The sequence below is a fragment of the Pongo abelii genome, chromosome 23 (assembly GCF_028885655.2).
Source record: "Pongo abelii isolate AG06213 chromosome 23, NHGRI_mPonAbe1-v2.0_pri, whole genome shotgun sequence".
Taxonomy (NCBI): Eukaryota; Metazoa; Chordata; class Mammalia; order Primates; family Hominidae; genus Pongo; species Pongo abelii.
The window spans coordinates 25,552,725-25,696,903 of NC_085929.1; the positions used below are offsets into that span (position 1 = coordinate 25,552,725).

Below are 144,179 nucleotides of genomic sequence, written 5' to 3' on the forward strand. Positions count from 1 at the left end.
TGCTGCCTTGAACACCTGCAGGACCTGGGCAGGCTCAGCCTCCTCTGCACACCTTGGGGAAGGGGCTGGCTCTGGGTTGACCTTGGATCAGAGTCCCAGTGCCCACCATCTGTGCAGCCCCAGGCAGCTGTGGGACTCGGGCAGGCTGCTGGTCTCCGAACCTCCGTCTCCTCATCTGTAAGGTGTGTGGGGCATGGACACTTGCCTCCTGGGGTGGCTTGGGATCCCACGACATAGAGAGGACAGACACCAGTGCAGGGTTTCCCTGGAAGTGGCCCTGGGCCAGGTGGCAGGTGAGGTAGCATCTTCAGCAGAGCCGGGAGCAGTTCCACTGTCAAGCAGTGGCCATCGAGGGGCTCAGTGATACCCAGCCCAGCACCTGGCTGAACATTGAAGGACGTGAGGGGTGCAGCCTCTGCTTTCGGGCTCCCATGGTGCCCCAGATTGGTGCTGGGCAGGGCGGCACCAGGAGAGTGTGGTCAGCAGCCCTAGGTGGCCATCAAGCCTGAGACATCACCAGGCTGAGGGCCAGGGCTGGGGAAGGAGCAAGGAACCCTTTTCCATCCCGGTAGTCATGAGTCACACAGTGAAAGAAAGAGTCACCAAGGGTGCCAGCTCCTGGTGGCCCTGATGGGGCAGCAGCAGAACAAAGCGGGAGAGGACCATCGAGGAGAGGACCTATGGAGGTGGGTGGGTGAGGGGCTTCAAGATGACAAGAATGACGTGAGTTGCCAAGCCCATCCTGAGGTCAACAGAAGGAGGACAGTGAGGGGACCCTTGGATTGAGCCACTTGCAGGCCACTGGGGCCGTGATGGGGTGGCAGTGAGACTGCTGGGCTTGAGGCAGGAAGGGAGGGGACCATAGAGGCCAGGAGCCCTTGATTACCACTTGTAAAAGGCAGGAGAGAGGGAGGTGGCAGCCAGAGGAAGGCAGCATCCACATGTTATTACTTCTTCCAGGAAGGATCACATCTGTGCTCCTAAGGTGACCATCAGGAGGGTCCCTGGCCCTTCATACTGAGATGTTGAGGCAGAGAGACTGTGGTCCAGGTTCTCTCCAGGAAGAGACCACCATTACTGCTGCAGTGGGCCAGGCAGGACTAGGCCTGGGTCCCAAGCCCAGGCTGGGCACATATGGGTGCTTGGGAAACCATAGTTGATTGGTGGCCAGTGGCCTGGTACCTGGATGGGACCAGGGTCACCATGGGCTGGTCACTGCTCCAGCCCCAGCATCAACCCCAGCTCCCAGAGTCAGTGGGGAAGGAGACTGGAGTGGGGTCCGATTACAGTGACCACAGGGAGATGGGGGCAACAGGAAAATGGGTGCAGGGAGCAGGGGAAGTTTGGGAGGTGGGTGGAAGAGGACCACGTGCTCCCATCCTTACAGCCCAGAGCCTGCCTGTGCCTGGGGCAGCTGCTCCCTCAAAGGGCATGCGTCTGTCTTGGGGACTGAGGGTCTCTGAAGTCAGGTCGCCTCTTGCTCGAAAGCCCCCTGCCACCTTGCTCTTGACTTTAGCAGCTTCTCACAGGGCAGCACGTGCTATCCTGGAGGAAATGGAAACCCTGGGAGGTTCTCAGGTGGGGGAAGGGAGGAGCGGAGGTAGACTAAGAGGGGGTCAGTAGGGGGAGAAGGGGGAACCAGCCTGGAGTTCTCCAGGGATGGGTGTGTGTTGTCCTAGCCTGTGCCCTGGGAGTGACACCAGGTGCGTTGAGATTTCAGTACCCAGCATTTTTGTGACTGAAGTAAAGAAAATTCTGATTTGGCCCTTGCCTGCTTGTGCAAGTTAACTGCTTGCTTTTTGCCCAGCATCCCTTGTTCACACAATATGATCATAAGCTGTGGATATCCTGTTTCTTTGTCAAGAAGGATGAGGAGATAACTTCAGAGTCACAAAAGTATTTTGCAGGAGTGAATACCTTTAGGGACGTAGAGACCAGCTGCTGTCGCCCACAAGTCTAGTTGCTTAAGGTGTTACCTGAGACTGAAGAAACACAGACTTTTCCCCTGAAATGCCACCTCCCTCACTCCTTAGCCACATAAAAACTCCCTGCTTCATCCTTTTGTTAACATGGAGTTGAGGAATTTGCTCTCTTCTTACTTTGGCCAAATGAAATAAATCTTTGTCTATCTCCAAGCACTTGCGTCTCGGTTTTTGACCTCCACTGCATATCAGGTACACCAACCTGAATCTGGGGTTCTACAAAGAGTCTCACATGCCACCACTCAACAGCCCCCCTCGAACACCTAATGTGCTTGGTGCTGGGCCCTGAGAGGACTGGGCTCCTCTTTCCCACAGCCCCAGACCCAGAGCCCCATGTGCTCTTCCCTTGGGAGAGCAGGCCCTGACTGAAGATGTCAGGAATTTTTGGATGTTGAGGGAGCAACTGGGACCAGGAATCGAGGGGCTTGGGCTTGGGGAGCCACCTGCCAGGGACCGACTCTCCTGGAGGTGGGGTACACCGTAAGCCCTGGATGCAGAACCAGGACTGGGAGGGGTCTCTAGGAAAAGGGGACTCTCTCATGGTCCCTCCCCCGAGTGCCCTGACCCTAATATTTGACCCGGAGGAAGGAGAAGGGGTATGAGGAATCTGGCTCCTCTGACCTGAGGCCACTGTCCCCCTCTATCCCTTGTTGGCCCAATAACTCTGTCACTTGAATCCCGGGTGCCGGGATGGGGGCCTGGGTCCAGTGGGCTCTGAGCTCTCCAGGGAGGAAGCTGGATGAAGTGGGTGGGCGTGGCCAGGTGGGCTGAGGGCAGCCAGGCACCTGGGGTCCAGAGCTGAGATCTGCAGTTGGGTGGACCAGGTTTGAGTCCCTGCTGTGGCCTGTGGCAGGTCACTCAGGCTCTCTGGGCTGTGATGTCACCATCCTAGGGTGAGGATCACAATAGGATCTTCCTCCAAGGGTGATTTGGCCTGGAGGGCATTTAGCCTCAGGGGGCCTGCCAGAAGACAGTGCCCTAGAGCTGTGGCTAAACTCCCAGTGCCTTCCTGGAACCCCAGGAGGAGAAGGGGCCACGAGAGACCAGGGATAGGGAGGGCTGGGGCTGGGCTGGGACAGCCCCCAGGAGTGGCTCAGCCTGGACTGGGCAGGGCATGGAGAAAGGGAGAGGAACTCGGGAAAGGGGCTGTGGTCGGCTAAATTAGGCCCCCCGGGGACAGTCATGTCCCAATCCTGGACCTGTCTATGTGTCATGTTGTGTGGCCACAGGGACTTTGCAGATGTCATGTCGTTAAGGAGCCTGAGGTGGGAAATGATCCTGGGTTATCCAGGTGGGTCCAAGCTGGGGTCTTTATAAAAGCAAGAGGGAGGCAGGAAGGTCAGAGTGAGAGGACGAGATGTGGGGATGGAGGGAGACGGAGAGAGAGAGGAAGGTAGGGAGGGAGAGAAGAGCAAGAGAGAGATTTGAAGATGCTGAGCTCAGGCTCTGAAGTTGGAGGAAGGGGCCAGGAGCTGAGGTTGTCCTCTAGAAGCTGGAAGAGTCCTGGAAACAAATTCTCCCCAGAGTCCCCAGAAGGAGCCGGCCCTGCTGGGACCTTGATTTTAGCCCCCAAGGACTCCTTTTGGACTTCTGACCTCCAGACCTGAGAGAGAATCAATGTGTGATGTTTTAAGGCACTAAATTAGGGGTCATTTGTGATAGCAGCCAGCAGCCACAGGAGAGACTCCCCAGGATGCCACGAGGGCCCCTCCCAGGCCCCACCCACAGTGACCCAGGCCTGACCCCTGCAGGTGCCCCCACTCTACAGAGGAGGGACCATGCAGGAGGGGCTGAGTGGGGCTGGGTCATGTTCTCCCCACTCCAACACCTTCCTCTCAGAGAGCAGCTGGAGCCCCAGACTCAGGGAACCTCACAGAGAAAGTCCTGATGAGGGACCTGGTTTTCCAGTGAAGGCCCGGGATCCAATGGAGAAGTGTTCCCAAAAATGATGTTCCCAAAGATGGCCAGTGACTTTCTGTTCACACACTTGAGAGAATCACCATGTCAAAGGGCTGCCAGATAGTTACCTGTGCATGTGTCAAGGTTCAAGTCCCATTACTACTGAGGCCTTGGATAGAACATGTTCCCACTTTTAGTTGTGACAAGATGCCTGGCCTCAGCATTGAGAACACCACCTTCCCTTCAGCAAAGGGTTTGTTTAAATTTACAGAAATGATGAAGTGCCTATTACCCTCCTTGCACTGGTTCCTAGGGAGTTCACAGCCTATGTTTTGCAAGTGTCCCAAGCCTCCTGTAGGCCTTTTGTGTGAGTTTCCTTCCTGGCTTCCTCCCATTCCTCTTAAATGTCAACCTGCTGTCAGGTGAGGAATCGAGGCGGGTCCCTCATTTAAGAGATTGAGAAGTCAGTGGTGCTGGAGTGTCCTGGACAGTCTGGCTCTCAGGGATGACAGGGAGGGGGTGAGGGTGGGAGGGAGCTGAGCTGGGCACAGAGGGAGGAGGGCATTCCAGGGGCGAAGGCCAGGGGCAAAGAGGCTCCAGGCTTGGAGCAGGGGTTTCAGGCTGGGAAAAGAGATGGTGGGTGAAGGGTCTCTGTTAGGGCAGAGATAGAGGGTATAACTGGAGGTCTAGCCAGAGACAACTCCATCCAGGAAGGAGGCAGGGAGTGGGGGGCTATGCCCTGAGGTGAAGGGGGAGGAATGAAAGGGCAGAGGGACTGGTGTTTAGTGATCAGGCTTCGCCTATCCTGGCCTATTTCACCAGGAGACACCCTGGGAGGCTATGAGCCTCTCCCTCAGGTCTACTTTTTCACTGGGTGCTAGGATTCCCCCAACCCAACACTGAGAACCCAGGGGAGGCCTCAAATTATATGTGAGATAAGAAAAGAAGAGAGGGAGCAGGATTTCTCATTGACAATGAGGATATTTATTGAGAAGAGCTGGATGACTTGGGATGGGGAGAGAGACCCCTCCCCTGGGAACCTGCAGCTCCAGGCCCCTGTGGGTGGGGTGATGGTCAAGGGCCTAAGAGCATTCTGTAGGGGCCACTGTCTTCTCCACGCTCCCTTCGTGCATGACCTGGCAGCTGTAGCTTCTGTGGGACTTCCACTGCTCGGGCGTCAGGCTCAGGTAGCTGTTGGCTGCGTACTTGTTGTTGCTCTGTTTGGAGGGTTTGGTGGTCTCCACTCCCGCCTTGACGGGGCTGCCATCTGCCTTCCAGGCCACTGTCACGGCTCCCGAGTAGAAGTCACTTACGAGACACACCAGTGTGGCCTTGTTGGCTTGAAGCTCCTCAGAGGAGGGCGGGAACAGAGTGACGAAGGGGGCAGCCTTGGGCTGACCTGCGGGATGGACGAGGGGCAGGGGTCAGAGTCCTGGTGTCCACCTGGGGAGCCCCTGACCTCAGTCTTGAGGTGGGTATGGGACTAAGGCCCAGGGCAGGGACCTCAGGCTGGACCCTTGCTGGACTAAGGTCAGGTCAACGGTGAGTGGAGACACTCACTGTCAGATGGGAGTTCCCCCCACTCTTGGGGAGTCACAGACCCCCTCTTGGATCCGTCTCTTTTTCATATGTTCCATCACCTATAGACCCCCACCTGTGCTGGCTCCACACTGGATGGGATGGAGTGCAGGACCACATCTCACCCTGGGTATTTGTCTGTCTTGGGAATGTCTGTCTGAACATCTCCTACCAGTTCCCCTTGTTCTCATCTCTTCATGCAGGGCAGCTGTTGGTCCTGGGTTCAGGCTCTTCTCTCTCACAGGGAGTGGGTTTCTTACCCACACATCTCCCTGGCACCATCATTGCAGCCCCCACCCCACCTCCCTGCAGAGACCCCTCTGGGCTGCCTGGTGAGACAGGGTGTCAGTCCCGGGGTCTGGATTCCAGTAGATCAAAGGCCTCCATTTGAGGCATTTTTTTTTTGACTCCCTGAGCTGAACGTGGAGCTGTGTCTGTTCGAAAGAGTCTCCATGTCGTGAGAAGTTATATGGGGGATCTGACTCTCCAGTGGGTTTTCCCTGACAAGCAGGTACCCGTCCCAGTCACCATCCCTACCAGGAGTCCTTGTCCTGGGCATCTGCTCTGGGGTCTTCCTCCAGTGGAGGAATTGGTAAGCGTCCACGTTTAGGGCCTGAGTTTTCTGAGACCCACCACCCTGTCTGTGGTGTCCTGCCTGTCTTGGGGGATGGCATGCGACCCAGTGCTGTGGGGCCACCTTCTCACGGGGTATTCTTCCACTATCTTTGTCCTCCTCCCTTTTCCTCCCCCATCTCTCCAAGTCCTCAGTCAAAGGCCTCCTGTCACTGTGTTTAACACAGCCGCATAACTGGGATGCATGGAGGACAGAACCACAGAAGAGGACAGGACCCCAGGAGAGGATGGGTTACAACACTGACCCAGGAGCCCAGGCGAGGAGGGGCAAAGATTCCAGACATCCAGACAGGCTTAGACCTTAGCCTTCAACAGACAGGAAAGGGAAAAACTTCCCATATTTCACTTGGGATCTCAAAGAGGAGAGAAGTGGGGAAACTTACCGAGGACGGTCAGGTGGGTGCCTCCTCCGAACACAGCACACAGTGACACAGCCCCACACACAAACCCCTCCTGACACACCCGACCCATTCCCCACTGCAGCTGCTCGGGCGCCCAGGTCCAGCAGCCCTGTCATGAAGCAGGTCTGGCCGATAGGAGGGTGAGGGGGATGGCCCCTCCTTGCATGGATGCACACTTTACTGGAAGTTAGGGATCCCTCCACCCCAGAGGGAGAGGGGAGAAGGAGGAGGTATGTCTGCACATCACATCTGGGTCCCCTGCTACTCTCTGTCCTGGAGGAAGCCATGTGTCCCGGCTCAGCTCCTTTGGAGACTGTCACCATGGAAGAAGTGAGAAGCCTGTTTATGCCACAGGGAAGGTGGAGCTGGTCCCCTATGGAGAACCGAGTCCTCTGGGAGGGTCCTGGATGCCCAGCACAGCCCCTAGTGGGATGCCCATGTGGTAATGATTCTAAACAGCACAGGAGAGTGTGTGTGTATGTATTTGCTTGCAGGCATGTTTGTTTGTGAATACCTGTGTGCCTACGAGGTGTTCATGTGTGTTTATGTTTGCGAACATGTGTGTATGTGTGTTTGTCTCATAGCCCAGGTCCCCCATCCTGTGCTACCTCCTGGGACAATCATCAGGCCGGTTCTTAGATTACACATACAGCTCTTAAAAAGACTAATTGGTTTACAGGCACATCTATGGCACCACTCTGGAATCTCATGATTGACTTTGACCTCCCCAGCTCCACTGACCATCCGTGGATAATTGGAATTAGGTACTTGAGGTGTGGTCAGTTTTGGGTTGGTTACTTAGGGGTGAGAGAGAGTAGAGTTGACCCTTATCCCCCAGGGGACTTGAGTATAACTGGGACACTGGTGACACATGTGGGACCAGGGGTACCCAGCTGGCCTGTGGAGTGAGTGACCTGGGTCCAGAGGGTCAGGGTCCAGTCTGTGCTTGCTTCAGAGATAATGTGGGGGTAGAGAGCAGGGTCCTGGGAGTCAGGAACAGGGTGGGCCCCTAAGGAGTAGGGGAGACAAAGGTCCCATGGACTGAAGAAGGAAGGACTCCTTGAGAGAGGGAGGCTGTCCAGGGGATGAGGAACTCATTCTTCTGGAGGCCATGGGGAACCAAGGAGTGGTCCCCCCAGGCCACTGGAGGTGGACATGTCCACACAAACACAGCATGTATGGGAAAGGGGCATTCCTGGGGCCTGCTGCCCAAGGCTCTGTTCTGGAATATTCTCTGGGCCTTTCTAGGTGATGGTGGAACTACCCCTCAAAAACAATCCAGACTCCATTCCCACAAGGCTAAAATAATTTTGTTCATCTTGCAGGTTGGACCAATTTATGGTAGAAAATGTATAAACAGAAAGAAAACACAAAACCCAGGGTTTTTTTGTTGACTGAGGATATTTATTGAGGGTTTATTGAGTGTAGGGAGAAAGGCTGGATGACTTGGGATGGGGAGAGAGACCCCTCCCCTGGGATCCTGCAGCTCCAGGCCCCTGTGGGTGGGGTGAGGGTCGGGGGCCTAAGAGCATTCTGCAGGGGCCACTGTCTTCTCCACGGTGCTCCCTTCATGCGTGACCTGGCAGCTGTAGCTTCTGTGGGACTTCCACTGCTCAGATGTCAAGCTCAGGTAGCTGCTGGCTGCGTACTTGTTGTTGCTCTGTTTGGAGGGTTTGGTGGTCTCCACTCCTGTCTTGACAGGGCTGCCATCTGCCTTCCAGGCCACTGTCACGGCTCCCGGGTAGAAGTCACTTATGAGACACACCAGTGTGGCCTTGTTGGCTTGAAGCTCCTCAGAGGAGGGTGGGAACAGAGTGACCGAGGGGGTAGCCTTGGGCTGACCTGTGGGGTGGATGAGGGGAAGGGGGTCAGAGTCCTGGTGTCCACCTGGGGAGCCCCTGGCCTCAGTTTTCAGGTGGATGAAGGACTAAGGCCCAGGATAGGGACCTCAGGCCAGGCCCTTGCTGTACTGAGGTCAACTTGGCGGTGGTGGGGACCCTTACCTCCTGATGGGAAACTCCTCAGCGTCTGAGGACTGAGGAGAATCAGGCCTCTTCTGCTCCAGCCTCCTCTCCAGATTCTCCCCTCCTTATCACTCAGCTCTCACCTCACCTATGCTCCCCGACGCTGGCTGGGTTCAGCCCTGGGCCCTCGTCTTTCCTTGGGGGACGTATCTGTGTGAACATCCCCTGCCAGGTCTCTCCTCTGGGTCTGTTCACGAGGGTGTCTGTGTCCTGTTTGTAGGTTCTCATCCCTTTTGATGAGTGAGTTTCTTCCCCACATGTCCCCTGGCACCATCATTGAAGTCTCTGCCCCACTTTCCCACAGAGGCCCCTTGGTGGGGAGGGGGTGTCTGTCCTGGGAGCCGGATCCCTGGGAGTCCAGGAGATGGAGGGCTTGCATGTGAGGTATATTTTCTGTTCTGAGCCTGGTGCTGTGTCTGCTCAATGGGGTCTCCCTGTCATCAGGAGATCTGGCTGTCCTAGGACAAATGTCTGTCCTGACAGGTCCCTGTCACCTGTGCCCACCAGGAGTGCCTCCTTCAGCATCTGCTTTGGGGTCTCTCTTTTTTGTTGGGAAGGGGAGGCTCTAACCTTGGACTGAGTGTCCTGAGAACCACCCTGTCCATGGCAGCCTGCCTGTCCTGGGGGAGGAGGAGGGACCCAGCACCCTCGGGCCACCTCACAGGACATTCTTCCTCCATCCTTGTCCCCCTTCGTTTCCCCAAGTCCCCAGTCAAAGGCCTCCCTTCTTAGTGTTTAAAGCAGCCCCATAGTTGGGACCTAGAACCCTAGGAAGCTGAACTGTTTCCAGCATTCTTCGCCTATCTCACGGCCCTGGTGCCCCAGCCTGAGCCCCTGCTCTGCTGGTCTTTGTGGACTGGAGACTGTGCAAGGGAGCAGAACATCCCAGAGCCAAGGGGAGAATGCCCCCTGAGTGACAGCGGCAGGTTCAGGCCTGAGCAGGGAGCAAGAAGAGGTCACTGGGATCTTCCTATCTTGCCCCACCAGGTGCCTAAGAAGAGACAGGCTGGAGGAATTTGGGGCCAGGAAAAAAGGCAATGGTGGCAGACCCCAGAGAGATTGAGACCTCTGCCCTAGAGAGAACAGAAAGGACAGAAAAGTCTCCCCAGATCTCACCCTAGACCCAAAGGAATAGAAAAGGGGACTCACCGAGGACGGTCACCTTGGTGCCACTGCCGAACACATTACACTGTGATATAGCCCTCCACACAAACCCTCCTGATTCACCCGACCCAGGCCCCCCCCCACCCCCTGCAGCTGCTCACAAGGCCCAGGTTCCAGCCCCCTTTTCTCATGGGTGGGTGAGCCATGGGTGGGGTGAAGGGGGTCACCTTCTAATGACCTGAATATCACTTCCTTGGGGGCTTAGGAGTTCATCCACCCCAGTCATGGGAAGGGTTGACAGGTCTGTGTGTGGAATTGTCTCCCAGGTAATTGCATTTCTGAGGGGGAGTTGGGTGGCCTGGATCAGCTGGTGTCAGGAATGCCAGGGAGGAGGACGAGGTGAGCGGCTGGGTGACTCCACTGATATGGTGCAGCTGGGACCCCTTTGAGAAGTTGGGAATGGTGGGGAGGTTCCTTGATGCCCCCCACATCCTCAGCACTGAAGGTCATGGTGGGATGGACTTGGAATGAGAATTGGGGGTTGTGGGAAGAATGACGGTGACCACAGGGACACAGACCCCACTGCAAGGCCTGAGCTCCAGCATCCTTGGCCCAGCAGTCCTGAAGGAGCAGCTCACAGGTCACTGCCCAAGTCCCCTTCCTGATCCCATGGGGACAGCTTCCTACCTATAGGCCGTGTGTGCTGGATTAGAGCTGCAATGGCCCAGAGGAGAGCTTCTCAAGGGAGGTCATAGGCCTCACTGGCAGTGTGGTTTCCTCCAGGAGCTCTATGTGTGGGGGATCTCTGCTGTCCCCTTCAGCTCCCCTGGCTTACACACGCACTCACATGTGTGTGCTCTGCAGTCCCCTACATGCACGGGTGACACACACAGCCTGTGCTCCAGAGTGTCACCAGCACGGGGGGCACCCACAGTGGATGGGCACGTGCAGTGTGGGGCCTGGACACACACAGCCTGGGCCTGCATCCTGGTCTGGGCCCATCACCTGAAGAGCTCACACCTGGGACACACACCTGGCACCATGCAGTCCCCAACAGTATTCCCCACAGCAAGCGCCTCCCCTGACCGCTGAGATGTGGCCTGCTGCTCCCTGATCAGAATCTGGTCAACAACATCTCCTGTCTCACTCTTGGTCTGGACAGAAAACCCTGCCCCACCTTCCCATATCCAGGGGCGACCCCCTAGTCCCAAAGCCTGGAGACAGCAGGTCTCAGCTTTTCTTTGCTCATGTCCTGACCTGGGCCTGACTGCAGCCCCTTCTACCTTCCTGATCCTCCCAGAAGGATGCCCAACATGGACATGTATGTTTGTGTGCATTGTGTGTGTGTGCGTGTGTGTGTGTATTATAGCTCAGATCCCATGCTGAGTTCTTCAGAAGATGAATCAGCTTCACCCAAGCACCTGGCATAACCCCAGAATCTGACTCTTGACTTTGAACTCACCAGTTAATTGACAACTTGTGCACAGCAGGACATTAGTCATTGGTAGTGGCGTCAGTGAGGAGCAGAGCCGACTCTTGTCCCCTAGAAATGTTGAATACAGCTGGGGTATCCAGTGACACATGTAGGATGAGAGGCACCCAGAGGGGGATGTGGGTGAGTGACTAGGGTCCAGGGGGTAAGCATCTCATCAGTGATTGTTACAAGGAGGGCCTGTGGGGGCAGAGGGCAGGGTCCCTGGGATGACGGGAACAGAGTGTGCCCATGGAGAAGGGGAGATGTTCTAGGCTTTGATGAGAGGAAATATAGGTGGGGTGACCGCATGGCCTTGGAGGGGGATGGACAAACACCTTGAGAGAAAGATGGCATGTGGACAGTGAGGGCCAAGGGCAACAAGGAAGGGAGCTGAGATGTTCTCCTGGGGCCGTAGGGATGTAAGGAGGGTGTGTCTCCGGGCAGCCAGAGGTGGATGTGCTTACAGGGCAGCAGGAAGCACAACAGAGATGTGGGTAAGAATAAAGATGCCTGTGTCCTTCTGAAGACTATTTCCTTGTTCTGGAACATTCTATGTGGATAGGGTGATGGAAAAAGTATGCCTCAGAGAAACATGAGGATGCTCCCAGGCTGCATTGTCACAAGTCCAAAGGATTCTGTTCATCTTTGGAGATAAAAAAATTTTGGATGGAAAGTGGATAAACAAAAATGAGGAGACAGCATGTTTTCTGATTGACAAGGAGGACATTTATTGAGGGTTTATTGGGTGTTGGCAGAAGGACTGGATGACTTAGGGTGGGAGGGAACACCTCTGCTCTGGGATCCTGCAGCTCCAGGCCCCTGTGGGTGGGGTGAGGGTTTGGGGCCTAAGAACATTCTGCATGGGCCATTGTCTTCTCCATGGTACTTTCTTCGTGTGTGACCTGGCAGCTGTAGCTTCTGTGGGACTTCCACTACTCAGGCATCAGGCTCAGGTAGCTGCTGGCCACATAGTTGTTGTTGCTCTGTGTGGAGGGTGTGGTTGTCTCTATGCCCTTGGTGACTGAGGGGCCATTTTCCTTCTATGGCTCCCGGGTAGAAGTCATTTATGAGACACGCCAGTGTGGCCTTGTTGGCTTGAAGCTCCTCAGAGGATGGCAGGAACAGAGTGACCGAGGGGGTGGCCTTGAGTGGACCTGCAGAATGGACGAGGGGCAGGAGGTCAGAGTCCTGGTGTCCACCTGTGGAGCCCCTGACCTCAGTGTGTGAGGAGTGTGCAGGCCCCCCAGTACCAGTGCAGGACGTCTCAGATGTGGTCCACACTGTCTCAGAAGGGTGTGACATCATGTTCCTAAAAGAACTCTGTCAGAAAACCTCTGAGCTTGGCCCCTGCCCATCGCCTGTTTGGAAATCTTCCAAGGACTTGGGCTTTTGTACAGACAGTGAAACTTCAATTGCCTGGCCCTGCCTCACCCTGTCATCCTGACGTGGTCTGGCTCTGGCTGTGTTCTCTGAGCTCTGTGAGCCTCATGTCAGATTCACTCTGGAAACTTTTCTCACCTGACACAGCTGCTCTGGGTTGGGGGAGAGTGGGTCTCTCACCTAAGGGCTCTGTTTGTACCCACATCCGTCTCTCCTGGATCCTCTGCAGTGGAGTCAGGGCCTTTGCTCACCCAAGTCCCACTGTCTGTCTGTCCTGGGTTTTTTGTCTGTGGAGTCTGTGTTAGAGTGTCTCTGTGTTTAGGGCCAATCTACAGTTTTCCTGCCTTGGGATATGCGTGTCAGTGAACTCAGGGGTTCCTGCTTCTAGGGGTGCCTCCCACAGAGACCCATCAGCCACCTCCCCGAACGCCATGGCCTTTCGTGACCCTTCACCTGGCTCCTTCATGTCCAGAGGCTTCCCCTCCCTCCTGACACGGCTTCATGGGTCCCAGACCAGCTCAGGGCTCTCTCCTTGGGAGCCCACAGAAACCTGGAGAGGCCCCTGCACCTCCTACCTTGTTCCCAGCCTGGATCCAGAGTCCCACAGTCTGGGGGACTGGGCCCTGAGACTTTGAGTTTTCATTCCCCAATCTTGGCTTTGAGGGTTTCAGTTCCTTCTAAAGTCTACCAGGTGGTCACTCCTTCGAGCCCCTTGTTCCCTCTCCCTCATGAGATGGGGCCTCAGTTTCCCTTGCACAAACTTTGTTAGGCAGACAGAAGCCCAGGTCGGGGAGGCCAGAACTGAGCAAGTTTTAGGGAAGCAGCCTGGCCCTGGCAGACAGACAGACATTTGAGTCTCAGTAGGTCATCCAGTCTAGTGCCCTACCTCTGTTGGTGACCCACGGAGGTAGGGTCTAAACACGGAGGGGAGAGGTCCTTGACCAGGGCCTAGGCTCCAGAGAGAAAGCGTCACCACAGGTCAACACAAGATACAGAAAAGAACAAAAGCAGCAGAAAATTTCTCAGTACCTTGGGGAGACCAGGGAAGGAGGGGGAAGAGACTCACCTAGGACAGCCAGCTCGGTCCCCTCACCAAACACCCAATGCTGTGACACAGGCTCATACAAAAACCCTCCCTGGATGCCTCTACCCCCAACCCCCGCTGCAGCTGTGATGGAGGAAGCTGAGGCCACAGCCCCCGGTGGCATCTGCTCATGAGACAGTTCACATGGCTGCCACACTCACCCCCACAGAGAGAAGGGGACAGGTGACATCCTGTGACCAGCAGGATCCCTAGAAATCCTGATTCCTGGAGGACAATGGATTTGGTTTTCCCACCAACTATCATGCAGCCATGGTGATGAGTTTATTGGAGGGCATTGTGTCACTAGGAGTGAACTTCCATGGTCAGGGATAAATGGTCTCCCTGGTGGAGCTGACTCAACACTGACTGCTTGGTGACACCCTGGGGTAATGCAGAGAGTGCCCTCTCCCTCCAGGAAGAAGCTGGTTACCCTAGAGTGCAGTGTCCTGGGAAGCTTCCCATGAACCTAGCTGTGACTCCAGGAGCCTCAGCCCAGCCTTTCCTAGGCTTTTCCTAGTTGGGATGGGCCTGGCCAGTGAGGCCTGGCTGGTCCCCACTGGAAATGCCAGCCCCATTCTCCAGGGTAAAATGGAAGGATCTCCTGCACCCCTCAACCTGGTCTCGTTTTGGTGGGTGAGGTGGGGTAGTGGCTGCCATTGTCTTATTCAAATGTGGGGGACATAAAGGAGCTCCCGAGTGTGGTCTCCAAATATCACCTTCTGCTAAGGGAAGTGAGGTCAGTGCGGGATCCCAGGCCTGGGGCAGGAAAGGGACATGATGAGACAGAACCTCTCATCCTCCGAGAAATCAGGAGCCACGGAAGCTCCTGGGGCAATGGGAGAAAATCAGATGCCACCTGAGGAGGCGCCCAGTGGGTAAGTGTTTATGTTTTGTAGCCGCATTGTCATTGCAATTCAATATAACCGCAGCAGAGCCCACATGTCAGATGTCCTCAGATGCTATAGCTCACTCCGGTACTACATTGTGCTGTGTGCCCTGGAGGATGGCCAGGCACCAGATCATCAGTTATCAAAGTGGTGAACAAAAGGGAAGAATGTACATTTTTTCTTTTTCCCAAAGCATGAAGCACACTCCTGAGCGCACAGTGCAGCTGCTGTGCCCTCCTTTCTGGAAGCCCTCATGAGAAGGAGGTGAACCGAAGTCTCGACTCTCTGCCTTCCTTCTCATCTGAGGCACGAAGTTATTGATCATCAAATGCAGCTAATGTCACTAAAAGAATGACAACACAACATGGTTGGCTTTGCTGGAAGTAGCCACATGTCCTGGGAAGCGATTATGCCAATGTCCAGCCTGAACCCCCTTGAGCCTCTTGATGCTAGAACCATTTTTCAGGAAAAGAGAGGTTGAGGGAAGCACTGGGTTCCTGCTCAGGGAGGTGGCGGCTGCATCCCGACTGTGGGAGGTCCCGGGACCAGCTCTCTGCTCCTGCAGCTCCTGCCTTGCCAGGGAAAGCCAGAGCCATTTGAGAGACACCTGCAGATGGAATGGGTCTAAAAACACATTCACCAATAATAATATCAAGTATTGAATCCACATAGAAATGAAATTAAACCACGAATATGCAACAGCACCACAAAGTCAACTAAAAATAGACACAATGATATTCACAAGACATTTGATAAGACCCTCATTAACTATTTTTGATGTCAAGAAATCCTTGATATTCTCTCCAGTTAAGTGTGTGATGACTAGCATTTGCTTCACACCCTTGCCTGAAGGAGTAGTTTAGTTATTCTGCTGTGGGTGGGTCCGCATTATCTGAAAATGGATGATGCTGCGGACTGGCTGATGGGAACCTTGGAGTCATTACTATTCTTCTGTCTCCCTATTTTTGTGTTCAGAGATCATCATAAAAATGTACAACTTATAGAGAGGGTGAAGCTTGGGACAGTGTCTCCCATGGGCTTGAATTTTCATAGCTGTGAAATGGGTCAAACAGAGGCTGAGGGACTCTGGGTGCCTGAAATTCAATTTAGCTCATGGCTGTGATTTGGGGCAGGGGTGGCTGGGACTGAGCTCCAAAGGGGCCCCTCTCTTTCTGCATCATTGTGGAAAAAGTCCCCAGGCCTTGCAGCTCTGTCCCTGCCCTGGCTGGCCACCCAGCAGCTGCTGCCATGTCCCTGATTAACCAGAAACAGTGGGGGTCCCAGCCCAGGCACTATGGATTAACTGAGGCTGTCAAGGCCTTCAAGGACCAAATTGCCCACTGTCAGGGACCCTGGGATGAGGGTGTCTCTGAGTGAGGCTGCAGGTGCACCATGGTGCAGGGGGTGAGGGGACGGAACAACGTGAGTGATGGAGGGAGTGGGGCCTGGTGGGATGGGGGTGTTTGGGGCAGTTGAGATCCCGTGAAAGCCTGACTTTGCCTATAGATAGCCCCAAGGTCATGTTCACCCTGTGCTGACCTTGTGTGACCCAGCCTTGACTCTAGTCCAGAATGAGACTCTGACACAGACTGTCCCTGACAACCATGGGATGCCCGTTCTGTGCCTGGGACAGTGTCTTTGCTCATTTATCTCAGTCCACAGGAGTCCTCCCCTCACATAAGCTGACCATCACAGGCTCAGCCACACACCAAGCACACACTTACTCCACCCCAGAGCCTGACTTTAGAATTGGGAACTTCATGGTTGAGATCTCAGCCATGTGCTGGTTAACTTTGAACCTCACCCTAAGCCCTCTGATCACAACTGATCACCTGTGTGCCCCAGCCTCACCCCAGGTTCCAGAGGTAGTGACGTGAACACCAGTATCTTGCAGAGCATCCTAGGGCTCACTAAGTTGGCTGGGACATTGAGCAGGTTTCTGGACTTCCTGTTTCCCTATTGCAGGACTTGTAAGTGTCTTTACTTAGCCAACCTGTATTGTGAAAATCTGTGAAATTCACCTGTGAGTTTCCATTCCCAGACCTTTCCACAAGTTCCTGGTGATGGCACCACCATGGACTTCTCACCCAATAAACTGGGCACCTGGATTTTCCTCTTCCCCACTTAGAATTCAAGGAGTTTGCATATTAAATATGAGGTAAGAAATGAAGACAGGCAGCAGGATTTCTGGTTGACAATGAGGATATTTATTAAGGGTTTACTGGGTGCAGGGAGAAGGGCTGGATGACTTGGAGTGGGAGGGGAGACACATGCCCTGATCCTGCAGCTCTAGGCCCCCGTGGGTAGGTGAGGGTTGGGGACCTAAGAACATTCTGCAGGGGCCACTGTCTTCTCCACAGTGTTCCTTTCGTGCGTGATCTGGCAGCTGTAGAGGTTGTGGGACTTCCACTGTCGGGTGCCAGTCTTAGGTAGCTGCTGGCCGCATACTTGTTGCTCTGTTTGGAGGGCGTGGTGGTCTCCACACCCTGGGTGATGGTGAGTCCATCTACCTTCCAGGCCTCTGTCATGGCTCTCGGGTAGAAGTCACTCATGAGACACACCAGTGTGGCCTTGTCTTGGAGCTCCCTGCCTCTGGGGTCAGAGGAGATGAAGGTGTCTCAGTGACCAGCTGAGGCATACAGGGGTCTGAATAGGGAGGGGAGAGATCAGCCTCCCAGGACCGAGGTCCCACAGGAAACCCTGACCACAGGCTGTGGCAAGTCACAGAGAAAGATCGAAATCAGAATAAAATTGTCACCAACTTGGCGAGAACAGGGAAGGAAAGGGAAGAAGAGACTCATCTAAAATGGTCAGCTGGGTCCCTCCACCGAATACCAAATGCTGTGACACAGGTTCATACAAAGACTCTTCCCTGGGGCCCCTAACTCCCCCTCCCCATCCCCCACCTGAAGCTATGGTGCAGGAAGCCAGACCACTGCCCCTGGAAGGCATTTGCTCAGCAGAGTCCACACGCCTGCCTGCCCTTCTCAAGCTGAGATGGGACAGTTGACCCCATGTATGCAGTAATGGGACGTCTGGAAATGGAGAGGCCTGAGGAAGTTGGTGTCTGAATCAGGTTTTCCATGTGACCGTGACCCAGGAATGGGAATGAGCTCCTTGGAGGGCATTTGCTTCACGAACAAGTGAGGTGACATGGAAGGGGACAGGGATTCTCTATAGGGTTGTTGTAACCCTGATCTCTTGGTGTGACTGCAGGGTAAGAGCAGGAGGCATCCTCAGGTGTCCCCAGTGAGTACCTTAGAGGAGGGGCAGCTTGCCCCAGAGTCAGCAGTCATGGGAAGCTCCAGTGTGACTACAACCACAACTCCAGGGGGTCTCACTTCCATCCTCCTTGTGTTGTCTTAGTTTGGGATGGGTCTCACTAGGTTCTAGTGTGAAATGCCAGTCTCAACCTCCAGGGAGAAGTTGGAAGCAAGCCCCTGTTACCCTTTCAGGGTCTTGTCTCATTTTTGGGTATGTCTGGAGTGTCTGACTCAAAAGGGCTGTGTGAGAAGCACCCCAAGTGTGGTCACTAAATCCTGTCTCCCACTTATGGGGACTAGTCCACTTGGGGTTAATGGGCAATTCCAGGCACAAGGCAGGAGAAAGATGTGCCCAGGACAGATTGTGAACAGAGAGCAGAAAGCCATCGAGGTCTCCTGGGTTCCTTCAGGAGGATCCTGGGGCCACCAGAAGAGGCACCCAGTGGGCCATGGTGGGTCATTGTCATCATCAATAAAACAGAACCGTGGTGGGCTCAAGTGAGTCACATACTGTAACATAACTTTGAGCTCACCATGAAATAATTGTTCATCTTCACAAGATGGCAGGCAACACGGTCATCATTATTAAGATGCTAAATGAAAGGAAGGACTCAACTTGTCTATGTTATTTCTTACTGAAATAAGAATCACACTACCAGAGGAGCACAGAACATATGAGGGCACACCCTTTACAGACACTCAGTAGAAGGAAAAGGTGGTCAAACTGAAGTGCAGTCACCTTGCATCTATATAGCATCTAATGGCACTGGATACAAAGTGTGAAGCCCAGCTAACGTCACAAATAGATGACCCCACATGGGAACCCAGTAGCCAAGCGGTCTTGCTGAAAAGTCACACTGAGCCTTGTTAAACCTTTCTGGCCAAGAACCCATTTTCAGGAAATGCAGAAGCAGAGAGGAGTGCTTGTTTCCAGCTTGGAGAGGCCATAGGCTGCATCCTGACGATGGGAAGGTCCTGGGACCAACCCCCAGCTCCTGTAGCTCCTGCCTTGCAAGGAAATTAAAAATCAATTAGCAAGATACTTGCAGACAGAACAGGTCTAAAAACAGTCACCAGTCACAATTTCAAACCATAGTGAATCCTCATAGAAATGAAATGGAAAACCACAGAATAACAACACAAACACAGGTCTAGTGAAAGAAGCATAGGACATTTGTGAAGTATTTGATGGGAAACATTCTTTTTTTGATATGAAAGAATTAGATATTTATATTTAGGTTTGTAAGAATGTAGTTTTTTTGGGGGTCCATATTTTTAGAGACACAAATAGAATATTTAGACTAATGGACATGATGTCTACAATTTGCTTTAAACAACTGTGTAAAAGAGGTTACTTGATTGTGGGTGGGTCAACATGAGCTGTATTATCCTCCTGTTTTTTTATTTTCTTGCTGTCTGTTTCCTGTAATATCTTACAAGGCAGTAATGAGAGAGATTAGTCTTGGGACAGCACCAGGGGGACATCCAGAGGGGAGTCTGGCATCCTACCCAGCAGGGCCATTGAGAAGGTGGAGATCAATGTGGTCCTCTTTGCTGTAGGGGTCTCAGCATTCACATCTATGAAATGGGGCCAGACAGGGTGGTGGGAATCAGGACCCTTAAGTTTCCTTCTAACTTGTAGGTTGTGACTTGGGGCAAGGGTTCTATGATTAGGCTCCAAGAGGACCCCCTTCTCTGCCCCACTATGGCCCTAGAGTTCCCTGCCCTTGCAGGCTCTGTCTCAGGCCTGGCCTGGCCACCCAGCAGCTCTGGTGAAGGCACCCGCCACATCGCTGATGTGCTGGAGGCACCAAGAAGGGGCTTGACAGTGCCCAAGACTGATGAGGGGGGCTGGGAAGTGCATCTCACAAGGCCACCTCACTGGCTGTCAGGGACCCTGGGATGATTGGGTCTCTGACATCAGGGTGTAGGTGCACATGGAGGGGCTGAACCACATGACTGAGGGAGGGAGTAGGACCTGGTGGGGTGCGGTCTAGGGTAGCTGAGTCCCATGAAAGCCTGACTTGCCTGTAGCCCTTAAGTCACACTTACCCTGCCCTGACCTAGTGTGACCTGGCCCTGATTCTTGGGTGAGTATGATTTTGACACAGCCTCCATCAGACAACCAATGGATGCTGATTCTATGCTTGGGATGGTGCCTTTCTCATTTGACCCAGTCCACCTGAGTCCTACCCTCACACAGGGTGGCCATCATGGCTCCAGCCATAACCATAATCTAACTCTACTGCGTCCCCTGAGTTTAGAATTCGAGACTCTTCATGGTTGAGATCTCAGCCCTATGCTCTCTTTCTGACCTGGCCAGTGTTAACCCTGAGCCTGACCCATTTGATCACAATGAATCATCTGTGTGCCTCAGCCTCAGCCCATGTCCCAGCACTAGTGACATGAACACCAGTGTCTTGAAGAGCACTCTAGGGCTAAGTGGGTTAGGACACTGAATAGAATTCTTGACTTGTAAGGTTATATAACATGAACTGTTTTCCAGCTGCAGGGCTTGTCAGCATCTTTCATAGCTAATGTGCATTGTGAAAGTGTAAACTACACTGAAGGGTTCCATTTTCCAGCCTTTTCACGTCTCCCTGGTGATGGCACAACCACGTAATGTTGTAATGTAATGTAAGGTGATGGCACCTAGTAAATGGTCTCCTAACTGGGTATCATGGATGGGACAGGGAAGTTGAACCCTGTTCCTATTCTGATCTTGGCCTGCGCTCAAGGGTTTTCTGTCTCTAGCCCAAAGCAGGGGGTCCTGGAACACTCCTCATTTCTCCCTGATGCCCTGCTCAGGGCCACCACTCTGTCCTCACTAGGCTCCACATCCTTCCCAGGTGGGCAAGAACTGCATTTCAGGGACCACTCTGCAGGGACAACTTTCTGCACTGGAACATGGTTCCCACTGGCACAGGGAGCTTACCCGGTTCCCTGGCAGGTTGGGTGGGGTGTGGGATGACGGGGACAAGGGATCTCACCTGAAACTGTCCCTTGTCCCAGAGCAGTGACCCTTCAGCACAGGCACATGACCAGACACAGACGGCACATTGGAAACTGGGTTTTACATGATCAGGTCTTTATTGAGAAGTAAAATTGAGGAGGGTGTGGGACTGGTCTGAGCTGATGCCAGGCTGGAGGCTCAGGGGTATGGCGGAGAGTTGGGGAAGGGGTGGACTGGAAGAGGAAGGACCTTCCAGAGAGATGACTCAGGGAGGCTGTAAGCCTCCTCCCTTGGGTGACTTTCCCACTGGGTGCAGAATTCCCTCCACTCTAAATTGAGAACCCAGGGAAGGCTAGGAATTATATGTGAGAAAAGAAAAAATGAGATAAAACAAGATTTCTGATTGACAATGAGAATATTTATTAAGGGTTTATTGAGTGCAGGGAGAAGGGCTTGATGCCTTGGGGTGGGAGGAGAGACCCCTCCCCTGGGATCCTGCAGCTCTAGGCTCCCATGGGTGGGGTGAGGGTTGGGAACCTATGAACATTCTGTAGGGGCCACTGTCTTCTCCACCGTACTCCCTTCATGCGTGACCTGGCAGCTGTAGCTTCTGTGGGACTTCCACTGCTCGGGTGTCAGGCTCAGGTAGCTGCTGGCCGCGTACTTCTTGTTGCTCTGTTTGGAGGGTGTGGTGGTCTCCACTCCCGCATTGATGAGGCTGCCATCTGCCTTCCAGGCCACTGTCACAGCTCCCGGGTAGAAGTCACTTATGAGACACACCAGTGTGGCCTTGTTGGCTTGAAGCTCCTCAGAGGAGGGTGGGAACAGAGTGACCGAGGGGGCAGCCTTGGGCTGACCTGCGGGGTGGATGAGGGGTAGGGGGTCAGAGTCCTGGTGTCCACCTGGGGAGCCCCTGACCTCAGTATATGATGAGGTGTTGGGGTGCCCTTGTTCAGGGACTCTGCGTCCGAGGGTCTATGCCATGCAGAGGGGTCAGGGTGTTTTCCACCATGTCCTGATCTGCACCGGGAGCTGTTTCACTTTAGACACCTGATCACCTGTCCTGAGATCTCTCGGGGCCTTGGCCCCCCACACCGACATCTGACCCTCAGCGCCCTGACCCTGTCCCCTCCTGCCATCCTGACAGATAAAGAGGCTCTGTGTCTCTCCTGCACAGCGAACTCTGGGGTTACTTTTCTGGCCTGGCTCCTCAGCTCTGTGGGATGCTGGGGCCTTTTGGTCCCTCAGGCTATTCCAGACAAATGTGTGTTCTGGAGCCTGTGTATGGGGCAAGGGCCTGGGGGAGATCAGAGAGCCTGTCTGCTGTCATGGGCTTTCTCTTATTCCATGGAGTCTTTCCTGGCATCCACCCCATGTCTCAGCTATCTTGGTCATAGCAGTGGGGCTTTCCCGCTGTGGACTCTGCCCCTCTGATCCCCCTGGGCACAGGGGATATGTTCTGAAGAGACCCAGGAGCCCGTCCTTCCATCACATCTACTCCTTTGGTGACCCTTTCCCTGGCTTTCTGGTGTCCAGAGTCTGCTTCTCCCTTCTCCCTCCTGATGGGGTTTCCTGAGTCTCAGGCTGGCTCAGGGCTCAGTCCCTGGCAGCCCCCAGACACCCAGGGCAGCCCCTCCACCTCCTACCACATTCTGGGTCTGGATTCTGGTTCTGGGTCCCAGCTCTGTGATTCCTGAGCATCAGCCCCAAGGGCACTGGTCCTTCTAAAGTCTCCCAGGAGGTCCCTCCCTCAGACCCCTTGTTCCCAATTCCCCAGCAGATGGAACCCAAGTAATCCAAGGGCAAAGCTGTTCTGACAAGAACCCAGACTGAGGAGGCCAGAACAGAACAAGGCTTAGAGACTCAGCCTGCGCCTGTCAGAGAGACAAACAGACAGACAGAAAGACAGAGAGAAAGAGAGACAGATGAGGCTCAATAGGTCATTCTATCCAGTCCCCTGCCCCTGCGGTCAGAGGTGAAGTGGTTGTAGTGACTGCTGAGGCAGGCAAGGGTCTGAACAGGGAGGGTAGAGGTCCTTGCTCAGGCCTGGGATCCAGGGAGAAAGCCTGACCACAAGTTGAGACAAGATACAGAAACAAACAAAAACAGCAGAAATTGTCCCAAGAGCGGGGAAGGAGAGGGGAGAAGAGACTCACCTAGGACGGTCAGCTTGGTCCCTCCGCCGAACACCCAACAGTGTGACACAGGCTCATACAGAAACCCTCCCTGGGACGCCCCTATCCCCAGCCCCCACTGCAGCTGTGAAGGAGGAAGCTGGGGCCAGTGGCCCTGGTGGCATCTGCTCATGAGGGAGTCCACATGGCCCCCACACTCAACCCACAGAGAGAAGGGGACCAGTGACATCCTGTGACCCACAGCAGGATCCCTGAAAATCCAGGCTTCTGGAGGACATTAGGATCTTGGATTTGTTTTTTGCACCAACCATCACTCAGGCCCAGGATTGAATTTATTGGAGGGCATTAGTGTCGCTAAGGAGTGAATTTCCACAGATGAGATAGGTGGTCTCTTCTCTGCAAAGTTGAACCAACCCATGGTTCAACTTTTGGTGACACCATGGGGTGGTGCAGAGGGTGCCCCTCTCCTCCTATGGAGAGGCTGATTGCCCTAGAGTGTAGTATTCTGGGAACCTTCGTGGGTTTCAGCCCCACCTTCTGGAGTAGTTCTAGTTGGATAGGCCTGGTCAGGGAGGCCTGGCTTGTCCCAATATGAAATGCCAGTCACATCTGTTAGGTACCTTGGGAGCATCCCTGCACCCCTGAATCTGGCCTCATGTTGGGTGGGACAGCTGGGCTGGCGGCTGCTGTTGTCTTTTTCAAATGGGGTACATGAGGGAGCCTCCAGAATGTGGTCTCCAAATACCACCTCTCACTAAGGGAAGGGAGATCAGTGGGGGATCCCAGGCCTGGGGCAGGAAAGACACATAAGACAAATAAGAAAGGAACATGATAAGACATTTAATCCCCTGGGGCCATGTGAGGAAGTCTGATGCCACTTGGGGAGACTCCCCCTGGGAAAATATTCATCATTGGTGGCCACCTGTCATCATCAATTAAATATAATAATAGTGGCCTCAAAAACATTAGATGGCTTGAATCCCAGAGTTCACCATGAGAGAAGACATGAATTATTCACCCTGGAAGGATGGCTGGGCCCTGGATCTTCTGTGTGCAAAGTGGCTACTTCCTAGAGCATGAAGCACACTCCTGGGTGAACAGAGCCCAGCTGCAGACCCCTGACGTCACAGACACTCCGCAGTGCTCATGAGAAGGAGGTGAACTGAAGCCTCAACCCTCTGCCTTCCTTCCCTTCTGAGGGATGTAGCTATTCACCATCCTATGCAGCTAATATTACTACAAGAGTGGCAATCTGACATGGGTGACTCTGCTGGTAGTAGCCCTGTGTCCTTGGAAGCTATTTAGCAATGTCCAATCTGAATCAAGTTAATCCCCTTCATGCTAGAATCATTTTCCAGGAAAATGAAAGCTGAGGGAAGCCCTAGGTTCCTGCTCCAGGAGGCGTGGCTGTATTGCAGCCAGGGGAAGGTCTCCAGACAGCTCTCAGCTCCTGCAGCTCCTGTCTTGCTGGGAGGCTCTAGAGAAATTGAAGAGATATTCACCGGTGACAACCGGCCTGATGGCACATGCACCCATCACCATTTGATGCCATATTGCTCCTCATATAAACTTAAACCCCCAAATACCAACAGCACCAATGTGTAACTAAGTCAATGCACTTCTGGTGTTTGTGATGCATTTGAGGAGACCGTGCTTATTTCTCGATATTAGGGAATTAGCGATAATTTCTATTTAGGTTTGGAAATGATATTATAGTTATTTTAAGGTCCATGTCATTCCAGGACAGTAATGGAGTACTTACAGGTGAACAGATCTGATGTCTGATATTTCTTTCTAAATATTGTGTAAGGGAGAATTTATTTTCCTGTGGGTGGGTCGGCATCATCTGTGAATTGCTTATTTTGACTGCTGGGTGATGAGAACATGGGACATTATTATTTTTCTGTCTCCTTATTTATATATTCAAAGTTTTTCATAATATAAACTGATAACACAGGTCAGTCTTTGGACAGCTGCTGGGTGTGAAGTAGACCTTGGCCTTGTACCCAGCAGGGCTATGGAACTGGCCCTCCTTGGGTGGTCTTAGTTTTCTCATTTGTGAAATGGGTTTAGACATGGTTTGTGGCCACTAGAACCCTTCAGCCTTCTTCTAATTCAGAGGCTGGGATTTGGATCAGGCGTGGCTGTGATCAAGCACCAAGGGGCCCTTTCTCTGCCTCATTGTGACTGCAGAGCTTCCTGTCTTTGTGGGCTCTGTCCCTGGCATGTCGGGACCACCCAGCAGCTCTGGTGAAGGCAGCTGCCACATCCCTGATGTGCTGGAGGCAGAGACAGGGAGTCTAAGTTTGCGTGGGCACTAAGAACGCAGTCATCCAGGGCCTCCATAGAGGTTTGGGTAGGAAGGCTCCACCACTGTGAACAAGGGAGGGAGAAGGTCCCAGTGAGCAGGAGGGTCTGGGGGAGCTGAGTGTTCATGGATGCCTGACCCTGCCTGTAGCCCTCTGTCCACATTCACACAGCCCTGAACCAGCCTGGCCCAGCTCCAACTCTCGTCATGAATTTGACATGGCCTCCTTCACTCCTTGAGCCTGACCCTGAGCCTACAGCCATCTGATCATACACCCGTAACACCTTTGTTCTTTAATCTCACTTTATGTTCCATAAACTAGTTCCATGACATACTAGTATCTTGCAGAATATTATGGGGCTTTTAGAGGTGCCAGATGAATAAATGTGACTTTACATAAGCTAAGCTTTACCATAGGAAATTATTTCCCTGGTAGAGAACTTTTCATTGCTTTTACTTGGCTAACGTGCATTGTCAAGTTAGCCAGACCTGTATGTTTCATTCTCCAAGCCTTCTCAGGACATCCCGGTGGCAGCACAAGTATGGACTCCTTTCCTGCTAAACAGTCTTGTGTGGAATGGGGATTTTCAACTGTGTTCCTGCTGAGACCATGACATTGACTCATAGGTGCTCTTTACCCTTACTTCTGCCTCTAGCCCACATCTGGGCTCCCCAGAGACCCCTTCACTTCTCCTTATTTCCCTCTCAGGACTGTCCTGCATCCTGGTGCTGGGCCGTGGTATTTCCCAGTTTGGCAAGAGCTACATCCCACCAGATGCTTGCAGGGCAATGTGAAGCTCTGGATCATGGATTCCCCTGACACAGAGAGCTCACCGGAGTCACTGGCTTGTTGCACAGGGTCAGGGATGCCATGGCAGGGACCTGGCATCTGACCAAGAGCGGACCTATCCCCTGTCTCAGACCAGCAACTCTTCAGCCCAGAGACCGGAGCAGACACAGAAGGCATGCGAGCAGTGCTGTGTGATGCGTGGTTAGGTCTCTATTGAAAGGCGGAATCTAGGAGAGTGTGACACCCCCCTGGTCCCAGCCAGGCCAGGCTGGTGGCTCAGGGGTACAGTGGAGAGCCGAGAAAGGGGTGTCTGGGTGAGGAAGGCCCCACCTGCAGAGATGCCCAGGCAACTGAGAACCCCTTCAACCATTGGCAACTTTCCCACTGGGTTCAGGATTCTTTCCACCCCAAATTGAGAATCCAGGGAAGGCTAGGAATTATATGTGAGAAAAGAAAAAATGAGATAAAACAAGATTTCTGATTGACAATGAGAATATTTATTGAGGGTTTATTGAGTGCAGGGAGAAGGGCTTGATGCCTTGGGGTGGGAGGAGAGACCCCTCCCCTGGGATCCTGCAACTCTAGGCTCCCATGGGTGGGGTGAGGGTTGGGAACCTATGAACATTCTGTAGGGGCCACTGTCTTCTCCACGGTGCTCCCTTCATGTGTGACCTGGCAACTGTAGCTTCTGTGGGACTTCCACTGCTCAGATGTCAGGCTCAGGTAGCTGCTGGCCGCGTACTTGTTGTTGCTCTGTTTGGAGGGTGTGGTGGTCTCCACTCCTGTCTTGACAGGGCTGCCATCTGCCTTCCAGGCCACTGTCACAGCTCCCGGGTAGAAGTCACTTATGAGACACACTAGTGTGGCCTTGTTGGCTTGAAGCTCCTCAGAGGAGGGCGGGAACAGAGTGACCGAGGGGGCAGCCTTGGGCTGACCTGCGGGGTGGATGAGGGGTAGGGGGTCAGAGTCCTGGTCTCCACCTGGGGAGCCCCTGACCTCAGTATATGATGAGGTGTTGGGGTGCCCTTGTTCAGGGACTCTGCGTCCGAGGGTCTATGCCATGCAGAGGGGTCAGGGTGTTTTCCACCATGTCCTGATCTGCACCGGGAGCTGTTTCACTTTAGACACCTGCTTACCTGTCCTGAGATCTCTCGGGGCCTTGGCCCCCCACACCGACATCTGACCCTCAGCGCCCTGACCCTGTCCCCTCCTGCCATCCTGACAGATAAAGAGGCTCTGTGTCTCTCCTGCACAGCCAACTCTGGGGTTACTTTTCTGGCCTGGCTCCTCAGCTCTGTGGGATGCTGGGGCCTTTTGGTCCCTCAGGCTATTCCAGACAAATGTGTGTTCTGGAGCCTGTGTATGGGGCAAGGGCCTGGGGGGACCAGAGAGCCTGTCTGCTGTCATGGGCTCTCTCTTATTCCATGGAGTCTTTTCTGGCATCCACCCCACGTCCTGGCTATCTTGGTCATAGCAGTGGGGCTTTCCCGCTGTGGACTCTGCCCCTCTGATCCCCCTGGGCACAGGGGATATGTTCTGAAGAGACCCAGGAGCCCGCCCTTCCATCACATCCACTCCTTTGGTGATCCTTTCCCTGGCTTTCTGGTGTCCAGAGTCTGCTTCTCCCTTCTCCCTCCTGATGGGGTTTCCTGAGTCTCAGGCTGGCTCAGGGCTCAGTCCCTGGCAGCCCCCAGACATCCAGGGCAGCCCCTCTACCTCCTACCTCATTCTGGGTCTGGATTCTGGTTCTGGGTCCCAGCTCTGTGATTCCTGAGCATCAGCCCCGAGGGCACTGGGTCATTCTAAAGTCTCCCAGGAGGTGCCTCCCTCAGACCCCTTGTTCCCGATTCCCCAGCAGATGGAACCCAAGTAACCCAAGGGCAAAGCTGTTCTGACAAGAACCCAGACTGAGGAGGCCAGAACAGAACAAGGCTTAGAGACCCAGCCTGCGCCTGTCAGACAGAGAGACAGACAGACAGACAGAAAGACAGACAGACAGACAGATGAGGCTCAGTAGGTCATTCTATCCAGTCCCCTGCCCCTGTGGTCAGAGGTGAAGTAGTTGTAGTGACCTGCTGAGGCAGGCAAGGGTCTGAACAGGGAGGGTAGAGGTCCTTGCTCAGGCCTGGGATCCAGGGAGAAAGCCTGACCACAAGTTGAGACAAGATACAGAAACAAACAAAAACAGCAGAAATTGTCCCAAGAGCGGGGAAGGAGAGGGGAGAAGAGACTCACCTAGGACGGTCAGCTTGGTCCCTCCGCCGAATGTTAGACACTGTGGCACAGGCTCATACAAAAACCCTCCCTAGGAAGCCCCTAACCCAGCCCCCACTGCAGCTGTGAAGGAGGAAGCTGGGGCCAGTGGCCCTGGTGGCATCTGCTCATGAGGGAGTCCACATGGCCCCCACACTCAACCCACAGAGAGAAGGGGACCGGTGACATCCTGTGACCCACAGCAGGATCCCTGAAAATCCAGGCTTCTGGAGGACACTGGGATCTTGAATTTGTTTTTTGCACCAACCATCACTCAGGCCCAGGATTGAATTTATTGGGGAGCATTAGTATCACTAAGGAGTGAATTTCCACAGATGGGATAGGTGGTCTCTTCTCTGCAAAGTTGAACCAACCCATGGTTCAACTTTTGGTAACACCATGGGGTGGTGCAGAGGGTGCCCCTCTCCTCCTATGGAGAGGCTGATTGCCCTAGAGTGTAGTATTCTGGGAACCTTCGTGGGTTTCAGCCCCACCTTCTGGAGTAGTTCTAGTTGGATAGGCCTGGTCAGTGAGGCCTGGCTTGTCCCAATATGAAATGCCAGTCACATCTGTTAGGGTAACCTTGGAAGCATCCCTGCACCCCTGAATCTGGCCTCATGTTGGGTGGGACAGCTGGGCTGGCGGCTGCTGTCTTTTTCAAATGGGGTACATGAGGGAGCCTCCAGAATGTGGTCTCCAAATACCACCTCTCACTAAGGGAAGGGAGATCAGTGGGGGATCCCAGGCCTGGGGCAGGAAAGACACATAAGACAAATAAGAAAGGAACATGATAAGACAGAACCTCTTATCCTCTGAGTAATCAGGAGCCATTTAATCCCCTGGGGCCATGTGAGGAAGTCTGAAGCCACTTGGGGAGACTCCCCCTGGGAAAATATTCATCATTGGTGGCCACCTGTCATCATCAATTAAATATAATGATAGTGGCTTCAAAAACATTAGATGGCTTGAATCCTAGAGTTCACCATGAGAGAAGACGTGAATTATTCACCCTGGAAGGATGGCTGGGCCCTGGATCATCTGTGTGCAAAGTGGCTCCTTCCTAGAGCATGAAGCACACTCCTGGGTGAACAGAGCCCAGCTGCAGACCTCTGACATCACAGACACTCTGCAGCACTCATGAGAAGGAGGTGAACTGAAGCCTCAACCCTCTGCCTTCCTTCCCTTCTGAGGGATGTAGCTATTGACCATCCTATGCAGCTAACATTACTACAAGAGTGGCAATCTGATATGGGTGACTTGGCTGGTAGCAGCTCCCTGTCCTTGGAAGCTATTTTGCAATGTCTAATCTGAATCCAGTTAAGTCCCTCCATGCTAGAACCATTTTGCAGGGGAAAAAAAAAAAAAAAAAAAGGAAGTAGATGATAGCCCTGGGTTCTTGTTTTGGGAGGCGTGGCTGTATTCCAACCGTGGGAAGGTCCCCAGACAGCTCTCAACTCCTGCAGCTCCTGCCTTGCCAGGAAGCACTAGAGCAATTTCAGAGATATTTACCAGTGACAACCAGCCTGACAGCATATGCGCCCATCACCATTTGATGCCATATTGAATTCTGAAATAAACAACCAAAAACCCCAAAATAACAACAGCACCAACAGTTAACTAAGTCAATACGCTTCTGGCATTTGTGAGGGATTTGAGGAGCCCGTGATTATTTCTTGATATTAGGGAATTAGTGATAATTTCTATTTAGGTTTGGTAATAATATTTCAGTTATTTTTAAGCCCATATCTTTCCAGCATAGAAATGGGAAATTTACAGCTGAAAAGATGTGATGTCTGGTATTGTATAATGGAGGGGTTATTCTGCTGTGGGTGGGTCAGTAATGTCTGTGAATTGCTCATTTGGGGGGCTGGGTGATGGGAACTTGGGGGCATTATTATTTCTCTGTCTCCTTATGTATGTGTTCAAAGTTTTCCATAACGGAAACTTATAACACAGTGAAAGGAGGTTAGGCAGCTGCTGGGGATGGCCTTGTACCCAGCAGGACTATGGATCTGGCCCTTGGTCATCTCAGTTTTCCCCTCCATGAAATGGGCTCAGACAGGTGCTGTGGCAACTAGAACCCTCAAGCCTCCTTCTAATGAGAGGCTGGGATTTGGATCATGTGTGGCTGTGATCAAGCTCTAAGGGGCTCTTTCTTTGCCTCATTGTGACTGCAGAGCTTCCTGTCTTTGCAGGCTCTGTCCCTGGCCTGTCGGGATCACCCAGCAGCTCTGGTGAAGGCAGCTGCCACGTCCCTGATGTGCTGGAGGCAGAGACGGGGGTCTGAGAGTACCCAGGCACTGAGGACTCGCCAAGACAGCTGGGGTCTCTTCAACCAGGAGGCTGACATCATCTGCTGTCAGAGACACTGGGATGAGTGTCTCTGAGATGAGGCAGCAGGTGTCCATGGGATGGGGTGGGGAGGCTGCGCCACCATGAGCTACGGAGGGAGAGGGTGCTCTGCGGGCAGGAGGGTTTGTGGGATCTGACTCCCAGTGGAGGCCAGGCCTTGCCTGGAGCCATCAGCCCACATTCACTCAACTTATCCAGTCTGACCCAGCCCTGAAGCTCATCCTGAATTCAACTCTGATTAGCCTCCCCCAGGCAATCAATAGATGCAGAGTTTCAGCTTGAATTGGTGGCTTTTCTCATTTTCTCAATTTCCCCACATCCTCCTGCTCCTGCAGGCTGACCATCATCAAGCTCCATCCACAAACCAATCAGAAGCTAACTCTACCTGGGCCTGACTTAGTGGTCCACACCCTTCATGATTGACATCCAGCCCCACACTAGTGTTAACCTTGAGCCTGATCCCCAACCCACAGCCATGTGATCATATACCCATAACATCTTGTGCATCAACCTCACCCCATATTCCCCAAACTAGTTCCAGGAAACGCTGGTATCTTTCAGAGTGTTTTGGGTCTTCTAAAGGTGGAGAAGGAGATAAACATGCTTTTGGATATGCTGTGGCTCATAAACTGGTTCCATAGTGCAGGACTTGTCAGTATGTTTACTTAGCCAATGTGCATTGTGTAAGTCTTAGAAAGACACTTGCGTGTTTCCTTTCCCAATGTTTTTACGAGTTCCCAATGGCAGCACAGTTATTTATCCCTCACCCAGTAAACACTCTCCTGACTGGTTCCTCATATGCAATGGAGAATTTCATCTTCTGTTCCTGCTGAGACTGTGGCCTTGAGTCAAGGGTGTCCTTTTTCCATTATTGCTGCCTCTAGCCCACATCTGGTCTCTGGGGACCCCCTTCATTTCTCCTGAATCTCCCCACAGAGCCCCAGCAAACCTCTCACTGGGCCCCTTTCCCTTCCCAGGTGGGAAAGGACTGCAGGACAATTTTCTGCTCTGGATTGAGGTTCCCACTGGCACAGGGAGCTCACCTGGTTCCCTGGCAGGTTGGGTGGGGTATGGGATGACGGGAACATGGGATCTCACCTGGAACTGCCCCCTGTCCCTGAGCAGTGACACTTCAGCTCAGACATATGACCAGACACAGATGGCACATTAGAAACGCTGGGTTTTACATGATCAGGTATTTATTGAGAAGTAAAATTGAGGAGGGTGTGGGACTGGTCTGAACTGATGCCAGACTGGTGGCTCAGGGGTACAGTGGAGAGTTGGGGAAGGGGTGACTGGGCAAGGAAGGACCCTCTGTGGAGATGACTCAGGGAGACTGTGAGCCTTCTCCCTTGGGTGATTTTCACACTGGGTGCAGAATTCCCTGTACCCCACACTGAGAACCCCGGGGAAGCTAGGAATTTATGTGAGAAGAGAAAAAATGAGATGAAACAATTTTTCTGGTTGTCAATGAGGATATTTATTGGGGTTTCATGAGTGCAGGGAGAAGGGCTGGATGACTTGGGATGGGGAGAGAGACCCCTCCCCTGGGATCCTGCAGCTCCAGGCTCCCGTGGGTGGAGTGAGGGTTGGGAACCTATGAGCATTCTGCAGGGGCCACTGTCTTCTCCACGGTGCTCCCTTCGTGCGTGACCTGGCAGCTGTAGCTTCTGTGGGACTTCCACTGCTCAGGAGTCAGGCTCAGGTAGCTGCTGGCCACGTACTTGTTGTTGCTCTGTTTGGAGGGTTTGGTGGTCTCCACTCCCGCCTTGACGGGGTTGCCATCTGCCTTCCAGGCCACTGTCACGGCTTCCAGGTAGAAGTCACTGATCAGACACACTAGTGTGGCCTTGTTGGCTTGGAGCTCCTCAGAGGAGGGTGGGAACAGAGTGACTGTGGCGTTGGCCTTGGGCTGACCTGTGTGAACAGGGAAGGGGGTGAGAGAGGGCAGACAGAACACCGGGGTGTTGTGGAGCCCCTCTCTCTGTCTAAAGTCTCTGGGAGGGTTCACAGTGTGGCCTTCCGGTCCACCTGGGGTTCTCTCCTCTCCTTTCCCCATCCTTTCCACTCATGCCCTGTGGAGAGCAGACAGCTCTGTGCCTTCCTAGGAGCCCTCCCAAGTCACCTTTCCCAGGTGTCCTGGCCCAGCCCCTCTCCTCTACAGCCTCAATTTCCCCATATACCCAGGGCAGGCTGTGTTCCTTCTCTGATCTCTGGAGTCTGAGTTTAGAATCTGGCCTTGACCCCTGGATCCCTCATTTCCATCCCTAGACACCCCCTCCACTGCCCACTTTATTCTTCCAGGACCTAGAACCTCCTCCGTGAACTGTGGGTCCCCTGCTTAGCCCGTAGGACTGTCTTAGCAGGCAGTGTGTGGGGAGGCCCAAGCCTGCTTTGAACTGGAGCTTCCTATCCCTCACAGGCACCGGGCTCTGCCCCAGCGCAGCCCACTCGGCTCTCCTGGCAAGGAGTGGGCTCCACCTAGACAAGCCTCAGGGCTCCTCTGAGGCTCTGAGATGTCTCCTCTCTCCACAAGCCCGACCACAGAACCCTTCACCTCAGCTGTTCCTGGGGCTGCTCCCATAGACTATGAGACTCAGCAGCCCCCAGGCCCACCCCAGCAGCCTCTGATGACCCCAAACTTCACTTGGTAGCCATGGAATTCCCTGCACCCCTCCTTTGCTCCCCTGTGGCCATCTCCTGAGTCTAACATGCCCTTTGAGGAAGGCAGGAGGCCGATCTGTGAACAGAGAGACACCGGGCCCCAGAGGTGATGGGGCTCCAGGGACAGACACATCTCTGCCCTAAGAGACTGTCTCCTTTCTGGTGACTGTCCTGGGAGGGTTGGATTCTGGCACCTCACCCAGTCTCACCCGTCCCTCTGTGTCCCCATGTCCTCATGACCCAGCACAGGCCACAGCTGCAGCCTAGACCCAGAGCCCTCTCTGTGCCCTCCATTGGTCTCCCCTTGGGGTGACCTCTGTGTCACCAGGCCCCTGTGTGGCCCTCCCAGGCTGGATTGGCATCCAGTTCTCAGCCTAGACCCTCAGCTGTTCTTGGGGCTGCTCCCCTAGACTATGAGACTCAGCAGCCCCCAGGCCCACCCCAGCAGCCTCTGGCCTTGACCCCAGGGGTCACTGGGCAATGTCCCTAAGGTCACTGCAGGGCCCCCCATCAGAACCAGCCTCTGTCCCTCACTCAGACATCCGCCCTGGGAGAGAGGAGGAGCCCTGACCCTGCTCAATCCCAGCTCAGGCCCTGGGACCAGGCCACATCCAGCTGTTGGAACCTGAAGGTGGCTGCTCCCACTGTGGGGGCCCTTCCTGCCGGTTACCCCGAGACTAATGCACCTCCTCCAGGCCCCATGGAGAAAGGTAAGGGTCAGTGCTTAAGGCGGGAGGACAGAGGGGAGGAAGCCCCAGAGAGAGAAAACAGATTTTCCAGGGACAGCAGAGGGTGAGACAGGCTGGGAAAGGTTGAGAACCACTTACCTAGGACGGTGACCTTGGTCCCAGTTCCGAAGACGTAACACAGTGACTCAGGCTCAGACCAAAACCCCCCGGGCCAGCACCTGGGGTCTGCTCCCTCGGGGCTGCGCTAGAACAGGAGCCTGCTGGGCATGATGGGCACAGGGTTGCAGTAGGTGGGGCTGGGACCTAGGCATGAGGCAGGGGGGTGGCCAGTCCCCCAGAGGTGTCCCCGTGCCTGTCTCCTGTCCAAGGCAAGTGCCACACACAGCCTTGGAGTCACCCCAGTGTGTGTCTTTCCTCTCTGAGGCTGTCTGTGCTGATAACAACGCTGGGACCAATAGGTCCCAGCAACTCCCTGAGTGACACATCCCCTCCTGTGCAGTGTGGCAGAGGAGTGCTGAGTTGGCTTGGACCTGTCCAACCTCGTCTGTCCTCATTTAAAGGGCCTCTGAGTCCCCCACACAAGTGTCTCCAGTCAAGCCAGGCTGGCTTTCTCCCTGGATTGAGAGCACTGGGTCATTCCTGACTCAAGTGGAGATTGCTCTGCTTTCTACCCATGGAGATGCAGTTCAGTCCCACTTTCTGCACGAAGCTTTTTCTGATCTCTCAGATCATTCTTTCTGTCTACCCGTTTATCCAGCTGTTCATCTGTTCATCTGTTTGTCCATCAATCTATCATCCATCTATCCATCCGTCCATCCATGCATCTGTCCACTCATTCATCCGACAACAGCTCCCAAGCACCCATCTGTGTCAGGTACTGTTTTTATGCTGGGACATGGCAGGATCCCCTGGCTGTCAGCCTCATCTCTCCCTCAAATCTCTCTGGTTAAGGCCAACAGTGCTTTGTCCCAGTTCAGTCTGCAGTTCTTCCCTGTCCCCTTATGTCTCTGCAAGAAGCTTTTCTTTCTAGTCACTCTCCCCTACTTGGTGTCTGAGACTGCCCCCCTCCTCCTCAGCTTTCCTTTCTACCAGGCCCATGCCCAACTGCTGACTCCCAGATCCCCACCCTGAGTTCTGCTCTCTGTATTCTCCTAATTTTCTCTGCATCTGACCCTCATTGTGCACACTCACAGCTGTCCAGGGGTCTTAGATCCCTATTTCCAGCCCTTACCTCTCTTCTTGGCTCCAGATTCACATATATTCTGCCTCCTCAATCTATGTCTGCTTGGATGCCCTGTAGACACCTCCAACTCAACAGATCACAACTAAACTTATTTCTGTATAACTTGCTTCTCCACAGAGTCCTCACTTCAGCAAGTTACTCTTCAAGCCAGAGGCCTGGGGACATCACAGCATGCCTTCCCCTCATTGTATTGCCCTCTGTCCTAGACATCCTAGCATGACACAAGATACTATTAACATCCTACAGAGAAAAAGAAAAACACCCAGGTCACACTCTAAGAGTTTATGATGGCAACAATCCTCAGGTTTTCCCAAATCTGATTTTATTCCCCAAGGCAATTTATTTACATTGGAAGATACCCATTGTGATGGGGTCAGCAACTTTCATCTTAGCAGCAGGTTGTATTTAATACATTTGTATTTAAGACATGTGCAGATTTTTGAAACAGAATTTAATATAATAATATAAATTCAACACTTGTTTCTCATATAAAGAAAGCAAACAGTTAGCCTTTTATTAAGTTACTAAAGAAAATTTTCTTAACTCAGTGAAGAATATCTCCCCAAATTTACAGCAACCTTCATATTTAAAGGCAAAACATTTAAAGAGTCAGAAACAAGGCAAGGTTGTCTAGTCTCACTTTTATTATTCAGCATATTGTATAGATTCCAGCCAATGAAATGACATAAAAGGGGGAGAGAAGGAGGTATAAATATTACAGAAAAAGAGAGAAAATTGTTCTTGGCAAACGGTGTGATAGTTGACTAAACACATAAACACACACACACACACGGAGGATCAGCTGAAGAACTGCTGGAATTAATACAAGAGTTAAAGTGTCTGGATACAAGAGCAACATACAAAAGTTAATAGGGTTTCTTGCTATAGAAACAGTAATCATTTATGATATGAAATTGTGACAAAATTTATAACTTCAATAAAATTATATTTACAAAGCCTTTATGAATAAAAAACATAAAGTGTGCAAGATTTGCATGAATAAAATATTAAACCACTTCTCTGAGTGAATGGAGAGTACATCACATCTCTGGACAAAAACACTGAGCATTATAAAAATAGCAGTTCTCAAATTAATCCTATATTCTGTGATATTACAAACATAACACCAGAAGAATGATTTTTGAAAATTAGGGAACCGATTCTGCAGTCCAACTCTAAGAATGACGGATAATAGACATGACTATTTTGAGAAAAAGCAACAATGACGGGTTCTTTCCCTACCAGATACCGAACATACTATAAAGCTAAAATAATCAAAACAGGGTGGGCACAGGAATAGCTCAATAAACCAAGAGAACCACAGAAAGAATGTAATAAATCAGTAATGTAGTAGTTGAGAAAAGTTGCATTTATATTCAACAAATGTGTGATGATTGGCTTTCCTATTTGGAAAATAAGGTCTTATTCCTACATCCACAAAAATAAACTCCAGGGGAAGTAAAGAAAAAAAAAAACAATAAAACACCAATACACTGACAGTACCAGAATAAAACAGAAAAATGACTTTATAATATTGAAATAAAGACAACTTCCTACACATGGCTGAGGTCACAGAAACCATAAAGAAAAGGTTAAACCAGTTCGACACAGAAAAATTTACCACAGTTTTATGGTGGGAGACCCCATAAACAAAAGACCCGTAAAACAGACCAGGGAAAAATATTTACAATACATATACTAAATGAGTGGTTAAAATCCCAAATGTATCCCAATATGCTATTGATATATAAAAAGATGAAAGCAACTGAATTGAAAAGCTGGCAACATGATGACCAGTTAATTCACAGATGAAATAAAACCAATAAATAAAAATATAAAAAATAATTTCACCAGTAATAAAATACACAATAAAACAATAAACATTCAATTTTTTGCTCATCAGATGGGCAGAATATAAAAAGATCAACAATTTTGCATTATTGGCAAGAATGTAGGAGCGAAGGCACTACCATTCACTGGAGTGAGTGGACACAGACTTTTGGAAACACTACCTATAACATTTCAAAAGTACATTCTCTCTGATCCAGCAATTCCACTTTTAGGCATCTATCCTGGGGAGATATATAAGTGTACTTTGTACACACACACACACGAATTTCCACTGCAGCATCATTTGTCATTTAGATTTTTTAGTGGAAATAAATTCTGGCTCATCTAAACTATATGGACTGATAGAGAAAGTGTCAATAATAGATTATTTTAAAAGTTGGTAATATGCAGAATATGGCTCTATTTTTGCAAAATAAAATCCCAACACCAACTGTGTGTGTGTGTGTGTGTGTGTGTGTGTGTTTTCAGGGACACACACACATACACAGGAAAAGTTCTAGAAGTATATTGACCAACCTGACAGTGGCTATCTCTGGGAAGAGGTGGGAGATGGTAAGAAGAAGCACTTGCTTTTACTTTATATACTTCTCTGCTTAATCTTTTTTTTTTTTTGCAAGAAAAAAGAGTAATGTACAAAGGTCATTACATTTTGCAAGGTACTCATTACAAAAAGAGTAATGTACATGAGTACATTACTCTTGTATTAAAAATTATATTAGAAGAAATGTCTCTTTTTGTGAACAACTTCACAAAACCAGAAAATTATAAAGCCATAATTAAAATTAGGTGAAATCCCACCAGCCAGCCAGACACACCATTGACATTTTTCTATATTTTGCATATATACTTAAAAAACATACATACATATATACTTATGTACTTGAAAATGCATATATACTTTAAAAACACAGTTGGGTCAGGTGCAGTGGCTGACGCCTGTAATTCCAGCACATGGGAAACTGAGGCAGAAGGATTGCTTGAGCTTAGGAATTTGAGACAGGCCTGAGAAATATAGTGAGGCTCTGTCTCTAAAATAATAATAATCCTAATCAAAATGAGCCAGGCGCAGTGGCCTGCAACTGTAGTCCTAGCTACTCAGGAGGCTGAGGCTGGAGGATCTTTTGAGCCCTGGAGGTTGAGGCTGCAGTGAGCTGTGGCCACGCCACTGTACTCCAGCCTGAGCAACAGAGCAAGACTGTTTCAAAACAACAACAACAACAACCCCCCAAATACAATTGTGTTTTTTCACACCCTTTCTGGTAGATATTTGGATTATTTCCAGTTTTCTCCCATTATTAATAATGCTGAGCTAACCACCCTTGTTATAAAGATTTGGTTACAGCTTTTGATTATTCCCCCCACCCACTCTTAGGATAAATTCCTAGAAGTGGAATTGCCCAATTTAGATAAACACACTTTGTTTTTTGACTCGCCGCCTATTGCTAAAATGGTTATACATTTTCAATGCCCATAGACAGTCCCCGAGTGTGTCTGCTCCCCTCTGCTCAGCCCTCACTTCAACTTCATGCTCCCATTTCATAGGAAACTGGGCCCCTGGGTGCTCTGAATCTGAGCGTCCTCCCCATCCCCAGGGCATGGCTTCCTCCAGGATCCCCACCTACCCTGGACCTGGCCGTCACCCCCTCTCCTCCCTCCTCTAATCGGGCATCACATCAGCCTCCAATCTGGTGCTGATTTTTCCAAAAACACAAATCTGACTCTGATAATCAATCTACCTAAATCCATCCAAGGACTCGTCCTGGAACTGGGGATGGGGCACGGACCCTATGGTCTTCCTGCCTCCCCTTCCCAATCACCCAGGAGCTCCCAGCCTCATCCTGTGCTCTCCTCTCCTCTGACGCTGCTCTGTCTTTTGGGGGCACGCATCACCAGCCAGTGCCCCTCGATCTGTGAGACCAGCCTGGGCATCATCCCACAGAGGGAGACCCCCTCTCCCTTTATGGCTCCAAACATGGGCTGTGGGCCTGTTCCAATGACTGGATAGCTCCCCTTGGTTCAGCCCACCCTCCCTGTGTCCCTGAGCCTGGCCCCAGTAAGCATTTATGTGCAAGATGGTGCACAGACGGCCTTGGGGGAGACCAAGCCAAGCCCTTGCTGCCTTCTCCAGGGAGTGGCCCCTGCCCTCACTGGGCAGGAGGCACATGGGCGGAGAGGAGGAGGGGGAGGAACAGGCCTGGGCACCCTGTGGGGACAGTGGCCACCACCCCCTGTGGATGTCCTGTCCCTGCCTCTGTTCCTGCCCTACCCAGAGAACTAGGACTAGGTGATTGAGGCACTAATCCTGGTGCAAAATTTAAGTGGGGCCACAAAACCCGGAAATCAAGAAAAATAATATCTTAATATGCTATTAAAAACAATAATTAATTCAAACAAATCTGTGATGGACCAAATATCAACCCATTAGTTAAAGCCAGTGTCAGCTCAGGCCCCTCTTAGGGGTTAACCTTCCTCCTCACTCCTCTGGCTTGTCTCCCCTTGGTCACCCTTTCCCAGCTCTGCCACAGGACCCTCACATCCCCTGGAATCTCTTGCCCCTTACCTGCCCCACAGGCTCCGCAGGCTGGATCGGCTGCTTCCAACTGAGGTTCCAGGGTCTGGGTCCCTGCTCTGCGGTGCAGCCATTGGGCACAGCAGGCCATGGGCAACCATGGCCAGACCCAGCAGCAGCAGGGGCCAGCGCTGCCTGGGACCAGGGCCCAGCTCCTCAGGGGTCTCACAACCCACTTGGCCTGTCTTGGGTCTCATTGGCCCTCAGGGTCAGCGGCACCTCTGGCCCGACTTGCAGCGTGGGCTCCTTGGAGGACGGTGCCCTGGTCCCTCTCACCAGCAGGGCTGTTACAGTGCACCCCAGTCCACTGGCTCTGTCCTCTCCCTGGACTGGCTCTGGTCCCTGTCCCTAGCCCAGGCCCTTCCAGGGTCCATGGCTGTCACCCCTGGGGATCTCTCCCAGAGGGGCATCTACCAACTGCCCTGATGCAGCCACAATCCAAGGCTCAACTGCCTTCCACCACAGCTGCCTGCCCGGCCCCACCCCTGGGGCCCTGGGTGGTGCACACCTGACCCACTTCCCTTCCCCATTTCCCAAAGGGCAGCCTGGGTCTGTGGAGCATCTCCCTATGGCCTAGAGAGCTGCCTAGCAGGAGTTCCCAAGGGCTTGAGCTCAGGGGGCTGGGACTGGGGCTGGAGCTGTGGCTTCTTTTCTGATCAGTCCTCCAGGTTGGGTGCCTGTACACTGCACTCCAGCCAGTTGGGACCAGCTCTTTCTTGGCTGGGTTGGTTAAGCCTCGCCAGCTACCCTGTGGCCCTTTCCTGAGTCAGGCAAGAGCCCTGCAGGGAGTGATTCTGTATCCTTCAGGCAAGGAAGAGTGGTGAAGTCATAAATGTGGAGTGTATCCAGACCTAGGTTACCTCTGGGCCTCAGTTTCCTTATCTGTAAAATGGGGAGAGAGTTCCTCTGCAGCATGAAGGTTATGAGGGTTAAAGAAACCATGTGTTTGCCAAGCACTCAGTGGGTATTGAATAAACTCTGGTTCTCTTTTTGTTCTTCTCTTACTTCGGGATTCAGAACAACTTGTGGGGTGTCCTTGAGGCAATTGTCCCTGTTTTACAGGTGAGAAAATTACCATCCAGAGAAGATGAATGCAGGGCCCAATGTCATTCCTTAAGTAGGGAGCAAGCTGTGCTAGGATCTAGGAAGGGGCTCGTCCCCTGTATTTCTATTCATCTGTCCACCTGCAATACTCATGCCTTGCTCCATTTGGCAGTGGTGGGGGAGGAGAGGGCTGGCAGGTGCTTTGAGTTGGGGTCCTTTTTGACTATGATATGGGAATATGATACATAATACAATAATAATAGCAATGCTCTTTAGCCCTGGTGCTTTATAAGCACTAATCCTGGGAGCTAAGATTATCTACTGTCCTCCACATTTGAAGATGACGAAATGCTGCTCAGGCCGATTCCCTACTTTTTTAATGTCACAGGGCCAAGAGGCAGTAGGACTGGAGTAGGAATCTGAGGCCTGGTCCTTGCATGACACTAGGGCGTGCTTTGCTGATGACGACATGGCTCTCTGGGTCTAGGTGCTAACACACTACTTGGTGCATGGGAAAACCCAGAGCTCAGCACAAAGGAGTGGCTCAATTAAACATGGACTAAATCTGGTTGAGTAAACTTCTTTTGCTTCATGTGGCCCCTTGTGTCATTTGCACTCCTTTACCCCCCATTCACCGCTCCCATCTTTTCTGCTGCCCCGAGAGCCTAGTATAAAAATGTTTGAGGAGATCTTCAGGACCCCATACTCTGGTGAGAAAGGCCCCTGCTCTGCCAGCTTACAGAACTGCAATGAGGGTCTACCCTTTTGCTTTCCAGTTACTTTTTCTGCCACAAAATCTTTAAAAATATCTGCTCAAGTTCAGATCTGCAGCCCTCTAGGACTCTCAATGTTTTGTTTTAGCAACTCTCAGAGGAGCCTCCTAGGACTTCCTAAAGTGAATTTCCTGGGAGGCCCCGTTGAGAATTGCTTGGTTCACATTTTGAGTCAGATACTCCTTAACTTCCCTGATACATTTGGTGACAATGAAGCCAGACATTTTTGTGGGCTATGGTAACAGACAAATAGCCTGAGACTTCATTTCATTGATAAAGTTGATGGTTGTTGGGAGACAGTGGTATACCATGGATCTCTGCGTTTCTGCATGTCTCTCGGGCAAAGGCACTGATTGCCTTTGTTGTGGATTATCTTTTCAAGGATGTTTGTAGAGTGAACAACCTCGGAAGGTACAGAGAAAGCCTCTCTTTGGAGCAAAAGACAGATATATGCTTACTGTCAAGTATAAAATATTTGGGATCCCTGAGCTCTGGCATGCAGATGTCACCTGGCCCTCTTTGCATCACCTTGTGGAACTGGTGCAAGACAATGCTGATACCTTGGCAACTGCTATTGCTGTGAAAGACACACTATTCGTTGTCTCTGACCCAGGAGTCTTGTATCTTCTGCCAGCATCCATGACACTGTGGCAGGCTTTTTAGTCTGCAAATAGGATGAAGTCTCAGACCCTTAACAGTTCTTGAAGGTGATGATAATGAGGAGGAGGAGGAAAAAAGAGATGAAGTTGAGGATGGTGATCATGACTTAATGGTTCAACTCATTGAATCAGTTTTCAAAGATCTCCAGGCTGGATCTTTATACACATTGCTTGGGCAACTTTTGAGGGCCAGGTGCTGGGGGCTGGATTATACAAATAATCACCACACATCCCTGTCCTTGGAAATACGCAAGGCACTGAGCAGTAACGGGGTGTAGGTGCCCTAACAGACATCATTCAGGACACAAGGGAGGGCACTGGGAAACCCCTGGTCCAGCACAGCTTCTCCTGCACTGGCGAGCTTGGCCTATTCCTGCCTCTGATCTTGGGCTCCTTGGATGTTGGGGGCTGGGGCAGGGTCTGCCCTGGGAGTCTAGGCTGAAGCTGCTCCCTCCCAGCCCCTCTGTGGGTATGACACTCACCCACTGCTCAGGACCCGGAAGCCGTGGTTCCTTTCAGGGACAGTCCCAGGTCTTGGGGATAAAAAGGGGCTGTCCCTAAATGTAGCATCCCCAGCTGCTGCCCCTACCCTCACCCTTGCACCTGCTGTGGCCTCTGGGTAGACATCGCCACCGCAGTAGACATCACCACCGCAGACCACATCCTCCCATGGTGGCTGCAGTCGGAAATCCGAGTCTGGCTGGGGACCCTGGAGGACTGGACTAGGCCTCCCCAGCAGGTGCAGCTGCAGCTCTGGCCACCCAGGCCTACCCCCTGCCCTCCTGGCCTGAGATGTGCAAGGGCTGGATCCAGGCCTGGGCAGAAGAGGCCAAGTCCAGCTGTCCTGCTTGGTGGACCCCCTGCTCAGGGTCTGTGGTGCCTCTGCAGAGCCCTCTGGGTCCCGCCCTGGCCCTTCTCTCCCAAAGCAAAAGGGGGTACCCCATCCAGTTGCTTCTGCCCTGCTCCATGTCTGAGGGGATCCCCCACCTTGCCCTCCTGCTGGTCAGTCCCCTGCCCAATCTCCATCCCCCAGGTCCCAGAAACTCCACCTGCAGGCACTGCAGACTCCTCTCTCCCAGGTCCAGGGGTCCCCAGCTCCCCACTCCCCACCATCCCTAAATTCAAGCTGGCTGGTCTTTCTTGTCTCATCTTGAGCTTCTCACTGTTGGGATCTGGGGGAGTCTGAGGCACAGGATGACAAAGTATTGGCTGGGGATGTGACAAAGGTTCTGGATCTCTGAGTCCCCAGAGGTAGAAGCTGGCTCTGCAGCTCCTGATCCCCCTCTGAGGAGTCCTCAGGAACCCCAAAGACCCCAGCTCCTCTGGTGAGCCTGGGTTGCAGCCTCCACCCCAGCTCTCCTCCAGGAAATGGGAGAGATCCCTGCTCCCTTTGTAGATGTCACAGACTGGACTTGCCAACCTGGCAGGGAGGTCTTCTAGCTCCTTTTACCAATGTGGAAACACAGTCTCAGAGAGGGAGAGTTTCTTGCCCGAGGCACACAGCGACTTGGTGTAAAGACTGTGTCTTGGGACTTACTAACAGCAGTCAAAGACCTGGAGGACCAGCCTTTTTGGACATGAGGTGGAGCCAGCCTGGAACTGGAGGGTGGAGTTTTGGGAGGTTTCTATTCTTTAACCTCTACCAGCTGCCTGGAGTGCAGCTATAAGGGGAGAGTCCAGTAGGGGGCAGAAAAGACCAGCAGTAGAGGAAGCCTGAGCAGGAACTGCTGGAGCTCTTCAGAAGAGGAAGGCCAAGACCCAGGGGAGGGCTCTGGTGGCCGGGCAGAAGGGGGTGCAGGGGCCTGACTCTGGTTTTGCATCCCCGTGGGCACTCACTCATCTGTGGGACTGTGGGTAGGACCAAGAGGGAAACCATTGAGGTGAGTGAGTCAGATCCTGAAATTTTGTTCATTGTGGGTTTGTTGGGCATTAATTTCAATTTTTGAAAGTATTGCATTAAGTATTATTTATCTGGGTCACTAGGTTTTCGGATGCTCCTTTAACTTTTGCATTCAAGGTGAGCGATTGCTGTCACTTGGAACTCCAGGAAACCAGTCTCTGGAGACATGCACATAGAGGCTATATATCTGACATACAATCGTAGAGCCCTGAGTCTCGGCTTGAGAATATCATACCTCTAGCAGTGAAAGGGCCAACTGTCACACTTAACACTGTGTCCCCAGTCACCTGGCTTGGCACCTGGCACGTAGTGGGTCCTCCATGAATATTTCTTGACCAAATGAATAAATGGACCAGGATTCAACACCAGGCCTATTTGACCAGAACCTCTTCCCTCTACACCCAGGGACCTCCAGCTTGGGAAGACCCTCAGGGTTGGACTGACTCACACCTCAGAGGACCACCAGCTCTTCCCTCTGCCACCTCCTAGGGAAGGGGCTGCAGAGCATCAACTCACTGTGACATCACCTACCCCTGATACAGGCCCCGAGGCCCGAAATCTAGGTGACACTTAGAACTTCCTCTGTCTAGGACTGTCTCCCCTGTCTGGTACAAGGAGTACTCCAGGCACATCAACCACTGGTGTCCGGAAAGGCGAATCTCTGTTTTTGTTGTCCCTGAAGTCATTTTTCACAACTGGAAACATCTTCTGTCTGGACCGAGCAATAAGACCCCTGAAGCCACTCTGACCCCCACTTAAGGGGTACCTAGGAGCCTTGAAGACCCCAGCTCTTCTGATGATCCTGGGTTGCAGCCTCCACCCCAGCTCTCCTCCAGGTAATAGGAGAGGTTCCTGCTCCCTCTGTAGATGTCATGGAATGGCCCACCTGGCAGGGGGTCTTTCCACTACTGATGAGGAAACAGAGGCTCAGAGAGTGAGTGAGTGAGTTCCAGGGCCCTTACCACAGCCCTGGAAAATGCCTGTCACTGCTTCCGGTGGGCAGACTAGGAAGATGAGGCCCAGGGAGTTTAGAAGCAAACCTAGTGGGAGTGAATGGGTCAGGGGAACTAGGATTCCAGACTCCCAGCCTGGATGTTGGAGTTGGCCAGGGAGGTGCAGCCAAGTGGGCTTGAAGGCCATATGCCCAACAGCCTAGGTCACTGTGGGCTGGTTTCCCACCTGTCATCTCTGAGGGTGATTGGGATCTCTACAAATATGAGACACAGGGACTGGCCTGTTTCTGTAGGGAAGGTTCTGCAGCTGGTGGGATGGAAGCTTCTGCCCAAGTCTCTGGGCCCGGGCTGCTCTGCAGAGGCTGGGCATGGAGCAGGGGGAGGAGCCAGGGTGAGCACAGGGAGGGCCTTGGGGCAGGGAGGAGACAGATGAGGAAGCAATGACGGTGCTGGGGAGTGGAGGGGAAGCCCCAGCAGAGGGAGGATGACCCTGGAGATGCTGCTGGGAAGCACTGGACCAGACTTCCATTCCTCTAACCTTTGCCCAGCCCAAGCAGCAGGGAGCCCTGGGAGGCCAGTTCCCTCCATCTGGACTGCCCCCCAACACCGCTTGGGGGACCCTCATGTGGTCATTTCCATCACAAGAGGAATGACCCCGTGGGACTGGGCCAGCTGAGCCCACATCTCTCATCTCTGCTCATGGATTTGTTTGTGTCTAGGGATTTAATAAACTCCTTTCTCTTCCATTATCACTTTTCAGCCTGCAATGAATGAATGTGCTGAGCACTGAGACCAATTGTGTCAATGTTAACTGCTGGTTCCAGATTATTCTTTCCCAGGTGGATGAGGGTGATAACAACAAAGAATGTCACTCATTGCTTCAGGCAATTCCTGAAAACCAGTTATCCATGTAAGTGGTCTGCTCAAGAGAGCACACAGTTCTCACCTATGTAAATTGCTCACTTATCCAATAAATATTTACTGATCGAGACTTGATTTAAGACCTTCCCTTCTCTGTGTCCACCAGGCTGTGCTATGATGTCACAGATGGGCCCCAATTCTAGTAGGTTCCTTCCTTGTAAGATCTACCCTTAACTGCTCACGTCCATATCCTGAAACCTTATAAACACTTTCCATTGCCCCGTGCCTTCTGAGACACTAAAATGATTCCACCCTAGGGCTCGTCTCCCTTGATACTAATAGACTTGGTGCTACTTTGATATCAGGGTTTCTGGGGTCTTTTGGGAGCTGGCATTTGACCATCAAAATGATCAGCTCAGTTTATTCTGGGATAAGCTGAGCCTAGAGGTGGGCAGTAACTTGATCCCATCTCTCAGGAACATAAGAGCAGGGATAGGACCAGAAACTTCCATTCCACATGGAAGGCTCCCTCCTGCTCAGTGTGACAGGGCAGGAGAGAGGGAAGGGTCTTGTGAGCCAGGCCGAGGGGGCAGGCTTCTGTCTCACTTCCGCATCTGCCTGTGTCACTGTGTGCAGTGCTGCTGTCACATGCCTGACAGTAATAGTCAGCCTCATCCACAGCCTGGGTCCTGCTGATAGTCAGAGTGGCTGTGTTCCCAGAGTTGGAGCCAGAGAATCGCTCAGGGATCCCTGAGGGCCTCTTGCTATCTTGATAGATGACCAGCACAGGGGACTGGCCTGGCTTCTGCTGATACCAGCAAGCATATTTATCCCCCAATTTGTCTCCAGAGCAGGTGATGCTGGCTGTCTGTCCTGGGGACACTGACACTGAGGGTGGCTGAGTCAGCTGATAAGAAGCCATGGAACCTACAGGAGAGAAAAGGGAAGACAAAAGGCTTGAAACTGAGATGCCGAACTCCAAGTAAATCTTCCCACGTGCCTGGCCTGGACACAGATCCAGGGATGAAAGAGCCCTTAGGGCAGTGTGAGCACAGGAGCACAGTGTGAGGGGATTTCAGCCCCGCAGCCCATCCACCTGCAGCAGGGTCGTGAGCATCCTGCCCACGACAGGCAGGGCCCTGCTGAGCTCAGAGTCAGGGCCAGGCTGGACCCAGAGCCCTGGGATTGGACCAGTGGCTGGGACCCTAGGGGCAGCACCTGTGCAGTGAGCAAGGAGGCCAAGGAAGAGAGGGGTCCAGGCCATGGCTGAGACACCTCTGATGCTGCTTCCTGAGGCCCAGGCTGGGCAGGTTCTTCCAGGCCTCTCTTATCCCCTTGCTGGAGACAGCGGCCTGTGATGCAAATCAGCAGTCAGGGGCTGCTGCACGAGGAGCTGTGTGGTTTCCAGAGAAGGGCTCAGCCCCAAGGGACAGAAAGAGAGGAGGGAGGCCCCTGAAGACCCACCCTCAGCACACAGAATTCTCATTCTCCTTCTGGTCTCATCGTCTGGGTTGACATCGTCACTGTAGGTTATGTTCTGGCCTCACTCCTGAGCTGATCTGGCCATGCAGAACTCTTGAGAGGAATTCTATGTGTGTTTTCCAAGCAGTATGATGTCCTGCCCATGTGGCCATTCCTTGTCCTGTGTGGAGATGGCCAGGGACTTACTTACAATGGCACTGAGGGATTATTCTGAGACCTGAAGTCCTTCCCCTGTTGGATACTGGCTCGGAGTAACTTGGGTAATTTAGGACTCCAGGGGTGTCCTGTCCTTAAATATTTTGTGGCAAAGTCCAGATGTTAGGTGTACTTCTAGCTCCCCCTCTGGAGGGCACTTTTCAACGCAATGCAATGACCCTCGTGACCCCACTCTACAGGTGACACCGTAAGGCTGGCACATGTGCAGGGACCTGCCATTGCTTCTGAGTGGTGCTTCCCACAATCAAACTTCACCCTTGTCATGTGCACATGGAGTGTTGAAAGACCCAGGAGATGCTGCAAGTTCCTGGCCTTGGCTGTGAGCTCCTAGGGTAGGGCACAGGTGCTGTGCCTATGTACCCCCAGTATGGGGTCAGGGTCAGGTATAGCTTATATGCTGAAAGAAATCTTTGCTGTGTAGCAGAATGAGCGGGCTCTCAGAGGAAACAGGAGGGAGATGAAACACATGTGCCCACAGGGGAGGATGGCATTTGTGGCAATGACTGCGTTTTAGCACAGAAGAGTGGGCCAGTGTGTAGGGGGAAGCAAAGTGTCTGCACCTGTGTCAAATATGCAACATTGGCCAGAGACAAAGCTGAGAAACATAAAGCCTGGAGAATTTATACTCGATGTTAAGGATGATGCTGTAGAAAATGACACCTTTCTTTCTAGATCTCAGGTTGTGGTCACTGACCCTCCCTGCATGTCAGCATCTCCTTGTCACCCAGGTCTACCCTATCTCCAGGTGACTTTGCCAGGTGACTCTATTCTGTCCCCTGGTGGCTGTTCCATACTGGCTGCTGGAGGCTCAGGGGCCTCCTGGGTCCGGGTGTATAATTAAAATCTTCTGTTCAGGTCCCTGATTCCCTGGTCTGCGGACTGCTGGTGCCAACAGAGGTAGTTTCTCTCTTCTCTTTGTGACTCATGCCTGCCTCAATAGCAGGTGCGAGGGGTGCAGTTTACTCATGACAATATGAACATGAATATTTGGAAGAGGAGGAGGAAGGTCCAAGGCTGCCTGCACATGTGTCTGGGTGGTGGGTGGCCATGGGGGTACTACCAGGGCTTGGCATGCAGGGCAGGGATCACATGACTCAGGGACTGGCTCTTACTGGTCCCCGCTGTGGATGCAGGGCCAGGGTACAGTGGTGACTCCTGCACCAAAGTCAGAGACAGAAGAACATCCACCCAACAAATGTTAATCCAGACCCACTGTGGTCTGGGACACGTTCCATGCGGGGAATTCGGCAGGAACAAGACACAGCCTTCTTGAAGCGAGTTGTTCATCGTGCTGGTTTGGCTGTGCAGGAAAACTGGGTTTGCAGACCCAGCAGACAGTCCCTGTCACCTTCCACCTGAGCATTGTCTTCTATATTCACTGAAAAGACTGGTGCCTGTGATTCCCACGTCCTGCTCAGCTGGGATTGACCATGTGGCTCAGGCCTGATCAGTGGGATGTGAGATCAGCGGGTGAAATTCTTCTTAGGAAAGCTTTGCTTTTGTGAAAGAGCACTGGATTCATGAGGCCCTTTTCTCCTTGCATATGGGAGTGATAGCTGGAGCCGCAGCAGCCACCCTGAGGTCACACATCAGCAGGGATGAAAACAAAGCCAACATCATAGGGATGGTGGAACAAAAAGTGAGAAAGACCGTGGTGTCTTCGTGAAAGTGGTGGGTATTATTGCAGGGAGAAATATGCCCTTAGCTGTTTATGTCTGTTTTTTTAATGTGTGATTCCGTGGTAAAAAAGCATCCATGACCAATTAAGTGAAGACCTAACACAAATCAATCAATTAATAAAATTAATAATAGGCAAAGATTCCTACAGTTGTAAATGCTATGGGGATAATTAAAAAGATTTAGGCAGAAAATAACAGGCAGGTTGTATTATAATAAGAGCCTGGGGACATCTTAATGGGGAAGTGTCTCTGGAACTGCTGTCAGGACGGATAGAGAAAAACAAATTCCGGGATCTGTGTTGGAAACAGCAGAGTCAGGCCCCTGTGGAAAGAGTCTGGCATGTGTGAGGACCTGAGAGGACAGTGGCAAACCTGAAAGGGGTCCCGGATTCAGGCCATTTAGGCTTATTGTGCCATTTTAATAAATTAGTAATTTGGGAGCAGGAGTCATGTGTGGTCTGGTATGGTGAAGGGAAATTTCCAGGTAATTAATCAGGTTCTTTGGCAGTTGCTTAGCACATATAGGGGCCTCCAGGATGATGCTGCTGGGGCAGTGACGGGAGGCCCTGGTGGGTTGAGCCCAGCCTACTGACCCCTCCCTAGTTCACCTGGGGCTGAAGACACTCAGGGGAGTGGTTCCTGGTTTCTTATCTCCACCCGGTGCCCACCATGCAGCTCTGTGGGGACCCCCACTGATGCCTGTGCCTCTGGTCCTGGGCTCACTGTCTTGAATTCCATGTGGGTGACCAGCACTGTTTTCCCTGAAATTCTACAGATCTAGGACCTGGGAGCACAGAATCTGCAAAGTGCATTTAACACAGAAGGGAAGGGGCTGAGATGGGGAGGAACAATTCCAAGGTCACTTGGGAAGGAGAGAGAAAAGGAAGACAAGAAAGGCCCTGGACCTGTAACAGTAAGTCGTCTTAGTGTCCTGGGACCAGCCTGCCAGGGAGGGCGTGGGAAAATCCTCAGCCCAAATTCTCAGAGTCCCTATGGAGACGGCATCTCCCTTTCAGCTCTTTTAGCTGCCTGTAGAGGGCGCGCCAGCCACACTCTGGGTTGAAAGGGAGGGGAAAGACAGTTGGTTCCCAGTGCAGGAACCAAGCTGTCTAGAGACATTTTCCATGCCCTGAACCTGTGCACTGGTCTCTGCAGAGGCTTGGATTTCAAGTGGCAAGATATTTGGACTTCAAATGAATTATTTGTGAAAACCACGATACAAATGAAAATCTGACACGATTCTCCTGTGGCTTGGGCTGCAAGAGACACAGCAGGAGTCCGTTGAAATGAAGGTCACGGTCACTGCATAGAGGGCAGCCTGAGAGTGATAGCCAGGCTGGGGCAAAGGTTTCTGTCCCGTGTCTCCATCTGTGTCACTGTGAGTCACTGCCAGCTGCTCCAACTGCCATGGGCTATGGCACAGTAATACCCTCCTCCCCAGCCTGGGCCCAGCTGATGGTCAGGGTGGCCGTGTTCCCTGAGTTGGAGCCAGAGAATCACTCAGGGATCCCTGAGGGCCATTTGCTATCCCAACAGATGACCAGCAAGGAGGTCTGGCCTGGCTTCTGCTAGTACCGGGAAGCATATTTATCCCCCAATTTATCTCCAGAGCAGGCAATTCTGGCTGTCTGTCCCAGGGACACTGACGCTGATGGTGGCTGAGTCAGCTCAGGAGGTCACGAAGCCTGCAAGGAGAGTAAAAGGAAGGTGGGCTTGAGGGTGAAAAACTGAGTTCCAGAAGATACCCTTATCTTTTGTGTCTATAGTCAGCTTCAGAGACTCCATGGGCCCTCAGTTTATCCCTTGCCATCAATCTCAGCCCCAGTGGTCCATGAGCTTGGCAGGAGGATGGAGACTTCAAACAAATTTAAAAAAAAAAACCTTTCTCCTGGCAAATGCAATCTGTCAGACTTACACAAGATAGTGAGCAGAGCACAGTGTGGGGGATTTCAGCCCCTCCAGCCCCTCACATGCAGCAGGGTCATAAGCATCCTGCCCACCACAGGCAGGGCCCTGCTGAGCTCAGAGTTAAGGCCAGTGTGGACTCAGATCCCTGGGTCTGGGCGGGTGGCAGGGACCCTGGAGGCAGCACCTGTACAGTGACCTTGGAGGCTGAGAGGGGTCGAGGCCCATGGCTGGGGCACCCCGATGCTGCTTCCTGAGGTCTAGGCTGGGCAGGTTCCTCCCAGGCCTCTCTTATCCCCTTATTAGGGAGAGCAGCCTGTGATGCAAATCAGCAGAGTCAGGGGCTGCTGCTGGAGAAGCTTTATGGTTGCCAGAGAAGGACTCAGCCTCAAGGGATACAGAGAGGGGAGGGGTGGACCCTGGGTACGCACCCTCAGCCTACAAAATTCTCCTCCTGCTGGTCTCATAGTGTGGGCTGACATCTTTACTGCAGGCTGTGTCCTGGCCTCACTCCTGAGCTGGTCTGGCCATGCAGAGCTCTGAGGGGAATTCTGTGTGCATTTTCCAGAGAATCTGATGTCCTGCCCATGTGGTCATTCCTTGTCCTGCCTGGAGGTGGCCAGGGAGTCACATGGTGACTGTGGAATTATCCTCAGGTTCTTCCGCTGTTGGATCCTGGCTCAGGAGCGATGTGGGTAATCTAGGACTCCAGGGGTGTCCTGTCCTTAAATATTTTGTTGCAGAGTCCAGATGATATATTTCTAGTTCCCCCTCTAGAGGGTACCTTTCAACCCAATGCAGTGGCCCTGGTGACCCCACTCTACAGGTGACACCATGGGGCTTGCATATGTTCAGGGACTTGCCATTGCTTCTAAGTCGTGGTACCCAGAAAAAACGTCACCATTGTCTTGTGCACACAGAGTGTTGAAAGATCCAGCAGATGCTGTAAGTTCCTGGCCTTGGCTGTGAGCTCTTGGCATAGGGCACAGGTGCTGTGCCTCAGTATCCCCAGTGTGTCGTCAGGGTCAGGTGCAGCTTAGGTGCTGAAAGAAATGTTTGCTGTATAGCAGAATAGAAAGGTTCTCAGAGCATATGGGAGGAGTATGAAACACACGTGACCACAAGGGAGGACGGCATTTGTGGCAGTGACAGAATTTTATCACAGAAGAGTAGGCCAGTGTGTGGGAGGAAGCAAAGTGTCTGGATCTGTGTCAAACATGCAACATCGGCCAGAGACAGAGCTGAGAAACACAAACCTTGGAGAATTTGTACCTCAGTGTTGAGGACGATGCTGCAGAAAATGACATCTTTCTTTCCAAGTCTCAGGTGGTGGTCACTGACTCTCCCTGCATGTCAGCATCTCCTTATCACCCAGCTCCACCCCATCCCGACATGACTCTGTTCTGCCTCTCCTGGATCCACGTATAGAATCAGAACCTGCTGCTCAGGTCTTTGATTCCCTCTTTCATGGACTGCCGGCCCCAGGGGAGAAATTCCTCTTCTCTGCGTGGCCCCTGCCTGCCTCAATACCACGTGTGAGGGGTGCAGATTGCCCATGACAGTAGAAACATGACTACTTGGAAGAAGAGGCGGCAGGTATACCTGAGGCTGCCTGCACGTGTCTCTGTGATTTTGGGGTAATACCAGGGCTTGGGACCAAAGGTGTGGGTCACAGGACTTAGCGACTGGCTCTTACTGGTGCCTGCTGCGGACGCAGGGCCAATGTGCAGTGATGGCTGCTGCACTAATGTAAGAGACAAAAGAACATGAACCCTACAAATGTTTATCCAGACCCACTCTGGGTCTGGGACATGTTTCATGCTGGGAATTCAGCAGGAACAAGACACTGCCTTCTTGAAGTGAGGTGCTCATCATGTTGGTTCGGCTGTTCAGTAAACACTGGGTTTACAGACCCAGCAGATAGTACCTACCACCTTCCACCTGAGCTTTGTCTTGTATATTCACTGAAAACACCGGTGCCTGTGATTCCCAGGTCCTTTTCAGCCAGAATTGACCGTGTGCCTCAGGCCTGGTCAATGGAATGTGAGAGTCAATGGGTGAGGTGCTTCTTAGGAGTTTTGCTCTTGTAAAGAAAAGAAACCCATTGGATTCATGAGGCCCTTTTCCTCTTGAATACAAGTGTGATAGCTGGAGCTGGAGCAGCTACCCTGAGGTCTTACATCAGCAAGGATGAAAACATCACCAACGTAACAGGGATGGTACAATAGAGAATGAGAAAGACCTGGTATCTTCGTGGAAGTGGTGGGTATTATTGCAGGGAGAAATACGCCCTTAGCTGTTTGTACCTCAGTTTGTCATATATGTGCCCTTGTGGTATAAACGTATTCCTGATCAAGTAGAAAACTAATGAATATGAGTCAATCAATTAATAAAATAATGACAGGCAAAGAATCCTACAGTTGTAAATACTATGCAGACAATTGAAAAGAATTAGGCAGAAAATGACAGGCAGTCTGTATTATAAGAGCCTGGAGACACCTAAATTGCAAGGTGTCTCTGGAACTGCTATCAGGACTGAAAGAAGAAACAAGTCCCGGGAACTGTGCAGGGAATGGTGGAGTCAGGCCCCTGTGGGAAGGGTCTGGTGTGTGTGAGGATCCCAGAGGACTCGGCAAACCTGAAAGGGGTCCCAGATTCAAGCCAGTTTAGGCTCATTTAGCTATTTTAATAAATGAGTAATTTGGGGCAGGAGTCACGTGTAGTTAGGTGTGATGAAGGGAAATTTCCAGGTAATTAGACAGGTTCTTTGGTGGTTGCTTAGCACATAAAGAAAATTCTACGACGATGCTGCTGGGACAGGGACAGGGGAGGCCCTGGTGGGTTCAGCCCAGCCTGCTGACCCCTCCCTAGTTCATCTGGGGCTGAAGAAACTCAGGGGAGTTGTTCCTGGTTCCTCCAGTCTAGCTGGTGCCCACCATGCAGCTCTGTGGGGACCCACACTGCTGCCTGTGCCTCTGGTCCTCGGCCAGCTGTCTGGGATTCCATGTGGGTGAGCAGCATTGCTTTCCTTGAAATTCTACAGATCTAAGACCTGGGAGCACAGAATCTGCAAAGTGCACTTGATAGAGAAGGAAAAGGGCTGAAAGGGAACATGATAATCACATGGTCACTTGGGGAGGAGAGAAAAGGGAGGACCACAGAGGCCCTGGACCCGTAACAATAACATCTCCTCAGTCCAGCATGCTGGGGGAGTGAAAATCCTCAGCTCAAATTGTCAGGGTCCCTAAGGAGAGCACTTCTCCCTGTCAGCTCTTTCAGCTGCCTGTACGGGGCGCACCTGCCACACTCTGGGTTGAAACGGAGGGGAAAGACTGTTGGTCACCAGTGCAGGAGCCAAGGTCTCTGGAGACATTTTCCATCCTCTGAAACTGCACGCTGGTCTCTGCAGAGGTTTGGATTTCATGTGGCAAGATATTTGGGTTTGAAATGAACTCTTTGTGAAAACCATGATACAAATGGAAATTTGACAGGATTCTCCTGTTTGGGTTGCAGAAGTCACAGGCAGTGTCAGTTGAAATGAAAGTCATGGTCACTGCTCAGGGGGCAGCCTGAGAGGGACAGCCAGGTTGGGAGAGAGGTTTCTGTCCCATGTCTCCATCTGTCTGTGTCACTGGGAGTCACCGCAGGCTGCTCCCACTGCCGTGGTCTACAGCACAGTAATAGCTTCAACCCCGCTGATGGTCAAGATGGCCATGCTCTCCAAGTTGGAGCCACAGATTCACTCAGTGATCCCTGAGGGCCAGTGGATATCACTGTAGATGACAAGCTCAGGGGCCTGGCTTCTGCTAATACCAGGAAGTATATTTACTCCCCTCCCCAGTTTATCTCCAGAGCAGGTGATCCTGGCTGTCTGTCCCAGGGACACTGACATTGAGGGTGGCTGACTCAGCTTATAGGAGGCCACTTCTGAAAAAAAGGGAAGAGAAAAAGCTTGAAATGGAGACGCTGACCTCCAAGAAAATTTCCCATGTGGCTGGCCTGGAAGAGCTCCAGGATGAAAGATCCCTTAGGGCAGTGTGAGCCCAGGAGCACAGTGTGGGAGGATTTCAGCCCCACCAGCTCCTCCCCCTGCAGCAGGGTCATGAACATCCTGCCCACCACAGGCAGGGCCCTGCTGAGCTCAGAGTCAGGGCTAGGATGGACCCAGAGCCCTGAGGCTGGGTGGGTGGCTGGGACCCTGAAGGCAACACCTGTGCAGTGAGCGAGGAGGCCGAAGAAAGGGATCCAGGCCATGGCTGAGGCACCCTTGATGCTGCTTCCTGAGGCCCAGCCTGGGCAGATTCCTCCCAGGCCTCTCTTACCCCCTTACTGGACAGAACGGCCCATGATGCAAATCAGCAGAGTCATGGGCTGCTGCTGCAGGAGCTTTGTAATTTCCAGAGAGGGGCTCAGCCCCGAGGGACACAGAGAGAGGAGGGGTGGGCCCTGCAGACCCACTCTCAGCACATAAATTATTCTTCTGCTGGTCCCATCATCTGGGCTGATGTCTCCACTGTAGACTGTGGGGTCCTGGCCTTACTCCTGAGCTGCCCTGGTCATGCAGAGCTCTGAGGGGGATTCTGTGTGTGTCTTCCAGGCAATCAAATGTCCTGCCCATGTGGTCATTCCTTGTCCTGTATGGAGATGGCCAGGGAGTCACAATGGCAACTGTAAGATTATTTTGGGACCTCAGGTCCTTTCTCTGTTGGATCCTGGCTCAGGAGTGATGTGGGTAATTTAAGAATCCAGGGACGTGCTGTCCTGTCCTTAAATATTTTGTGCAGTGTCCAGATTTAGGTGTAGTTGGAGCTCCCCCTCTGGAGGGCACTTTTCAGCCCAATGCAGTGACCCTCGTGATCCTACTCTACAGGTGGCACCATGAGGCTTACACATGTGCAGGGACCTACTGTTGCTTCTGAGTAGTGGTTCCCAGAATCAGAGTCACCCTTCTCATGTTCACATGGAGTGTTGAAAGATCCAGGAAATGCTGTAAGTTCCTAGCCTTAGCTGTGAGTGCCTGGAGCAGGGCACAGGTGCTGTGCCTCAGTACTCCCAGTGTGTGGTGAGGGTCAGGTACAGCTTAGGTGCTGAAAGAAATCTTTGCTGTCTAGCAGAATGAGGGGGCTCTCAGGGCAAACAAAGATGAAAGACATGCGCCTACAGGGAGGATGGCATTTGTGACAGTGATGGCATTTGTGACAGCGACAGCATTTTATCACAGGTGTGCCAGTGTGTGGCGGGAAAGCAGTGTCTTGATCTGTGTCAAATATGCAACATCGGCCAGAGACGAAACTGAGAAACACAAAGCCTGGAGAATTTGTACCGAGTGTTAAGGACAATGCTGTAGATGAATGCCGCCTTTCTTTCTAGGTCTCAGGTGGTGGTCACTGACTCTCCCCGAACATCAGCTTCCCCCTGTCACCCAGGTCCACCCCATCTCCAGGTGGCTTTGCCAGGTGACTCTCTGCATCCCCCTGGTGGCCACTCTACACTGGCTACTGGAGACTCAGGGGCCTCCTGGGTCCAGGTGTAGAATCAGAACCTGCTGATCAGGTCCCTGACTCCCTGATCCATGAACTACTGGCCACAAGGGAGGCATTCCTCTTTTCTGTGTGGCCCATGCCTGCCTCAACACCAGGTGCGAGGGGCGCAGGTTACCCATGAGAGTATGAACGTGAGAATTTGGAGGAGAAGGCAGGCCCACCTGAGGCTGCCTGCACATGACTCTGGGTGGTGGGTGGTCGTGGGGGTGATATCAGGGCTTGGCACAGGGGAGTGGGGTCAAAGAATTCAAGGACAGCCTTTTTGCTGCCCGCTTTAGGTACAGAGCCAACATTCAGTGGTGGCTGCTGTTCCAAAGTAAGAGACAGAAGAACATGCACCCAACAAACGTTTATCGCTACCCACTCTGGTCTGGGTCACGTTCTCTGCAGCCTTCTTGAAGTTTTACTCTTGTTGCCCAGGCTGGAGTGCAATGGCGTAATCTCAGCTCACCCAACCTCCGCCTTCCAGGTTCAAGCGATTCTCCTGCCTCAGCCTCCCGAGTAGCTAGGATTACAGGCATGTGCCACCACGCCTGACTAATTTTTGTATTTTTAGTAGAGACGGGGTTTCTCCATGTTGGTCAGGCTGGTCTCGAACTCCCGACCTCAGGTGATCTGCCCGCCTCGGCCTCCCAAAGGGCTGGGATTATAAGCATCAGCCACCGCGCCCAGCCGATTCCCAGGTCCTTCTCAACGGAGGTTGACTGTGTGGCTCAGACCTGGTCAGTGGGAAGTGAGATCAGTGGGTGAGGTTCTTCTCAGGAAAGTCTTGCTCTTGTGAAGAAAAGAAACCCACTGGATTCATGGGGCTCTTTTCCTCTTGATTATGGGGGTGATAGCTGGAGCTGCAGCAGCCACCCTGAGGTCTTACATCAGCAAGGATAAAAACAAAGCCACCATCATACAGATCGTGGAACAGAAAATGAGAAAGACCCTGGTGTCTTTGTGGAAGTGGTGGGTGTTACTGCAGGGAGAAATACGCCCTTAGCTGTTTGTGCATCTGGTTTTCATGTGTGCTCTTGCGATTAAAAAGTATTGCTGACCAGTTAGGAAAATAATTAACACAAAATCAATCAATTAATAAAATGGCGATAGGAAACAACCTTATAGTTGTAAATATTATGCAGAAAATTAAAAAAGATTTGGGCAGAAAATGACAGGCAGGCCATATTATAATAAGAACCTGGGGATACCTTAATGGGGAGGTGTCTCTGCAACTGCTGTCAGGACTGAAAGAAGGAACGAATCCCAGGAGCTTTGTGGGGAACGGTGGAGTCGGGTCCCTGTGGGAAGGGTCTGGTGTGTGAGAGGTTCTGAGAAGACAGTGGTGAACCTGAAAGGGATCCTGGATTCAAGTCAGTTTAGGCTCACTGTGCTGTTTTAATAAATGAGTAATTTGGGGGCACGAGTCTTTTGTAGTCATGTGTGGTGAGGGGAAATTTCCAGGTAATTAATTGGGTTTTTTGGTGGCTGCTTAGCACATACAGGGGACTCCAGGATGATGCTGCTGGGCCAGAAACAGGGGAGGCTCAGGTGTGTTCAGCTGAGCCCAGTGGCTTCTTCCTAGTTCACTGGGGACTGAAGACACTCAGGGGACTGGTTTCTGGTTTCTCCCCTCCACTCAGAGCCCATGATGAAGCCCTATGGGGAGCTACACTATTGCCTGTGCCTCTGGTCCTCAGCCAGCTGCCTGGGGCCCCCTGTGGGTGACCAGCACTTCTTACCCTGAAATTCTACAGATCGAGGACCTTGGAGCACAGAATCTGCAAAACGCACTTGACAGAGAAGGGAAGGGGCTGAGAGACGATGTGACAATCCAAAGGTCACTTGCGATGGAGACAAAAAAGGAAGATCACGGAGGCCCTGGACCCATAACGATCACCTCTTCTGAGCATTTTTTGGGACCAGCCTGCCAGGGGAGGGCATGGGAAAATCCTCAGCCCAAATTTTCAGGGTCCCTGTTGAGACACCTTCTCCCTGTGGACTCTTTCAGCTGCCTGCAGGGGGTGTTCTTGCCACACTCTGGGTTGAAAGGGAAAGGAAAGACTGTTGGTCACCAATGCAGGAACCAAGCTCTCTGGAGACATTTTCTGTCCCCTGAACCTGTGCACTGGTCTCTGCAGAGGCTTGCATTTCAAGTGGCAAGATATTTGGACTTCAAATGAATTATTTCTGAAAACTACAATACAAATGGAAGTCTGACACCATTCTCCTGTTGCTTGCACTGCAGGAGAAACAGGCAGAGTCTGCTGAAATGAAGGCCATGTCGTTGCTGAGGGTGGGTCAGAGTGACAGCCAGGTTGGGGGAGAGGTTTCTCTCCCGTGTCCCCATCTGTCCGTGTCACTGTGAGTCACTGCCAGCTGCTCCCACTGCCATGATCTGTAGCACAGTAATAGCCTCATCCTCAGCCTGGTCCCCGCTGATGGTCAGGTTGCAGCCAGAGAATCACTCAGGGATCCCTGATGGTTGACTGCTATCTTCACAGATGACCAGCACAGGGGCCCGTCCTGGCTTCTGCTGGTGCCAGGAAAGATATTTATCCCCCAATTTATCTCTAGAGCCAGTGATCCTGCCTGTCTGTCTTGGGGACACTGAAATTGAGGGTGGCTGAGTCACCTCATACAAGGCCATGGAGCCTAGAGAGAGAGAAAAAACGAGGTAAAAGTCTTAAAGCTGAGGAACTGACCTCCAAGAAAATCTTCCCACGTGTCTGGCCTAGACACAGATCCAGGGATGAAAGAGCCCTTAGGGCACTGTGAGCACAGGAGCACAGTGTGAGGGGATTTCAGCCCCGCAGCCCATCCACCTGCAGCAGGGTCATGAGCATCCTGCCCACCACAGGCAGGGCCCTGCTGAGCTCAGAATCAGGGCCAGGCTGGACCCAGAGCCCTGGGGCTTGATGAATTGCTGAGACACTGGGGGCAGCACCTGTGCAGTGAGCAAGAAGGCTGAGGGAGAGAGGGAAAAATTGGGGACTGGGGAGTCCAGCCTGACCTCTGTACCAGTGTAACGCACCCTGCCCTGCTCTGCCCAGTGCAGCGAGGTTACAAATGTGGTGTTCCAGGGAGGTGAGGCACGTGCAATTACTGTAACCCTGACTGAGGATTTAAATGCCTTCCTGTGAATCAAGGTTTTTGGAAGAAGAAAGGAGAGAGCAGAATGAGCTGTAGGTCCTCTGCAAAGTGTCAAAGTGCAAAGAAACATTTGTGACACCCTCTAGGAACCCAGAGTTTCTGTGTATTTAAGAACCAAGACTGATGCTCTTTCCACCCAATAGAAAAAACTACAATTCACTGGGAATACTTGATGTTTCTGGCACTAAAGCTCAGTTGTCCACTTGCATCATCACCATCATCACCACCACCATCCTCACCACTAGCATCACCACCACCATCACCACCACAACCATCACCACCAGCATCACCATCACCACAACCATCACCACCAGCATCACAACCATTGCCATCACCATTACCACCACCGGCACCTCCATCACCACCATCTCTATCACCATCACCACTGCCATCACCACCTCCTCCATCACCACCATCACCACCGCCATCACCACCATCACCACCATCACCACCACCTCCATCACCACCACCACCACTGCCATTACCACCTCCATCACCACCACCTCCATCACCGCCATCACCACCTCCATCACCACCACCGCCATTACCACCTCCATCACCACCCACCATCACTATTACCATCATTGCCATTACCATCATCATCATCATCTCTATTTTAATTATTTTATCACAAAGGTTTGGTGTTTCTGGTGGGAGAATTTCTACAATAACCTGGTCTGGATTTTTGATGAAAAGTGGAATCTCCTGTTTATTCTGACCAGGGAAGCTCATTCCCATCAAGCAGAAAACATACTCTTGGCTGAGCCTCTTTCCTGGATTCTTTCTGATGAAGAACACGATTCTAAGAACTCTGCCACTCGTTCAGATGCCTCTCAAGTTTCTCTTTAATTTATAGGGCCATTTTTCTTATCTGTATTATTTAATTAGAAAAAAACCTTAAAGTTAGTGTACACTTTCCCACTTCTCAGAAAGTTAAGTTGAGGACAGAAAGACTGAGTGGCTCAAGACAATAGAGAAAAGCAATGGCAAATCCAGGAGTTAACCCAGATGTCCTGAATTTGAATTCTGTGCTTTGAGGGTCAGGGCTTGACCAGGGCAGGGAAGAAGGGGGCATAAGGGTAAGGCTGGCAGTAGCGCTGTGTTCACCTGGTACACTGCCATCCCCCATGATGGCCTGGCCATCAGCCTACAGGTGGTGGGCTCAGCAAGGCTGTGCCCCAGGTTAGAGCTGGAGAATCTGTGGGAATTGGGGTAGCGGCCTGCTTTGGCACTCTACAGGGCCTGGCTTGGTTCCTGCTGCTTCTCTCTGTTCTGTAGCCTGCTCAACTCTTTCCGGAGCGGGTGGGGGCACAGGTATCTCATGGCCACCTCTGTTGGGTGCAGCTGAGACTTTAGAAGACTCCAGAGCCTGCAGGTTCAGGAATTTGTGGGGCTCACTCTCAGCAACTTCTGGGCTGAGTTCAGGATCATGGCCAGGCTTAGGGTCCTGTGGTGGCTGAGCCTGAGGTCAGGACCCACACCGGTGCAGAGAGTGAAGAAGAGAGGGGTGGAGACACGCCCAGAGCTCTGCTTCCTGCAGCCCATAGATGTAAGCAGGAACCTTGCAGGTGCATTTTCTAGTTAAGGGCTCATTGCCTGGTATCTCAGTTTCCTTGGGCATGGCCTGAGGCTTGACACTCAGAACATGGTTGCTGCATCTGAGAGGAGAGAGTGGACTGTCCTGTCAGTCTGAAGAATTGACCTTGAACACCCACTGACTCCCTCCAGGGCTGGTCTCCTTAGGATTCACCTGTGCAGCCCCAGCCTCTCCCAGGAAGTTTCTCACTGTAGCACTGCTTCCCCCTGCTGGTAAGAAAAATCACCCCTCAACGGAAGGGAATCCAGACTGTGCTATCCAATAGCAATACGATGTGAACCTTGTTGGAATATTCAGTTCGTAGTTGTCAGTTTAAATTTTTTTAATGTAAATTAATTTTACTTTATTTGAGACGGAGTCTCGCTCTGTCGGCAAGGCTGGAGTGCACTGACGTGATCTTAGCTCACTGCAACCTCCACCTCCTGGGTACAAGAGATTCTCCTGCCTTAGCCTCCCTAGTAGCTAGGATTACAGGCATGAGCCACTGCACCTGGCCACAAAAAGTAAATTAATTTTAATAACACATTTATTTAACCAAATATTTTGAAAAAATCATTTCCACATATAAATCAATACACAATTGTTTATGAGCTACATTCCATTATTGTTTTCATACTAAATCTTAAAATTCTAACTGTGCTAGATGTTTATACTATGTCTCACATTGTATATACTAAACTCTCAACAAAAAATACTTCATCTGCATTTACCGTTGCTAAATAGATTTACATACCCAAGTTGTTGCAATAATACTTAGCTTTTTGATCAATAATTAAGAAACAAAGTGTCATTTCCCTTTCATAGATATATGCATGCACAATGACAAAACTGGCTCATGTTTTCTGTAAGGACTGATTGATTTGGAAGCAAAAGCATATTGGTTTCAAACAGTACATTTGCCCAAGTGAAGTGCATTCACCAATCCTTGTGTCAACGCAGTCTATTAATGTTGACATCAACAGGAATTGCGTAAGTTGGGAAACAACTCTAAAGTTATCAATAACCGCAAAGTGTTCTCCCAAAATTATTAGTGTTTGTACCTGATTTACCCAATACTGTCAATTAGAATAAAAATATTCTGCATATTGATTCATGTTAGAATGCATAAAACTACTATTAATTTGTATTATGAAAAGTTTCTATTTTTATATAAACTCTCATACTCCTCTCGAAAGGTCACAGACTTTCTCTTTCCTTGGATCTTCAAATTTAGTTTATTCCCATGCAGTGGGATACTAGAGAAAAACATCAGTCAAAATGTCATTTTGGGGGGCTTAATTATTGACTTTGCCAAGTGTTCCTTTCATTACATGAAGATCTTGAATCACAGTTAGCACACTGTAAACCTTTGTGAGTCTCCTGTGTGAGTCACCAGCGAGTGTGGTATGGAGCACAGGATGGCTACGTTCATTGTAATCTATTCCTCCCAGCAGTTTCTTACCCTGGTGATGAGTCAGCATTTATAGGTCTACACCGAGTGACGTCAACTGCATCCATGATAACTTTAATTGTGTCTGCTTGGAGAAATCTAAGCACCAATGTTCTCATATGCATTACACATTGGAAGGAATCAATAAAAGCATTTGCCTCTGGTTTTATAATTCAAATAAATCCAGACTTTTGACATCATACAGATGGGGACTGTCCCTCATGTTACAAACTATTTTTTCATGTCTATCTTAAATTCTTCTTTGACAGGTATAAGAGATTCAAACATACCTATACCACACATTCAACCTTCCATGCTGTGTTTCTTTGTGGATGTCAATGTCCCTGAGATATAATATCCCCCAAATACTGATGGCGCCGTGTCTCTTACATGGTGCAACTCATCTATAGCTTAAAAACAGGGCATACATATTTTCAAACTTTGAATGAATTACTGGTTGACGTTGTGAGTAGTCACAATGGGCAATGTATTTATTTGCTGATTTAATTTCATGCCCATTCAGTGAGCAATTTACTGGGTGGTTTAATGAAAGATCTTCCACTCTTGGTAAACTATCTTTAATAATATTTTCACATAATTGTTCTGTAAGATTTCCCAAATGGAAACAGTAAAATTTTACACTTCTCATAAAAATAGATTTCTCATAGTGATTCTGAAACCTGAATTGAGTACCAAGACTGTGGTTGAGAAGATTCCCCAGTTGGCAGGGGCCAAGTAGTGGCATTTTTGTTTCAAAGACACTGTGGCTTCATTACCATAATGCACAGCTGAGGCAAGGAAGGAATCAGAATAATCAGACAAGATTATGGGGGTGGTGTGGGTGGTCCCAGTGCCCCAAACCAGAAGTAGGTGAGCAGCCTCCCCATTCTTATCTTCTTGTATGAGCAGAAAGCTCCATTTGAGAAAGACTGTGAGAGCTCCTGGGCCTCAGCAGGGCCTCTGCATGACTGTGGCCCTGGAGCTCATCACGAGACCTGAGGTGCCTATGAGCTGGGTGTGGTCTCACCCACAGCCCCAGGTGGCCGTTAGTAGTGGCCTCACACTGGGGCCATCACATGACAGGGCTGAACCTGAGACCTGATGGGCCAGGTCACAAGGCACAAGTATTATGAAGAAGTGGCCAAATAGTAATGACCCAACCCCTACCCCATGGCCATCCTCTCACCCACAGGCTGGGCCTTCTGAGGGGCTTCCTGGGACCAGCTGCCTAAGAGGAGGCACTCAGGCTGGGGTCACAGAGGTTTCTGCAGGACATGCAGCCACCATTGGTGTGGACAGTGTTAGTACTCCACCTGACCTCTGGGTGCTTCTAAACAGCTGTGGTAGAGGAGCATTCTCTTTAAGACAGAATTGTTGGCAGTGTACCTAATTCATGCCACCTGGAAAGAGATGGGCAGAGGTTCCTGATTCATGCCCTGTGGCTCATAGTTTGGCTGGATGGTCAGGGACTTCAGAGAAATACAATCAGAATATTCATCACAAATATATTTGGAAAAAAGATGTGGGTAGACCTCCCCCAGTGGGCAGTGGCGTGAGGATATTTCTCTTCTATGTAAATAATCACCAAAGTCTGACCTGAGAAGAAAGCGATTTTGCTAATCAGATGGGTAGGGTGACTTGTTCTGTGGACATCAGGCAACCTCCCCCAGCCACTGCTGCCATTGCCCGGCGGGCTCAATAACACAGCACCCATGGTGACAGGTGGTGAGTCTTGTCCATGGGCTCACCAATGTGGATTTCCACTCACCAGAGCTGACCTGGCTGTAGCCACTGCTGAGTGACCATCTGCCAACAGCAGAGACCAGCAGGAGGATCCCTATAAGATGCACTTCTCTGCAGGAAGCAGGAAAGCATCTGGCTAGGATAAATTTCATTAGAGCTCTTCCATCATGGCAGGAAGAGCTCTTTTTGGTAGCAGAATCGACATTTACTCTAGAGAGGGATTTGCTTTCTTTGACTGCAATGATTCTGCCAAAACCATTATCCCTGAACTACACAATGCCTGTCACCGTGACGGTATTCCACAGGAGACTCTGACAAAGGAACTGATTTAACAGCAAATGAAGGGCTGCCATGGGCCTGTCCTCACAGAATTCAAGTGTTTTGCTATCATTCTCAACATTCTGAGACATGCGGCTTAAATGAATGGTTTAATGGCTGGTAGAAGACTCATTTACTATGCCAGCGAGGTGGCAAGGACATGTACAATTGGGGCTATGTCTTCCAGGATGGGGTATATTTTGCCAGTCAGTAGCTAATATGTGGGTGCTGTTCATCCCACAGCCGAAATTCATGGTCCAGGAATCAAGGAGTGAGTTGGAGTGGCTCCACTCATTAAGGTCCTTATGACCTGCTAACAAAAATTTACATCTCCCTTGACCTTCTGCTCAGCTGGACTAGAGGTCTTAGTTGTTCTGTAAGACCACAATTCACTGCTGACTTCCCCTCTCCAGAGCCTGACTGGAGGGCTGGAGGGAAGGACAGCCTAGTGCCAGATCCAGGTGACCTGGGCCAGACCTGTTCATGGCTTTGTCCACAGTCCTCCTGGGGCTGGAAGAAAAGGAAGACAGAGTTTGGGAAGGGGTTTGTGTCTGTCTCACTTCCCCATCTGCCTGGGTCAACATGGATTGAGTACTACTGCTGTCACTCAGTTGACATTAATAGCCTCATCCTCAGGTGGGCCCCACTGATGGTCAGGGTGACTGTGTTGGCTGTCTGATCTAGACCCCGATGATCACTAAGAGACCCCGAGGACTGGGAGTGATCTGTATATATCGCCAGCACAGTGGTCTGGCCTGGCTTTAACTGGTACAAATAAGCATAATTTTCTCCACTCTATTTCCACAATTGGTTATCCTGGCCATCTGTCTCAGAGACACTGACAGCAATGACTACTGTGTCAGCTCATAGGAGGCCATGGAACCTGTGAAAGAGGGGAGGAGAGGGGGTTTAAGATGAAGAATCTATTCCCAGAGGATCTCACCCTGAGGCTGTGCCTGGGGTGAGCTCAGGGTTCTGGGCAGTCTCAGCTCAGTGGGAGCTGAGCCTAGGGCAGGGCCTGGGGGCAGCACCTGTGTAAAGAGTGAGGAAGGGGAGCAGAAGAGGGGTCCAAGCCATGGTGAGATACCTAGAGCTCTGTCTCTTGAGCCCACAGCACATCTGGGCTCCCCAGGTGTCTCTTATTCTCTCTGAGGCCCTTTGGAGCAGTGAGTGTTTGGTGTTTATGCAAATGCACATCCTTTTGGACTCCTCATTGAGGAATGTCACTCAAAGCAGCTGTGGGGGCAGCACAAGAGACCAAGGAGGAAGAGGTTCCTCCATCTGCTTCGCTCGTCAGAAAATCAGCCTCAACTTCCAAGGCCCCTGGTCACAGTCACCATCCCAGGGTTTGGCCACAGAGCCACTGTCCCAAACCTCTCTGGTCTGTGTTCTGTCCTGGACCAGGCTCAGCAGGGCCCTGCTGAGAGATCATTGATGACACCGGACTCAAGAGCAGGTGGACCATGGACCCATCATCTTCCTCTTCTTTGTCCTCTCTGGGCTCTCCAAACTCACGGTCCCCTCCTGGTCATTTCATCAGCATGTGGCTCTGAGTCATTAGGATCACTGGTAGTCTTTCCTATGTGGCAGTTTGCTTGGGAAACAACCACCTGCTTTTGTGGATGCATCCCAACGTCTAGTTGCTCCTTCTATGACATCCCCATCCCTCAAAATACACTAAAAATTGGCATTCTTAGTTCTTCAATTCTTTACTGTTTTTCTCATCAATGAATTACGTAAACTTGAAAAAGTACCAGAAACCCAGGCCGGACTGAGAAGTCAACTTTATAAGCTCCTTGTTCTCTGTCAGAGTCCCAAGATCTCAGTGTGTGCACAGACCATGAGCTCTGGACGGTGGGTTGTCCCCAGTCCCTCTACCCAGGAAGATCCTGTCAATGAGACAAGGACAGCTCTGGGGTCAGAGCTGTGGCTTAAGGCAGGTGAGAATCCCTGTCCCTCTGGAGAGCGTCTCCTCAGGAGGCTGGAGATGCCCCATCCAGGGACCAGGGCCCTGAATGTCCCACGCCACCCACCTGAGACTCCCCTGAGCACAGGAGCTGCCCACTGAGTCACAGTCGCCTGGAGCTGGAAGGAGAGGCAAAGGGAAGAGGAGTCAGGCATCTCTGGAAGTGCCCAAGAGAGGTGGCTCAGCTCCCTAGGACACTGCTGGACAGGGAGGGACGAGGCCCTGAGATTGACAAGAGGCTCAGGCAGATGTCCTGGTAGAAGGACTAGAGCCCTGGGAGCCCCGTACCCTTCACACTGTGCCCCTCTCCTAGAGCACCTCGACCTCGGGACGTCTCCTTGGGAATCCCAGCCCTGTGGGAGCTGCCCAGACTTACACCTGGGCCCAGCTCTTCCAGTTGCATTTCCCAGGTGAGGCCCTCACTGTGCCTGGGCTCATGTCAATGTTCTGAAGTGACACTGCGTGAGTCTCACCCTCAGAACATGCTCACTGTAGCCAGAAGCAATAGGATGGACTTTGGACGGTCCTGTGGACCCCCCGGGGCTTCCTCCCTCTTAAGCGCCACCTGGGCAGCCCCAGCCTCTGTCCTGGCTGCCCCTGGCTGCAGCTCTGCTGCCCCCTGCTGGTGGTTGAGACTCAGCCCAGGAGCTTCCCTCGTACAGGTGACCCCGCAGCACCTGTCACCTGGGAAGGTGGGGACCAGGGAGTTTGGCCTCACTCTGTGTCTATGTGAACCACTGTGGTCTCTTCACCTCAGCACAGAAAGATCCTGTGTTATCATTTCAGGAAGGTGGGGCAGGTGCAGTTCCCATAATGGTGTCTTGGGCTGAAATGTTATTTGGTCCATGGTTTTCGATTGTAGACTGGAGAATGCAGAATAAACTGTTGCTCTTCTGTGATAAACATAAAAGTTCAGAGAAATGCAGTGAAACCCTACAGGAGCCCTCAATTCCTAAATTTATAGGAACTAAGACTGATGCCCCCACTCTATAAGAAAAGCTTCACTGAAGCCAGGCGTGGTGGCTCACGCCTGTAATCCCAGCACTTTTGGGAGGCTTAGGCAGATGGATCACGAGGTCAAGAGTTCAAGCCTCGCCAAGATGATGAAACCTCGTCTCTACTAAAAATACAAAAAACATAGCCGGGCATGGTGGCGGGTGCCTGTAATCCCAGCTACTTAGGAGGCTGAAGCAGAGAATTGCTTGAACCCAGGAGGTGGAGGTTGTGGTGAGCCTAGATCACGCCACTGCACTCCGGCCTAGACAACAAGGTGAGAATCTGTCTCAAAAAAAAAAAAAAAGAAAAAAAAGAAAAGAAAAAAGAAAAAAGCTGCATTGAAATTGCTAACGTGATGTTCCTGTGGCTAAACCTTAGTGGTGTACTTAAATCATCACCATCATCCTTGCCATCTTTTTCTGTGACTATTATTTCATCACACACCATTCATAGTTTGTGGTGGGAGCATTTCTACACATCCTTGCGTGTTGTTTTAAGAAAATTAGGAATATCCCGCTAATACACCTGGGAACATGCATTCCCGCATTCCATAAAATGTTTCCTTTGCTGAGCTTCTTCCATGATTTCCTACAGAGATGAACAGGACTCCACCAACCTGGCTCCACTCTCTGAGATTCACTTATTCCATCTTTAATTAATAAGTCCCTTTCATGTTTTCTTTGCATTTTTTTTTAAAAAGAAAAGTTTCTTAACCACAGTATAAGCCTCCCAGTTGTAAAGATAAAATTGAGGCCAAGAGAACTAATGCCCAGGATAACAGAGAAAAATTTGGCAAGACCAGCAGTTGTTCTTCTACCCTGAAACTTTGTTCAATGTGTTTCTTCCCTTTGTTAGTTTATTTTGTAGATTCTTTGGGATAGTGTACATTTAGAATCCTGTCATGTGCAAATAAGGATGATTTTACACCTCCATTTCCATCCTAGATACCTAATATTTCTTTCTTTGCCTAAGCACTTTGACTAAAACTTCTGTACAATGTGAAATAGTAGTTGTGAAGGCAGGAGTCCTTGTTTAGTCCCTGATCTTAACAGGGAAGTTTTAACTCTTCCACCATTTAATGTGATGTACACCGTGGCTTTGGATAAAGTCCCTTTATCAGTTTGTGGAAGTTTCCTTCTATTCTGAATTTGCTGAGAATTTTTATCAGGAAACTGTGGCGAATTTTGCCAAATGCTTTTTCTGCATCTACTTAGATGATCATATGCTTTTTCTGTCACTCTGTTAATATGTATTACATCGATTCATGGTCTTATGTAGACCTATCCTTGAAATCCTGTGTTCCTCTTATGGTTGGATTTGGTTTGTTTTTATTTTGTTGAGGATTTTTGCATGCTTATTCTTAAGGAATATTAACCTTTAGTTTTTAGTTTTGCTGTTCTTGTTTGCCTTTTGTATCAGGCTAACGTTAGGCTCTTAACTGCTAGAAAGTGCTTCCTCCTAATCTATTGTGGGAAGAGATTGAGTATTATTGGTATTATTTCCTCTTTTAGGCATTATCAGAATGACCAGAGAGGGCATCTGGATTTGAGCTTTTCTTTTTTTGGGAAGTTTCCATTACTGGTTTAATTTCCTTATTTTCTATGCTTCTGTTAATTTCTTTCTATTTCTTATTGGGTCAGATTGGTGATTGTGTTTTACTATGAATTTGTCCCTATCTCCTAAGATTTGGCATACAATTGCTTATGTGTTTTCCTATAATAATCTAAATTTCCATAAGGTTTGTAGTTTTTTCCCAAATTTCTGATTTTAGTTCTGTCTTCTCTTTTATGATCTTACTCAGTCTACCTAACAGTTGTCAATTTGTTGCTATTTTTAAAATACCAGCTTCTCATTCCATTGATACTATTTAGTTTTTCTCTTCTCTATTTTTTTGATCTCTCTTCTAATTATGATTTCCTTCCTTTTGTGGACTTTGGTTTAAGTTTTCTTTTCTCTTTCTTGTTCCATGAGTTGTAAATTTGGGTTGTTAATCAGAGCTGGGAAGAAAGGAGCACCCTTGTCTCCAAAACAGAGAAGTGCTGAGAAGAATCGAGCACACAGGCTGAGCTAGGTTTCCCCAGCTTACTACACTCACTGCAGACTCTTTCTCATATATCGTTATTTCTCCACACTGTCTTCTATTCACCTAACCAAAATAAAAAATACACAGGTTGGCCTGGCGTGGTGGCTCATGCCTGTAATCCCAGCACTTTGGGAAGCAGAGGTGGGCGGATCATGAGGTCAGGAGATCGAGACCATCCTGGCTAACATGGTGAAACCCCGTCTCTACTAAAAATACAAAAAATTAGCCGGGCGTGGTGGCAGGAGCCTGTAGTCCCAGCTACTCAGGAGGCTGCGGCAGAAGAATGGCATGAACCCAGGAGGCGGAGCTTGCAGTGAGCCGAGATCGCACCACTGCACTCCAGCCTGGGCGACAGAGCAAGACTCCGTCTCAAAAAAACAAACAAACAAACAAACAAAAAACAGGTTTAACTTTTCCTTTCCTTTGGATATAGGAGTCTCTAGCTAATAAACCTAAGTCGAATAGAAGAAAAAAATATTTGTCCTCCCCTACACTTGCTTCATTCCATGGTGGTTTTAGATGATTCCCTGCATGATTTCAATTTAAAAAAAAATTGAGAATTGTTTTACGGCCAAAAATAGGGTTCAGTCTGGAGAATGTTGCATGTACACTTGAGAAGACTATGATATGCTGTTGTTTTGTGGAGTGTCTTCTACATGTGTGGCAGGTCTAATGGTTTATAGTATTTGTTCAAATTCTCTATTTTCTATTCTCTCTAAATGGTCTATTTTTAAATTTTTATTTATTTATTTATTTTTCAAGACAAGAGTCTCTGTCTCTCAGGCTGGAGTGCAGTGGTGACATCATCACTCATAGCAACCTTCACCTCCTGGGTTTCAAGCAATTCTCCTGCCCCAGCCAGTAGAGTGGTTGGGATTACGGATGTCCACCACCATGCCCAGCTAATTTTTGTATTTTTTTTTTTTATTAGAGATGGGGTTTTGCCATGTTGGCCAGGCTTGTCTCAAATTCCTGGCCTCAAGTGATCTGCCCACCTCGGCCTCCCAGAGTGCCGGAATTACAGGCCTGAGCCATTGCAGTCGGCCTAGATGGTCTAATTCATTATTAAAAGTGGGGAATTGACATCTCCAACTTATTACAGATCTACATTTTTTTGTTCAAATCGGTCTTCATGTATTTTTTTAAAGAGCTATCTCTTGGTGCAGATATGGGTATAATTATTATATCTTCTTGATTAATTGATTACTTTATCAATTATAACACTCTTCTTTGTCTTTTCTAAGCATTTTTAACTTAAAGTCTATATTGTCTGAAATTATATTAGCTACCCCAACTCTCTTTTTTTACTATTCACATTTTCACTGTTTTCTCTTTCAACCTATTTTTGTCTTTGGGTCTTAAGTGATTCCCTATGAAAAGCATATAAAAGGATCATGTTTAAATTTTTTAAAAATATAATTCTGTCATTTTTGCCTTGAGAAATGTAATCCATTAACATTTAAAGCAAGCTCTGATGAGGAAGACCTTCTGGCATGTTGCTATTTGTTTTCTGTATGTCTTTTATCTTTTTGTTCTGTTCCTAAATTATCCCAATAATTGGTTCCCTTATCATTTAGTGATTTTTCCCAGAGTTCTATTTTGAATTTCTCTTCATTTTTTCCTTCATGTTTTCAATTTATTTCCTTAGTGGTATCATAAGAATAACAGCTAACATCTTAAAACAGCTGGAACTGCTACCCACTTCGTGTCACCAGCATCCATTAACTCTTCTCCTCCTGTCTGAGTCCATTCCCTTGCCTTCTTTTTGTTGTTGTCACAAATAACATCTTTATACATTTTGTGCCCATTTACGTGGTTTTATAACTATTAAATTTTTTCATCTCTCTTAAATCATTTAGGAAATATGCAGAGAATTTAGATTCCAAATACCAGCTGTTTACATTTACAGAGATATTTAAACCCTCATATGTCTTCAACTTATCTAGTGTCCTTCTGAGCCTTAAAAACTTCCTGTAGTGTTTCTTGTAGGGTAAGTCTACCAGGTCTACTAACTTTTGTTTCTCTGTATATATGTTGTTCTATCCTTTATTTTAGAAGAATTGTTCCGATAAATATAGAATTGGAAGGTAATGGTTTCTCTTTAATCACTTTTAATCTAATCATCTCACTGCCTTTTGCGCTGCATGGTTCCTGATGAAAGATCAAATGTTGCTCTTAATGGCTTAATGGGAATCTACTGTTTGTGATGAGTCTCTTTTCTCTTGCTGCCTTTTATATTTTCTTTTGTATGTGACTTTTGATGATTTGATCATAATGTGTCTCACTGTGGATTTCAGTTTAACTTGATTGGGGTTCCCTGAGCTCCTTGAAAGTACAGATTCTAATCTTTCATCAAATTTAGAAGTTTTGGGCTATTTTTCTTTACATATTTTATTTTTCCTTTCCTTTCTCTTCTTCTGAAACTCCCACAAGGCAATATTGATATGCTTGATGTTGTCTCATATGTCTCTTAGGCTCTGTTCATTTATTCTTTTGTTTAATTTATGCTCATCCTGTGTAATTTCAATGATGTATCTTCAAGTTCACTGATTCTCGTTCTGTCTGCCCAAACTGCTGCTGAACTCCTCTGGTGAGATTTTGATTTCAGCTATTGAACTTTTCAGTTTCAGTGTTTCTGCTTGGTTCCTTTATATTTGTCATTATTGATATTTCATGCTTGTTCAAACATCATTTCCCTGCTTTCCTTTAGTTCTGTTTCCAGGAGTCCTTTTGCTTTCTGACCGTATACAGGCAGTTCATCTTAAGTATTTGTGTAGCACGTGCAATGCCTGTGCTTCCACATGAATGCATACAGTTGATTTATTTCTTCCCTGTGAGTGCTTTCTTGTTACTTTGTCTGCTTTGTAAATTTTTCTTGAGATCTGGGTATTTCAGATGTTGTGATGTTATAACTCTCAAAATCAGATTGTTCCCCTTCTCCTCCTTGCCTGATGTTGCTGCTGAAAGGTGCAGTTATTTGTGGAGCGACTTTTGCAAAATTTTTTGCAAGGACCAGCTTCCTTGTCAAAGTGATCCATGAAGTTTCTGCTCCATTATTTCCATGACTAGAAATTGGCCTGACAGGTATTATTTTATGTCTCTCTCTTCATCGGCACATCCCTGAATACTGCAAATGTGGGACAAGTTTCTATTGTTTTATGAGAGTTAATTTGATGACTCTTGCCACTTCAAGTTATTTCACAGGAGGGAACATTTGCTGGAGCTTCCTACTCCACCATCTTCCATGATACCACACTGAGAGCAGGTATTCTTGTCTTTTTTGTGCACCGATACATCTCCATCACCTAAACAGTATATGAGTTGGTTCAGTGAATTGGTTTAAATTCATATTTGTTTAATGTGTAAGTAAATGCAATTAAATTGGTAATATTTTTTGTCCCTTTCCCATGAGTCAGGCGCTGTGGTAGCAATGTTGTATATATGCAATTATCTTTCTTTTAATTTTCATGTTTTATTCAATATGTATGTCTTCAAATTTGTTTGTCGATATTTTAGCCAGATTTATGATTTAAAAAAAAAATGTCTGTGACATCCCGTGGTATCCATAAGTGTGGCTTTAGCTCTGCCTTTTTTCCTTGATTAGTATTGAAAATTCATGGAAGACCTTTTGTCTGGAGAATAAAGCATAAAAACCATGATTGGAAAATTTCCTCTCTCAAAGAAAGCAATGGGAAATTTTACAATTAGTGTTGTTCATTTCAATAGCTCTCCCACAGACCTACAAAATAAATTCACAGAAAACCAGTATGAACACAGATTTGAACTGTTAGCCAACTTAGGCTAATTAAATTTGTAGAAAACTGCACCCACAGCAGCAGAATAAACATCACTTTTTCAAACACACAGGGAACACTTTTCATGACAGCTCCTATTCTAGGCCACAAAAAGATTAACAATTTTGAAAAGATTAAGCTCATGCAAAGTGTGATTTAATGCAGAATTAACTAATTAAATGGAATTGATACCTGATGAGCTGTGGTAAATCTTCAATTATTTGGAAATAAGAGACTACTACATAATCCATAAGTCAAAGAAAAAAATCACAACAAAATTAGAAAATACTGAGCTTTTTAAACACAAAAACACAATCTACCAACATTTTTAAAATGGAGGTAAGTAGTTTTGAAGAAATATATTGCATTAAATGCTTGGCACTGGAAAGAAGCAAGATCAAATTAATCTAAGTTCCACCTCATAAACCTAAGGAAAAGGAGAGCACTGAAATTCAATGTAAATAAAGAAAAGGTACTAATATAAATCAGAGCCAAATATCAATGAAATAGAAAACAGGAAAACAATAGAAAACCTCAAAAAATTGACTTTTCAAAAAAGTAAATAAAATCAATAGATTTTAACTTTAGGTAGATTTATCAAGAAAAGAAAAAAAGAAGACATAAATTACCAAAAACATGACTGAAAGAGTGGCATCACTACCAACCTTATCCAAGTATGGCTATAGAAAACAGTACAAACAATCAACGCCAAAAGTATAGATGACTCAAATGAAGTGGACAAACGCCTGGAAACAAAAAAAATTCTCAAAACTCACTCCTTAGTAGGAAAGCTGAATAGATCTATAACACATAAAGATACTGAATTAACTATTAAATCTTCCTGCCAAAAAAGCCCACCCAGTTCCAAGTGGCTTCACTGGTAAACTCTATCAAATTTTTATGGAAGAAAAGACACCAATTCTACATGAACCCCTTCAGAAGACATACAAGGAGGGAACATTTTCCTATTTTCCCTTTGAGGTCTGCCTTACTCTGATACCAAAGCCAGACAAATATACGACAGAAAAACTACACACCTATGTGCACCATGAACATGGACACCAACTCCTCAGTAATGTATCAAACACCACCCTCAGGCAGGAACTGTCACTATGCATGTGAGGCCACTGTGGCTTCCATTCCCTCATTCTCTTTCCTCTGTCCCCTTGAGGGTCTCCCTTATTCACTTTAACATTTGTGTGCCTCACTTTTCTTCAGTTCTGGCACGAGGACCTAGGTCTTACAGGCTGTAGAGAAAGGAGTTTTGGGAAATCTGATACTTGTGTCTTAACTGGTTCAGAGTTCACTGTCAATTCTTTGTCCTGCTTTGTGGGGCACACTGTGGGTAGGTGTATGTGTGTTTGCGGGGAGGATCGTCTTTTGATTTTTACATGGATTCTAGTGCTTTCAAAATTTAAAGCACTATGCAGCATATATAGTTTTTCTATGCAGCATATATAGTTGAGTCTTGCTGTTAATTTCAGTATGACGATATCTGACTTGTTGTTGTATTTAGACCACTTACAATTAACATGATTAGTAATATCATTCTATTGAAATATACCTTCTTGCTCTCTATTGTGTATTTGTGAGATATGTTCATTGTTTTTCCTTTTTCTGTTTTGGTGTTTGATTGTTTTTAAGAAAGTATTCCTTTTTATCTCCTTGTTGGCTTAAATGATGGTAAATTTTAAGTGTCAGATTGACTAGGATGTGGTGTTGCGTTGATTTTGTCCAGTGCCAGCATAGAGGTTGATGTGAAGATACTGTTCAGATGTGACTCACATTTGTAACTTGGTAGACTTTGTATAAGCAGATTATTCATCACAACGTGGTGGGCCTTGTTAATGAGTAGAAAGTGTTTAGAGCAAACACAGGATTCCTGAAGTCCCGCCTTGCTGAATACAGGCTCAGGACTGCAACTCAACTCTTACCTCAATTTCCAGCTTTCAGCCTGTCCATGAGATTTTGTCCTTGTCAGACATAACAGTCCTATGAGCCAATTTCTTTTTTCCTTTTTCTTTTTTTTCTGATCCATCCGCCTCTGACTCCCAAAGTGCTGGGATTACAGCCATGAGCCACCACGCCCAGCCAATGTAGATTTATTGAATTAATAGATTCATCTCGACCCCATTAGGGAAGCTTCATTTCTTCTTGGCATTGCTGATCTGATCGTTGATGCCTGGAATTTGACTTCTAGGTTTTTGATTTTGGATGATGTCAGCTTTCCATTCATCTCGACCCCATCAGGGAAGCTTCATTTCTTCTTGGCATTGCTGATCTGATCGTTGATGCCTGGAATTTGACTTCTAGGTTTTTGATTTTGGATGATGTCAGCTTTCCATGGCTGAGGATACCCAGTCACCCACCCATCTCTCTGAGACAGAGAAGAGACCCAGCTCAAACCCATGACATACAAGACATCCATACTTGGCATGTAGCTGAAGCCCCTACGGGTTGGGGTTGGGGGGACTCGCATTTTGGGTAACGTACAGCGACACCTTCTCTGATAGAAAGTGGCTGCTGGGGGCAGGGCAAGTGTTATCAGCACAGAATTAAATTCTGCCCCCTTATACATATTTTACATTCTGATTATATTTCATGAGTTACAAAACCATTATTATGACAATAGGCCAGCTCTCCTCCAATTTATTGAAAAAATCTTGTTGCCTTCCAAGACAAATTGCATTTTTTGATGTTGTAAAGAATTCCATAAGGATCATTCCTAAGTCCGTAAAATATTAGCGAAAGCAGCTTGTTTTGCAAAGATCCCCGTAGAAAGCAGCTGAACTCGGAAAAAAGCTAATGATTGTGGGAAAAATTGCACGAGGAGAAGGGAAACCAAAATCACAGAAAAATAACTTCTCAAGGAGCACAAGAGAAAAAAAAAAAAAGGCTGGAGGAGAGAGAGGAAGGTTAAGGAGGAAAGAGGACTGTGGAGTGTGTTGGAGGCAGACAGGATCAGGGGGACAGTGCTGGTCCAAAACTCCACCTGTGGTTCTTTGAGTCTCTGTCCGAGGCTCATGTTCAAGTCCAGCTGCAGGTACTGCTCGGACAGATTATAGGTTGGCCACAGAAGCAGGTCATCCCCATTAGGATTCTTGGAAAAGAGAGCAGAAACCGGTATGAGATTTTCCTTCTCACACCCCAGATCTTGGCACAGGGGAGACCGGGAGGTTTACTTATCTGGTTCGAGCAAAGTTAGCCCAGTATTTCATCATCTTCTGGCTCAGCAACTTCTCCTCTGTGGCTCTTTCTGAAGGAGACAATCACAAAACCCTGTGCTCTCGGTGAGGCTCGGGAAGCTCTGGGTGCCTTGTATTTGATGAATCCCTTTCACACCCCTCCTCCCACTGGAAACTTACAAGCCTACCAAGTCACTGTGCCCATTTTATTTTATTTTATTTTTTTTTTCTTTTTTTTTCTTTTATTATTATTATTATTATTATTATTATTATACTTTAGGTTTTATGGTACATGTGCGCAATGTGCAGGTAAGTTACATATGTATACATGTGCCATGCTGGTGCGCTGCACCCACCAACCCGTCATCTAGCATTAGGTATATCTCCCATTGCTATCCCTCCCCCCTCCCCCCACCCCACAACAGTCCCCACAGTGTGATGTTCCCCTTCCTGTGTCCATGTGTTCTCATTGTTCAATTCCCACCTATGAGTGAGAATATGCGGTGTTTGGTTTTTTGTTCTTGCGATAGTTTACTGAGAATGATGATTTCCAATTTCATCCATGTCCCTAAAAAGGACGTGAACTCATCATTTTTTATGGCTGCATAGTATTCCATGGTGTATATGTGCCACATTTTCTTAATCCAGTCTATCATTGTTGGACATTTGGGTTGGTTCCAAGTCTTTGCTATTGTGAATAATGCGGCAATAAACATACGTGTGCACGTGTCTTTATAGCAGCATGATTTATAGTCCTTTGGGTATATACCCAGTAATGGAATGGCTGGGTCGAATGGAATTTCTACTTCTAGATCCCTGAGGAATCGCCACACTGACTTCCACAAGGGTTGAACTAGTTTACAGTCCCGCCAACAGTGTAATAGTGTTCCTATTTCTCCACATCCTCTCCAGCACCTGTTGTTTCCTGACTTTTTAATGATTGCCATTCTAACTGGTGTGAGATGGTATCTCATTGTGGTTTTGATTTGCATTTCTCTGATGGCCAGTGACGGTGAGCATTTTTTCATGTGTTTTTTGGCTGCATAAATGTCTTCTTTTGAGAAGTGTCTGTTCATGTCCTTCGCCCACTTTTTGATGGGGTTGTTTGTTTTTTTCTTGTAAATTTGTTGGAGTTCATTGTAGATTCTGGATATTAGCCCTTTGTCAGATGAGTAGGTTGCGAAAATTTTCTCCCACTTTGTAGGTTGCCTGTTCACTCTGATGGTAGTTTCTTTTGCTGTGCAGAAGCTCTTGAGTTTAATTAGATCCCATTTGTCAATTTTGGCTTTTGTTGCCATTGCTTTTGGTGTTTTAGACATGAAGTCCTTGCCCATGCATACATGCAGACACCAAGGCTCAGAGAAACGGAGACCTGCCCAAGGAACTGTGGCTTCAGAATGGTGGAAGCTGAACACACATCTTCCCTGTCCACCCCATGTTCCTGCAGCCAGTCCCATGAAGCTGCAGGTTCCCTGGGGACACAGACCAGCTTGCTCCCTCTCCGTCTCTTTCTGTTTTCCCCTCTCTCTTTCTCTTCTCCTATATCTCTATTCCTTCTCTCCCTCTCTCCTCTCCTTTTTTCTCTCTTCCTCTCCCTTTCTCTCCCTCCTCTCTTCTTCTCTCCGTCCCCATCTGTCTCTTCCATCTCTCTTCTCTCTCTCCCTTTCTCTCCCCTCTCTCTTCCTTCCCTCTCTCTTCATTCTCTCGCCCTCTCTGTTCCTTCTCTCCCTGTCTTCCCTCTCTCCCCCTCTGCCTCTCTCTTCCCATATACATTTTTACAATTAACTTCTGTATTTCTTTATTTAAAAAGTATAGAATCCCAAATGCAGAAAGAGCATCTAATATTCAATGAAAATGTTTCCCTTTCATCACTTCCCTCCAGACGCCCAGTGACAAGCCTCAGAAACACCTTCCCAAAAACAGGCTCTACAGGAACCAGAGTGTAAGCGGACACCTTTCTACACATCTAGCAGGAGACTGGACGTGTATTCTACATATTGCTCTTTTTGTTAAAATTGATCTCATATATAGGACTTATCACCTATCAAACTGCCATTTGTTCTATGAACATGTAATATATAAATACACATAAATATGTATTTATATATAAACACATAATTTATGTGTCATGTTTCCAGTCTTTTGCTGGTAAAAGCAGTATTTTAGTGTGCACATATACTTTTGCACATGTGGAAGTATAATGACACAAAAACTCTAGAAGTAGAATTGCCAGGCTAAAACCTACATGCTTTATTTTATTATTATTTTTTGAGACGGAGTCTCGCTCTGTCACCCAGGCTGGAGTGCAGTGGCACCATCTCAGCTCACTGCAAGCTCCGCCTCCCGGGTTCACGCCATTCTCCTGCCTCAGCCGCCCGAGTAGCTGGGACTGGGACTACAGGCGCTGGCCGCCACGCCCGGCTGATTTTCTTTTTGTATTTTTAGTAGAGACGGTGTTTCACTGTGTTAGCCAGGATGTCTCGATCTCCTGACCTCGTGATCCGCCTGCCTCGGCCTCCCAAAGTGCTGGGATTACAGGTGTGAGCCACTGCAACCCAGACAAACCTACATGCATTTTATTCTATGTTATTTATTTTTATAAAGATGGGGTCTCACTCTGTCTCCCAGGAGTGCAGTGACACAATCATAGCTCACTGCAGCTTCCAACTCCTGGGCTCAAGCAATTCTTCCTGCCTCAGACTCCCAAAGTGATGGCATTATAGGCATCAGCCACTACTCCTGGCTAAAACTACATGCATTTTTTTACTTTATAAAAATGAAAATTTTTGAGACAGAAGTCTCACTCTGTTGCCCAGACTGGAGTTCAGGGGCATGATCACAGCTCACTACAGCCACGAACTCTTGGGCTCAAGTGATCCTCCCGCCTCAGCGTCCTGAGTAGCTGGGACTACAAGTGTGTGCCACCATGCCTGGCTAATTTTATTATTATTATTATTAACATTATTTTGTAGAGAGGGGGGTCTTACTATGTTGTCCAACCTGGTCTGGAACTCCTAGACTCAAGCAATCCTCCCGCCTCAAACTCCCAAAGTGCTAGGATTACAGGTGTGAGCCACCATGCCCAGCCTTACATGCATTTTAAATGTTGATAGACTTCTCTATTAATGTATAAAACTGTTTCTTGGCCAGAAGCAGTGGCTCACCCTGTAATCCCAGCACTTTGGGAGGCCGAGGTGGGTGGATCACGAGGTCAGGCGTTTGAGATCAGCCTGGCCAACGTGGTGAAACACTGTCTCTACTAAAGATACAGAAAATTAGCCGGGCATGGTGGCGGGTGCCTGTAATCCCAGCTACTCGGGAGGCTGAGGCAGGAGAATCACTTGAACACTGTGGAGGTAGCAGTGAGCCAAGATCACGCTATTACACTCCAGCCTGGGTGGCAGGAGCCAGACTCCATCTCAAAAAACAAAAATAAAGAAACAACAAAAAAAACCCCCAAATACCTGAAAATAATAAAAGCTGTATACGACAAAGCCACAGCTAACCTACTACAGAATGGGGAAAAGTTGAAAGAATTTTCTCCGTAAACAGGAACAAGACGAGGATGTCCGTTCTCACCACTCCTATTTGACATCACACAATCAGGCAAGAGAAAAGGCATCCACACTGGAAAAGCGGACATCAAATTATCCTTGTCTGATGGAAGATGTGATCTTGGATTTAGAAACATATAAAGGCTCCACCAGAAAACTTCTAGACTTGATATAATATAGTCATTTGCAGGATACAGAATCAACACATACACACAAAAAACAGCAGCATTTCTATACACCAATAATGGTCTGGTTGGGAAAGAAATTAAGAAGGCAATCCCATTTATGATACCAACAAAATGAAATAAAATATACCACAGAAGAAATTTTACCAAGGAGGTGAAAGATTTCTACAAGGAAAACTACAAAATACTGATGAAAATGTTTAAGAGGACAGAAAGAAATGGACAATCATTTCATGCTCATGGAAGGAATTCATAGCATTAAAATGACCATACTGCCCGAAGCAGTCTAGAGATTCAATACGACCCCTACACCAAAACACCAATGTCATCACTCACAGAATTGGGAAGTCCTAAAATTCATTAAAAAGAACCAAAAAAGAGCTCAAAGAGCTCAAAGACCCAAAGTCATCCTCAGCAAAAACAACAAAACTAGAGGCATCCCATTTCACTGCAAATTAGAACTACAAAATTTTTGACAAGTGCATGGTAACAAAAACAGTATGGTCCTAGCATAAAACTAGACACTTACATCAATGGGACAGATGAGAGAACCCAGAAAGACAGACACATATTCACAGCCAATTGATCTTTGACAGAGCCGACCGAAACACACTGGGGAAAGGACACCCTCTTCAATGAATGGTACTGGGAAGGTTGGATAGCCACATGCAGAAGAATGAACCTGGACCCTTATCTCTCAGCATATAGAAAAATCACCTCGAGATAGATCCAAGACTTGAACCAAGTAAGACACGGAACTACAAAAATATTAGAAGAAACCTAGAGACAACTCTTCTGGACCTCACTGTAGGCAAGGAATTTATGACGGGCTCAAAAGCCCGACGTGGAGAAGGATGAGCTGGAGGATGGCCTGTTGGACCTGTGTCCAGCAGAACCCTGCTTAAATGGTCCCCCAGGGATGTGATGGAAAGTAAAGGCAAAAGTGCCACCCAACAGAGTTCCTCCCCGTGCCAGGTCCCGCGGTTATCATGGATGTGCTCTGCCTGGGGGGCCCCCTGGTGTTCATGCCCCATTGCCATGTGTGGTGCTCGAGGCCTTTCTCTTTACCCCATTTCTTCTGAGGGAACTCAGAGCTGGGTCTGCCTCTCTACTCCCAAAGCCCATGGGTGTGGCTGCAGGGCTGGAACTGGCTCCAGAAGTGCCAGGCCTTGGGCTTCTCATGCTGCCGTCCATGCTTGCAGCTGGGAAGGGGGCAGGAATCAGCGAGGTGACCTGGGCTGAGTCCCGGGAGTGGGAAGAGGTGGCAGGAAGGAGATCTGAGGAGGAGAACAGGCGGCCTGGTGGTCTTTGGAGACCCGGAGAGAAGGATAGGAGGGAGTGAGGAATGAAAGAGTATATACTGGGTGCCGTGTACACCACTCAGGTACGGGTGCACTAAAATCTCAGCAATCATTACAGAACTTACTCATATAACCAAAAACCACCTGTAACCCAAAACTACTGAAAAATTAAAGACTCCTAGATGCAATAGGAAGCTATGCAACATAAAAAAATAAATTGACCACATGTAGCTGAAAAAATAAAAAAATGATTTTTCAATGCAAAATGAATGATTGTTGTACATAAAACATTAGTTTTGTCATGGGAGATGTGAGTGTGATTCTATTCACATTGTATTGCTACTGTGAAATGGACACAGACATTGTACTGTTTGGGTGAATGTGACTTTTTTCTTGCCTAATTCAAACAGATCTTCAGCAAGGAAAACATACTCTTGTATAAAACCAATTTTGTTTCCACACATATTCCATTTTGTTGTAAAAGAGACTGAAAGTAGAGTTCACAAAATGTGATATAAACTATATAATAAATGCGACACGGTACTTTTGGAATTACAGTAATCAGAAACTTCAAATTGAAAGAGCAATGACATGATTTTATTGCCTGTAATATAGAAAAAAATTAATGAAATTTATAGTATCTAATTGTAGTGTGAAGTGTGGGAAAATTGGTACTGGTACTATTACATAAAATTAATGAAAATACGACTTTTAACAGCATATCTGAGGGTGAAAAATTGTTATATTTTAACAAGTTCATTGAATTTGGATCAGCAATTCCAAATCTGAGAAGCTGTCAGAAGTATGCTTAATTGCCCATAGTGATATATGCTCAGAGGCATTCATCATAACATTATTAATGGTGGTTAAAGATTAGAAAAACCCAGGCTCTCTCTTGGTAGTGGTGAATGTTTTAAAATACAAACCAACAGAAAATAACACTTCCCAAGGGAACATTCTTACAGTGACTATGATCTAAAACTTGCAACATTCATCACTTCTAAAATATGTTGAGGATATTTAATATACAGTTGCATTGTGAACTCATTAAATAGTTGCATAATTATAAATACAAAACATATGAAAATAAAAGGAAAGGTTACAATATAAACAAACAAATATAACTGACGTTTAATTCACTGTTCTGATTAGCAGTGCACTTATTTATATCAGTAATTGAGTTTAAGACTATATGCATGCTTTTTTTCTTTCATATTTTTATTTTTAAAATAAAATCGAATATATTTAAGTGGACAACTTGTTTTGATTCATAGTGAAAATCTTTATATGTATTTGTATATACATATATATACACAGTTCAATAATTACTACAGTCAAACTAATGAACTCATCTATCTTCTCATATAGTTAGATGACAGCACCTGAAATATACTCTCTTCACAAATTTCCGGTATACAGTATTAGTAACTATAATCACATAACTGCAACTTTGTACTCTTGGGCCGACAGATCCCCTTTTCTCCCACCTCCCTGTCCCTGGTAACCACCATCCTACCCTGCGCTTCCACGTATTAAACTTTTTCAGATTCCCGCCGGGCGCGGTGGCTCACGCCTGTAATCCCAGCACTTTGGGAGGTCGACGCGGGTGGATCACCTGAGGGAGTTCGAGACCAGCCTGACCAACATGGAGAAACCCAGTCTCTACTAAAAATACAAAAAATTAGCAGGGCGTGGTGGCACATGCCTGTAATCCCAGTTACTCAGGAGGCTGAGGCAGGAGAATTGCTTGAACCCAGGAGGCGGAGGTTGCAGTGAGCTGAGATTGCACCATTGCATTCCAGCCTGGGCAACAAGAGTGAAACTCCCGTCTCAAAAAAAAAAATCAATAATAATAGTAGACAACCCACCTCAACACCCCACTGTCGTCAATGGACAAATCATCTAGACAACAAAAAATCATCAGTTAAGCTGTACTCCATACCGAATGGACCTAACAGAAATTTACACAGCTTTGCACAACTCCACGACTGCACAATGCACATTCTACTCAGTAGCACATGGATTATTCTCCAGGATAGACTATGTGTTAGGCCAAAAAGCAAGGAACAGCACATTTTTAAAAACTGAAATCACATCAAGTATCTTTTCTGATCACAGTGGAATACTACTAGAAATCAGTAACAGCAGGAACTTTAAAAACTGTACAAATATATGAAAACTAAAATACATGTTCACGAACAATGAATAAATGAAAAAATTAAAAATTCATTGAAACGAATAAGGGAAATTAAAAATTAATTGAAACAGGAATAGAAACACAACATAACAAAACCTGTGGGATGTGGCAAAAGCTGTTGTAAGAGGCAAAGTGCATAGCTATAAATGCCTAATCAGAAAAGTAGAAAGATCTCAAATAGCCAACCTGATAGTACACTTCAAGTAATGAGAAAAGCAAGAAAAATCAAATGCTATAGTAGAAAGAAATAAATCAGATGGAGAAGAAATTTTAAAAATAGAAACTAAAAAAAATTACAAAGACGAACAAAGAGCTGGAGTTTTTTTGAAAAATCAAAATTGACAAGCTATAATAAGACTAGGAAAAACAAAACTGCAGTAAAATCATAGAAGAAAAAGGAGACATTACAATTGATAACAGAAACACAAACATCTACATACAAATTGAAAATCTAGGAAATATGAATAAATCTCTGAAAACACAGCAATTTCACAAGCTAGAATAAGAAATAACAGACTTGAACAGACTAATAAAATAATGCAATTAAAGCAGTAATAACAATCTCCCATCAAAGAAAAACAGAATTATGGTTTTACTAAATTCTACCAAACATTTTTAAAAGAGGTAATACCAATTTTACTCAAAATATTCCCCGAAAAATGAAGAGGGAGTACTTCCAAACTTGTTCTATGAGGTCAGCATTACCCTGCTACAAAAACCAGACCAGTACACAACACAGAAAGAAAACCACAGGCAAAAATCCCTGATGAACGCAGATGCAAAAAATCCTCAACAAAATACTTGGGGATTCATCGGAGGAATATGAGAATGATTCAATAAACAAAAATAAATATCATACAGCACATTCAGCAAATCAAGGACAAAAACCATATAATCGTTTCAGTAGATGCTGAAAAAAATAAAATTCAACATTCCTTCATGATAAAAACTCAAAATGAGTACAGAAGGAACATAGCACAATAAAGCCATACATGACAAACCCACAGCTAACATTCGTAATCAATGGGGAAAACTTAAAAACTCTTCCCCTAATATCTTGAACAAGTGTGGCTACTTTTACCACTTTTATTCATCATGGTACTGCAAGTCCTAGTTAGAGCAATTAAAGACAGGAGAATGCAATAAAAGCCATCCAAATTGGAAAAAAAAAAGTCAAATTGTCTCTGTTTGCAGGTGACATGATCATATATACATAGAGAACCCTAAAGATTCCACAAAAAATCCTACTAGAAATAAATTTAGTAAAGTTGCAAGATACAATATCAATATGCAAGAATTAGTAGCACACACATACACCAATAGTGAAACACATAAGAAACAAATCAAGAAAGCTGTTTCATTACAGTAACTACCCACCCCGTCAAAAAAAAAAATGATACCTAGGGATAAACTCAACCAAAAAGGTGAAAGATCCTACAATGAAAACTATAAAACATAGATCAAAGATATTAAAGCAGACACAAGTAAATGGAAAGATATTCCACGTCCACGCACTAGAAGAGTATTGTTAAAATATCTCTATCACTCAATGTGATCTACAGAATCAATGCAATTCACGTTAAATTACAACAGCTTTCTTCATAAAAATAGAAAAAAAACTATTCTAAAATTCACATGGAAAACACCTCAGATAGACAAAAGAATCTTGAATAAAAAGAAAAGCTGGAGGCATCACACTACCTGATTTCAAAATACACTACAAAATATACTATAAATCCACAGTAACTACAAATCTATACTATAATATTAAAACGGCATGGTACTGTCAACAAAAGGGGCAGGCGAGAGACAGCAACAGACAAATGACACACAGACATAAACAAATGAAACAGAATATAGAACTCAGAAATAAATTCACGCATTTACAGTCAACTCATTTTTAACCTAGGCATCAAGAACACACTTTCCGGAAGGACAATCTCTTCAATAAATTGTTAGGAAATACCCAACACCCACATGTAGAAGAATAAATCTAGACCGTTATCACATACAAAAATCAACTCAAAATAAAGATTTAAAGGACCTGAAACTATGAAACTACCAGAGAAGAAAACACAGGATAAATGCTTACTGAAATTGGTTAGGACAAATAATTTTCAAATAGACATCAAAAGTACGAGCAACAAAAGCAAAAATAAACAAATGGAATTACATTAAACTTAAAAGCTTCTGCAAAACAGAAGAAGCAATCAGAAGAATGAAAAAACAATCCAGAGAATGGAAGAAAGTATTTGCAAACTATGCATCAGGCAAGCCGTTAATACACAAAATATAGAAAACAAGACTACTCAAAAGCAAAAATACAAATAATCTAATTTAAAAATCCGAAAACGATCTACTCAAAACCTTTATCCCCCACCATTTTCCCACCTTCTCTTCCCGATTGCCTTGGGTCCCCTCCCTCTCGCCACCCTTTCTTCTTTCTCCATCTACTCCAAAACTTCTTCCCCACCATTTTTCCCCCACCATCTTTTCGCAAAGCCCTCTCTACTCTCCCACCCAACCACCCTTTTCCCCACCATCTTTTCCCCTCTCCCTGGCCAGCCACCCTCTTTCCCGCCTCGTGCTCTCATCACCCTCTTTTGCTCCTCCATCAACCCAAATACATTTTCCCGTGTCTTTTCCCAAAGACGTCTCCCCAACTCCTGCTCCTCACCACCCTCTTTTCCCCCGCTCCATCTACCTAAAAACTTATTTTCCCACCATTTTTTCCGCATCCTCTGTCTGCAACGCCTTCTGCTCACCATCCTTTTTTCCCTTTGGCACTCACCACCCTTTTTACCCCTCCATCTACCCCAAAACTATTTTCTCCCCTCCTACCACTTCAGCTGCGCTGCCGTCTCCGTAGCCGCCACCAACCGCAGCGAGGAGAGGTGCGATGTCACAGGCTCCAGCCTCCGACGCGGGGGGCACGTAGCTCTCCCATCTCCTTGACCTCTAGCCGGACAGCAGCAGCTCCCGCTGCCGGTGGCCCTCCTACCACTCCGGCAGCGCTGAGGTCTCGGCGCCACCACCTACCACAGCAAGGCGAGGCCAGAGCAGAGCCACAGTGCCGCGCGCTCCAGCCCCCGGCCTCCAGCCTCCAGCATGTAGTAGTTGGCTTCCTAAGCTAGCATGGAACAGCTGAGTAGCAATACGCAGAAAAGCCTCAAGTGGCCTGACTACCCACCTCAGCACGCTTTATATACTGAGGTTAGGCAATGGGCGGGGGGCGGGGGTGGGGGGGGGGGTGAGGGTTTCCTGCACTACATCTTCTGATTGGATGAGAGAAAAAAACTTTTAGGCCTCCTCTGATTGGACTTTATTTTCATGCTCCGATTGGTTGTTCTAATACTTGCTTTCATCCAATCAGAACATCATAATAAAGTCCAATCAGAGTAGGCCTAGGTGTTTTCTCTCATCCAATCAGAACATGCAGTGCAGGAACCCCATTGCCTAACCTCACTATATAAAGCATGCTGAGGTGGGCAGTCAGACCACTCCAGGCTTTTCTGCATATGTTTTCCCAGCTGTTCTGTGCTAGCTTAGGAAGCCGCCTACTACACGCTGGAGGCTGGGGGCTGGAGGCTGGAGCGCGCGGCACTGTGGCTCTCCTATTGCCTCGCTTCGCTGTGGTAGGTGGCGGCGACCGAGACTGCAGCGCCGTGGGAGTGGTAGGAGGGCCGCCGGCAGCGAGAGCTGTTCCTGTCCGGCTAGAGGACAAGGAGATGGGAGAGCTACGTGCCCCACGTTGGAGGCTGGGGCCTGTGACATTGCACCTCTCCTCGCTGCGGTTGGTGGCGGCCATGGAGACGGCAGCGCAGCTGAAGTGGTAGGAGGGGAGAGAATAGTTTTGGGGTAGATGGAGGAGTAAAGAGGGTGGTGAGTGCCAAAGGGAAAAAAGGATGGTGAGCAGAAGGCGTTGCAGACAGAGGGTGCGGAAAAGATGGTGGGATAATAAGTTTTTGGGTAGATGGAGGGGGGACAAGAGGGTGGTGAGGAGCAGGAGTGGGGAGACGGGTTTGGGAAAAGACAGGGGAAAATGTTTTTGGGTAGATGGAGGAGCAAAAGAGGGTGATGAGAGCACGAGGCGGGAAAGAGGGGGGCCAGAGAGAGGGGGGAAAAGATAGTGGGGAAAAGGATGGTGAGCGGGAGAGTAGAGAAGGGCTTTGCGAAAAGATGGTGGGGGAAAGTGGTAGGGAAAAAGTTTTGGGGTAGATGGAGAAAGAAAAAATGGGTGGTGACAGGGAGGGGGCCGAAGGCAGTCGGGAAAAGAAGATAGGACAATAATGGTGTGGGACAAAGGTTTTGGGTAGATCTTTTTCTGATTCTTAAATTAGATTATTTGTATTTTTGCTTTTGGGTAGTCTTGTTTTCTATATTTTGTGTATTAACCGCTTGCCTGATGTATAGTTTGCAAATACTTTCTTCTATTCTCTGGATTGTTTTTTCATTCTACTGATTGCTGCTTCTGCTTTGCAGAAGCTTTTAAGTTTAATGTAATTACATTTGTCTATTTTTGCCTTTGTTGCTTGTACTTTTGATGTCTATTTGAAAATTATTTGTCCTAACCAATTTCAGTAAGCATTTATCCTGTGTTTTCTTCTCTAGTAGTTTCATAGTTTCAGGTCCTACATTTACATCTTTATTTTGAGTTGAATTTTGTGTATGATAAGATAACGGTCTAGATTTATTCTTCTACATGTGTGTGTTGGGTATTTCCTAACACAGTTTATTGAAGAGATTATCCTTCCGGAAGGTGTGTTCTTGGTGCCTAGGTTAAAAATGAGTTGACTGTAAATGCGTGAATTTATTTCTGAGTTCTCTATTCTGTTTCATTTGTTTATGTCTGTCTGTCATTTGTCTGTCTGTTGCTGTCTTTCCCTTGCCCCTTTTTTTTGACAGTACCATGCTGTTTTGATATTATACTACAGATTTACAGTTACTATGGATTTATAGTATATTTTGTAGTGTATTTTGAAATCAGGTAGCTCGATGTTTCCAGCTTTTCTTTTTATTCAAGATTCTTGAATAAAAAGATTCTTGAATAAAAAGGTTGTTTTTCTTAGTATTGTATAAATACAGTTCCACTGCCTCGTTTGCATTGCTTCTAATAAGAAATATGCTTTTATCAGTATGTTGTTCACTGGAATCTAACACATCTTTTCTCTGTGGCTACTTTTAAGAGTATTTCATCATCAGTTTTTTCCCCCAGTTTGATTACTGTGAGTGTTGTTTTCTTTATGTGTGGTTTTTTTCTGTGTGTGTATGTGTGTGTTTGTGTGTGTGTGTGTGTCTGTTTGGGATTTGTTCAGCTTCTTGGATAGTGGGTTTATATTTTTAACCAAACTTGGAACACTTGGGTCACTATTTAAATTGCTTTTCTACCCTCCTCTCACCACACCAATCTTATTTCCTTTTATACCTCTAATTATACCATTATGGCAATTTGATAATGTCCAAAAACTGACACATACTCCATTTGCTTTTTTCATCTTTTCTTTTTTTGGTGACTTTTTCGGAGATAGCTTCCATTGCTACATCATTAAGTTCACTCATCTATTTGTTCATAACATCTAATCTGTAATCAAGCTCATTCAGTCTATTTATTATCAGGGACATTTTAGGCACCATTTCTGAAAGTTTAACTTGGGTCTTTATGTCGTCTATGTCTCTACTTAACCTGGTAAATCCATCGTCTACCCTCATAATCAAGTAGAATGTAGTTATAAGAATTGCTGTTGTGCTTCTGCCTGCAAAGTTTATCATCTGTCAAATTTCAAGGCCACTTTGATTATTTTTTTCTTACAGCATTTTTTTTGTTTCTTTGCAGAAAATGTTGATTGGATGCAGACTGTGTACATTTGCCCTTGTTGGATTCAGAATATTTTTGCATTTCTTTCTCTATTTTTGTCTTTTGTTTTTGGATCCAGTAAAAATATTTGAAAACTGTTTGAACTGTCCTCACCTTTTACACTTTCTTGGCAGAGAACCGAGCAGTCTTATGTGACATTTTCCCTAGTACTGAGGCAAAGCTCTTGTCATGAGTCAACGTCGTGCACTTTAACTGGGGCCTTTTTTCTTTCCTCTCTGACTGTAGTGTGTGTGTGTGTGTGTGTGTCCTCTGAAGAGTGTTCCCTCAAGTGTCTTTTTTCTCTTTCAGGGGGAGTTTCTTCACACACAAGCGTAAATCAGTGCATGAATATTTGCAGACTTCAGAGTTCTCTCTCTGTATAATTCTCTCTTCTTCGATACTCTTACCTCTAAACTGTTTTGGTTCGCTTTTTAGTTTTTTAGTTCCCTGGAATCCTACTCTGAGAGGGAGAATTCCATGCAGTAGAGGTTCAGGATATACTCTCAGGAAAGAAGTGTGGGAGGAATGACAGAGAATGTGTGACAATTGAGTGCTCAGCTAGAAGGCACTTCAGGGACATCCTAAGTTAAGACATGATTTTGGGATTGAGGCATCAGGCAGTCATTGCCCCTGAACCGTATTCCGAAGGGGGCACATTCTTTTATGAAGCCATTCTTTGAACTGAATGGCATTTTCCAGTGGGGAAACAGCTGTAGAATCCAGAGCCTCCGTGCAGCCTTGGGTAGATGGAGGGTGGGTGAGCCCTGAAAAGGGGATCTAAGGGAGTCTCAGTGCTCACTATGAAAGGCTTCCCTGTTCAGAACATCAGGATGCCATGAAGCTGGGGCTTGAGGGTCTCAGTTAAACATGGGCAGTTCAGAAAAATAATCACAGCATTTGGGCCACAGAGTAGAGGCACTGACTTAGGTTCAGTCACCACATATGAGGAAATCCTCTCTTTAAAAATCCTATCCCTAAACTCAGTCACACACTGTGTGTTAGAGTTTCATTGTACGAATTTTGGGGACACAATTTAGTCAATAATCTCCCACCCTATAGACTCCAAAAATTCATGTCTTCCTCACTTGTAAAACACATTCACCCCATCCCAACAGCCCAAATCCTTAACTAACTCAGCATCAACTCTTAAGACACAACTCTCATTTGTATAAAATGTAAATCAAGTGTGAGTGAGTCTCCAGGTGTGATTCATCCTGAGGATTTAAAGGATAACAGCTTTGGGGAGTTTCTCCATCTCTCTGCTGCTGTCATCTGGGTGTCTAGAAAATAAAATGCCTACTTTATTTGCTAAGATTGAAAGAAAAGCATGAGTCAGCATCAGCAACATTTGTGAGTTCAATGTGGGGGAAGTCCCATCTGTGCATTCTTGAAATAATTTAAAGTAATAATCCAAATGCCCATGAAATTAAATTTAATAATCAGTAGGCATGGAATATCTCTGTCAGTGTTTGGAAAAGAGCAACAGTTGATACAGAAAACAAAACAAAATATACCAAAAGTTGAATTGTTTTCAGAGTAGAATGCACCCAAGTTAACTATGATGAATCATAAACAGAAATGGTTTAGTCCAAAGAAAATTAATCACTTGTATGGATATTAAACTACTAATTCCAATTTTAGCATTAAACATCAATATATTTTTTAAATTTTTATTTATTTTTTTTTATTTATTTATTTTTTATACTTTAAGTTCTAGGGTACATGTGCACAATGTGCAGGTTTGTTACACGTGTATACATGTGCCATGTTGGTGTGCTGCACTCATTAACTGGTCATTTACATTAGGTATTTCTCTTAATGCTATCCCTCCCCCCTCCCCCCCACCCCACAACAGGCCCCAGTGTGTGATGTTCCCCACCCTGTGTCCAAGTGTTCTTATTGTTCATTTCCCACCGATGAGTGAGAACATGCAGTGTTTGGTTTTTTGTCCTTGCGACAGTTTGCTCAGAATGATGGTTTCCAGCTTCATCCGTGTCCCTACAAAGGACATGAACTCATCCTTTTTTATGACTGCGTAGCATTCCATGGTGTATATGTGCCCCATTTTCTTAATCCAGTCTGTCATTGATGGACATTTGGGTTGGTTCCAAGACTTTGCTATTGTGAATAGTGCCGCAGTAAACATACATGTGCATGTGTCTTTACAGTAGCGTGATTTATAATCCTTTGGGTACATACCCAGTAATGGGATCGCTGGGTCAAATGGTATTTCTAGTTCTAGATCCTTGAGGAATCGCCATACTGTCTTCCACAATGGTTGAACTAGTTTACACTCCCACCATCAGTGTGAAAGTGTTCCTATTTCTCCACATCCTGTCCAGCACCTGTTGTTTCCTGACGTAATGATCGCCATTCTAACTGGTGTGAGATGGTATCTCATTGTGGTTTTGATTTGCATTTCTCTGATGACCAGTGACGATGAGCATTTTTTCATGTGTCTGTTGGCTGCATAAATGTCTTCTTTTGAGAAGAGTCTGTTCATATCCTTTGCCCACTTTTTGATGGGGTTGTTTGATTTTTTCTTGTAAATTTGTTAAAGTTCTTTGTAGATTCTGGATATTAGCCCTTTGTCAGATGGGTAGATTGCGAAAATTTTCTCCCATTCTGTAGGTTGTCTGTTCACTCTGGTGGTAGTTTCTTTTGCTGTGCAGAAGCTCTGTAGTTTAATTAGATCCCATTTGTCTATTTTGGCTTTTGTTGCCATTGCTTTTGGTGTTTTAGTCATGAAGTCCTTGCCCGTGCCTATGTCCTGAATGGTATTGCCTAGGTTTTCTTCTAGGGTTTTAATGGTTTTAGGTGTAACATTTAAGTCAGAAGACGCGTGATTTCTGCATCAATATTTTTATATAGAAATAGGAAACTTCTCAGTGGTTACAAAAAAGTGCAATTGTCTTCTACTTAATGTTAGAATTCCTTCGTGGGGTGACATTGTTCTTGACAGTGGAAAAAACAAAATGTTCCATGAGAGGTTTCCTCATGCCTAAGAAAAGGGAAAAAAAGACTTTTACAGAAAATAATAATTTGAGGCATAAACACTTTTCCTGGAAACTTGCTTTGGGGTCTTCACATCTTAAAATCTCAAACTCTCTTCTTTATTCCCTTGTCACATTCTGAATTTTACAGACTTCATGCTTTATATAAATGTCCAATACATTTAAAACTTAAACTTCATTTATTTGTTATAATCCCCAGAACTTTAATGATCTTGTATGTTTTGGTTTCAGATACAAGGCTCATTTTAGGACTTTTTTCTCTGAGCCTGCACTGGATTATTTGTGACTTGGTACAAGCTTCCTTGCCCATTTGTCCCTCCTTCTTCCCCTGATTTGCCTCCTGGGGGGAGTCTATTCCTCATGTCCTAAAGCTCTCCCAAAACTCAAAGCAAATGGATAGAAATAAAAGTAATGAGATTGTGACACAGGGCTACCTTGGGCAGACCTAAGATCCAATCAAATAGATGATACACGTATGTTGTTATATATATAAAGACCCAGGCCACTATAGGAGGTGAAATACAGTGTTGCCCTCAAAGAGATCTCCACCTAGAAAATATGCTGGTGGAGTTTTCAAATTTCAAATGACTCTACAAACCAGGGACCACATTCTATAGGCTTTCCCTTGCCTGCCACATGTTTTTCTATGGCCACAGAGCTCAGAGTGGTTTTTATAGTTTTAAATGGTTACGTCATGAATGGTGTAAGTACCTGCGTAATAGTCTCAGAGTTGAGTCTTGGGCACCAAAGACTAAATCCTTCTTATCTGGACATGTAAGAAAAAGTTTACCAAATCCTAAAAAATAAACAGCACTGAAACATTCGAGAAAACGCTCAACTTCAAGCAGAATAAATGAAATCAAAAATAAAAAGTGTAACAAGTAACATTTTAAAATCTGAAATATTGGCAAAAATTCAAATTTTCGACACTGTACTCTGACCAGGTATTTATGGCTGGCATTATAAATTGGTAGAACCCCTCTGGAGAGGAATCTGAGAACAATGAGTAAAAATTACAAGTGCACATCCTTTTGACTTGGAAATTCGACTTCTAGAAATTTATCCTATGTTCATATTCACACATGAACCCAAAGAAGTCTGCATAAGGATGTTCACTGCAGTGTTATTTGTGAGATCAAAATCATGGCAATAACCATTAGAGGCGAGTTTGCTAAAATTCTACTGTGGAATACCCTGCAGCCTTAGAATGGTGCAGTGCTCTATGCCTAGGGTGTCTCAGGAAAGAAGAAACAGTGCATGTGTTGAGGACCAGGAGAGGGGCCTTACACTTCACTCTCTCCTTTTCCCCTGAGCTCATCTACGTCTGCCAAAGAGTTTAGGGACAGTGGCAGCCTCCCTCTGGCTGGGCCTGGCCACCTTCTCTGGCCTCTGGATGCTTCCCAGCCCGACAGCTTGGCTGCAACTTTATGACCAACACACAGCCAGAACCACCAAACTAAGTGGCTCAGCAATTCTAGGTGCACCAAAGTATCAAGATCACGAACATGTGTTCTCTTAACATGCTGAATATTAGGAATGATTTTATGCAGCAATAGACATGAATACCCTTTGGTTTTTAAAGTAAATTTAATTGTGTATATTTCAGGTATGCAACATGATGTTATTGGATGCAAATATATTAAAATGGTTACTTTGTTGTAATATAATCTACATAATTGAAGTTCATAAAAGCCGAACTATATATGAGGTTGATACGCAGGTAATTGTGGTTTTTGCCATCGATAGTAGTGAAAACTGCATTAACTTTTGTGCCAATCTAATGTAATGATGGCTATGCTTAACAATTGGCTCAGAAAATATAAATTTTGAACCCAGCTCTTGTCTGAATATTTTCTAAATTAATTCTTGCCATTAGTAGATTAATAAAGGTTTCAGCAGCAGAAGTATTGACACCCATGGAAATTAGAAAGGCTGGATGTCAATGAGAAAGCGGGGCTGACTCAGGTTAACTCTTCCCTGGGGAGCCATATTGGAACTCCCATCCTATGTGGAGACCATCCACTTGTGGGGAGTTTCTAGGACAGGGGCTCAGTGATGTGAGGAGAAGAGGATTCTGAATGAACACTGAGCCTGTCGATAAAATTCTCCCCAGCTCAGCAACCTTAGGTATTGGGGCAAAGAGCAGGAGCAATAAAAAGAAAACAGCATCCTCTTTGTTCCTAATCCCTCAGAAACATCTTCAGATCTTATCTTAGTGGTCACTGCCTCAGGACAGAGGTGCAGGAAATTAGCTCAGCCAGGAGGGCCATCATCACTAGAGCGTGGTGGACAAAGAGTTGAGTAAGATGCAGTTTCTGGAAACTCCCTGTAATGGCTTCCGTCCAGATTGGGCTGCACAGAGTGGGAGATGGGGATGCAGTTAGAGTGAGGATGTTCCTCAAAACAGCAGGGACTGCACCAATCAGGAAGCTCCTTGTCACTGTCCCTGCATTGGAAGAGCTAGGAAGAGTTGCACATTCAGGGACCACAGCACACAAGCACCAGGAAGCTGTCCCTGTGCTGGATGAGAAACCACAGAGCAGGTTTCCTTTTGGACTTCATGGTGGGAAAGGAGAGGAGCCGAGAGAGAAGAATTCTCAAGGCCATGCTGCAGGAAGCCCCTTGTACAGGGTGAGGAAGCATCTTGAGAGCAAACGGGAGCCTGAGAGGCCAGGGCAGGTTTTGGTCTCAGTTCCCCAAGAACTTGGACCACTGTGGAAAGTGCTGCTGCTTGTATATGAGCAGCAGTAATAATCAGCCTCGTCCTCAGCCTGGAGCCCAGAGATGGTCATGGAGGCCATGTTGACAGACTTGGAGCCAGAGAAACGATCAGGGACCCCTGAGGGCCGATAACTGACACGATAAATCATGAGTTTGGGGACTGTGCCTGGGTGCTGTTGATACCAGGCGACAACATTATAACTCCCAACATCACTGCTGGTTCCAGTGCAGGAGATTGTGACTGTCCAGGAGATCCAAACACTGAGTGAGGCTGAGTCAGGGCAGACTGAGCCCAGGACCCTGGAAAGAGGGAGAAACACACTCTAGTGAGGCAATGCTGGGCCCAGGTGAGCCTGAGGAGCAGGAGACCAAGGATCAGCCCAGAGGTCCCCAAGACCCTTTCCCTGGAGGCATCACCTGTGTCCTGAGTGAGGAGGGTGAGGAGGAGCAGAGACCAGGCCATGGTGGAGACGTCCAGAGAGCGCTGCCTCCTGAGACCCAGCACTGGGGCTGCCCCCAGCCCTGTGTTATCTCTTCTGCCTCAGAGGAGGGTGCAGCTTCCATGCAAATCTGTGTCCTGAGCTCCTCTCCCCACCCCACTCTCACCTGGGCCTGGGCTCAGAGACTTTTGCTTCCCTGGACGGCAGGGCTCAGCTGAGGGGATTGAAACTCCTTGACAAAAAAAAAAAAAAAAAAAAGAAAAGAAACTCCTTGACATGGATTTCCTGAGATTGAGCCCATGACAGTGCCCGAGAAATGGAGCCAGCCTTGGGGTCCCTCTCCTTCCTGTCCTGGAGTCTTAGTATTTCCTTCCCTTCTGTGTGGTCCAGTATGAGGACAGGGCCCAGAGTGGCTGGGAGAGACCCCAGCGCTCCCCTTCCCAGGACCACAGGCCCTGCAGGGACCCCTCAGTCCCTCTCAGCCCTTCTAGGGCTCCTCAGATCGGCTGGGTCCTCACATCTTGTTCTGCTGTCTGTGTCTGCAGAGGCCTGAAGCTGCTGCTTGGAAAAACCTGGGTTTCATTTATTGGCTTTTTTTTTTTTTTTTTTTTTTTTTTTTGTGAAACAGAGTCTCACTCTGTCACCCAGGCTGGAGTGCAGTGGCACGATCTTGGCTCACTGCAACCTTCACCTCCCAGGTTCAAGCGATTCTTCTGCCGCAGCCTCCTGAGTAGCTGGGATTACAGGCGCGTGCCACCACGCTCTGCTAATTTTTGTATTTTTAGTAGAGACGGGGTTTCACCATGTTGGTTAGGCTGGTCTCGAACTCCTGACCTTTTGATCTGCCCGCCTTAGCCTCCCTAAGTGCTGGGATTACAGGCATGAGCCACCGCACCCGGCCTATTGGCCCTTCTAGAAATGCATTTATGGGGGCACAACAGATTTAGGACTCAAGACTGCCTCTGTCTCTTTAGGGAGACTCAGGAGGAAGGAGCTCCTGGGACCACACACCCAGGGTGAAGCCCAGCAGGGACCTCCCAGGTCCAGGCCCACGCTGCCCCTGGTGGCTGCAGACGGAGGAGCCTGAGGCCGAGGAGACTCTCCTGAGTCACAGCTGACAGCCCCTGCCCTGCACCCCCTGCCTTCTGGTTCCCTTCCCAGCTCAATCCTAGGCCCCTGGTCCCTTCTCATCTCCTCCCCTGGTCCCTTCTCATCTCTTCCATGCTCCCTCTCCCAGGGTGGAGGGCATCTCCCACACCAGGGCTCCAGATGCTCCTCCTGGTGCCTGTTTGCTTTTCCTAGAGGACAGTCCCACAGGGTTGGTGTCCATGAGGCAGCTCTGGCTCAGGGCTGAAGAAACCTCACACATGAAATAAATCCAACCCCAGCGGGTGGGTGGGACAGGAGCATGGGATGAAGAGAAAACCAACTGGCTCCTCAAAATGTTGACAGAAAAAGCGTGACATAGAGGAGGCAGTGCTCACGAAGCCTGTGAACAACCTCTTGAAAAGCGGTGGGGGTGGGGGTGGGGGTGGGGCGGTCCCAGGGCCAGAGGAGCTAAGGAAAGGGGCCTGGGGTTTAGGATTGGGTCAGGGCCAGAGCCAGGGACCCCTCCTCAGGGTGCGTGCGTCCCTCACACTGTGACCCGCAACTTTCCTTAGTCCTGCCCTTTAGTGCACATTGAGTCCCCCTCAGGCCAGAGCCGGGTGCCTCGCTGAGGTGAAGCCTCGCCGAGGTGAAGCCTCCCCACACAGACAGCGGCTGACCCCATGTGTTCCTCAGAAACTCCTGGGTTTGGGGTAAAGACTCCAATCACGGTGACTTCTCTCTGTCAGAATAGAACTGTAAACATTCCCTCAGGAGATGGACTGGGGGTTCTGCGGCATAAGTGCTGGGCGGGAGGGAGGACTGTTTTGTGTCACTGTCCCTGTTAGAAGACAGAGATTTCTAACAGCACAGGAGAGGGGAGCCTAAGGGAAGGGTGGGCTCAGGGGCTTGGGTGAGAAAGTGTGTGGTGTGGGGAGGTGACAGCTTTGCATTTGAGACTACTGTTTCTGTGTGTGTTATTTAGATATTTATGTGCTATGTTGCTATATGAATAGTTATAAGAAAATAATGTTTGCATCTGAGATAGCACTAAAATGGAATTAGGTCAATGACCTGCTGAAATATCAGTGATGTTGATTGTGGAGCCAGTGGCCTGGATCAAAGCCCTGAGAACACTCCAGGAGCCCAGGCACTTCCTGCAAAAAGGAAATACGTGATCTTCAGGACACTCTACCTTATCCTCTCTTCCATGTTCTGTTAGCACCAGAAGCAAACCAGAGCCTGGCCAACGCTGCCGAAATCGCCTACCTCATTGAAACTCTCCTGGATGTGTGCGTCCACACAGGGCAACAGACACAGACATCGGAAGCACTTGCTGCATCTGTCCTCACTGCAGCCCAAGCAGGAATGGAAAGTGGCAAGGTTCTCTTTTGAATCATGTTTTTTTCAAAGGTTTAGTTTTCCTTGAAATTCAAAAATCTTGTCTTTTAAAATATGAGGGCTTGCCGAGATGGGTTCACTGGTTCGTGTTATGGGAAATGTCTCCAGAGGGACTGGTTGCTGTACCTATCTGCACTTTCAAAAGTCACTAATTTAGTGTCAGGTATGTTTGTAGAGCACAGGCTCTAATAGAGCCTATGTGGAAGGGTGCGTTCTGTAATCAAGAGAGAAAATGGGAGAAAATGGAAAAGTCCTTCAGTTCCCTTCACCTCTAATTCACATGGTCCAGATTGACAAGGTGCACACAGATGAGGCCATGGGCAGCTGAGACTGAGGGCTGGAGACCCCACCTTTAGAGCCACAGGTTCCTTCATCTTCCTGCTCTACCAGCAGACCTTGTCCCCTTATGCACATCAGGGGCCGGGCATCCTCAATACCATCTGTCCCTCTATGAGACTCAGTGCCCAGTAGCTAGAAATCACCTTCCCATTCAGGGTCGAGTCTGCAGTGGACTCAGCAGTGCACAAGGTCCTACCAAGCACAGGATCAGAGTCAGCAGCGCAGAGCCTGGCCTGTGGGCACAATGTGCACAGCCCCACTGCACACCCAGCACAGCCCTACTGTGTGGAAATGGTCCTGCTGTCAACAATGAGCATAGTTTTTTCTTGGGGAACTTTTTGCAAAACCTTCCACAAGTCTCTCATGACAAGTGATCCTGGCTCATTTGTCACGCTGGCTCCAGACAGCTGAGAACAGAATATGAGCAGAGGAATCTTGAGGACTGTGCCTGGAAATAAATTAACAGCTACGATAGGTATTCCTGCACAACTGGGGAAGTTGTGAGCTTGGACTGGAGAGAGGATCATTGCTCATTATTGAGAGAGAGAGAGCAGGAGAGAGAGGCCAAAAGAGCACAAGGGGATCAGTTGCTGCTATAGTGAGAGGGGAAATGGTGCTTACTACACTATTGTTTGATTGGTACTCATTGAATAATTTCAAAATTAAACTAGGTTTACTTTCCTCCAGAGTGTGCAGTATTTTTATTATGGCAAAATGAACAATTTTTAAACCATTTCAATCATTTGTAAGTGTGCGTTCAGCAACAGTAAGTACATTCAGAATGCTTTGCAACCACCACCACTTTCCATCCCCAGAGCTTTTCCACCACTCCACACAAACACTGTGGGCCCATTAGATGGTGACTTTAGAAACTTTGGAGCTTGGGAACAAATTGAGGAGTGTGTGGTCTGAAGGAAGTTTCCTGTAAGGATCCAAGGGGTGTCTGCACCAATCTCCCCAGTTTCTTCAAAATCTCAGGACAGTGAGGAGGAGACACCTCATCTAGGAAACCAGATGACACACAGCCCCTGTGCCTTCTCTGGGCTGGTTTGTCTCAAAGAGAAGAGAAATTCCAGTAGGACTGCACCCTCTGAGACAGCGTTCTCCTCTCCTGGAGGACTTGTAGTTATAGTTGAGGCCCTTGTTTTCAGTTTACTGAAATAATTCCTACAGTTGTTGAATGGATCCTGGAAGATGGAAGTGGATTTCTACAGACACAGTCAGCTGGTAGTTCCATTCGCAATTGCTGTGCCAGATGAAGACCCTGATAGAACACACCACCATGCATGGCTGCAGGTGCACAGCAGGCACCATCAATGCAGAAACTCATTCTATTCCTCTCAGAATAGGATCAGAAATGGTGTGAATACAAGGAGTAGACAACAGTATAGGTTTATACTTTTATTTTTTCAACTTCATTAACTCTCCCTTCTTTTTCATGATATTGTCATAGGGGCTTTGATCATCTGAACACCCAGGAGAACCTCCTAGGGCTCTATTCTGTATTTGGATCAGATGTGCATGAGGGGGCCCTGTCTATTGGAAGCTTTGGTGAGACCCATGAATTCCTGAGAGTGGGAAACAAACCCTAAGACCATTCATCCTGTGTAGTAGCTGAAATGTTTAGGATTGAGTTCTCTGGAGCAGCTTAGTATCTCTCACTAAATAAAGAGCACGTTATTAGATCTTACAATTCCCACCAGAAAGAAACACAAAGCTATAAGGTCATTCTGGTGTCTAGAGGCAGCGTATTTAACCGTTGGGGATGTGGCTCCAACTCATATATCAGGAGCCATGAACATCACCCACTGTTTTGGAGCCCAGAGCAGGGAGGTTCTGCACCAGGTTCAGGCAGGGGTATGAGTGTCCTGCTGTTGGGACCACAGAATCCAGCAGACTCTACCATAATTACGGAACTGGTGATAAGAACGGAAGAATTCGTGATAAGAACTGAAAACTCATGTTTACGTAATCTCTCATGGGAAAATCCCATGAGATTCTCCCAATGGGATTCCAATCCGATGGGATTTGGAACAATTCCATGTCATCTGCAATATAGACTTATTTTCATTTGGAAAACAACTCTCCCCATGTGCTCTTATTCTTTGGTTAGATACAGGACAGCATCGGACATTCAGTGACCAAGCAGCCAGAACTGCCAGATTCTCGCGTCATGTGCTCAGGCAGGCCTTGTAGCGATCTCTGGTGAGACAGATGTGACACACCTAGGATGGAGCAGGAGCAGGGCCCCAGGGCTGAGTAACCTGTGGATGGTCCACAGCCAAGTTTGCATCTCTCTTGCTCTAACACTGGTCCCTGGGTTTACACTTACGTTCTGTGGGTAGCAGTTCCTCTGCTAAGCTGATGGAGCAAAAATTTCCAGAGTAGCCCAGGAATGAATTGGATCACCATGAAGTAGACCACAGCTGTACTATATGGGTCTACTAAGGGGTGGCATTAAGAGACAATGGAGAGGGGACATCTTTACATGTACCGGGACGTGGCGCCTGGTCATTCATTTTGTGAGGAAAGGTGAGTGGCCGGATGCCAGGGTAGATATGGGCTCAGGGCAGTGGGAAATGACTTGGGCAGGTGTTCCAGGGACTGTGAGAGAAAAACTTGGAAATGGGGGAAATGGGGTATGGGCAGAAGCTTGTGGGTGGTCTTTGGGCATGGGCACCACTCAGAAGAAACTTTGAATCATAGGTTAATAGCCCATAGAGTGTCCATGATGGACACAGTGCCAAACACCCAAGTGGTCAGAAAGAAGAGATCAGGGGTTGTCAGCCACTCTCTGTCAGGTGACATGTGCCCCACAGCATGGGTGTCCACTTGGTAGGCTCTGAGAGTGTGTGGGTCAACCTTAACGTGGAGTCTAGGTGGACCCCACAGCGTCCACCCCAGGTAACACTGTTCTGAATATAAGGCTGCCAGGAGCTTCGGAACTTAAGTGCTAGGGAAGTTCTGAGGACTAATCTAGGACATCTGGGCCAAGGGGTGACCCAGGCTTCATCACATGGAACTCACATCCTTTACCACTAGATGAAAGATACGCTTTGTGTGTCCTTTCATCCAGGCCTTCTTTCACCAGCTTTATCCTGGGTTAGAAAATCTCAAAACAGCCTGTCCACACAGCCTCAAATCTGCTCCTAACCCACTCTCTGCAGAGCCTGCCTGAAGGGCTGGCATGTGGAAACCCAGGTCTTTTGCCAGTACGTGCATGGGCCACTCTGTCTGCCCATCCATTCAGGCTCTCTTTCACCAGCTTTATCCTTGGCCAGAAAAACCCCAGGATAGCCTGTCACACAGCCTCAAATCTCTTCTTAACTCACCCTCTTCACAACCTGCCTGGAGGGCTGGAGGGAAGAGCAGCCTGGGGGTCACAGAACTGGGTGAACTGGACCAGTCCTGCTCATGGCTTTGTCCACAGCCATCCTGGGGCTGGAGAAAGAGGATGACACAGATTGGGCAGGGGCTTGTGTCTCACTTCCTAACCTGCCTGTGTCACTGTGGGCTCATCACTGTTTCTATTGTACGTGTGATAGTAATAGTCAGCCTCGTCCTCAGTCTGAGCCCTGCTGATGGTCAGGGTGGCCATGTTCCCTGAGCTGGACTCAGAAAATCAGAAATTCCTGAGGGCCACTTGCTGCCTTCATATATCACCAGCACGGGCCTGGTCTGGCTTCTTCCGGAACCAGTAAACATACTTTGAGGTTATCTCAAGAGCAGGTGATCATGGCTGCTTGTCCTGGTGACACTGACACTGAAGGTGGCTGTGTAAGCTCATAGGAGCTTGCAAGAGAGGACAGGAGAGGAGGCTTGTACGTGATGAATCTATTCCCAGAGGGTCCCACCCTGAGGTTGTGCCTGGGATGAACTCACATTTGGGCAGGCCCAGCTCAGGATCCTATGGATTCTGAGCCTGAAGGAAGGGCTTGGGGGCAGCACCTGTGCAGAAAGTGAGGAGGGGGAGCAGGAGAGGGATCCAGGCCATGGTGAGACACCCAGAGCTCTGCCTGCTGAGCCCACAGCACAGCTGGGCTCACCAGCCTTCCCTTATTGCCTCTCAGGCCCTTTGAGGCAGTGAGTGTTTGATGCAAATGGGCATCCTCTGGGACTCCGCACTGAAGGATGTCACTCAAACCAGCCATGTGGGAAGCACAGCAGACTGAGGAAGAAGAAGTGAGTCCCAGCTCGCTTTATCTGCTTCTCTGGTCAGAAGATCAGACTCTATCCTTGAAGGCCTGTGATCACAGTCACCTCCTGGAGTTTGGCCACATGACCACTGTTTTATACCATGCTGGCCTGTGCTGTGTCCTAGGCCAGGCTCAGCAGTGCTGTGGACCTTCCAGGAGCCTGGCCATGGGGCTAAACTTGGCTATGCTGAGAGCTCATCAATGACACCTGACTCAGCAGCAGGTGGGCCAGGAACCCATCATCTTCCTCCTTCTCCAAGTCCGCTCTGGGTTCCCCAGACTCACTTGGTCCTGTCCCGGTAATTTAATTAGAATGTGGTTCTGTGTCTTTAGGATACTTGTATCCTAAACTTGATTTCCATTGCCGTTGTTTGGTCTTTTGAGCAGCCACAACTCATGTGGATTCATTACACAGTCTAGTCTCGTTTCTCACCTGAGTTGCTCCTTGTATGACACCCCCCATCTCTCTAATAGACTAGAAATTGCCATCCTCTGCTCTTTGATTCTTTATTTTTTCTCATCAGTGTTTCATGTAAATGTGTAAAAAGTACCAGAAGTCCAGACCTGACTGACAAACTAACTTTAGATTATTTGGTCTCTGTGAGGGTCCCAGGGTCATGGTCTCTGGACACCCATGAGCTCTGGAGGGTGGGGGATCCCTGGTCCCTCCAGCCAGACGGATCCTGTCACTGAGCCCAGGATAGTCCCATGGTCAGAGCTGTGGCCTGAGGCAGGTGAACATTCCCTTCCCTCTGGAGAGCATCTCCGCAAGGAGGCTGGGAATGCCCCATCCAGGGATCAGGACCCCAAATGTCCCACGCCACCCGCCTGAGAATCCCCTGAGCATAGAAGCTGCCTCTGAGTCAGAGTCGGCCTGGAGCTGGAAGGAGAGGCAGAGGGAGGGGGTGGTAGGGTGTCTCTGGAAGCGCCAAGGATAGAGGGCTCAGCTCCCCAGGACGCTGCTGGACAGGGAGGAACGAGACCCTTAGAATGGCAGGAGGCTCAGGCAGCCATCCTGGGTGAAGGGCTTGAGCCCCGGGAGCCCTGTCCCCTCACACTGTTCCCCCTCCAGAGCGTCTCTTAGGGAATTCCAGCCCTATGGGAGCTCCCCAGGCTGACACCAGGGCCCAGGTGCCTCCAACTGTGTTTCCCAGGTGAGGCTGACACCAGGGCCCAGGTGCCTCCAGCTGTGTTTCCCAGGTGAGGCTGTCACTGTGCCCGGGCCCCTGTCAGTATCCTGGGTGATGCTGTGTGTCTGACTCTCAGAATATGAACACTGCAGCCCCAGGTGACAGGAGGGACTATACCAAACTTCCAAAGTGAGGACTGATCCCTTGAACACCTGTTGACCCCCCAAAGGCTGGCCTCCCTCGTAGGCTCCTCCTGGGCAGCCCCAGCCTCTCTTCTGGCTGCAGCTCTGCTGCCCTCTGCTGGTGGAGAAGACAGAGCCCAGGCACTTGCCTTCTCCAGGTGATCCCAGAGCACCTGTTACCTGGGAGGGTGCGGACCAGGGAGTCCAGCCTCCGTCTGTGCCACATGTGAACCCCTCTGGCCTTCATGGTTCAGCACAGAGAGGTGGCATATATAGTTGCAGGAAGGTGGGGCAGGTGCATTTCTTGTAACTGAGTCTCAGGTTGAAATGCTTTTCTCTGTTTCATGGTTTTTGATCACAGAATGGAGAGTGCAGGATAAACTGTAGCACTTCTGTGAAAAACAGTTCCAGAGAAATGCAGTCGTACCCTACATATACTCCTGCTTCCCATGTATACTGGAAACAAGATTGATTCCATCACCCCAATAAGCACAACTGCACTGTAATTGGAAGAACCGGATTTCTGCCACTAAACCTCAGTTGTGTGCTTAAACCATCACCATCATCACTGTCATTATAATTTCTCTGTTACCATTATTTTCATTTCCTAACGCTGATCCATGTTTGTGGTGGGAGGTAGCACTAGCCTTTTTTGTTTTAATGAAATTTAAGACTTCTTGGAAAATGTTGAATAGCAGCTGTGAAAGCAGGAGTCCTTGTTTGCTTCTGATCTTAGTGAGGAGGCTTTCACTCTTTCAGCATTTACTGTGAGATTCACTGTGGATTTTGATAAAAGCCCTTCTTTAATCAATTTGTGCAGGTTTTCTTCTATTCCTAGTTTGCTAAGTGTTTTTGTCTTGAAAGTGGATGAATTTTGTCAAATGCTTTTTCTGCATCTTCTGAGATCATATGCTTTTTCTTGTCACTCTATTGATATTGTTTATTACGTTGATTCATTTGCTTATTCTTGCAATTCTGGGATAAATCTCGCTTTTTCATTCCACGTGTTCTCTTTAATGTGTAGTTAGACTTGGTTTTCTCTTATTTAATTTAGGAATTTTACATGCTTATTCTTCAGGAGTATTAGCCAATAGTTTTCTGTATTATAGTATCCTTGTTTGTCTTTGCTGTCAGGCTAATGTTGGCTTCTAGAATGCGCTAGGCAGTGTTCCCTCCTCATCTATTTTTGGAAGAGATTGAGTATGATTGGTATTACTTCCTCCTTAAATCTCTGGTAGAATTACCAGTGAGGACATCTGGCTCTGGGCTTTTCTTTTTAGAGAAATTGTCAATTGCTGACTTAATCTATTTCTTATGTTGATTTTTATTTCTTCTTCAGTTAGATTGGTAATTTGTATTTTTCTATGAATTTGTCAATTTCTTCTAGATTTGACATACAGTTGCTTGTGGTGTTCTCTTATAATCATTTTAATTCCCATAACCTTGGTTGTATTATCCCAAATTTCTTATTTTTGTTATTTGTGTCTTCTCTCTTATGGTTTTAGTTGGTTTGCCTAACAGCTTGTTAATTTTCTTCTTCTTATCCAAGTAGGAACTTTTTATGCCATTTATATTCTTTATAGTTTTTTTCTCATCTATTTCTTTAATCTCTGGTCTAATGATTCTTATTTCTTTCCTTCTGTGGTCTTTGGTTTAAGTTTGCTTTTCTCTTTCTTGTTCCATGAGCTGTAAAGTTGAGTTGTTGATTAGAAAGGGGAGGAAAAGAGAGCATTGTTTCATCTAAAATGAAGGTGTGCTGAGGAGAATGAACACAGGCCTTGTTCTTTCCCCCATTTACTGCATTTACTTCATTCTTTGTCATATTTCTCCACACCTATATTCTCCTCATCAAACCTAAATTTAAAGTCCTCAGGTTCAGCCATTTCTCTGAGTTTTCATTTCCTTGTGAAAGCTCCCATGCCAAGTAAAAATTATATTTAATAAATGTGCATGAGTTTATTTTTTAATCTGTCTTGTGTGATAGGGACCACTGGCCAATAAATCTAAGTTGAGTGGAAGGAAATATTGTTCCTCCCCTACCCAAACTTCATTTCGTGGTGGTTTTAGATGACTCCCTGTGTGACTTCAAGTTTTAAAAATCTGTTGAGAATTGTTTTATGGCCTAAAATAGTGTCCATTCTGGAGAATGTTCCATGTGCTCTTGAGTAGATGTGTATTCTGCTTTTGTTTTGTGCAGTATTTTGTATATATCTGTTAGGTCTAGCTGGATTATAGTGTTCAATAGCTGCATTTTCTATTAATCTTCTGTTCAGATGTTCTATTCTTTTTTAAAGTGGGGTACTGAAGTCTCCAATTTATATTATAGATCTCTCTAGTTTTTCTTTTAAATGTGTCTTCCTTCACATATTTTGAAGTGCTATTGCTTGGTGCATATGTGTGTATAACTGTTATATCTTCTTGATTAATTTACCATTTTATCAATAAGGAATACCCTTTTTTCTCACTTACAACCATAATTCACTTAACGTCAATATTGCATCATGTCATGACAGCCACACCAGTTCTTTTGTTACTATTTACTCAACCTATTTGTGTCTTTGGGTCTAAATTGATTCTCCGTAAACACTGTGTAGATAGATCATGGATTCTATTTTTTTTTTTACCTTTAAAAATTTCATTTTGTTATTTTGCTTCAAGTGGTGAATCTAATCCATTTATATTTAAAGTAATCACTGATAATGAAGAAAGTCTGTCAATTTGCTGTTTGTTTTCTACATATCTTTTATCTTTTGTTGTTGTTGTTGTTCCTAAATTACCCCAATAATTGTTTCCCATGTGTTCTATTTATTTTTTTCTGGGTCCATTTTGATTCCTTCTTCATTTTCTTTCCCTTATACACTCAATTTAGTTTTTACTAATTATCACTGGAGTAACGATTAATGTTTTAAAATTGTTAGAATTGCTACGAACTTAGTCTCAATAATATCCATTAATTCTGTTCCTATCCAGTTCCATTTCCTCTCCTTCTAGACCTTGTTAATGTCACAAGTAACATCTTTAAACATTTTGTTCCTATGTACATGGCTTTATAATTATTGATTTTTTTCCATATATCTCAAAAGTAACATGGAAAACACAGCAGCTCCACACCAACAATACAACAGCACTAGCTTTATATTTACAAGAGATCTTTCATTCTTCACATGTATTCAAATTATGTAGTGTCTTTTCTCAGACTTAAGGACTTCTTGTAGTGTTTCTTGTAGGGCAGATCTACCAGGTCTACTAAATTGTGCTTATTTGTGATTATCTTATTTTATTTTTTATTTTAGAAGATTTGTTTGACTAAATGTAGAATTGGTAGATAATACATTTTTATAACTCACTTTATAGATTATTGTGCTGCCTTTTGGACTGTTTTGTTTCTGATCAAAGACCAAATGTTAATCTTCATGAGAATCTACTGTTTGTGATGAGTCTCTTTCTCTTGCTTCTTTCAATATTTTTCTTTTGTATTTGGTTTTTGATGGTTTGAGCATATTGTGCCTCACTGTGAGTCTGTGTCATGTTAACCTGATGAAGGCCACTGAGCTCCTTGAAAGTATAGATTCATATCTTTCATCAATTTTGGAAGTTTCTAGCCATTATTTTTACATGTATTTTATACTTTCTTTTTTCTCTTCCTTCTGAGTCTCCCACAATGCGTATATTGGTATGCTTGATGATGTCCCATGTATCTCTTAGGCTCTGCTCATTTTATTTATTCTTTTAAAATTTATGCTCATTCTGTGTAATTACAACAATGTATCTTTAAGTTTACTGATTATTTTTCTGCCTGCTCAAACTGCTGCTGAACTCGTCTGGTGAAATTCTGATTTTAGCTATTGAACTTCTCAGTTCTAGAAAATCTGCTTGGGTTCTTTTATTATAACTTCTTTTTCTTTATTGATACTTCTCACTTGTTCTAACATCATTCTTCCAGTTTTGTTTGGTTGTTACTCTCATGGTTTTCTTGAGTTTTTGAACATATGTAAATGGTTATTTGAAGTATTTGTGTCGTTTATCCAATGCCTCTGCTTCCTTGGGAATATATTCAGTTCATTAAATTTTTTCCTGTAAATGGGTCATGCTTCCTTTTAACTTTGTCTGCTTTTTAAGTTTTTGTTGAGATCTGTGTATTTTGAATGTGTGATGTTGTAACTCTCAAAATCAGATTGTCTCCCTACTCCTCCTTGGCTGATGTTGCTGCTGAAGGGTGCAGTTATTCATTTGTGTAGTGACTTTTCCAAAATAATTTTGCAAGGACTTTGTTATCAGAGTGATCCATAAAGTTTCTGTTCAGTTACTTCTATGGCCAAAAATTAACCTGGCAGAGATTTTCTTATGCCTGTTTCTTTCTTCATCAGTACTTCCCTGGATGCTACGAATGTGGGACTAGATTTCCTCATTTTATTATGGTTAATTCTGATGGTTCTTACCCTTCAGTAGTTATTTCACAGAAAGGACCATTTCCTGGAATTTCCTACTCCATCATCTTTCATAATGCCACTGTGAGAGCAGGTACTTTGTCTCTTTTGTTCCCCAATGCATCTCAAGTACCTAAACAGTATCTGGGACAGTTCATTGAATTGGTTTCAATTCATGTTTGTTCAATGTGTAAGTAAACATAATGAACTGCTAACAGTTTTTGTTTATTTCCCATGAGGTTGGCCTTGTGGTAGCAATGTTATACATATGCAGTCACCTTGCTTTTCATTTTCATGCTTTATTCAACATACATTTTCTCAAATTTTCTGGACATATTAGCCCAGATTTGTTTTTTATTTTTATTTTTTTTTAATTTTTAAATTTTTTTTGAAATGGAGTCTTGCTGTGTCGCCCAGGCTGGAGTGCAGTGGCATGATCTCGGCTCACTGCAATCTCCACCTCCTGGGTTCATGCCATTGTCCTGCCTCAGCCTCCCGAGTAGCTGGGACTACAGGTGCCCGCCACCACGCCCGGCTAATTTTTTTTTTTTCTGTATTTTTAGTAGAGACGGGGTTTCACTGTGTTAGCCAGGATGGTCTTGATCTCCTGACCTCATGATCCACCCGCCTCAGCCTCCCAAAGTGCTGGGATTACAGGTGTGAGCCACCGTGCCTGGCCTCCAAATTTGTTTTTTAAAAAATCTTCATTTACGTACACCTAACCAGTGGAGGCACCTCACATGATTATTCAGTGCTCCCATGGTATCACCAACTGTGGCTTGAACTCTGCCTTTTCTTCCTAGATTAGTCTTGGGAAATCATAAAAGGCCTTTTGTCAGAAGAATAAAGTATTTAGACCTATGAAAATTTCCTCTCTCAATCAATCAGAAATTCTAAAATTAGTGTTAAATCATTCCAGTAGCTCGCTGACATTGATCTACACAACAACTATACAGAAATTCAATCAAGATACAGACTTGAATGGTTAACCAATTTATCTTTTTTTTTTTTTTTGAGAGAAGTCCTGCTCTTATCCCCCAGGTTTGAGTGCAATGGCTTTATCTAGGCTCACTGCAGCCTCTGCTTCCTGGGTTCAAAATGATTCTTCTACCTCTGCCTCCCAAGTAGCTGGGATTAAGGCACCTGCCACCACGCCTGGCTAATTTTTGTATTTTTTTTAGTAGAGACGGGGTTTCACCACGTTGGCCAGGCTGGTCTCGAACTCCTGACCTCAGATGACCTGCTTGCCTCGGCCTCCCAAATAGCCAATTTATCCCAATTAAATTTGTAGAAAACCACACCTGCAATGGCAGAATACCCATTACACTTTCAAACATGAGAGCAGAATACCCATTATGCTTTTAAATACATTTGGCACATTTTTAAATGATTTTAAAATAATCTGTGTTCTAGGTTACAAATCAAATCTTAGTGAATTTCAATGGATGAATATCATAGAAGGTATTATTTAATGCCGAAATAACTAATTAAATTGGATTAATACCTGATGAACTATGGGAAATCTTCAATTATTTGAGCAGGAAAGAAAAGACAACTAAGTAATCCATGAGCTAAAGAAAAAACACAACATAAATTAGAAGATACTGAACCTTTAAAACACAAAAAGACAACATATCAAAACTTAAGAAATACAGCTTAAATCAGTGATTTGAAGGAAATCTATTGCATTTAATGCTTAATGTTGGAAAGAAAAAAGATCTAAAATGAATTCTCTAAGCTTGTACCTCATAAATTTAAGCAAAAGGTGAGCATTTAAATTCAAAGTAAAAAGAGAAAAGATAATAAAAAAGATCAGAGCCAAATATTAATGAAACAGCAAACAAAAACAATAGACAACCTCTAAAAAACAAAACTTGGCTCTTCAAAAAGATAAATACAATCTATTGATTTTACTTTTAGGTAGACTAACTAGGAAAACATGAAAGAAGACACAAAGTACTAAAATCATGATAAAAGAATGCCATGACTACCAACCTTACAAAAGTTAAAATGGTTAGGGAAATTATTACAAGCAATTAATGCCAAAAGTATAAATGACTTAAGTGGAAAAATTCCTTAAAAGACATAAATGATCAAAACTGACTCGGAAGAAATGGAAAATCCAAATAGATCTATGGTACTTGAAGGTATTGAATTGGCAACTAAAAGTCTTCCTGCTAAGAAAAGCTCACCCAGTTTTAAATGGTAAATTTCTATCAAATTTTTAATTAAGAAATGGTACCAATCCTACAAGAACTTCTTCAGATTATACAGCAGGGGAAACATTTTTCTGCTTACTCTTTGAGGCCTGCATTACTCCAATACCAAAGCCAAAGTCATGACAAGAAAAGAAAGTTATAGACCTACATCCACCATGAACATGGACAAAAACTCATCAATAATGTATCAATCAACATTCTGATGCAGGAGCTGCCCCATGCAGGTGGGGCCCTTGTGGCTTCAATTCCCTCATTCTCTTTTCACCTACCTCTTGAGGGTGACCCTTAGTAACCTTGATTTAACATCTGTGTGCTCTGTTTTCTTGCAACTCTGGTACTGGGATCTAGGCATTAGAGGCTGAAGAGAGGTAAAAGTGCTGGTGGAGGTGAGGAATATTTCTTAACTATGTGTCAGTCCCTGTGAATTCTTTCTGTACTGCTTTGTGGAGCAAACCAGGGGTTGGGAAGATTGTCCTTGATTTGTATTTGGCTTTTTGTGGTTTTAAAATTTCAAGTAGGTTTATTCTAGGTAGCATATAATATAGTTGAGTCTTGCTGTTAATTTCAATTTGACAATATTTTAGTTGTGGTATTTAGACCACTTACAATTAATGTGATTAGTAATATAATCCTACTGAAATATACCTTCTTGCTCCTCATTTTTTATTCATCCCATATGTTCATTATTTTTTCCCTTCTATTGTTTCCTTTTCTGATTTATTTTTAGAAATATTTTTAAAATTTTCTTTCTGGCTTAAATGATGGTTAATTTTAAGTGTCAGATAGGCTAGGATATGGGCCAGGTTGATTTTGTCAAACACCAGTATAGGAGTTAACATGATACTTTTCAGATGTGATGAACATTTTAATTAGTTGACCTTGTATAAGCAGATTGCTCTGCACAATGTGAGTGGGGCTCATTAGTGAGTTAAAGGTGTTTAGAACAAATATGGAGGTTTCCTGATGTGCTGGCTTGCTAAATTTGCATGCATGACTGCAACATTAACTCTTACATGAATTTCCAGACTTCAGCATGCCCAACAGATTTAATCCTTGTCAGCCACTACAATCATATGATCCACTTCCTCAAAATACATTTCTTTCACTCTTTTCTCTCAATACATACACACACACACACACACACACACACACACGCATATCTGATTGATACTGTTTCTGTGGAGAATCCTAATACAGGTTACTACTAGTCATAATTCTTTTTTGTTAAAAGGGTTTATTTTAATAATTACTTCAGGGTTAATGGTACATATATAACTTACCAAAATCTGTCTTCAAGTGTGATTAGATATTCATACAGGGTATAAGACCATTATAACATGTTCTTTACTCCTCTCTGCTTTTGTGCTGTTTGTCATATAATTTAATTTTGTTTTCACGATAAATCACAGTGATTTTTTTACTAATTTTTCTTTGAACAGTTATCTTTCATAGATGTTAACATAATACAGGGGTTTCTGTAGGTATCCATGTCATTGCCCTATATGATGTTTTCATTTCTTTGTGTGAATTCACTTTTCAATTCAATTGGGTATGATTTTCCTTCTGTCTATGGATGTCCGTTACCATTTCTAATGGCAAAAGTGATAGTAATCAATTCTGTAAGTTTTTATGTGTCTGAAAACATTTTATTTACCCTTTGCTCTTTAATGTTATTTCTGTTAGATAAATAACAGAAGGTTCACAGGTTTTTCCTTTCAACATTTTCAAAATATTTTTCCACTGTGCCTTGCATTACTTCTAATGAGAGATGTGCTCTTAGAATTAAACTTTTAAGTGGCTATTCATTACTAGATTTTATAATTTGATTATGATGTGTTTGGAGTTGTTTTCCTCATGTTTCCTGTGCTTGAGTTTTGTTGACCTTCTTGGATATACCAATTTTTGGTTTTCACCAAATGTGGAACATATATGGCCATTATTTATTCAAATATATTTTCTACTGACCCTCCACCTCGTCTTTTCTATTCCATGGATGTAGATTATACATACTTTAGGTTGTTGTATTTAAATATTTCTTCACATCAGGTGGTGTGGCTTATGCTTGTAATCCCGACACTTTGGGGGGCTGAGTCAGGAGGATTGCTTGAGCCCAGGAGTTTGTGACCAGCCTGGGAAACATAGGGAGAACCCCATCTCTGCAAAAAATACAAAGAATTAATCAGGCATGTGATGTGTGCCTGTAGTCCCAGAAACTTGGGAGGCTTAGCTGGGAGGATCTCTTGGGCCTGGGAAGTCAAGGCTGCAGTGAGCCATAATTGCACCATGGCACTCCAGTCTGAACCATGGAGTCAGACCCTATATTAGAGACAGGAACTTGCTCTGTGGCCCAGGTTAGGGTGCAGTGGGATGATCATACCTCAGTCACTGCTATCTTGAATTTCTGGGCTCAAGCAATCTTCCTGCCTCAGGCTCCTAAGTAGGTAGGACTACAGCTGCAGGCTATGATGACTAGTTAATTTTCTTAAAAAAAATTTGTAGAGATGAAGTCTCGTTATGTTGGCTAGTCTGGTCTTGAACTTCCAGTCTCAAAAGGATTCTCCCTCCGAGACCTCCCAAAGTGCTGGGATTACAGGTGTGAGCCACCACTCCCAGCCAACCTCAGGCTGTTTGAAGTTGTCCTGTAACTCACTCTTCATTTTTTCTATAAATATACTATAATACTCTCTTCATTTTCATCATTATTTTTTCTTTATGTGCTGCATTTTGAATATTTTCTAGTGCTACATTATTGAGTTTGCTAATCTTTTGTGTTGCATCATCTGTTGTTAATCACATCCAGTGTGTTTTTAATGTCTCAGATGCTGTAATTATTAGCAGTACAAGCCCAATTGGTCCCTTTTTGGTATTCTGTACTTCCACTTAACATGTTCAATCATTCCTCTACTTCTTGAAAAACTGGAATATAATTCTAATAGTTCATTGTGTATCCACTCTTAATTTACATTTTGCTGAGCCTGCCTGGAAGGCTGAAGGGAAGGGCAGCCTGGGGATCTCAAATCTGAGTGAACTGGGCCAGACCTGCTCATAGCTCTGACCACCGTCCTCCTGAGGTTGGAGGGAGAGGGTGACATAGGTGGGAAGAGGTTTGGGTCTCACTTTCCTGTCTGCCTGTGTCACTGTGAGATGAGTATCAGTGCTGTCTCATGATTGACAGTAATAGCCTTGTTTCCAGCCTGGGCCCCATTGATTATCAGGGTGGCCATGTTCTTTGATTTGGAGTCAGAGAGTTGTTCAGGAATCACTGAGTGCTGGTTGCTGTCACCATAGATTACCAGCACCGGGACCTGTCCTGGCTTCTGCTGGTACAAAAGTTTGCATAAGAGTCTTCTATGCTGTCTCCCTGGTAGGTGATCCTGGCCCTCTGTCCCAAAGCCACAGACACTGCAGGCAACTGAGTCCGCTCAGAGGAGGCCACTGAGCCTACAAGAGAGGACAGGAGAGGTGAGTCCGAAGATGAGGGTCTCATTCTCAGAGCTCCACACACTGCATCACTCCCTGTGCTGAGCTGAAGGTTAGGGCCAGGCTGAGCTCTGGGAGGCAGAACCTGTGCCGACAGCGGGAAGGGTGAGTAGAGGAGAGGGATTCAGGTCATGGTGGAGATGCCTCAGAGTTCTGCCTCTGAGTCCACAGCTAGACAGTGGACTTCCTGGGCCCTCATCACAAAAAGAGAAGTCTCTTCATAGAAACTACTTCTCTTCCTGTTGTGGCCTTGTTGGGTGACTCCTTGGTGAGCATAGAAGGACAGGGCTTAATAGAGAGTATAAAAATGTGCCCTATCTCTAGGTCTGTATCCAGTTTACTCACACTCTCCCTAGTATTGAGTGAGGAAGTGCTGCCTACACCATATGCACACACACCTCAGTTCACATCTCAGGTATTCACAGAGGTAGTCAGGAACACAGTCATCTTCTCTATTGATGTGAATGTCCACGGAAAAGGGAGCTCCTATGTAAATCCATTGTGGACCCCGAAGATTCTTTAGCTGTCACAGCCCTGTCTTGACCATCTAGCATCTGGTCTGGGTAGCAGGGTTGGGTTGATCTTGAAGCAGGAGATTGTAGGAACAGGAGCCATGTTGGTGTTTGGGAGGCCAGAATTCCATGATGAAACTCAGTGAAATTGCTCAGCCATCTCTCAGATTTATTTTTTATTTATCTATTTTTTTTGAGGCAGAGTCTCGTTCCCTTGCCCAGGCTGGAGTGCAGTGACGTGATCTCGGCTCACTGCAATCTCTGCCTCCCGGGTTCACGCCATTCTCCTGCCTCAGCCTCCCAAGTAGCTGGGACTAAAGGCACCTGCCATCACGCCCAGCTAATTTTTTGTATTTTTAGTAGAGACAGGGTTTTACTGTGTCAGGATGGTCTCAATCTCCTGACCTTGTGATCTGCCCACCTCAACCTCCCAATGTGTTGGGATTACAGGCGTGAGCCACCGTGCCCAGCGATACTATTATTTTTATATTAAAATGGGAGAAAATTGGCCAGGTGCGGTGGCTTATGCCTGTAATACCAACACTTTGAGAGGCCGAGGGGGGCAGATCACGAGGTCAGGCGATCGAGACCATCCTGGCTAACACGGTGAAACCCTGTCTCTACTAAAAATACAAAAAAATTAGCCAGGTGTGGTAGCAGGCGCCTGTGGTCCCAGCTACTCAGTAGGCTGAGGCAGGAGAATGGTGTGAGCTTGGGAGGTGTAGCTTGCAGTGAGCAGAGATCACGCCACTGCACTCCAGCCTGGGCGACAGCGAGACTCTGTCAAAAAAAAAAAAAAAAGGAGAAAATCTTCAAGGTCTATGTCTATGCAAAGAATTCTTAGACTTCACCAAGTACACAAGTCATGAAATGAAAGATTGATAAATTGAACCTTAACAAAACCATCAATTTTTGCTCTGCAAAAATCTCTCTTGAGAGGATGTGAATAGAAGCTACAGACTGGCATTAAGTATTTGCCAATCACATATCCAGTAAAGGACTAGTATAAAAAATACATAAAGAACAATGAAAACCGGCCGAGTGCATTGGCTCATGCTTATAATTCTAACACCTTGGGAGGCTGAGCAGGGAGGATTGCTTGAGCCTAAGGAGTTCATGGCCAGCCTGGGCAAATAGGGAGATCTTGTCTCTACAAAGAAAATTCTGTAAACAATTAGTGAGGCAGTGTGTGTGCATGTTGTCCCAGCTACTTGGGAGGCTGAGGCAAGAGGATTGCTTGAGTCAGGAAAGTCCAAGCTACAGTGAGCTGTGATTGCATCACTCCACTCCAGGCTGAATGAAAAAGTAAAATCCTGTCTCAAAAAAACAAAACACCCAACACTGAAAACCAGTTAAGGGCAAAACAAAAGACAGTCTGATTAGAAAATGTGCAAAGGGCACAAACATGATCAAAGAGGACATACAGATGGTAAATAAGCACAGGACAAGGTGATCATCATTAACGATCAGAGAAATGAAATTTTAAAAAATGGAATATCACTACACACCTATCACAATGGTTACCTAAAAAAAGAGTAAAAACACACAATTCCCAAAGAAGCAGAGAAATTTGATCATTCCTTCATTACTGGCCAGAAAAAAATGGTACATTCACTTTAGGGAACAGTTTGTCAGCTTCTCAGAAAACTAAAGACCTAATTAGTGTATGACACAGCAATTATAATATTGGACCTTCATTTCAAAGAAATGAAAACTTATGTTCACAAGAAACATACAAACCAATGTTCGTAGCACCCTCAGGTGTAGTAGCTCCAAACTGAAAACAATCCAGATACCCTTCGGTGGGTGAGTAATTCATCAGGTTTTGTTAAACTAATATCAAGAGATACTGCTCAGCAATTGAAAGGAACTGACTATTGATACACACACCTTTCCAAAGACTTTATAGGGAGTGATGCTAAGTAAAAAATTCCAACCCCAAAGTCTGTCTGCTACAATAGGGTTGTATTTCTATCACATTTTTGCAAGACAAAATTTTAGGAGTAGGGAACCAATCAGTGGTTGCCAGGGTTGGGCAAGGGAGGGAACTGGGTGGGAGGAGGTAGATATTATCAAAGGGAAACACCAGGAAATGTTGTGATGGACGCGGTTTGTGTCTTGATTGTAGTGGTGGATACCTGCGCTGACACACGTTGGGAAATCACACAGAATGGAATGCATAGACACACATGCATGCATATAAGCTCATACAAATACATGAGTAAATATGAACCTGAGAAACCTGAATTTTAAAAATGCAAAGATTTGATTAAATATTTCACCAAAGAAGACATACAAAGGACAGATAAGTACCTGAAAAGATAGTTAGCATAATAAGTCATTAAAGAAATAAAAGTTAAAAACATAATTAGACATTGCTACAGCTCTATCCGAAAGTCTTTAAACAAAAACTGACAATATCAAGTGCTAACGAGGATGCACACACATTGAACTCTCATAAATGGGGGGTGACAAGTCAAGATCCATGTCCTTTCCTGGGGCAGAGCCCGGTAAGGGAACACAGGGCACAATGAGACACTGGGACATGGTCATCTCAGCCTGGCCACTCTCTCAGGGTCCTTCTGCCTGGGCTGCTGTGGTCTCTCCCAGTATGGTCCCCACAGACTGGTGTGGAGGAAACAGAATGATGAGTTGTCAAAATGGCCTAAATCATGGCCTGCATCTGCCTCTGCCTATGGGTGTCTCTGCAGGAGGAGAGTCAGAAGTCTCAGGGTCCTGGAAGGGGACATGGGACTGCTGACTCTGAGTCCCTGAGGAGAAAAGGGAAGTGAGAGGTTTTGGCCTCACTTTCCCTTTGTCTGTGTCCCTGTGTGTGGCTCACCTATCCTGGCCATCAATCGTGTGGCTCTCTCCATAGTGATACTCAGCCTCGTCCTCAGACTGGAGGCTGGAGATGGTGAGGGAGCAGTCAGCCCCAGAGCTGGAGCCCGAGAAGCAATTGGAGATCCTGTCCTCCTTTCTGTGGCTGCCATCGCTGTGAACCTTCATTATATACTAGGGGGACCTCCCTGGTCTCTGTTGATACCATTTGATGATGTAGGTGCTGTGCTCCCTGCTCAGGGTGCAGGTGAGCTTGACTGAGGCTCCCAGTGAGGCAGATGCAGACAGGGGCTGAGTTAGCACAGCCAGAGCACAGAGACCTGGAAACATAGAATTTCATGAATGATGCCGAATGCTCGGGAGAACTGGAAAGAATGCCACTGAGGACTGGAGCTTGTGGAGAAATAGCAGTGAAAGGAGTTCCCTGAATTCCCTGGATGTTCTGACCTGTGGAGAAAATGACGGGCAGGAGGTAGAAGGAGACCCAGACCGCGGTGGGAGGGACTTCCAAGAGCTCTGCTTGAGGCTGCCCCGTGCAACCTGGTTACAAGGACCTCTTGTGTTACCCTCTTCTTGAAGCTTGTTGGGAGGAGCTTTGAATGTCAGTTTGCTCTCCACTTCCCAGCAGTTTGTCTGAGCTCCTGTCTGAGCCCTTAGCCTGGAGACTTCATCTTGACAATTTCCCATGTTCAGAAGAAGGACCAGGTGGGTGTCACGAGTACAGAATAAATTTTACACAATAGAAGGGGCCTCAAAAAAAGCATCAGTCATTCCCTTTGCACTTGAGCACTACCAGGGGACTTAGAGTCATTAGAGTCCCCAAACCAAGGCCCACAGTCCCTTCTAGGGCTCAGAGGTAGAAAGCCATCCTCCATGTACCACTAGTTCTTTAGATATCTATGCCCTATATTGTTTTAGACATTAGTTGAGATAATACCATGTATAATTTGAGATAACACTAAAGGCATGATAGGTTAACGACCTACTCAGAAATCACAAGGTTGATTGTGTGGATCCAGTACCCTGGATTCTTTCCCTTGAGATCCTGTGAAGAGGTCCCCTGAGAACACTCCAGGAGTCCAGGGACTTCCAGCAAGAAGCAAAACTCTCATCTTCAGGAGGGGCCACCTTGTCCTCTGTTCCATGTTCTGTTCACAACAGTAGCAAACTCAAAGTCCCACCAATGCTGGGCGGGGGTTCCCCAATCTTCTTTAAAACTTTTCTAGATGTGTGCACCCACACTAGAGGACCAAACACAGCAACCAGCACTTAGTAAATCTGTCCTCACTGCAGCCCAAGCAGCAGAGACAAGGTTCCCTTTTGAAATGCAGTTTTCTGAAAGACTTAAGTTTTCTTTTAAACAGAAAAATCTTGTTTCTTAGAATGCAAGGCCTTGCAGTGATGTGTTCACTGGTTCACGTGATGCGAAATGTCTCCAGATGGACAGTTTCCTGCCCCCATCTGCCCTCTCAAAAGTCACTAATGTACATGCCAGGCATGTTTGTGGGGTGCAAGCTCTAATCAAGTATATGTGGAAGGGCGTGTTATATAACCAAGGGAGAAGATGGGAGCAAATGAATGCTTCTTAAGGAAGATTTTCAGTTGATTATTTTCCTGGGAATGAGTCGTGCTTTCTTGTGACTTTGTATGCTGTGCAAATTTTTGTTGAGATCTGAGTATTTTGAATATTGTGATGTTGTTAACTCCCAGAATCAGATTATCAGATTATTCCCCTTGGCTGATATTGTGCAGTTGTTCATCTGTGGGGTGCAGTTGTTTATTTGTGTTGTGACTTTTCCTGAATATTTTCGCAAGGACTACCTTTCTTGTCAGAGTGATCCATGAAGTTTCTGTTCAGTTATCTCTGTGGTCAGATATCTACCTGACAGAGACTTCCTTAAGCCTGTCTCTTTCTTCATCAGCTCTTCCCTGGATGCTGCAAATATGGGATGAGATGCCATAGTTTTATTAGAGTGAATGCTGATGGTTCTTGCCACTTCAATAGTTATTTCACAGGAGGGACCATTTCTTGGAGCTTCTTACTTCACCATCTTCCATGAGGCCACCCAGAGAATAGGTATTTTTTTTTTTTTTTTTGTCTTGTTTGCCAGTACATCTCAAGGACCTATTCAGTATCTGGGACCATTCAGTGAATTTGTTTCAATACATATTCATTGCATGTGCAACAAAATAGAATTGAATTAACAATATTTTTTGTTCATTTCCCATATGGCAGGCACTGTGGTAGCAATGTTGTACATGTGCAATTAACTGTTTTGATTTTCATATTTTATTCAAGGTATATGCTTCAAATTTTTTCAAGGATATTTTAGCCCAACTATGTGATTTTAAAAAATAAAAAAACCGGCCGGGTGCAGTGGCTCACGCCTGTAATCCCAGCACTTTGGGAGGCCCAGGCGGGCGGATCACAAGGTCAGGAGATCGAGACCATCCTGGCTAACACGGTGAAACCTCGTCTTTACTGAAAAATACAAAAAATTAGCCGGGCGTGGTGGCCGGCGCCTGTAGTCCCAGCTACTCAGGAGGCTGAGGCAGGAGAATGGCATGAACCCGGGAGACGGAGCTTGCAGTGAGCCGAGATAGCGCCACTGCACTCCAGCCTGGGTGACAGAGCGAGACTCCGTCTCAAAATAAATAAATAAATAAATAAACAAACTACTCTAACTACATTAGCCTAACCTCTGGAGGCACATCACATGATCACTCACTGTTCCCGTGGTATCTACAAGTGTGAGTTTAACTCTGCCTTCTTCCCTTCCAGTTTTGAAAGATGTTTCTGGTGGATAAAGAATTCAAGGTTGTTGGATTTTGCATGTTATTATTTTCAAGACATTGCTTCACTATCTTCTTGCTTGTATTGCTCCTAATGAGAAATCTGCTCTTTGTTGTTTTGTCCTAAATGACTACTTTTCATCACTAGATTTTATTAATTTGATTATGATGTGTTTTGGAGTTGTTTTCTTTGTGTTTCCTATGCTTAAGTTTTATTTCATTTTATTTTATTATGATTATTATTATTTTTTTTAAGGTTGATAAATTTTATTACCTAAAATGTAATTCTTTTGTATAGCAATTATGATTAAATATATGACATATATAAAAATACATAATCTTAATATAAACAAAATAAAAACACAATGGTAAGCTGAGGAAAACATTTGTAATATATATGCTAGGCAAGGGATGATTTCTTTTTTTTTGGGGGGGGTCTTTATCTGCTGTGTTTTATTTATTTATTTATTTATTTTAATTAATTAATTAATTATTATTATACTTTTAAGTTTTAGGGTACATGTGCGCAATGTGCTGGTTAGTTAAATATGTATACATGTGCCATGCTGGTGCGCTGCACCCACTAACTCATCATCTAGCATTAGGTATATCTCCCAATGCTATCCCTCCCTCTCCCCCGACCCCACAACAGTCCCCAGAGTGTGATGATCCCCTTCCTGTGTCCATGTGTTCTCATTGTTCAATTCCAACCTATGAGTGAGAATATGCGGTGTTTGGTTTTTTGTTCTTGCGATAGTTTACTGAGAATGATGATTTCCAATTTCATCCATCTCCCTACAAAGGACGTGAACTCATCATTTTTTATGGCTGCATAGTATTCCATGGTGTATATGTGCCACATTTCCTTAATCCAGTCTATCATTGTTGGACATTTGGGTTGGTTCCAAGTCTTTGCTATTGTGAATAGTGCTGCAATAAACATACGTGTGCATGTGTCTTTATAGCAGCATGATTTATAGTCCTTTGGGTATATACCCAGTAATGGGATGGCTGGATCAAATGGAATTTCTAGTTCTAGATCCCTGAGGAATCGCCACACTGACTTCCATAAGGGTTGAACTAGTTTACAGTCCCACCAACAGTGTAAAAGTGTTCCTATTTCTCCACATCCTCTCCAGCACCTGTTGTTTCCTGACTTTTTAATGATTGCCATTCTAACTGGTGTGAGATGGTATCTCATTGTGGTTTTGATTTGCATTTCTCTGATGGCCAGTGATGGTGAGCATTTTTTCATGTGTTTTTTGGCTGCATAAATATCTTCTTTTGAGAAGTGTCTGTTCATGTCCTTCACCCACTTTTTGATGGGGTTGTTTGTTTTTTTCTTGTAAATTTGTTTGAGTTCATTGTAGATCCTGGATATTAGCCCTTTATCAGATGAGTAGGTTGTGAAAATTTTCTCCCATTTTGTAGGTTGCCTGTTCACTCTGGTGGTAGTTTCTTTTGCTGTGCAGAAGCTCTTTAGTTGAATTAGATCCCATTTGTCAATTTTGGCTTTTGTTGCCATTGCTTTTGGTGTTTTAGACATGAAGTCCTTGCCCATGCCTATGTCCTGAATGGTAATGCCTAGGTTTTCATCTAGAGTTTTTATGGTTTTAGGTCTAACGTTTAAGTCTTTAATCCATCTTGAATTGATTTTTGTATAAGGTGTAAGGAAGGGATCCAGTTTCAGCTTTCTACATATGGCTAGCCAGTTTTCCCAGCACCATTTATTAAATAGGGAATCCTTTCCCCATTGCTTGTTTTTCTCAGGTTTGTCAAAGATCAGATAGTTGTAGATACGCGGCGTTATTTCTGAGAGCTCTGTTCTGTTCCATTGATCTATATCACTGTTTTGGTACCAGTACCATGCTGTTTTTGTTACTGTAGACTTGTAGTATAGTTTGAAGTCAGGTAGTGTGATGCCTCCAGCTTTGTTCTTTTGGCTTAGGATTGACTTGGCCATGCGGGCTCTTTTTTGGTTCCATATGAACTTTGAAGTAGTTTTTTCCAATTCTGTGAAGAAAGTCATTGGTAGCTTAATGGGGATGGCATTGAATCTGTAAATTACCCTGGGCAGTGTAGCCACTTTCACGATATTGATGCTTCCTACCCATGAGCATGGAATGTTCTTCCATTTGTTTGTATCCTCTTTTATTTCCTTGAGTAGTGGTTTGTAGTTCTCCTTGAAGAGGTCCTTCACGTCCCTTGTAAGTTGGATTCCTAGGTATTTTATTCTCTTTGAAGCAATTGTGAATGGGAGTTCACTCATGATTTGGCTCTCTGTTTGTCTGTTGTTGTTGTATAAGAATGCTTGTGATTCATGAAAAAATGCTCACTATCACTGGCCATCAGAGAAATGCAAATCAAAACCACAATGAGATACCATCTCACACCAGTTAGAATGGCTATCATTAAAAAGTCAGGAAACAACAGGTGCTGGAGAGGATGTGGAGAAATAGGAACACTTTTACACTGTTGGTGGGACTGTAAACTAGTTCAACCCTTGTGGAAGTCAGTGTGGCGATTCCTCAGGGATCTAGAACTAGAAATTCCATTCGACCCAGCCATCCCATTACTGGGTATATACCCAAAGGACTATAAATCATGCTGCTATAAAGACACATGCACACGTATGTTTATTGCCGCATTATTCACAATAGCAAAGACTTGGAACCAACCCAAATGTCCAACAATGATAGACTGGATTAAGAAAATGTGGCACATATACACCATGGAATACTATGCAGCCATAAAAAATGATGAGTTCATGTCCTTTGTAGGGACATGGATGAAATTGGAAATCATCATTCTCAGTAAACTATCGCAAGAACAAAAAACCAAACACCGCATATTCTCACTCGTAGGTGGGAATTGAACAATGAGAACACATGGACACAGGAAGGGGAACATCACACTTCGGGGACTGTTGTGGGGTGGGGGGAGGGGGGAGGGATAGCATTGGGAGATATACCTAATGCTAGATGACAAGTTGGTGGGTGCAGTGCACCAGCATGGCACATGTATACATATGTAACTTACCTGCACATTGCGCACATGTACCATAAAACCTAAAGTATTAAAAAAAAAAATAAAAAATAAAAAATAAAATAAGAAAAAAAGAATGCTTGTGATTTTTGTACATTGATTTTGTATCCTGAGACTTTGCTGAAGTTGCTTATCAGCTTAAGGAGATTTTGGGCTGAGACGATGGGGTTTTCTAGATATACAATCATGTCGTCTGCAAACAGGGACAATTTGACTTCCTCTTTTCCTAATCGAATACCCTTTATTTCCTTCTCCTGCCTAATTGCCCTGGCCAGAACTCCCAACACTATGTTGAATAGGAGTGGTGAGAGAGGGCATCCCTGTCTTGCGCCAGTTTTCAAAGGGAATGCTTCCAGTTTTTGCCCATTCAGTATGATATTGGCTGTGGGTTTGTCATAGATAGCTCTTATTATTTTGAGATACGTCCCCTCAATACCTAATTTATTGAGAGTTTTTAGCATGAAGGGTTGTTGAATTTTGTCAAAGGTCTTTTCTGCGTCTATTGAGATAATCATGTGGTTTTTGTCTTTGGTTCTGTTTATATGCTGGATTACATTTATTGATTTGCGTATATTGAACCAGCCTTGCATCCCAGGGATGAAGCCCACTTGATCATGGTGGATAAGCTTTTTGATGTGCTGCTGGATTCGGTTTGCCAGTATTTTATTGAGGATTTTTGCATCAATGTTCATCAAGGATATTGGTCTAAAATTCTCTTTTTTGGTTGTGTCTCTGCCAGGCTTTGGTATCAGGATGATGCTGGCCTCATAAAATGAGTTAGGGAGGATTCCCTCTTTTTCTATTGATTGGAATAGTTTCAGAAGGAATGGTACCAGTTCCTCCTTGTACCTCTGGTAGAATTCGGCTGTGAATCCATCTGGTCCTGGACTTTTTTTGGTTGGTAAGCTATTGATTATTGCCACAATTTCAGCTCCTGTTATTGGTCTATTCAGAGATTCAACTTCTTCCTGGTTTAGTCTTGGGAGAGTGTATGTGTCAAGGAATTTATCCATTTCTTCTAGATTTTCTAGTTGATTTGCGTAGAGCTGTTTGTAGTATTCTCTGATGGTAGTTTGTATTTTTGTGGGATCGGTGGTGATATCCCCTTTATCATTTTTTATTGCATCTATTTGATTCTTCTCTCTTTTTTTCTTTATTAGTCTTGCTAGCGGTCTATCAATTTTGTTGATCCTTTCAAAAACCAGCTCCTGGATTCATTAATTTTTTGAAGGGTTTTTTGTGTCTCTATTTCCTTCAGTTCTGCTCTGATTTTAGTTATTTCTTGCCTTCTGCTAGCTTGTGAATGTGTTTGCTCTTGCTTTTCTAGTTCTTTTAATTGTGATGTTAGGGTGTCAGTTTTGGATCTTTCCTGCTTTCTCTTGTGGGCATTTAGTGCTATAAATTTCCCTCTACGCACTGCTTTGAATGCATCCCAGAGATTCTGGTATGTTGTGTCTTGGTTCTCATTGGTTTCAAAGAACATCTTTATTTCTGCCTTCATTTCGTTATGTACCCAGTAGTCATTCAGGAGCATGTTGTTCAGTTTCCATGTAGTTGAGCGGTTTCGAGTGAGATTCTTAATCCTGAGTTCTAGCTTGATTGCACTGTGATCTGAGAGATAGTTTGTTATAATTTCTGTTCTTTTACATTTACTGAGGAGAGCTTTACTTCCAAGTATGTGGTCAATTTTGGAATAGGTGTGGTGTGGTGCTGAAAAAAATGTATATTCTGTTGATTTGGGGTGGAGAGTTCTGTAGATGTCTATTAGGTCTGCTTGGTGCAGAGCTGGGTTCAATTCCTGTGTATCCTTGTTGACTTTCTGTCTCGTTGATCTGTCTAATGTTGACAGTGGGGTGTTAAAGTCTCCCATTATTAATGTGTGGGAGTCTAAGTCTCTTTGTAGGTCACTCAGGACTTGCTTTATGAATCTGGGTGCTCCTGTATTGGGTGCATATATATTTAGGATAGTTAGCTCTTCTTGTTGAATTGATCCCTTTACCATTATGTAATGGCCTTCTTTGTCTCTTTTGATCTTTGTTGGTTTAAAGTCTGTTTTATCAGAGACTAGGATTGCAACCCCTGCCTTTTTTTGTTTTCCATTTGCTTGGTAGATCTTCCTCCATCCTTTTATTTTGAGCCTATGTGTGTCTCTGCACGTGAGATGGGTTTCCTGAATACAGCACACTGATGGGTCTTGACTCTTTATCCAATTTGCCAGTCTGTGTCTTTTAATTGGAGCATTTAGTCCATTTACATTTAAAGTTAATATTGTTATGTGTGAATTTGATCCTGTCATTATGATGTTAGCTGGTTATTTTGCTTGTTAGTTGATGCAGTCTCTTCCTAGTCTCGATGGTCTTTACATTTTGGCATGATTTTGCAGTGGCTGGTACCGGTTGTGCCTTTCCATGTTTAGTGCTTCCTTCAGGAGCTCTTTTAGGGCAGGCCTGGTGGTGACAAAATCTCTCAGCATTTGCTTGTCTGTAAAGTATTTTATTTCTCCTTCACTTATGAAGCTTAGTTTGGCTGGATATGAAATTCTGGGTTGAAAATTCTTTTCTTTAAGAATGTTGAATATTGGCCCCCACTCTCTTCTGGCTTGTAGAGTTTCTGCTGAGAGATCAGCTGTTAGTCTGATGGGCTTCCCTTTGAGGGTAACCTGACCTTTCTCTCTGGCTGCCCTTAACATTTTTTCCTTCATTTCAACTTTGGTGAATCTGACAATTATGTGTCTTGGAGTTGCTCTTCTCGAGGAGTATCTTTGTGGCGTTCTCTGTATTTCCTGAATCTGAATGTTGGCCTGCCTTGCTGGATTGAGGAAGTTCTCCTGGATAATATCCTGCAGAGTGTTTTCCAACTTGGTTCCATTCTCCCCGTCACTTTCAGGTACACCAATCAGACGTAGATTTGGTCTTTTCACATAGTCCCATATTTCTTGGAGGCTTTGCTCGTTTCTTTTTATTCTTTTTTCTCTAATCTTCCCTTCTCGCTTCATTTCATTCATTTCATCTTCCATCGCTGATATCCTTTCTTTCATTTGATCGCATCGGCTCCTGAGGCTTCTGCATTCTTCACGTAGTTCTCGAGCCTTGGTTTTCAGCTCCATCAGCTCCTTCAAGCAGTTCTCTGTATTGGTTATTCTAGTTATACATTCTTCTAAATTTTTTTCAAAGTTTTCAACTTCTTTGCCTTTGATTTGAATATCCTCCCGTAACTTGGAGTAATTTGATCGTCTGAAGCCTTCTTCTCTCAGCTCGTCAAGGTCATTCTCCGTCCAGCTTTGATCCGTTGCTGGTGAGGAACTGCGTTCCTTTGGAGGAGGAGAGGCGCTCTGCTTTTTAGAGTTTCCAGTTTTTCTGCTCTGTTTTTTCCCCATCTTTGTGGTTTTATCTACTTTTGGTCTTTGATGATGCTGATGTACAGATGGGTTTTTGGTGTGGATGTCCTTTCTGTTTGTTAGTTTTCCTTCTAACAGACAGGACCCTCAGCTGCAGGTCTGTTGGAGTACCCGGGCGGCCGTGTGAGGTGTCAGTCTGCCCCTGCTGGGGGGTGCCTCCCAGTTAGGCTGCTCAGGGGTCAGGGGTCAGGGACCCACTTGAGGAAGGAGGCAGTCTGCCCTTTCTCAGATCTCCAGCTGCATGCTAGGAGAACCACTGCTCTCCTCAAAGCTGTCAGACAGGGACATTTAAGTCTGCAGAGGTTACTGCTGTCTTTTTGTTTGTCTGTGCCCTGCCCCCAGAGGTGGAGCCTACAGAGGCAGGCAGGCCTCCTTGAGCTGTGGTGGGCTCCACCCAGTTGGAGCTTCCCAGCTGCTTTGTTTACCTAAGCAAGCCTGGGCAATGGCGGGCGACCCTCCCCCAGCCTCGCTGCCGCCTTGCAGTTTGATCTCAGACTGCTGTGCTAGCAATCAGCGAGACTCCGTGGGCGTAGGACCCTCTGAGCCAGGTGCGGGATACAATCTCCTGGTGCGCCGTTTTTTAAGCCCGTCGGAAAAGCACAGTATTCGGGTGGGAGTAACCTGATTTTCCAGGTGCCTCTGTCACCCCTTTCTTTGACCAGGAAAGGGAACTCCCTGACCCCTTGCGCTTTCCGAGTGAGGCAGTGCCTCGCCCTTCTTCGGCTCGCACCCGGTACGCGCACCCACTGACCTGCGCCCACTGTCTGGCACTCCCTAGTGAGATGAACCCGGTACCTCAGATGGAAATGCAGAAATCACCCGTCTTCTGCGTCGCTCACGCTGGGAGCTGTAGACCGGAGCTGTTCCTATTCGGCCATCTTGGCTCCTCCCCACTTAAGTTTTATTGAACTTCTGGGTTATATCAGTTTACGGTTTTCACCAAATGTGGAACATATTTTGTCATTATTCATTCAAATATTTTTTCTTTTTATTCTTACCCCATCTTCTATTCCGAGGACTTCAATTACACATATATTAGCCTGTCTGAAGTTCTCCTACATCTCACTGATGCTGTTTATTTTTATCGTTATTTTTTGTTATGTGTTTCATTTCAAATAGTTTCTAGTGTTACACTGTACAGTTTGCTAATCTTTTATTTTGCAACATCTAACTTGTCTATCTCACCCAGTGTATTTTTAACCATACTTACAGTTAAATTTTTCTTTTGTGTTGGTATTCCTTGTTTTCACTTAATATATTCAATCATTCCTCTATTTCTTAAACAAAAGGAACGTAATCTATTTGTTTCTGTATTTACTGGTGATTCACTGTCTGCAGAGCCTGCCTGTAGGGCTGGAGGGAAGGGCAGCATGGGAGTCTCAGATCCAGGTTAAACTCTGCTATTTTGCATTTTTTTTTTTTTTTTTTTTTTTTTAGACGGACCCTTGCTCTGTCACCCAGGCTGGGGTGCAGTGGTGCGATCTCGGCTCACTGCAACCTCCACCTCCCAGGTTCAAGTGATTCTCCTGGCTCAACCTTCTGAGTAGCTGGGATTACAGGCATGCACCACCACACCTGGCTAATTTTTGCATTTTTAGTAGAGACGGGGTTTCACCATGTTGGTCAGGCTGGTCTAGAGCTCCTGACCTCAAGTGATTGGCCCACCTCAGCCTCCCAAAGTGCTGGGATTACAGGGGTGAGCCACTGCACCTGGCCTCTATTTTGCCTTTTAGTGTGCCTGCTTAAGCCCACTCACCCAAGGCCTGAGATCTTATCAGCAAGCTGCTGATACCAGCTTCGGGTATTTTCTACCTATTGGAAGACTGCCTTTCCTTGGTGCCGGCTGTGACTAATTATTAATTCAGAGAGACAGTTTAACAACTACCTGACCATCATCTGATGCTTGCCTGACATTCCTGGGGCAGGGGGTCTCCTGCCGTGTCACGTCTGCCTAGTTATCTACTGTAACATCTCCTTGGCTTGCAAATCACTCCCTTCTTCTGTGTCCTCACGTGATCTTTCCTCTGCATGCTCATCTATGGTGTCTCATTTCCGTGTGCTCAAATTTCTTCATCTTCAGAGGACACCATTCAGATGGATAAGAACCCATCCTACTGGCTTCATTTTCACTTAATCACCCCATTAAAGACCCTATGTTCCAATTCATTCATGCACTGTGATTAGAGCTTCATTGTATGAATTCTCGGGGTACACTTCAGCCAATAACCCTCCACACTATGGACTCTAAAACTCCTGTCTTTCTCACCTGTGAAACACATTCACCTCAGCCCAACATCCCAAATCATTGACTAGATCAGCACCAACTCTAAGATCCATCTCATTTATTTATCATCCAAATGAAGTGCAGGTGACTCCATGTGTGATTCATCCTGAGGGTGGAAATGATAACAGCTTTGGGGAGTTTTACCTCCTTTCTCCTGTTATCTTCTGGTATCAAGAAAAGTAAACTCCCTCTTTATTTGCTGAGACTGAAGGAAAAGAGCAAGTCAGCATCAGCAACATTTGTGAGTTAGATGTGGGGGAAATCACATCTATGCATTCTTGAAATAATTTAAAGTAATAATTTAACTGCTCATAAAATTGAATTTTGTAATCATTAGCCACGGGTTATGTCTGGGTGCCAAATGGTGTTTTGAAAAGAGCAATATGTTGACAAAGAGTCAAACTGTGTAAAATGTTTTAAGATTTATCCTGAGCCAAATATCAGTGACGTGACTGGTGACACAACCCTCAGGAGACCCTGAGAGCTTGTGCTCAAGGAGGTTGGGGCACAGCTTGGTTTTATGTATTTTAGGGAGACAAGATATATCAATTATATACATTCAATATATACATTGGTTCAGTCCAGAAAGGCAGGATAAGTCAAAACAAGAGGGGGATGGGAGGCAGGGTTGTGGGGCCTTCTGGATTATAGATAGATTTTAAATTTTTCTGATAGCAGTTGGTTGAAAGTATTATTATCAATAGAAAAGAATGTCTGGGTTATAATAAGTTGTGGAGACCAAAGTTTTATCATGCAGAGGAAGCCTCCAGGTAGCAGGCTTCAGAGAGAATCGATTGTAAATGTTTCTTATCAGACTTAAGATTTGTATTGATGTTAAATGCAGGTTGGCTTTTCCTGAATTCCAAAAAGGAAAAGAGCTTAATGAGACATGTCTGACATCCCCTTTCTGCCATGGCCTGAACCAGTCTTTCAGATTAACTTTGGAGTGCCCTGACCAAGAGAAGAGAGGCCACTCAGATGGTGGGGTTGTTGGGGGAGCATTAGAATTTTATTTTTGGTTTACATGTAGTTGGCAAAGAAAATAAAACAAAAAATACCAAAAGCAGAATATGTCTGAGTTAACTAAGATAAATAGTAAACAGAAATGGGGTAATCCAAACAAAATTAATCTCTTGTGTGCATATTAAGCTACTAATTCCAATTTTAGCATTGACAATCAACATTTTGATGTGCAAATAAATCTCTCAATAGTTATGAAAAAAAGCAATTGTTGCCTACTTAATGTTACAATTCCTTTCTGGGTAAGGATGTTTGACAACAGAAAAGAAGGGTGCTAAATGAGATGTTTCCTTATGTCTAAGAAAAAAAGGAAAAAATTCCATTTAGAGAAAATGATAATTTCCAGCATGACACATTATGACTATCAAGTTCCTGTTCTGTTCCTGGCAATTTGTTGTAGGGCCTTAACAGCTTAAAATCTCAAGCTTCCATATTTCATTGCTACGTTCTGAGTTTTAAAATCTACATGCTTTATATGAATTTGCAACACATTTAAACCTTAAACTTCATTTATTTATTTATAATCCCCAGAACTTCAAAGATCATGCATGTTTTTGGTTTCAGCTACAATGCTGATTTTATGACGTTTTTCTCTGAGCCTGTACTGGTTTATTCCCGAGTTGGTGCAAGCTTCCCTGACCATTTGCTGCTCCTGGTACCTCTGATTTTCCAACTAGGGTGAGTGTATTTCTGATATACTAAAGCTTTCTGAAAACTCAGAGCAAATGGATGGAGATTAAAAACATGAGACTGTGACACAGGGCTGTCCTGGGAAGACCCAAGATCCAATTAAATAGATGATACAAGTATGTTCTTATCCAAAAGCTTCAGGCCACTATAAGAGGTAAAATACAGTGTCCTTCAAATAGAGATCTCCACCTAGAACATATGCTGGTGGAATTCTCAAACTTCAAATTATCCTACAGATCAGGGACCGTTAAACCACATCCTGTGGGCCATTCCTGTCCTGCCACCTGTTTTTCCATGGCGCCAGAGCTGAGAATGGTTTTTATAGTTTTAAATGGTTACACTATAAATGGTGCTATAAATACCTACATAATATCCTCAAAGTTGACTCTTGGGAACCAGAGACCAAAATCCTTCTTATCTGGACATTTAAGAAAATGTTTACCAAATTATAAAAATAAATAGCACTGAAGTATTTGAGAAAATGCTCAACTTCAAGCAGAACAGGAGAAATCAAAACTAAAAAAAATAACATTTTTAAATCTGCTAGGTTGAAAAAAATTTAAACTTTCCCCAGTGTACTCTGTTCAAATATTTATGGCTGACATTGCGAATTTGTAGATAACCCCTCTAGAGGAGAATCTGAGGACAGTGAGTGAAAATTACAAGCACACATCCTTTTGACTCAGCAATTTGACTTCTAGAAATTTATTCTATGGTCATGTCTACATATAAACTCAAAAGAGTCTACATAAGGATGTTCGCTGCAGTGTTATTTATAAGATCAAAATAGTGGTAATAACCATTAAAGGTGAGTTGGCTAAAATTCTACCACAGAATACTCTACAACCTTTGAATGAATGGGGCAGTGCTCTATGTCTAGGATGTCTCAGCAAAGAATAATAAATAGTGCATGCATGGGATGGTCTTTTACATGGAGGACAAGGACAGGGGCCTTAACTCCACTCTCTCCTTTATCCTTGAGATGATCTACATCTGCCAAACAGGTTAGGAACTGCGGAAGTCTCCCAGCCAGAAGGAGGCTTCCACAGCCAGAGGGAGGCTTCCACAGCTCCTAACCTCTTTGGCAGATGTAGCCTTAATGCAGCCTGGCCTGACAGCTTGGCTGCAACCTCGTGATTAACCAGGAGTGAGAATGACCAAACTAAGCTACTCCCAATTCTAGGTGCATTCAAGTCACAAGGTCACAGACATGTGTTCTCTTAGTGTACTAAGTTTTGTGAGTGTTTTTTATGCATCAACAGACAATACACTTTGGTTTTTGAAATAAATTTTGTGTGTATATTTCAGGTACACAACATGATGTTATATAGTAGTTACTTTGTAAATATATATAGTAAACTAGTTACTTTGTTTTAAATATAATCTGTATAATTGAAGTTTAAGGAGCCTAAACTATATAATAGCTATATGTAACAACTGGCTCAGAAAATTTAAATATTGGACCCAGCTAATGTCTGAATATGTTCTAAATCAATTCTCACCATTAGATTATTAGGGATTCCAGGTACAAAAGTACTGACAGCCATGAAAATTAGAAATCCTTGATGTCCAAGAGAAAGGGAGACGGACTCAGGTTAACTCTTTCCTGTGGAGCCATTTTGGAATCTCCCATCCTATGGGGAGACTGTCCACTTGTGAGGAGTTTCCAGGACAGGGCCTCAGCGATGTGAGGGGAGGAGAATTCTGCGAGAGCACTGAGCCTGTTGCTCAAAATCTCCCCAGCTCAGCAACCTGAGGAATTGCGGCAAAGAACAGGAGCAATAAAAAGAAAAACAGCAGCATCCTCTTTGTTCTTAATCCCTCAAAAACATCTTCAGGTCTTCTCAAAGTGGTCACTGCTTCAGGATCCAGGTGCAGAGGAATAGACCAGCCAGGAGGGCCATCTTCATTACAGCGTGGTGGACACAGAGTGGAATAAGATGCAATTCCTGGAAACTGGAAGGCATCCCCCTGATGGCTTCTGTCCAGATTGATCTGCACAGTGTGACAGATGGGGGATGCATTTAGAATGAGGATGTTCCTGAAAACAGGAGGGACTGCACCAAGCAGGAAACTCCTTGTCCCTATGTCCCTGCATTGAAGAGCTAGGAATAGTTGCACGTTAAGGGACCAGAGCACACAAGCAAAAGGAAGCTGTCACGGTCCTGAACGAGAAACCACAGAGTAGGTTTCCTTTTAGACCTCATGGTGGGAAAGGAGAGGAGCTGAGAGAGGAGAATTGTCAAGGCCGTCCTGCAGGAAACCCTTGTACAGGGTGAGGAAGCATCTGCAGAGCAAGGAGGGGGCCTGAGAGCCCAGGGCAGGTTTTGATCTTACTTCCTCATTGACTTAAAACACTGTGGAAATTGTTGCTGCCTGCATATGAGCTGCAGTAATAATCAGCCTCGTCCTCAGCCTGGAGCCCAGAGATGGTCAGGGAGGCCGTGTTGCCAGACTTGGAGCCAGAGAAGCGATTAGGAACCCCTGAGGGCTGATTACTGACAGCATAAATCATGAGTTTGGGGGCTGTGCCTGGGTGCTGCTGGTACCAGGAGACATAGTTATAACCACCAACGTCACTGCTGGTTCCAGTGCAGAAGATGGTGACTGACTGTCCAGGAGACCCAGACATGGAGGGAGGCTGAATCAAGGCAGACTGAGCCCAGGACCCTGGAAAGAGAGAAACACACTCTAGTGAGTCAGTGCTGGGCCCAGGTGAGCCTGAGGAGCAGGAGACCAAGGATCAGCCCAGAGGTCCCCAAGACCCCTTCCCTGGAGGCGTCACCTGTGTCCTGAGTGAGGAGGGTGAGGAGGAGCAGAGACCAGGCCATGGTGGAGACGTCCCAAGAGCACTGCCTCCTAAGACCCCAGCACTGGGCCTGCCGCCAGCCTTGTCTTATACCCTCTGCCTCAGAGGAGGGCGGGGCCTCCATGCAAATCTGCACCCTGAGCTCCTCTCCTCACCCCACCCTCACCTGGGCCTGGGCTCAGAGACTTTTGCTTCCCTGGACAGCAGGGCTCAGCCAAGGGGATTAAAACTTCTAAACATGAATTTCCTCAGACTGAGCCATGACAGTGCCCAGAAAATGGAGCCAGCCTTGGGGTCCCTCTCCTTCCTGTCCTGGGATTCATGGTAATCCTGGCTGTGGGGTCCCAGGACTTCTCTTCCCTTCTGTATGGGTCCAGTGTGAGGACAGGGCCCAGAGTGGCTGGGAGACACCCCAGCGCTCCCCTTCCCGGGACCACACTTTTTTTATTTGAGACTATTGTTTCAGCTGTGTCCTTTATATGTCTCTGTGCTCTTTTGTTTTAGACATTAGTTGAGATAATATTGTGTATAATTTGAGATAACACTAAAATTATAATAGGTCAATGACCTTCTCAAAAATTTATGAAGTTGATTGTCGAGCCAGTAGCCTGGATCCTTTTTCTTGGGATTCTGTGGAGAGGCCCCCTGGGAATACTCCAGGAGTCCAGGCACTTCCAGCAGGAAGCAACCTTTGATTTTTAAGAGGAGACACCTTGTCCTCTGTTCCATGTTGTCTTAGCACCAGGAGCAAAGCAAGGCCCCACAAATGCTGCAGGAGTCACCAATGTCATGTAAACTCTTAGGGATGCATGCACCCACACAGAGGACCAGATACAGAAATCAGAGGCGCTTGCTGCATCTGTCTTCACTGCAGCCCAAGCAGCAGGGAAACATGTTAAGGTGCCCTTTTGCATGGTAGTTTCCCCAAATATTTAGTTTTCTTTGAAATATAAGAATCTTGTCCCTGGAAATCCAGGGCCTTGCAGAGATGTGTTCACTGGTTCACGTGCTGGAAAATGTCTCCAGAGGGACTGGCCTCTCCTGCCATTTGCACTTTCAAAAGTCACTAACTTAAACATCAGGCATGTTTGTAGAGCATGAACTCTAATAAATTACATGTGGAAGGGCATCTTGTGTAACCAAAAGAGAAGATGATGGGAGAAAATGAAAACATGGTACAATCCCCTTCCTGCTGGACCCACATGCTCCATGTTGACCAGGTATCCACAGAAGAGACAGCTGTGGGCAGCTGAGACTCAGCTCTGGAAACCCCACCTTCAGAGCCACAGGTTCCTGCTTCACCAGCAGACCTTGTCCCCTCATGCATTTCAGCGGCAGGCCTCCTCAATGACCACCTGTTCCTCTGTGAGACTCAGTGCCCAGCAGCATGGCCGACCCTCCCCTCGAGGGTTGAGTCTTCAGTGGACTCAGCAGTGGGCACGGTCCTACCAAGCACAAGGATCAGAGTCAGCAGCACAGAGCCCGGCCTGGGGGCACAGTGTGCACGGCCCCACTGCACACCTAGAACAGCCATACTTTGTGGAAACCATCCTGCTGCCCACAGTGAGCATTATCTTTTGTAGAAGAACTTTTTGCAAAATTTCCACAAGCCCTGGGGATAAGTGATCCTGGTTGAGGAATTCTGGCTCAAAGCATGTGACAACCAAATGCGAGGATGTGAATATTGAGGAAACTGCCTAGCAACAAATTCAACAGCTACAGTAGATGTTTCTGGACAGTTGGGGAAGTGTGACCTTGGAACAGACAAAAGATCATTGTTAATTAGACACACACACACAGAGAAATACAACACAAGGTTTTATTGCTACATATGGGGAGAGGGGAAGTGTTGCTTAGTACAATATTCCTTCAAATTTACTAGTGTTGTATTTCAAAATTAAACTAGGTTTGCCTTTATTCCAGGATATAAAATGTTTATTATGGAAAAACAAAATATTTTATCATTATGGTCACTTTTAACTGTGCAATTAAGCAGCAGCACATATGTCTGTGATCACCCCTATCCGTCCCCAGAGCTTTTTCATTCACCCAAAAAGAATGTCTGTTTTAATTAAACAGTGACTTTAGGGACTTGGGACCTTGGGGAAAAATTAGGGGTGTGTAGTCAGGAGAAAGTCCCCAAAAAGGACCCAAGTTGGTGCCTGCATGTCCTCCCCTGTTTCTATCACATGTCATGACAGTAAAGGTGGGGCCACATCATCCAAGAAGCCAGATGAGGCAGCCTGTGGAGCCTCCCCAGTGAGAACAGGAATTCCAGCAGGACATGCCCTCTGAGACAGTTCTTGCTTCCCCTGAAGGACTTGTGTTTATAGCTGGGGCCCATGTGTTTAGTTTACTGGACTGGCCCCTGCAACTGTTGAATGAATGATCCTGGAAGGTAGAATTGGATTTCTATAGATCCAGTCAGGCCATAGCTCCATGTGTAATCTCTGTACAAGATGAAATCTACTAGAACAGAACAGTATGGCTGCAGGTGCACCATTGATGTAGAAACTGAGCCATGCTGTTCTGTTCTAGTAGATTTCATCTGGTACAGAGATTACAAATGGAGCTATGGCTTGACTGGATCTCTCTTTCCTTCAATGAGTAGGATCAGAAACAGTGTTCATTAAGGTGAAATGGCCAACAGTATATGTTCACATTTTATCCCCCCAGCCTCATTAACTCTCCTTTCCCTGTCATAATATAGACATGGGGGCTTTGGCCATTTGGACACCCAGGAGACTTTGGTAGGCTGAGCAAGGAGTGAGAAGAGGAATATTTTTTGCAGGATGTGGAGGTTCAGATGGGCAGCATCCATCCTGCAGCTCACCCTGTGAGTGCATCTGTGGTCCCTGCATAGGGTGAAGCTGCTCCTCTTGCCCCTGGATTCCCTCAGGAGGATCTGAGTTCAATATCCCCTCAGAACCCAGAGCACCTGGAAAGTTAGGCTCCTTTTTTATTCCATAAAAATGCAAGGAACAGTCATATCCAGTTGGTCATTTTGATGTTCACGATAGAAATTTGAGAAATAAAGCAGTACTTTCTGATCTATACTGGCCACTAGGACCCTGATGGCACATGTTGGGGACAGCTGGTCATCTTAGATTGGGTTTCCTGTAGGCCAACTGTGAGGTGGTGATTTGCATGCACAGATGATGTGGAAGGAAGTGAGGGAGGTGCCCCAAGGCAGAAGGAGACCCTGAACCACAATGAGCTTGCTTTTGAGGCCTCTGCCATCCGTACAGGGAGCTGTGGAGCTGGGAGGATTTTCAGGTCCTCCTATACTGAAGCAAAGTCTTGATATCTTGGCCTCAGCAGCCATGAAACCTAACCTGTCTGAGAAGGGTCATAAACCTGGAGGAGGCAGTTTTCTGCACCGAACAGCACTTCCCAGTGAGGGCACAGCTCGCAGATGCCAGAAGCTCTCAGTGGTTTGGAGTGGATGAGCTCCGAAGAGGGGATGTGAGTGGATCCCTCAGTGTCCACCCCACTGGTTTTTTCATTTAGTATCCCACGCTGCCATGGGAGCCTGGTGCTTCAGGGACTTAGCTGAGCTGGGCAGGCTAGGGACTCATCCAGGACATTTGGAGCAAGGAACAGCCTGTCACCACCTATGGAAATCCAGAGAGAACTGAAGAATTCATACCTCCCTCTGATCTTCCATGCAGGCCCATTATCCCAAGTCATAGCTGAGTCCCCAAAACACCAGTGCATCCTGGTCTCATCTATCCAAAATACACTCTGATGCCCCCTCTGCAGAGCCTTCCTGGTGGGCTGAAGGGAAGGGCAGCCTGGGGGTCTCAGGTCTCAGTGAATTGGGCCAGACCTACTCATGGGTTTGTTCGCAGTTATCCTGGGACTGGAGGAAGAGGGTGACACAGATGAAGAAGGGGTTTGTATCTCACTTTCCTGTCTGCCTGTATCAGTGTGTGTGGTGCTGCTTTCCCACACCTGACAGTAAGAGTCAGCGTTGTCCTCAGCCTGGGCCCGGCAGATGGTCAGGGTGGCTGTGTTCCCCGAGTTGGAGCCAGAGAATCACTCAGGGGTTTCTGAAGGCTTCGTGCTATTCTCATAGATGACCAGCACAGGGGTCTGGCCTGGCTTGTGCTGGTATCATTGAGCACTCTTATTGCTGATATCATTTCCCCCACAGGTGATCCTGGCTGGCGGTCCTGGGGCCACTGGCAGTGAGAGTGGCTGTGTCAGTTTATGAGCTGACACATAGGAGGCCCCAGAGCCTGGAGGGAGAGAAAGGACTTGAAACTGAAGGGCTCGTTCCAAGAATACCTTCCCACCTGCCTGGACTGTGAGTTCCTGGGATGAAAGGGCCCTCAGGGAACCAATGAGCACAGAACCACAGTGTGTGGGGATTTCAGCCCCACAAGGCCCTCCCTGTTGCAGCAGTGTCGTGAGCATCCTGCCCACCACAGGCGGGATCTGCTGAGCTCAGAGTCGAGGCCAGGCTGGACCCAGAGCCCTGGGGCTGAGTGGGTGGCTGGGGTCCCGGGAGCAGCACCTGTACAGTGAGCAAGGAGGCTGAAGAGGAGTGGGGTCCAGGCCATGGCTGAAGTGCCTCTGATGCTGCTTCTCGCGGCCCAGGCTGGGCAAGTTCCTCCCAGGCCTCTCTTATTCCATTGCTGAAGAGTGTGGCTCATGATGCAGATCAGCAGAGTCAGGGGCTGCTGGCGGAGGAGATTTGTGGTTTTCAGAAGGGCTCAGCCCCAAGGGACACAGAGAGGGGAAGGGGGAAGGGGCTGGAGACCCACCCTCAGCTCACAGAATTGTCCTTCCCATCCTTGTTTCATATTCTGTGTGCAGACTGTGTCCTGATCTCAATCCTGGGCTGTCCTGACCACACAGAGTTCACTCCTGAGTCTGCCTGCATTTTGACCCTATTTTACAGGTGACAATAGGAGGCTGTGACAGGTTCTGGGTCTTGCTCCAGAGCACAGGTCCTGAGCGGCAGTCCTTGAATAAAATTCCTTCCTTTGCAAATGCACATGAAACTTTTTAGGATCCATTTTTTAAGATCTGCCTTTGGTGTATAGCTCCTGGGACAGGTCATAGAAGCTGTGCCTCAGTATCCCCAATGTGCACTCAAGAGCCAGGTACAGATCTGGTGTTGAGGAAATGTTTGACAGTTACAGAGTTTTAGCATGGTTGGGGTGGCTGGGATGAAATGAAGTACAGTGCTTGGAGTGGCTCCAGAGGAATAGGAAAATTCTACCAGACCTGGAGGTGAGAGACACAGGCCAAAAAGTTTGTACATCAGTATCAAGGACAATACTCTAGAAAAAGAAAGACCTCTTTCCCTCCAGGTCTCAGGTCATGGTCACTGGTCCTCCCGGCATGTCAGCATCTCCCTGATGCCCAGGCCCCACCCCATCCCCAGGTGGCTTTGCCAGTTGTTTCTCTGTTGCCCTCTAGTGGCTACTCTATACTGGCTACTGGAGGTTCAGAGTCCTCCTGGGTTCAGGTATAGAGAACCTCGTGTTCAGGGCTGTGATTCAATGAGTGCTGAAATGCTCACCACAGGAGAGGAATTTCTCTTCTTCTTTGGTCCCTTTCTGCTCAACACTTGGCATGTGGGGCTTAGTGATCCATGACAAAAAGAGCACATCTATTTGTAGAAGGAGGCAGGACCTACCTTAGGCTCCCTGCACATATCTCTGGGTGGTGGTGATCATGGGGGTGGTTCCAGGGCTTGGACTGGTAGTCAAAGGATTCAGGGAATGGCTTTTACTAGTGCTTCTATAGGAAGAGGATCAACGTGGGGCAGTGTTGGCCGCAGCACCACAGTCAGACACAGAAGCACATGCACCCAGCAAATATTTATCCAGACCTCACTCTGTTCTTCCCCACAGTCCATCTTGGGAATTCAGCCAGAAAAAGATGCAGCCCCTGATGAACAGTGTTTCCCATAATGGGAGTGGTGAGTGGAGTGAAAACTGTATGTAGATCCAGGACACATTCTCCGTCAAATGGCCTGATATGGTTTGGCTATGTCCTTACCCAAATCTCATCTTGAATTGTAGCTCCCACAATTCCCGTGTGTCATGGGGAGGGGCCTGGCGGGAGGTAATTGAATCATGGGGGCAGGTGTTTCCTGTGGTGTCCTCGTGATAGTGAATAAGTCTCACAAGATCTGATGGTTTTATGAAGGGGAGTTCCCCTGACAAGCTCTCTCTTGCCTGCTGCCATGATTGTGAGGCCTCCCCAGCCATGTGGAACTGTGAGCCAATTAAACCTCTTTCCTTTATGAATTACCCAGTCTTGGGTATGTATTTATTACAAGCGTGAGAACGGACTAATACATGCTCCCTGTAAATCATTCCCTCTACTTATTAAAAACCAGTCTTGCTTTTCCCTGGTCCCACTCACCCAGGGGTGGCCACATGGCCCAAAGGTAGACCATGGGATGTAAGGGCCAGTTGGCTGGAGAGCTTCTCAGGAAACATTTGTTCTTGTGAAGGAAAGAAACAGACTGGATTTGTGCAGCACCTATCCATTTGAATATGGGGGGGTGTGATACCTGGAGCTGCAGTAGCCATCCTGAGGTCTTACGTCAACCCAAAGGAAAGTGAAGCCAAGGTTGTCAAAATGATAGAATAGGAATTTAGGGAGTGTTTGGGCCCCTCCTTATTAGTAAGTATCTGTACAGCAACAACCATCTCACTCCACTTTGTTTCTTTTTCTTTTAAGATGGTTTTATTTTATGTGCAAATAATGAACAGGTGTTGTACCCATAAATTCTACTTTCCAAAAACAATTAGGAGCTTAAAAAAAACCTCATACAATAAACTTTAAAAGTCATTGGGATTCCTCTGCTTCTAGATCATTGCTAGACTAGAAAAATAAAATTTGTTCTACCAGGAATCACAAGTTAGAACTGAGTATTCTCCAAAGTGCCGTTCCAGGCAAAGATTATTCAGTTCTCACCCCCAACGTTCACAACTACCTATCAGAACAGTAAAACCAGGTCAAAATAGTCCAGCATAATTAGGCTTCATCAAACAAAGCCATTATGCTCTTCTAAGATGCTAATAAACCCAAACAGGAAATACTAAAATCAAAATAAAAGATATTATTTGATGCTGTCATACAAACTATTAGTTCCTTGTTACATCCCCCCTTTGATGACAATAAACAGACTATTTTACTGCAAAGAATATTTTATTTTATACATCACAAGGCATGAATTGTTGCTTAGTTATTATACAAATGCTTAGTACCATTATCCAAATGGCATGACCATTTTATGTCCAAAAGTCACTTCTATAGTTATAAATAGAATTTTCATGATTTACATAAGTACATCTGTCGTGAAGATTTAACATTGAGATGCAAGCTAACGTGTAATATATGATGTTTTGTAGACTGCAATGTAGGAAAGATAGATTTTAATCACTTTCATATAAGTGACCTTATATAAAAAATAAACCAGTAATTAGCAGTTCCAAGTCTCCAAAGGACATTTTCAAATGTAGACATAGAAATGGTTACAGAGATTTTTTAAGAGGCATCTTCCATGTCCACATCCTGTTGTAATTGCTGTACCATTGCCTGCAAGAGGGACTCAGATTAAGATGGATGGTTTCTTGACTTCTATGATATCCTGAACTTTCCGCAGCTCTTTATTTTTCTTCAATCCGTTCATTATAAATTTATCTTGGTGCTGCTGTTCGAGCTCTTCAACTCTCTTCATGGCATCAATAGTTTTATTCCTTCACTCTCACTGGCATTAGGTGGGTTCATTTCTATGTTTTTCAAATTCTAATGAATTATGCGCTGGAAGCTCTTTACCAGTTGCTTTCTGGAATGTTTTTGTCCACCTGACCTTGTGAGGATTGTGCTTTTTTAAAAAAGTTTTTATGGCATTTAGATTTACAAAATCTGAACACTTTGTAATTGTTGTGGATGAACATCATGCCATGGCCAGGGTAGATGAGCCCTGAACAGAAATAATACCTTTCAGTATGCATGTTGAACCCACATGGGTCCCCACTGACCCAGACTTATTTTTGGAGAGAGAGAATAGCAACCTGCTGTTCATGTCTCTGTCTCTCATGTGTGTCATTGCAGAGAAAAAACATTTCTAATCAGTTCTGGAAATATTTGTCACAAGGAAATTGGTTAAAAATCATGGTCTTAGAAAAAGAAGCATGAAGTTTTAGCTGCTCTGCAGATAACTAATGGCGAATGTAGACAGGAGGTGTCAGGCAGGCTGCTGTGTAATCAGAGGTTGGGGCGCCTCCCTGAAGAGGTGTCTGGAGCTGCTCTCAGGAAGAATGAAGAAACAGTGATGGGAAACGTGAGGAAGAGGAGTTCTGTCACTGACCTTCAGGGAGTGAGGAGATTTGGAGGATCTGAAAGAGCAGTGACAAGTACCAGGGGATCTGGGAGCTGAACCAGTTCCAGTCCCCTGTGATACTTTTAGTAGAGTGGGGAATTTGGGGGTAGGAATGCAGTGTATTAAGGTGTGGTGACAGGGATTTCCAGGTCATGAATAAGGTGATCTTGTGGCTGCTTAGCACATCTTGTGGCCTCCAGGACATTGCTGCTGGGGCAAGGACATGAGAGACTCTGGTGGAAGACATAGGAGAGACACAGCAAAGAACAGCTACTGGCTGTAAACGGGGTCTGAAGTCACTCAGGACGGTGTCACTAACCCCTTTGTTCCCCTCCCTTTGATTCAACAAGCAGCCATATGTGGACACAGCTGAAATTTGGACCCCATCGAGGATTCCACATGGTGACCAATTTCTGCTTTCCACAATGTCTCATGGACTAACTGGTCTGGTTGGAACGCAGAGATGGGGAGAGCACTGGACAGAGAAGGGAATGGGCCGAGGGCGAGTGAAGTTCCCAAGGTCACCGGTAAAGGAAGAGTGCAGAGCAGCACGAAGGAGGGCCTAGCACAGAAAAGAGGACCCCTTCTGAGTGCACAGGAACAAGCAGTCTGGGTGGGGAGTATGGGGGACAACCCTGCACCACAGTCTGGGGGCTCAGAAGAATACGGGTCTTCCTTCTCAGCTCTGCAAGCTGCCTGTGGGGGGTGCTACTGCACCTACACATGGGTGAGCCAGGCACCAGGGAGGGGGCTGCAAGCTCCCTGCACTCTTTGGGGCTCATAGAAACTCCAAGGATAAAATATTCGTGTAGAAGCAACCAGAGAAGCCTTTTTAAATATCCTTTTATTCTGTAAGAGCCCTTGAAATACTGCCTGGGCCCTCTATAAAAATAGTCTCTGGGCAGTTCATGGTCCTTCAGTACTATCACGAAGTTGTAGATGTAAGAACTTGATTATAAGGGTCAACTTTTAAAAATCATGCATTTTGAAAATTGTTTGAAATCCATATAAGATAAATCAACCATTTTAAAGTATACAGTTGAGTGGCATTTAGTAGCTTCACTTTGTTGTGCAACCACCAGCTCTATCTAGTTCTAAACATTCTCACCACCCCCCAAAAATTATGTACCCATTAAAAAAATTCCTATTTCTCACCCTCTTCAGCTCCAGGCAACCATTGATCTTCTTTCTTTCTGTGTGAATTTTCCTATTCTAGATAATTCACATAAATAGCATCATGTAATATAAGACCTTTTGTGTAGTAAATATTTCAGGTTTTGCAGACCATGGGATCTCTGTCACCACAATGAAGCCTTGTATTGTGGCATGAAAAGAGCCACAGGCCATCTATGAAGGCATGAGGACTGTGGTGCAATGCAGGAAGCAAGACAGACACCGGCCACAGTTTGTTTATAGTGTCCTCAATCAGAAACCACTATGAGGAACTGTGTCCCTCATTGGTGACATATCTGAGTCCAGGACCAGGGGTTGAAGTAGTGGCTCACATGGAGAATTTATGGTTTGTTTGTTTTTTTTCTAATTCTGGATCCTGTGGTTTGGAAGTTCAGGTTCTTAAAGGGTGACCCCCAGGGATGCAGCAAGAGCCCCTGGAACTTTAACGGATGGCTACACCTGGTTACTCTGGGCTCCTCTTGCCTTCACTGCTGCCCTGTGTGGGGGTTGTGGGTGATCAGTTGACACTTGCAGCTGTGGTCCTGAATGGAGGATCCACATGCAGACTGTGTTATTAGGGGGAATCTGCTGTCAACAGGGAAGAAAACCTTCAGGAGCCTGGAGATGAAGTGCCCATGAGTCTCAAAAGAAATGGAACCTGATTGGGCAGTGGACAGGATCTGAAGGGAGACCCTGTATAAGGGAAGAGAAGGATGGATGGGCCTGTGATGTAGTCCTCTGAGGACACCAGGAGACAGG

The 144,179-nt window shown here is 46.8% G+C and overlaps 2 protein-coding genes, 1 long non-coding RNA gene, 1 pseudogene and 2 gene segments (V, D, J or C); all 6 read right to left on the minus strand.

The window, feature by feature from the left end:
• Nucleotides 1-4,951: 4,951 nt before the first annotated feature.
• LOC112128535 (immunoglobulin lambda constant 1-like) lies at nt 4,952-7,091 on the minus strand. The segment is given in 3 exon segments: nt 4,952-5,280; nt 6,476-6,602; nt 7,008-7,091. Coding segments are annotated over 3 exon segments (528 nt in total).
• A 13,967-nt stretch (nt 7,092-21,058) lies between these two features.
• On the minus strand, nt 21,059-23,026 carry LOC129052785 (immunoglobulin lambda constant 2-like). The segment is given in 2 exon segments: nt 21,059-21,519; nt 22,819-23,026. Coding segments are annotated over 2 exon segments (528 nt in total).
• Nucleotides 23,027-26,369: 3,343 nt separating this feature from the next.
• Nucleotides 26,370-96,066, minus strand: LOC100938552 (immunoglobulin lambda-1 light chain). The gene is given in 5 exon segments (XM_063722761.1): nt 26,370-26,830; nt 28,131-28,169; nt 95,605-95,844; nt 95,847-95,903; nt 96,021-96,066. Coding segments are annotated over 5 exon segments (702 nt in total). The 3' UTR covers nt 26,370-26,510.
• Nucleotides 31,678-39,951, minus strand: IGLL5 (immunoglobulin lambda like polypeptide 5). The gene is made up of 2 exons (XM_024239749.3): nt 39,508-39,951; nt 31,678-32,417 (listed from the first exon to the last, which is right to left on the minus strand). Exons 1-2 carry the CDS (start codon nt 39,605-39,607, stop codon nt 32,098-32,100), a joined length of 420 nt encoding a protein of 139 aa, XP_024095517.1. The 5' UTR covers nt 39,608-39,951; the 3' UTR covers nt 31,678-32,097.
• Nucleotides 60,261-87,295, minus strand: LOC129052699 (uncharacterized). The gene is made up of 3 exons (XR_008517819.2): nt 86,856-87,295; nt 67,472-67,612; nt 60,261-60,537 (listed from the first exon to the last, which is right to left on the minus strand). It is a non-coding gene; the product is annotated as an uncharacterized LOC129052699 (long non-coding RNA).
• Nucleotides 96,067-141,409: 45,343 nt separating the features above from the next.
• Nucleotides 141,410-141,879, minus strand: LOC100456820 (probable ribosome biogenesis protein RLP24; annotated as a pseudogene).
• Between the last annotated feature and the right edge of the window lie 2,300 nt (nt 141,880-144,179).

What these genes read in the sequence shown, in the direction of transcription:
- IGLL5 (XM_024239749.3), bottom strand. Translation starts at nt 39,607, where the DNA reads ATGGCCTGCTGTGCCCAATGGCTGCACCGCAGAGCAGGGACCCAGACC. An exon ending in CTGCGGAGCCTGTGGGGCAG is followed by an intron (nt 32,418 to 39,507) that starts GTAAGGGGCAAG and finishes CTGTTCACACAG; the next exon opens with GTCAGCCCAAGGCCAACGCC.